This window comes from Phaseolus vulgaris, chromosome 10, assembly GCF_051622355.1.
Source record: "Phaseolus vulgaris cultivar YP4 chromosome 10, ASM5162235v1, whole genome shotgun sequence".
Lineage (NCBI taxonomy): Eukaryota > Viridiplantae > Streptophyta > Magnoliopsida > Fabales > Fabaceae > Phaseolus > Phaseolus vulgaris.
Window position 1 is genome coordinate 9,158,528 of NC_143507.1, and position 138,974 is coordinate 9,297,501.

General features: G+C 33.8%; 5 protein-coding genes and 2 pseudogenes across 8 annotated transcripts; 4 read left to right on the forward strand and 3 right to left on the reverse strand.

Annotated features, from left to right (window-relative positions):
• Nucleotides 1-5,321: 5,321 nt before the first annotated feature.
• On the forward strand, nucleotides 5,322-8,182 carry LOC137813502 (protein FAR1-RELATED SEQUENCE 5-like; annotated as a pseudogene).
• Nucleotides 8,183-26,498: 18,316 nt separating this feature from the next.
• Nucleotides 26,499-31,044, forward strand: LOC137819460 (patatin-like protein 1). The gene is made up of 7 exons (XM_068623313.1): nucleotides 26,499-26,719; nucleotides 27,981-28,165; nucleotides 28,548-28,713; nucleotides 29,552-29,698; nucleotides 29,833-30,123; nucleotides 30,502-30,677; nucleotides 30,792-31,044. The coding sequence occupies exons 1-7, from the start codon at nucleotides 26,543-26,545 to the stop codon at nucleotides 30,916-30,918; spliced, it is 1,269 nt and encodes a 422-aa protein (XP_068479414.1). The 5' UTR covers nucleotides 26,499-26,542; the 3' UTR covers nucleotides 30,919-31,044.
• Nucleotides 31,045-53,441: 22,397 nt separating this feature from the next.
• Nucleotides 53,442-58,350, forward strand: LOC137819048 (uncharacterized). Of its 4 annotated transcripts, none has more exons than XM_090296789.1 (7): nucleotides 53,442-53,880; nucleotides 54,022-54,069; nucleotides 54,192-54,325; nucleotides 55,923-56,069; nucleotides 56,913-57,019; nucleotides 57,524-57,587; nucleotides 57,969-58,350. In XM_090296789.1, the coding sequence occupies exons 3-6, from the start codon at nucleotides 54,239-54,241 to the stop codon at nucleotides 57,525-57,527; spliced, it is 345 nt and encodes a 114-aa protein (XP_090152915.1). In that variant the 5' UTR covers nucleotides 53,442-53,880; nucleotides 54,022-54,069; nucleotides 54,192-54,238; the 3' UTR covers nucleotides 57,528-57,587; nucleotides 57,969-58,350. The 4 variants fall into 4 exon arrangements, 2 of the variants coding, with proteins under 2 accessions (XP_090152915.1, XP_090152914.1); XM_090296788.1 differs by having other exon boundaries at nucleotides 53,467-53,880; nucleotides 54,017-54,069; XR_016516443.1 differs by lacking the exon at nucleotides 54,192-54,325 and having other exon boundaries at nucleotides 54,017-54,069.
• Nucleotides 58,351-62,251: 3,901 nt separating this feature from the next.
• LOC137813525 (uncharacterized) lies at nucleotides 62,252-82,952 on the reverse strand (annotated as a pseudogene).
• Nucleotides 82,953-107,354: 24,402 nt separating this feature from the next.
• Nucleotides 107,355-109,331, reverse strand: LOC137819425 (patatin-like protein 2). Its single transcript, XM_090296637.1, has 7 exons — nucleotides 109,110-109,331; nucleotides 108,838-109,022; nucleotides 108,594-108,747; nucleotides 108,371-108,517; nucleotides 108,039-108,287; nucleotides 107,766-107,938; nucleotides 107,355-107,673 (listed from the first exon to the last, which is right to left on the reverse strand). The coding sequence occupies exons 1-7, from the start codon at nucleotides 109,290-109,292 to the stop codon at nucleotides 107,550-107,552; spliced, it is 1,215 nt and encodes a 404-aa protein (XP_090152763.1). The 5' UTR covers nucleotides 109,293-109,331; the 3' UTR covers nucleotides 107,355-107,549.
• Nucleotides 109,332-114,046: 4,715 nt separating this feature from the next.
• On the reverse strand, nucleotides 114,047-114,933 carry LOC150024200 (uncharacterized). Its single transcript, XM_090296052.1, has 2 exons — nucleotides 114,475-114,933; nucleotides 114,047-114,154 (listed from the first exon to the last, which is right to left on the reverse strand). The coding sequence occupies exons 1-2, from the start codon at nucleotides 114,931-114,933 to the stop codon at nucleotides 114,047-114,049; spliced, it is 567 nt and encodes a 188-aa protein (XP_090152178.1).
• Nucleotides 114,934-133,587: 18,654 nt separating this feature from the next.
• On the forward strand, nucleotides 133,588-135,782 carry LOC137819426 (patatin-17). Its single transcript, XM_068623278.2, has 7 exons — nucleotides 133,588-133,805; nucleotides 133,893-134,077; nucleotides 134,152-134,305; nucleotides 134,390-134,536; nucleotides 134,644-134,889; nucleotides 135,202-135,371; nucleotides 135,464-135,782. Exons 1-7 carry the CDS (start codon nucleotides 133,617-133,619, stop codon nucleotides 135,585-135,587), a joined length of 1,215 nt encoding a protein of 404 aa, XP_068479379.2. The 5' UTR covers nucleotides 133,588-133,616; the 3' UTR covers nucleotides 135,588-135,782.
• Nucleotides 135,783-138,974: the final 3,192 nt, after the last annotated feature.

Sequence of the window (138,974 nt, forward strand, 5' to 3'; positions counted from 1 at the left end):
TACTTTCATTTTATAAGTTGATTTTGTAAAGTTAAGTTAAAATTCACTATGATATCAAAATCTAATTTAACAAAAATTTGACGTGAGAAGAGTATGTTAAAGATCCTAATTAGAGATTATGATAACTAGAGATTAAGATGTGAATCTCATTTTATAAATTGAGTTAAATTTAAAATTTTCTTCTTAAAATATGTTTTAACATGTTACTTTTCTCTCACGTGCTAATTTTTTTTTTTGCTTATTTTTTAACCAAACACTTCCCATAACAGTGTTGAATTCTTAATAGGTCAAGTGTCTATAAATGTTGATGTGCATGGATTTGGGAATCTAAGAAGATAAAGTAACCATATAAGCAATTTCGAAACGTGGTAGGACTTAAAATGACATGCAGTGAAACAAATAATCATGGTGGACCATGAACATAAACAGGATAAAAGGTAAAATAGGGAAAAATATTCAACATTACAAAATAAAACAATCTACTAAGAGGCGTGTTAAAAATATTGATTATATATAAGAATAAAAATATTGATTACTTTGTAGATAAGCAAATTAAACAAACAGATAAAAAAAACAGATTTGAAATAAAAGTGGTCTATTATTAATAAATAAAATTAATGTTTTACTAGGAGAGCAAGATTTTTAATTTTTTTTTATCACCACAAGATTTTGAAATGATATCACAAATTTAAAAAAAAAGAGTTAATCTATTTTCAAAATAATGTTATTTATTATAAAATTGAAATTAAATGTTAGCACTAAATAAAATAGATTAAAAAATTTATTAATATCTAAAGTTAAATTTATTATTAATAAAAATTTATAAAATAATTTTTAAATTAATATCTAATATTAATTAAAAAATTATAGTTCCTAATTACTTTTTAGACTTTAAATTAGTTATAAAAATTCACAGAAAATCATCAAATAGAAACAATTTTTTAAACATGTTGATCTATAAAAATTTCCCAACCAATATAATAAATTATAAATTATAAATTTCCCAAACAATATAATAAATTAAAAATTATATTATATTTAATGAATTAGTGACGTAAAAGTTTCTATGCAGCATAGAAGTAGTAGAGTGGTCCAAGTTAGTGTGGACACAAAAGAAAGGTCTGGCATTGTGTTGCAGCATTATCACCTTAGCCATTTGTTATTTTATTCTTGTTTGAATTGGGATGTAGAATATGTATTTTATTCTTCTTTGAATTGGGATTTAGAATATGTAGGAATGGACCATGTTTAGAATTCAGATCTTAATTATGTGCACTCAAATTATACTATAATTTATAAATTATGTTTTATTCTTTTGACTTTTTAAATTTTAAAATTATTGCTAAACTTTAATGAGCAAGTAATTTCAGTTTCTCATTTTATAATTACTCTTTTAATCACCAATTTTTAGGAGTTTAGTCACTATTTTTCATGCATAGTTAATCATATATATAAGTTGATAAAAAAATTTATTAGTATAAGTAGTTCTATATTTAGATTATATGTGATTTAATCTTCTACTTGATAATGAAGTGACAATTTAATATACCATTTTTCTTTGGAAATCGACCAGCATTTCTCCCTAATTTATTCCATATTATATATATATATATAATTATAGTATATAAATAAATGTAAATTTTAGTTTATTAAGTTGGTTTTATGAAATTATCATAGTTTTTAATATTTTATATTTGATGTTGCCGATGTTTTAGGCGAAAATATTGGATTTTATTATATAAGTTAGAGATATAATTAAATTATAATATCTATTTAAATTGTATTAAAGGATGTAAACCTTACACTCCTTCATATACAAGTAATATGAATGATTTTATTGGTTTTTATATTTCTGAGATAGTTTCCTCTCAGAAGAATACGATGTTGATTAAATGTCTTGATTTTAAGGAAATCAAGACTATTATTTCTAATCTTAATGGTAATAGTGTTCCTGGTTCTGATGGTTCCAGTGGTGTGTTCTATCATTCTTGCTGGGACATTATTGGGATACATGTTTCCAATGTTGTTGAACAGTTTTTTAAACAAAATTGGGTTCTTCCTGAAATGAATAGTAATGTGGTATCTCTAATTCCTAAGATTCAGGGTGTTGACTCCATTAAAAATTATAGGCCAATTGTTGTTTCTAATTTCAAATTTAAGATTATTTTCAAGTTACTGGCGGATAGGCTTGCATTTGTGGCTGCTAGAATCATTTCTCCTAATCAATATGGGTTTGTGCTGGGTAGACAAATTCAGGAGTGCATTGGTATTGCTTCTGAAGCTATTAACATGCTTTCTAAAAAGGTTAGAGGAGGTAATGCAACTTACAAAGTTGATATTCATAAAGCCTTTGACACTATAAATTGGAAGTTCTTATTATTAGTTTTGACACGCTTTGGTTTTGACTCCTCGTTTGTCGGTTGGATTAGTACAATTCTCCGTTCAACTATACTTTCTATTAGAATAAATGACAGTTTGGTGGGTTTTTTTCCTTGCAGTAGAGGTGTCAGACAAGGTGATCCTTTGTCTCCTTTACTTTTCTGTCCTGTAGAGGAAGTTCTTAGTAGAGGTATCTCTAAACTTGTGAATGATAAGAAAATTTTGCATATGGCTAGTTCGCAAGGTTATCTCACTCTTGCTCATATTTTATATGTTGATGACATATTTGTTTTCTGTAGGGGATATTAAGTCTCTTAGAAATTTGAGTATTTTTCTTAAAACATATGGTGATTTTTCTGGTCAATATGTTAATAATTCTAAGAGTAGTTTTTTCACCATGGATAACTTTGCAAGATTTGTCTCCAAAATTCAACGTATTCTTTTTTGTAGTCATGGTTGTTTGCCTTTCAATTATTTAGGAATAATTGTTGTTGGTGCTCCAAAGTGTCGATTTCTTCAACCTTTGCCTGATAAAGTCAAATTGAAGTTAGCATCTTGAAAAGGTAAATCTCTTAGCATGATGGGTCGAATTCAGTTGGTCAATACGATGATTACTGGATTTTTAGCTTATAGATTTAATATGTATAAATGACCTGTTTCACTTCTTAAAAAAATTTATTTGAACTGGTGATATTCTGAAAAAAGGCATAGTTACCATGAATTGGGATACGATTTGTTCTCCTATTGAGAGTGTATGTTTGAAGATTATTAATCTTCATCATGAAAATGATGCATATCTTCTTAAGTTGCTTGGAACTTTGCTTATAGCAACCGACCTTGGTCTTTTCTCCTAAACTCCAGGGTTCTTAAATCAATATACGAGTTTAGAATCGTTTGTAGATCCTCATCTATTTGGCATGGTATTAAGCAGTTTTATTCTACTATACTTGATTATACTTCTTGGACTGTTGGTACATGTACTTTTATTAATTTTTGGAGTGATAAATGGTGTTCTACTACTTCTTTAGAAAATATTGCAGGGTTATCTAATGGTGCTAGCATTCCGGATACATAAATCTCACATATATAAGTGAGATATTTTGGAAATAAAAAAAGGAGAAGAAATTTAGTAAACCCTAGTTTTAGTAGTAGTACTCCTTAGACTTTGAATTATTTAATCACAACATAATCCTTTTATTGTTCTATCATTGGTGCTTTCATTCACGTTCTACATGCCTCCCACACCAGCCTCCAAAGACCTGGAAGAGGTCATCAACAACATCAAAGCACAACTCACGAGGATCCAAAACCAGCTAGAGGACCACTATAGAAGATAATCTATCCTAGAGGCAAAGAATGATCACCTTCATTCTACCTTCACGTCCCTCCTGGATCATTCTAAGAATAAACTCCCACCCCTGAACCACCAAAACAACCCCCACTCCACTCAATCCCACGCCCACCATCAACAACCTCCGCGCACACTAGGTCGCTCGCCACAACAGCGCCTACGCCCCAACCGCTACGCCGCCTAGTGATGTCAGCCTCCGCGCACACTAGGTCGCTCGTCACAACAACACCCGCGCCCCAAACGTTGCGTCGCCTGGTGCCGCCAACCTCTGCGCACACTAGGTCGATCACCACAACAGCGCCCGCGCCCCAACCGCTACGCTGCCCAGTACCGCCAACCTCCGCACACACTAGGTCGTACGCTGCAATAGCGCCAGCACCCTAGTCGCCGCTGCGCCGCTCAATGTCACCTGCAACACCCTCTGTCGTATCCATTAGAGCACCAAAGATTGTTTCTTCCGAAAAAAAGAGTAAAGAAAAGCAAAGCAACATCAACAACATTAACGAATGAGCATCTCCACCCAAGCCCTCTCTTGCTAAACCTAATTCCCAAGCGACACTGTCCACTCCAAACCCTAATCAACAAAAGGGACACCAAAACCCTAATACGCAAATCAAGGGGCACCCAAACCAACCCTAGCAAGCCCAAAATGCCCCTGTGCCCCATTTTCCTGCTGCACCCCCGCGACTCAATTTTTTTGTTGCACCCAAACGACGGAATTTATTTATGTACCCTGCATCTTTACTAAAACCCGACAGCTTCTTCCTGCACCTCCATGATTTCTTCGGGCACCTCCATAAAGTTTAAAAATACCAAAATTATCCTTCAGTAAAAAGATAAAAATAAAAATATTGTGTCTGCTAGTGAGAAAAAGGAAGTTACTTCATGTGGTGGGGTGCATCGCTGGAGCTTGAGTGGTGGTGGTCCTTGAAGTGGTGTTGGAGGTGGTGCTGAAGGTGGTGCTTAAGAAGGTGGTTCAGGTGGTGCATGGTGGTAGGTAGCAGCGGTGGTAGGTGGTGTTGGCATTGGCACCGCTGGTGAGGTACATTCTCATTCTCATTCTCATTCTTCTGCCTTAAATAAATATTTCCGCATTAGTTAATCCGGTGGATCCACGGATAACATAATCCGGTGCTTAAGTAAAGCATTTCGGATTAGATAACTGTTGTGCATACCGGATCTGGAACCTGCCAAAGTCATATTTCTGGATTCTATAATCCAGTACCAAATGAACTATGGATTACGCAATCCGGAAGTGATTTTAGAACTTTCAATATGTCTTACGTATTACGTAGTCCGGTACTCATTTTGCTATATGAATTTCAATTACGCATTACACAATTCGGAAGACATTTGGAACATCAAACATGACTTACGAATTACATAATCCGGTAGTCATTTTGCTGCAAAAATTTTGACTTATGGATTACACAATCAGGAAGTCACCTGAAATGACTTATGGATTATACAATCCGGAAGTCATGTTTATGTTGTCAATTACAAAATCTTATGCTATTTTTGTTTTGCATATGTGAATTTATGGAAATTATAATAAAATGAAAATTTATGTTTTATGAATGAAGCTGTAAGTATGGAAGAATTAATGAATTATGTGCATCAACATGGATTGTTTGAAGGGGACTATGGTATCCATTTTACAACAGATGAGGTGAATAAAATTTCATTTCATTTATGTTTATTGCATTATAATTTGAAGAAGTGATTTTGTAATATTGTTAGAATAACTTTGTGTAGGTGTTTCCTTTGCGAGAAGACTTACTTGAATGGGTCCGTAGGGTTGGTTATGGACTTGGTTTTGTTATTGTCATTATTAGGTCTGACATAGCAAATGGTAAGCAAGGGAGAAAGACATATGTCTTGTTAGGCTGTGAAAGGGGGGGTAGTTACAAAAAGTATAAAGATGGTTTGGAGGTTAGTGTAACTGGTACTCGAAAATGTGAATGTCCCTTTAAATTGCGAGGTTGGAAAGGGTCAAGGTTGGGTACTTAAGGTAATATGTGGTACTCATAATCATGATTTGTATGATACCTTAGTTGGTCATCCATATGCAGGCAGATTAAAAACGAATGAACATTCAATGCTTGTTGATATGACTAAAAGCATGGTTAAGTCAGGTAACATTCTACGTACTTTGAAGGAGAATAATGAGGATAATATGACAACAATAAAGCAAATATACAATGCAAGATACTCGTACAAGAGATCAGTTAGAGGACCAAGAACTGAATTACAACAGTTAATGATGTTGTTAGACCGTGACAACTATCTTCACTGGAGTACGTGTCATGAGTCTTCAAATATTGTTAGTGATATTTTTTGGACTCATCCTGATGCTGTGAAACTCTTGAATGCATTTAACATTGTATTCTTAATGGATACAACTTACAAAACAAACAAATATCGATTGCCTTTGCTTGAGATTGTTGGTGTAACTTGTACAGGTTTGTCCTTTTTTGCTGGTTTTGCATTCTTATCTAGCGATAAAGAAAAGAACTTCATATGGGCATTACAAAAATTTAGAGGGTCACTTTTGACATCGCATGTGGGGCCTGAAGTCATTGTTTGTGATAGAGATCTTGCTTTGATGAATGCCATCAATATTGTGTTTCCTAAAACAAGAAATCTTCTTTGTCGGTTTCACATCAATAAGAATGTTAAAGCAAAGTGTAAAATGTTGGTAGATTCTGTCGAGGCTTGGGAAGTTGTGATGGATTCATGGAAGACTATCATTGACTGTACAGAGATTGGTAAATTTGATGAGTTTGTTAAAAATTTTGAAACTATTTGTTCACTGTGGCCATTACTTTTTGAATATGTGAAGAACACTTGGATTATTCCGCACAAAGAAAAGTTTGTCTAGTGTTGGACAAATTTGTTAATGCATTTGGGAAATACAACATCAAACAGGTATATGAATGTCTTTACTTTGTTTAGAACGTGCATAACGTGTAATTGTTTTATTATGTTTTATACTTATACAGGGTTGAATAAGCTCATTGGTCTTTGAAACGAATATTACAAAATAGCATGAGAGACCTGTGCTCGTGTTGGGATGCTATCAAGCATGTTATTATACTTCAACATAACGAGATTAAGGCATCATTTCAATGTGCAATTGTATAAAATGTTGGTTGGCTCTATATCTAAACATGCTTTAATTCTCATTACTGAAGAGTTTGATCGGGTCAATGATGTGGGGTTTGATAGTGAACGATGTGGATGTGTACTCAGACAGACTCACGGATTACCATGTGCTTGTCAGTTAGCCAGGTATGCTATGGGTGTCATTCCTCTTAATGAAGTTCATGTTATGTGGACGAGACTGAGTTTTTCAGGTTTATCTGAATGTGATTCATCATCTCAATTGTCATTCATCAAGAATGGGATGTGATTCTGTCCCGGTTCGACGAAATTGATATTTGTGGCAAAGTGACAATTAAAAACAAGTTTCGTGAAATTGCCTATCCGGACATTACAACATTATGTGCACCATTTAATGTAGTTAAGACAAAAGGATCTCAAAAGAGTCAAGGAAATAAATTTCAGAGGTCTACAAAAAACGCACTCCTTCATATTTTGAGCATGTAGATCGCATCCATTTTGTAAATGATAGTTCATCATCTTTGAAGACTTGTAAGGGAAAGGTTAAGGTGATGACCAACACCAATGCAATTCCCATGCTTGATCAATTTCATCCGAAATGTCACCCTTATATTTTGGATGTAATGGATGTTAAAGCTTATGGACATTGTGGGTTTCGTGCTATTGCCTCATTGTTGGGGATGGGTGAAGAGTCATGGCCACTCATCAGAATGGATTTATTCAAAGAAATATCTCAGTGGCGTGAAGAATACGCAACATTGTTAGGTGGTCATCAACGAGTAGAAGATATCAAGAGGTCCTTACTAGTGGATGAGTTGTCAGTGGTAAGTGCATATTCATAAGACTCATGTGCATTGATTAATAGAACTTGTATGCAATCTAATTTCATTATTGCATTTTGCAGGCTAGTGTTGAAAAATGGATGACAATTCCAGGTATGGGGTACTTAATAGCAAGCAGATACAATATTATCTTAATTTGTTTGTCATTGAAACAAAATATTACTATTTTTTCATTGCATACTGCACCCCCTACCGATGCTAGTCTACACTGATTACTATGTATTGGTCATGTGTATGATTCACACTTTGTGCAGGTAAGGTTATTACTCAACACTTTGTGCAGGTAAGGTTATTACTTTGCTAATTTCCATTTGTGGTGCAGGTAAAATTGCTTGATGATTGTCCCATACCTATCGCTGACATTTTATGGTGTACACATTGTTACCCAGAGGCAAGGTTATGGTCATCATATTACATTGCTCGGATGCAATCTTTTACCCAATTAATCAGTATTAGCCCGACATATGTGAACCTTGGAGACGATTGATGTAAACATAATTTATTATGTCGGTTTCTGATGCATAATTTATTACTTAAGTTCTGATTCATAATTTATTACTTCAATTTCGATTCATAATTTATTCGCATTTATGTCAGATAAAAAATAAAATAACAAACACTATAACATAAATTAATTAAATCATATTGTACACATACAAAGTTACTATCATTACAATCATGTAATAAAAATAATATCAACGACGTCCACGAACATTACGTGATCGTCTCGTGTAGACTGCCCCGTCATCTGTCACACTCCGGGCCAACTGCAGCACTGCCTCCGTACTCTCATATGCGTCAGTGCCTTCAGTGACCTGACGACAATCTATCATGCGCTGGAGGATACCGACAATGTGCCTAAATATACACTGCACCAATTTCAAAATAAATTAAACTTGTTAAATATATTGTTTAATCACATAAAAATAAAAATAAAACTTACCGCATGTGCACGCTCATATTGAGACGAATGACCTGCCTGCTCAGCATTTGGACTACGAAGGCGACGACGTGGTACAACACTAGGTCGATCTCCAAGTTCACCTCTGCGAATGTATGGGTGTGATACCGTCCTAAACCAAGACATGTACTCAGGAACACATGCAGATGGACTAGAAGCAACTCTCAAACCTGTCACCACGTGGTGATCAAACTACAACCACCTTTGATCAATGACATGTGCACCAGGAGCCTCAGCCGCCATCGGTGATGATGGAATGCTCTGCTCGTACCCAAATTGGCGCAAAACACGCTCGGGCATATGTCTATGTGATAAGCTTCCCAATCGCAAGTGACCCAAGAATAAATAAATGGTCTCAAATGGTCTGCTCAATCTATGGTCCTCATACGGAGTCCAGATGATGTCATGGTGTGTGACCCCATCCAACTGCACCCGCACATCACCAACTGCGCAAATCTGATGGGCAACGATATACCGTGCTGCCCGCGGGTGTACATCGTCATATGAGGGATTAATATCCCTTCTTCCCATGCCCGAGAAGTGCTCATAAATCCATGCCTACGTAATTCAATCATATTAATTATAAAATATTTAATACAAAACATTATGGAATGTAACATGTGATTGCTAATTATTTGTATGGTTTCATACCTGAACCAGTGTCGCATAACTGGCCAACTGCTTCGTGTTAAAATAAGATGCATCCCCCAAGTGCTCATATAGATATGTAAGTGTTGTTGCTCCCCATGCATATCCATGACACATATGTAGATTGCTGAATAACAATAAGTACGATATAGATACATAGGTGGCACTTTTATCTGCAAAAATAGTGCATCTAAGCAGATGCAACAAGTAAGCCCTGGCAGCACACTCCCAAGCCTCTTGAGCGCAACATTCCTCATATATATCTCGAAGCCAACTCAATCGTATGTGGACGCATCGACACTGCCTCATCGCAGCCTTCCCTCGAGTCTCATCCACCCCTAGTAACTCAGCTAAAATTGTTGCAGTTCCGTTGTACTCTAAGGGCACATATGTTGGGAATTGACCCAAAATGGGGAGGTGTAAAAGAGATGACACATCATCAAGTGTGATGGTCATCTCACCTACGAGAAGGTAGAAGGAGTTTGTCTCCCGATGCCACCTTTCGACAAAGGCTGAAATCAATCCCTTGTCACCCACTTCATAACTTATATTGCACAAACTAAACAATCCGGAATTTTGTACAAGTAGCTCAATATTAGCATGAGGCATCCCAAATTTACGTAATTTCCTACCGTGAGACATCAATTTAAGTTCTCCCCGATCCTAATATAAATTTTGTATATATTAAATATAATTAAATAAATTTAAACAATAATTAATAAAGATAATTTAATTGAAAGTTTTTTCGTTCTTACCTCACCCTCCCAAAGCTTAACAGCAACATGGTCAGCAAAATTTACCAGTAAAGACACATCAGAAGGTCCTCCAGGAAACCCTTCTCCCTGGTCTACTTGGTCATCATTCTGTAATCCTTGTTCATTGTCATTATCAATATGAACATCATCACCAATCCTTTCCTCGACACCACCTCGGTCTCTTATACGGACGGATGTCGTCGGTCTTCTGCGATCATGATCCTGAGATCCACCACCTCTAGTTTTAGCCATATCTATCCACAACACAATTTAAATTTCAATTATTTACAAATAATAAATAATATAATCATGAATTTGTTTACATAATATAAAATTTAAAAAAAGTTTTTAACAAGTGGGTTGGAAACTAAATACATAACAAAAACGCAAAATCACCAAAATGCAAACTTTGTAAGAACACTACCGAATTACATAATCCGAAACACACACAATGTAAACCTAAACCGGATTACGTAATCCAAAATTACTAAAATACCTAAACCGGATTACCTAATTCGGAATTACTTAAATAACCTAAACCGGATTAAGTAATCCGGTATTACTTTACATTCTCAACTATACCGGATTACATAATCTGGTGCATATTATGAAAAAATGCAGAGTACTGGATTACACAACAAACGAATTACAATACCAGATTACACAACAACAAGTTTCAAAAGCAATGCAAAATCTGGAAAATTCAACTTACTAACCTGTGAAGAGGGCACTTTGGATGTGTGAGTGATAGAGAATGTGGGGTTTAGAGAGATCTGAGAGATCAAGAGAAAAAAACCTTCGAATGGGGGTGTGGAGCGGCGCCGCTGGAAGGAACAGAAAGAAAAGGCACGAAAGTGAAAGTGAAGATTAGGTAGGTTAAAGGTTAAAAGTATATTAACCTATTATTTTAATTTTTTAATATTTTTACTGAAGGGTATATTAGTAAATGTACTTTTAGTATGGGGGTGGGAGAAGAAGTCATGGAGGTGCAGGAAGAAGCTGTCCTAAAACCCTCTACCCCACAACTAAACAAATGCTCAAACGGTCCAACCCAAGCCCAAGAAGCACCAACGACCGAATTGCACTTAAGACTCCACTTTGAGGACAAAGTGTTTTCTAGGGTAAGTAATGTTAGGATTAAATCTCACATATATAAGTGAGATATTCTGGAAATAAAAAGAGGAGAAAAAAATTTAGTAAACCCTAGTTTTAGTAGTAGTACTCCTTAGGCTTAGAATTAGTTAATCACAGTATAACCCTTTTACTGTTATATCAACTTGTCTTAATTACTGTGGGAAAATCAGGTTTAGGGTTACTCATATTTTCTGTGAAGGGTATGTGTGTGTTGATAAGTTCGCTAATTTAGGATTTATTCATAGAAAATCATTTCATTTATATAATAGGTTTCCATCTAGTATGTTCTTAGAATTCTTTATGAATAGGTATAGTCTACTTATGTATCGTTTTTGTTAACATATGGATTTTGGTCTAGTCCCTCCATATTATTTTTTGTATTTTTTTTCTTTTTTAATAATATTTTTTTCATGTGATGACAGATGATTGTTGTTAGTTGAGGTATTAGTCTAACTGAGATGTCAAGTTACATAGTGATACATAACATGAAAACTTTTATATATAAAAAAAACTAGTTCCTTACAAGTTTAGTAATTAATAGAACTCCTAAATAATTTATAATAATATATTTAGGTGTATACATAATTTTAAATGAATAATCTTATTAATAAATTAAGCTACCTAGTCTATTATTTTACTACAAAAAATGATAAAAACCGATATATATATATATATACATACATATATATATATATATATATATACATATATATATATATATACATACATATATATATATACATACATATATATATATATATACATACATATATATATATATATACATACATATATATATATATATATACATACATATATATATATATATATATTAGCTCACAAATATTAACATTTTACGAATTTTATGACTCCATTTTTTTTCTGATATTTTACTATAGTATTTTTTTTATAAAAATTACACTTAATTTATTGATTTTGTAAATATGTAATAAAATGATTACGTTTCTATAAAAAAACGTCATATTATATATATACATATATATATATATATATTAAATAACATCGTTTTAATATTACAATAAAATAAAATATGTAAAAAACTTATGTGATGAATGTAAAAATAAAAAATTAAGTGAAAAATGTGAAAGTGGATAATAAATTTATAAATTAATGCTAATTGATTAATAAAATAACATAAATATAATTTTAAAAGTGATTTATGGGAGAAGAACATTGATGGAGAAATTCCAATAGGCTTATGATGGGTTTAGTGGGAAATTCCAATGTATCTCTAGTGGAAAATGCTTAATATGATTCTTCGACGTCGAATATGATAAATTACATCCATTCATTGATTGCAATTTTTTTTACAATAAAATCACTTCATAGAAATTTATTTTAAAAATACAAAATAATTAGTCATTATATTAACTATTTTAGATATTATTTTAGAAATTAAAAAATATTAACATTTAAAATAATTTTTATTATTAATAAATAATTTTTAAATTATATTTAGTTAGTTACCAAAATTTTAACTATCACCTTAAAATTTAATTAGTTGGTAACTAAAATTTTGATTACTAATTTATATATCAATTTAAAAATTAGTTTATAAATTTTATTAATAATAGAAATTTCTTTATATATCAATATTTGTGTAGTCTTTAAATTAGTATATAATTTAATTAATATAAGAACTAATTGTTTTCTTTTTCTAATATTAATTTTTATTTAATAATTTTTTTATAGTAATAATAAGATACATAAAAATATTTTATAATTTTTTGTAATAATGGAAAATAAAATTACATATTTTTAGATATATTTTATTAAGATATATTTTATTTAAAAAAGTATTATGATAAGCACAATATCATAAACATACATGTATTCATCCACATATTTTTGTTAAAACTACCCTCGTACCCTACTAATAACAATAGATGCATTCAACTTTTAGATATGACCAACACCAAATAAAGTTCTACCATATTGAAAAACGGGTTCACTTTACACATCTTCTACATGTCATGCTTTCATAAGTATAATTTTTTTATATGCAAAGAATTAAGATGAATTAAAGGATATTTCAGGGTATCCAACCCATATAAAAAACCAATTTTTGAACTTTTGGCTTAGAACATAATAAAGCTATCCTAAAACTCCTAAAAAAATCAACCTTTACATTTAAAAAAAATAAAATTAATATTTCAACCTACAAAAATTCAGCCTACAAAAAATCATTAAAAAAAATCAAATTAATATTTCAACTTAGAAAAAATCAACCTACAAAAAATCAAGCTTTCATAAGTATAATGTTTCACATCAAATTATGATTAGATAAAATTGATATTTTAATATGCATATTTTATATTATAAAAAAATTATTAAATAAAAATAAATTTTAAAAAATATTTAGTTACTATATTAATCAAATTAGATATTATTTAAAAAAAAAATTATTACTTAAAATATTTATTAATAATAGAAATTACTTTAGACAGTAATAATTAATTAGTTATCCAGATTTTAATTGTTACATGATTACTGCTAATTTTTATATAATTAATTTTTTTAATAATTTTTAGAAAATATAAAAATAAAATTATGATTAAAATTAATAAGAATAAATATATGTGAATTCTTACATGTTACATTTGTAATGAATAATTTAAATTGTATTATATAGCCAATTTTAATTATTAATATTTTATTTAAAACTTATTGAAATTAAATTTAGATATAAAGATAAAAATATGAAAGATTAGGTGGGTAAATAAAGAAGTAAATAATATTTTAATAATAAATATTGATTATATACCAACATAGTGACAAGCATTAGTTCATTATATATTTAATCATTAAATTGATTTTTTATAAGATATGATATTAAATTATTTTCTATATAATATGATCATTGAATTGATTTTCATATATGATCACTAAATTAATTTTTATATAGTCACTAAATTGGTCTTTATAAATGGTCTCATAAAAATAGTCAATGAACTGATTTCTATATAACAGGTTAACTAATTTAAGTTCTATATAATTGATGGAAAATTTGTTTTCATAATCTAAATTTATTTTTAACATTAATTACAAGATTTTATAGCTACTAACTAAGATTAGATTTTAAATTAGATTTTAATTGAATTAGTAAGTTTTTTTTATCAACAATAAAGAATCAATAAATATGAACTACTTTAGGGCTAGTCCAGTCCTTATACAAAAAGTTTGTATTAATCTTCCCTAACAGCCAGAAACACTTCCAGCGGCCAACAGACCAACTCTCCTGTCAAAAACCTCAAAAACCAACAAAAATAGAAACCCGCAAGGTACAATATCAAGAAACCAACCTCGTACACACCAAATGGTCCATACACCAGTCAGAGTAAGAGGACGAAACAAAACATGACTTGGAAGTAATCCAAGACCAAACCTTTACTTGAATTAACGCAAACAATTCAAACTCATCAACCACACCCCTATTAAATATGACATTGTTCTTGTGTTTTCAAATTTCACTTACTACTCCATCCCAAATTGCTCCCCAGACTTCATGAATTGAATCAGAAATATTGCACATCCTAAACTATAAAAAAATTAACAAAGGATCATTGTGAAACACGGTCGTCGCTCCAAGCCAAGCAAAGCATTGACTCCACACAAGCCAAGCTAATCTGCATTCGAAAAATAAGTGATGGCAAGACTTCTCCTCTAACTCGCACAAACTACACAAAGGACTTTCGATTGTAATCCCACGCCTTTCCAAATTGACCCCAGTAGCAATCTTATTCTCCAAACCCTCCAAGCAGTGATCAATGCAGAAGACAAAGCTTTACACCTCCAAAACTTATTGTATGCATAAGACTTCTCCCCTTCTTGATCCCTCCTTAAAGAAACATAGGAAGAGTTAACCGTATATGTTTGAAACTTCCCAACCTTCCAAACCCAACTATCCTCCTCTTCCAAATCCAACCCCAACCCTTGCATAACTTGGAAAAAATGACTCACCATAGGCTTCTCCCATTCGAAGAAACTCCTTCGCCATGCTAAATGCCAAACCCAAACACCATTAGTCCAGACTCCAAGCTCAACCACCTTAGTAGTTTTGGATGAGCTCAGTGAGAACAACCTCGAGAAGACTCTCTTCAAAGCACCACAACTCAACCAATTGTCCTCCTAGAAGGAAACTTCCCTTCCATCACCAATCTTCCACTTGAAAGCATCTTCAAAATTCCTTCCCCAACCTTCCGAAGACCACACCTCCTTCAAATATTTCCACCAAAGAGATCCCCTACAATTTTTCCCTCCCTCTCTCAAACTTCTCCAACCTCCATATTTATCTTCAAGAATCTCCTTCCATAGACCACCCTTAACCAATCCCATCCCCCAAATCCACTTCCCTAGCAAAGCTGTGTTAAAAACCTTCAAATCAATGATTCCAAGACCCCCAGCCTTGCGGGGCTCACAAACCTTTTTGCAAGAAGCCCAAGCAATCTTTCTTCCGTCAAAACCCCACCCCCAAAGCACATTCCTTTGAATCCTTACTAACTCGTTTGCCACCACTAAGGGCATTTTGAATAAAGACATATAAAATAGCGGGATAAAAGAAAGTATTGACTTAATTAGACAAATCCTCCCAGCCAACGACAAAAACTTGCCTTTCCACCTACACAACCTAGTCTTAAGTCTCGCTACCATCCCACCCCAAAACGCTCATCTCTTGCGGCACCCCCCAACCGGTATACCCAAGTAGACGAAAGGAGTTACCATCACATCACAATTAAGAATCACCGCAAAACGCTGGAGCAGTAACTGATCAATCCCCAGCCCACCTATTCTGCTCTTCAAAAAAAATTCACTTTAAGCTCAGAAGAAAGTTCAAAACAATGCAAAATCGCCTTGATACAGAAGACACTTTTAGTGTTGGCTTCACAAATAAATAAAGTATTGTTAGCGTACTATAACATGTTTACCTTCATTTTCGCCCTTCCAATTTCCAAGCTATCTAACAAATTTTTCTCTACTGCCATCCTTGACACACTTGCCAAACCTTATGCCGCAATAAGAAACAAAAATGGAGCTAACAAATCACCTTGACGAAGCTCCTTCTTTGGGAAAAACTCCTTAGTTGGGCTACCATTCACTAACACCAACACAAAAACATATTCTAAGCAACACTTTATCCAATGAATCCATTTGCCACATAAACCTAACCTTTCTAACATATAGAATTTGTAAGTAATTTTAGTATTTTAGAGAATAATAATTTGATTTTTAAATACATTTTTTATTTTAGTTTTATTATACTTAAAACTACATATTATGAGGTGGTTCCATTAATAATCAATGAAAAAATAATTGATAAAAACTCATTTTTTAGAAGTTAAAAAGGTTTCTTTAGGAAATTTCCATATTAATGTTGGATTAATCTTAGTGAAATTATTTTTTATTGAATGGTTACTAATAAACTCTTTCTACAGCTATATAAAATTAATGAACACTAAGGTAACATCAAAATTCTATGCTCTTCATTACTGTTGAATTCAGTCCTAAATAGGAGTTCTATGGGCCAAATGGGCCTTACATTATTTCATAATATTTCTAATAACACCTGGTTTATTACATAATGTAATCTTCCATCCATTTGGTTTTAGTAATATGACATTTAGGCCTATTGTTGTTGGGCCAAGTTGTAACACATTCACCGGTTCAAGCACTTTGTCCTCAAAGTGAGTGGTTGGATTGCTTTGGGTCGAAGGGCAGTTATTGGGCTAGGAATGAGGATGTATGGGTGAACATTGGGTTGGCTTGTTTGTGCACTATTTTGGAAGGTTGGAGAATTGTTAGGTGTGAGGTGTTGGGGTTGGGAATCTTTAGGTGAGTGAATTAATGGTGGGTTTGAAAATTTTACAGAGTTAGGTGGGCGCATTAACTACGGGTTTGAAAGTGCTTTAGGTGAGTGAAGTGGTGCAGAGTTAGGTGGGGGCATTAATTTCTCATTTGAAAGGGCTTTAGAGTTAGGTGAGTGAAGTGGTTGGTCATTTGAAAGTCTTTGAGGGTTATGTGAGTGACTTAATTGCGGATTCAAAGGATTTTGAAAGTTAGTATCCACGTGAGAGGGTGGGTTAAGTTCAGTGGCTACATGGGTTCCTTTGAAAACACGGAGGAGGGATACATGGAGTACTGGGTGTACTCGTGAGGTGGCTAGTAAACGGAGTTCGTAGGCCACAACATGCGGCGAAGCACTTGGTAAGTACCCGAGTAACGAAAGCCGAGCTTCGAACATGGACGAAGTTCCACCGACTGTTAGCGGTAAGGTTGAAGACATATCCATACCCAATCATCTAGGTTAAAAGAGCGTTCGGATCGGTGACGGTTGGCCTTGTTGCACATTCATTGACGTGTTCGGCGAAGGGTTTGTTTGAGGGCATGGAGAACCAGCGTGCATTGGTGCAACAAATCTGCAATGGTGGTGCCTGAGTGTGGACTGTGTAACAGATCTAAGGTGGTGGGAGGTTGTCTTCCATACAAAGAATGGAACGAAGAGGTGCCAATGGTGGAATGATATGTCGTATTGTGCAAAAGTTCCACCAGATGGAGATATTGGAACCAACTGTGAGGGTGATCACCAACAAAGCATTGTAGGTAGGCTTCCAAACTTCGATTAAGGACTTCTGTTTGTTCGTCTGTTTGCGGATGGTAAACGGAACTAAATTTTAATGTTGTGCCTTGTGCCTTGCATAGGTGTTTCCAAAATGTACTGACAAATAAGGGATCTGGATTTGAGATAATGGTTTTTGGCAGTCCATGAAGACGAAAAATCTCTACTGAGAATCACTTGGCGAGTTGTTGGGCATTGAATTGTGTGGGTAGTGCCACAAAGTGAGCATACTTCGTGAGGCGGTCACGAAGGACCCATATCACAGAGTGACTTACTAAGGCTAGTAAGTGCGTTATAAAATCCATTAATAAATCTTCCCACACTTGATCTGGTAATGGGAGTGGTTGGAGTAACCCTTGGGGGATTTGTTGGCAGATACTTGTTGCGTTGACACGTGGGACATTGTTGAACGTAGTTCTTGACATCTCTAGTCCACCCCAACCTGTAGAATGCAACAACAGTTGATGAATTTCTATGACAAGTGCACCGCCTTGTCAAAAGTAATAATTTGTGCTTAAGGACGGATATCGATTCCACAAGGAACAGTTGAATTATCAAGTACAAAAATCACTAAATATAAAACAGAACAATAAAAATTGTGTTGGCAATGATCAATAAGAAAACAGACAAAGAATTAGTTGTTTCAAATTGGAAAAATAGGGATTAGGTTTCATCTTTCTCACTCTCATGTATTTTGATTAGCATATTAATATTAAGTTCTTTGATTGAAATTGATGTCTGTAGAAAATTCATTTATATCGATTTCTCGCATATAAAATTCTTAAGAATGTTTCCTAAATATCAATTTTTCGCATATTTATAAAAAAAACTTAGAATCACACTCAGACGTTAATGGAAATTGACATTTCAAGTCTATTTCTAGCACTCAAATATGTTAAGTATTGTTGTTTAGGTCAAAACCCTAAAAATACCTTTTAGTCAGATTTAAAATTCTCAAACTATCACAACTATTTAGAAGCAAAACAACAATACCAATAATCAATCAAGAACAAAATATTATATCATATTTAGATATCACCTCAATACATAAGAGTTCGAACAAATTACTCCCAATCCCAAATGGTAGAATTAGCCACGCATACTTCTAACACCTTCCATTCTCCCAACTGGTTACAAATCACTCAATGGTGTTTTCCTATCAATCTGGCACACTAGGGTTATGCCTATAGGTCCCTATTTAACCTAATTTGCTAGGGTTAGGTGATTTCTTGTGTTGCACTCATGGGTTTAATGATAAAAACATAAAAATAGCCCAATTAATCTGACGCATTCTCGCCGTTGAGTTGGACTTTTTTTTCTCTCTTTTGTGCATTTTGGGCCTTCCATCTTTCTCCTTTTAGCATATATCATTCTTCTTTAGTCCAAATCTCCATTCTTCTCGAGAAACCTGCAATTAACACCAAATTTGGGAATAAAATGCTCTTATTCAATTAAAGATCATAAAAAATGTAAAAAAGGTCTAAATTCATAAATTAGGGATTATTTTATATGGAAATTAGCAATTAATACTCATAAGTGCCTATATTTTAATATGAAATATTACAGAAATTAGGCATTTATCAGCACTGCGAGCAAGAGTGGGTTTAATGTTGGAATTACCAGCTGCGGCCGTTTCATGCAATTCTTGGAGGATGCAATTTCTGAAATTGTTGGTAGTAGGAAGAAAAACTTGTTGGCCAAAGAAAAGTAGACCCTGATGGACCGAGAAGAGACTGAGGTTTTGTGTATCTTTAGTGCAAGTGTCAACTAATTTTGTGCTTTCTATGGTGGAGTAAAATTTTTGTAACTCTTCAAACAACAATGGTATTGGTGATGATAATGCGAGCAACATTGAAGGTGTACCTGTGTCTTGGCGTGAGAGAGCATCCGCAACGACATTTTGTTTACCAGGTCGATATAGTATTTGGAAGTTATATCCCTGTAACTTTGATGTCCATTTTTGTTGTTCTGGTGTTTGGATTGTTTGGGACTGAAGTGTATTTAAACTTTTTTTGGTCTGTGATTATTTTGAAGTGTTGGCCTAACAAGTACTAACACCATTTCTTAACTGCTTCTGTGATTGCATACATCTCTCAGACATACACTAATGATGCTTTGAGCCTTGGACACATCTTCTTGATGAAGAAGGATAGCGGGTGCCCTTTATGGCTGAGCACGACCCGCACGGCTACTACAGACACGTTTGTCTCCACAACAAATGGCAGGGAGAAATTCAATAGGTGTAATGTAGGAACTTGAGATATTTATAATTTTAATTCTGCAAAGGCCTCCTGAGCCGAGACACTCCATGTAATTTTTTGGTTATGCAACAAATCAGTGAGAGGAGCGGCGTGAGTGGCATAGTGATAAACAAACTTTCTATAAAATCCTGTGAGATCGAGGAAACCCCGCAATTCCGTGAGTGAACGTGGTCGAGGCCAATTGTGTATGGAAATAATTTTTTTTTTAGATAAGATGCTACTCCTTTAGCCGAAATGATATGACCCAAATAAATGACTTGAGAAGTGGCAAAACTGCACTTAGTTAACTTAGCAAAAAATTTCTTAGTGTGTAAAACTTCTAAGATAATTTGTAAGTGCACAATATGTTCCTTCAAATTGGGACTATAAATCAAAATACCATAAAAAAAACCTATGACAAACCGTCATAAATAAGGTCTGAGAAGGCCATTCATGGCTGCCTGAAAAGTGGAGGATGCATTAGTCAAGCCAAAAGGCATGACTAAATATTCATAATGTCCATCAGTGGTTCTAAAAGTTGATTTGTGAGTATCCTGAGGGATGAGTAAAATTTGATGATACCCTGAGTATAAATCTATCTTAGTGAAAACTGTAGTTGAGCCTAGTTCATCGAGCAATTCATCGAAGGTAGGAATGGGGAAGCGGTCATGGATGATGGTTGCATTTAAGGCTCTGTAATCAACACAAAAGCGCCAAGTACCATCTTGTTTTTTGTGAGGAGCACTGGGGAAGAGAAAGAGCTTGTGTTGGGTTTGATGATACCCTCTTGAAGCATTTCAGAGATGATTTGAGTTATAACTTCCTTGTGGGAGTAGGGATAGCGATAGGGTTTAACATTAATGGGTGGGGTATGAGGGAGAAGGGGTATGTGGTGGTCATGTGGTCTAGGTGGTGGTAGACCTCAAGGTTTTTGAAAGATTATTTTGTTTTGTAGGAGAATGGGCTGAATGGGAAAAGGAAGGGAATATAATGGAGATGAAAGGTTTTGTAGGTTAGAGTCCAAGGACATTGGTGGAATTGGGTTGTTGTTAATTGAAAGCAGGTGAAGGGATGCAATGGAGTTGGTGGATAGGTATTGACAAAATTGGTGGTAGGTGGTTGAAGTTGCGGTAGATAGAGTGGCAACTTGTAGGGTGATTTGTTGGTTTTGGTGGGTGAAACCATTCAATAGGTCCGAGAGTGTGCAACCATTCAATACCCAAAACTACATATGCTCCTTGAATAAGTAATAAGTAGAAAGGAACGGTGAATGTAGAAGTTTGAAGAGAGATATCCACCAAGGGACATATACCTTGACATTGTATGAAGGCACCATTGCCTACCATCACTGATAAGAGAGGCTTGGTGTAATGGGTAGGTGGAGGTGGTGAGCAATGCGAGGCTGGAGAATGTTGTGGGAGCTACCTGAATCTATGAGAACAATGGCAGGAAGGTTGTGGATTAGGTCAATGAATTTTAGAGTTTTGGGAGATATGTTGCCCGTGAGGGCTTGGGGTGATAAATGAAAATGGATGGTGTTTGGGCATTTGGTGTTTGCAGGTGCATTGTCTATGGTTTCTAAGGCTGGGTCAGAGGCATCTAAAAGATGTAGAAAACGAGAAGTGGTGCATCTATGCCCCGGGGTAAATTTCTCATCACAGTTGTAACATAAACCTAGGGCACGACATTCTTGCAATTGGTTTGGTGTGAGGCGTTTATTGGGAAAGGGATGATTTATGTGAGGGTTAATAGTGGATTTGTTGCTAGCCAATATGGGGAAGTTGGTGGTAGGATGGGTTGTTTGGGGGGTAAAAAAATGTTGGGGTCTAGGTTTGGAGTCGTGATGTTTGTCCTAAATGAGTTTGGCTAGACCAATGGCTTGAGAGTCTGAATATGGGTAGAGGATAGAGAGTTCTCTGCAAATTTTAGGTTGGAGCCCCAAAATAAAGCAATTAAGTATAATATTAGGGCAGAGTCCAACTATGCAATTACATAATTTCTCAAACCGGGATTGATAATTTGTTACCGTGGTGATTTGCTGGAGTTTGAATAATTTTGCTTGGTGGTTAGTGTAGGTGGACGGTCCAAAACGTAGTTCCAAGGCTCGACAAAGACGTCCAGTCTGTGATAAGGTTGTTTTGATGCAAGCATTTAAACCAGCTGAGAGCCTCTCCCTTCATGTGGAAAGCTACCATAGAAACCCTTTGTTAAGGTGGAATTTGATAAAAAGCAAAATATTGGTCTGCTTGGAAGATCCAATCTAGAGGTTCAGGGCTTTCAAAGAAGGCTGGCTGCAACTTGGGTGGCCGGATACTGGGAGGGGGTTATTAGTGATAGCTTGTTGGTTACCATTGTAATGGGTGTCGCTAGGGGGGTGACCCGTGTTTCCATTGTGGTTTGTGGAGGGGATTTGATTCATGAGAAAAGTGAGGGTGGATTGAATAAAATCATTATGTGCCTCCATGGCTGCTAGGCAGGTGTGATTGTCCTCCATTTGGACCTGAATACATTGCAGACGTTCTTGAATGGACTGTAGAATTTCTTCTACTAAAGACGATGATGTAGTTGATGATGTACATACAACTTGTAAAGACCACAGGGAAGGAATTTACATATGAACATTCAACCCACTATGGTAATAAATTTAGAAACATTTTTCATAATATGAATTTAGAATTTTATGTATTTGTTTTTTATGATTTTCTTTCGATGCAGATTAACTAATGTTTGTTACCTAATTTTTTAACACAAATATGGCTGGCGATTAAACTTCAATCAGACCTCGATCCGGACGAGCCAGTAGAGGACCTACTAGATTCAAGTGTCTCTCATTGAGACGTGCTGCTGGTGAGAAGACACCTATTGACATTGATGTCAACACTGGAGTGGCTTTTGGTCCTAATGCTGAGACATTTAATAGCTATCTTGGAGTTGTTTCTCGTGAGAGACTCTCCATTTTGATTAATTAATGGGATGAAGTGTTAGAGGTCGATCAGATGATGCTCTGGGAGGATGTTCGGGTAAGCTTGCATGATTTTTGTTATCATATAATGCTTTTTAATATTCATTGATCAAATTTAGTTTGATGATATTATTTTGCAGTCAAATTTTGAAATCCCTAATGTGGAACCGCTTCGATCAAAAATCATATCCAATATCAGAATTAAATTCCGTCAGTTTTAGTCAACATTGACGAAGAAATATATTTTTGACAAGTATAATGGCGAAAATCCTTGTTTAAAGTACAAACATACTGATGAAGAGACATGACATCTTTTTGTTCAAAGTCGTGAATGCGAAGCGTGGAAGGTAAGCGAAGTTACTTAACTATTTTTATTTATATAACATTAATAACGTAATATTATTTAATTAACTTTGTTTAATTCATTTATGATAGGATTGTCAGAAGAAAGCTCAAGACATAGCATTAAAGAATGTTACCCAGCACGTACTGTTTCATTTGGGGTATCGAAAGTTTGAGCAATCACTGATGGTGGAAAAGGAGCAATCCAGATAGGGGATTGAGTCTGAGATTGATACAGGGGTCACTTCACCTCTATCACCACCTTGCCGCCACGGAAAATGAAAGATGACCCAAATTAAAAAGTCGGGTGCATTTAGTTTTGAGCAATCACGGATAGTTTCAGAAAAAATTGTAAGTTATTTTTATCCTCTTTTGCATTTATTTTAAAGCATTAATTATATTAAAAACTTATATGATTTTGGTCTCTTGCAGGATTCCTTGGTTGAGCAAAGCTCCCAAGGTATTTGTGTACCTAAAGCAATTGGACGACTTGAGCACTGTGGTCGTGCAGCTGGAAAAAAGGGTTGGAATTAAACTATATTTCGGAGCTGCACCACGACACTCATCCTCTTCCCCCGCCACACAGACCAAAGCAGAAATGACGAATAAGATACGTCCATAATTAATGGAGGAGATGAGAAAGGAGGCCGAACCGATGTAGCTAGAGTTGCGACAGGAGTTTCTATCGTAACAAATTTGTGCTGACCCGGCTAAGGCACTTGTTAGTCCCGCTCCCAAGAGCACAAAGGGGAGTTGTGTGGATCCTACAACATCAGAGGAGGATATCATTGGCCAACCGAGCCAATGTGAGCTACTGGTAGAATTTATGTATTTGTCTGGCTGAGTTATAATTGCATATGTCAATTTAGATGGGAATCAACATTAAACAGAATGTACTAAAAAAAATAACCATCTACAAGGGCGACTATTTACCATACCTGCCTTCTTAGATGCAGCGCAAAGATTTATAAGGGCGACTATGGTAAATAGTTGCCTTCTTATATGCTTCAGAATGGTTTATAAGGATGGTTATGGTAAAAACTGCCCTATTTGTTTGAATGCGTACAACTTATAAGGGCGGCTTTTACCATGGCCGCTCTCTTTGTCTGAATCTAAGAAGGCGGCTAAGTAGTCGCCTTCTTCTCTGTTGGACATAAGACTACATGTACATCAAAGGTGACTAGAAAGTCGTTGTTTTATAATAAAAATAGTCGTCGTTTTTAAGCCTTTATGCACCACTGTTCACACATTTGTGTGTTTTTTTATATAAAAAAACGTATAAATATGGGAGTATTTGAATTATCTCAAGTCTCTTACAAAAAAATACATTTGTGTGTAATATATGATTATTTGTGAAATGAAATTTCTTTAAATAGTGAAGTTTTGATTTACATATCCGAGATAGTGTACAATAATCACACAAACTTTAAGGCTAAGGTCGATGAGCTTGGAAAGTGAACTAATGGTGTATGGACTTAGAAATTGGTTTGGAGGAGGAACTGATATGATTGGAAACTTAACCAGCTAAACATTATGATGCATGTTCTATCAGAAATACAACTAATCAAAGATATTGAAGACTAGTCAAAATGGAGGAATGGTAAATCAACTCTTATTATGTAAGCTTTGCCTATAAATTAATGCATAACACTTACCTAGGAGAGGAAGTTTGTTTTCTTCAATAGTTTTTGGAAAAGAAAATCTCTCCATCAACAAAATTTTGTTTGTGGAGGGTTCTCGTTACCTACCAAAGATCAACCAGAGTATATCAACACATCAAAATCTAAAAGAACATAAAACATGAACAAACCAACAAGCACAAATCTCCAACAAATAGAAGAACTTAAAAGACCCTTCTTTACAACTAACACAACAACCATGTAACCCACTATACCTCAACAAAAAAACCAAAGATAATCATTTTCACTTCACAAAAACTCCTCCTAAAAGTCACTTAATCCAAGAATCAAGACAAAACCTCCAAACAATACTTAAGACCATTATGTAAAACACACACCTTTTTTTACAAAGGAGTTAGTATTATTTTCAAAGATAGATTGATACACTATATAAAGTGCTTTGCACAAGTAGGTGTTGGGACTGGATAATTAATAAACATCCCAAAACCAAATTTTTCTACTTTGTTTGGGATGTGTCTTAAATTATTGTAGTTCCAGTTATAGCTAGGAAGGGAATGTGTCTGCTAGGTAAATGAAGCAACCGTAGTTTGCTCTCTGTAGCCATTTTTGTTGTTGAGCACCACTGTATCGACTTTTCTTTTGCTTTGCTGCAGTAGACTAATTGTGCATGGTAAGTATTTTCTGCTATAGATAAATGAACTTTGTTTGAATCACTTGGTGCCGACAAGTGCATATATCTGAATAGAATAACTAGTACTCTTTTATTTAGGTGAAATGCTTTTGCTATCATATGTTTAAATTATCTTTTGTATAAAAGCATTTGCATGTACATCATGGTCCAAGTCCATCTGTATGAAGTTTAGTGTTTGGGCTAGAATAACTACTACTCTTTCTCCACTCCTAATTAGGGGACCATTCTATAACTTTTCTCTTAACATCCTCTTAAATTATATTTATACTATTATTTTGTTTTAATAAATGTTTGATCATTAATAAAAAAAAAATTAAAAAAAAAATCTGAAATTGTAATTTCTTAAAAATACTTTTTGACTATAAAATAAAATAAAAATTATATAAATTTCATGATAAAATGGCACTTTTACCTCTTTTTTAAGTTATGTTATAACACAGTCAAATCTCTTTTTTATAATTTTAATAAATCACATTCACAGTTTTTTAATTTTTTTATATAGATATTTAAATTAAATAAATTAATTGAATAGCCTTTAATTATTTTAATCCAAAAATTATGTATTCATCTTCTAACTATCCTTTTTAATCTATAAATAATTGTCAAATATATTTCCAAAGAAACAATTAATCTCCATACAAGTGATGCAGAGTTGTTTCAGTTTAACACACACACATATATATATATATATATTGTAGCATTTTCAATGAGTAAAAAAAACGTGGCTATTGTTTTATTGTATTGATATTTCCATTGGTTAGAAATGTCTATAAATACCCTTCTCATTTGCAAAGAAGAACATAAGTTTCTATTCTGCCTTGAAGCATTTAGAACAAAACAATGGCTGCTTTTCTTTTGCTTTTTCTGGTGTTTTCTTCTCAGTTGATTGGTGGAATGAATGCACAGCTTCCATCTTCAGCCTATGAAAACATCATCACCATTCTCAGCATAGATGGAGGTGGCATTAGGGGTCTGGTTCCTGCTGTAGTTCTTCAGCACTTGGAAAAGTCTCTTCAGGTGAATCACTGAACTTTTGGAAGATACTTTCTTTTCTCAAGAATTAATAACTCACAAGACACAAATATATAGGCCTTTATGAGTATATATATATATATATATATATATATATATATATATATATATATATATATATAAGAATTGAAATATCTCTAAAACACTTCCAACATTTGAGACTTCATTTTTGAAAACAATGCCACTTTTATGTAGTCATATATAGGACCATAAAACAGCCAAACAAATAACAGTTCATATAATTTTCTTTCCAAATAACATAGATGTGCTATAGAAATTTGATTTTTAGGTTTCATACACAATATTGATGGGACTCTAGCCACCCATAAACTTGTTTGCATATTTCGTTTTTACAGTAAAAAAAAAATGAATTAATGGAAAACATATTAGAGATACTCAAATTCTGTTAAAAAAAATAATTATAATATATGCATAAATCCCAAAAAACTACATACATCAACAAGAATACAAACTCAATCTCCTGAACTCCTAATTACAACCACTGCATATTGAGACTTATATGCCTCTACACAAAACACCAGCACAAGCACTTTGTCACAACTATATGGGAGCAGTCCAACAGATAGTCCTCTTCCACTAATAGAACTGCTATATTTGCTCCAAAAGAATCCACCAATGCAAATACACTACGAACAAATTATTAAATAACAAGAGAAAAAAAATTAGTCATTATATTAACTAAATTAGATGCTAATTTAGAGAGTAAAAATTATTGGTATCTAAAGTGGTTTTTATTATTAATAAAAATTTATAAAATAATTTCTAAATTGATATCCAAATTAGCTATCTATGTTTTAATTACTAATATTTTATATTCTAAATTGGTATCTAAAAGATTAATAGAGACTAATTTAAAATATAAAATAGTAAGTAGCTAAAATCTTGATAACTAAGAGTTAGATATCAATTTAAAAACTATTTTATAAATTTTTATTAATATTTTTTTTAATTTATAAAATAGTCTTTAGTTTAATTAAATAATAACTAATTATTTTGGTTTCTAACATTAATTTTTATTTAATAATTTGTTGTTGATGAGTTTACTTTCACTTTGAATACTTGTGTGTTTACCAATTAATGTGAAAATTCAACTGGTTACTTTCACTATATGATGATCTGAGTTTTCATGCTTTTCAGACTTTTTTCTGAGTAAGATGTACCTTAACCCTAGAAGAAAGTAGTGCACATAAAAAGTTTTTAACAATTTAGTTTGGTTGCGTTGCAGGCATGGGATAAAAGTGCAACACTGGCAAAGTATTTTGATGTGATAGCAGGGACTAGCACAGGAGGACTCATGACTGCTATGCTAACTACTCCTCACCCAGATGACCCCACTCGTCCTCTCTCCACTGCCACTGAACTCATAGATTTCTATAAAACATATGGCCCTTCTATATTCAATGAAACTAGGTATAATTCTGAATATAGTTACATAAAATTACCATGCAGAATAATTTATTCAATATCAACACTTCACAAAACAGCAGATCTTTCCTTCTGATTCTGAAATGCATGCTTAAGAAAAAGTAAAAACTAAAAAGAAGTAACTATATACAATGCCACTTAATAATGATGCTGTGACAGAAATAGAGAAACATGTTTCAGGTTAATTAGGTGTTTCTGATGTATGGTGAATGTCTCATACTGTCAATTTTTTAGCCAAGACTCATGCACACACATGTAATTTATCTGAGACTTAATCAGGTTATGATATGATTAAATGTTAATTAGAAGCATGGTTAGGGTAAAACTCATTAGAAACATTTGATCAGTTTTGATGGAAAACACGCAGGGGGTGGAATAATGCATTCCCAGGTCCTAAGTATGATGGCAAGTTCTTGCATTACATAGCACGTGACTTATTGCGAAATACAAGAGTCAGCCAAACACTCACAAATGTTGTGATTCCAACCTTTGACGTTAAGAAGCTTCACCCTGTTATATTCTCAAACTTTCAGGTTAGTAGAATATGGTACTGCTATTTTATTTTCACTTCAAAAACTGATGATGTTTGATCATTTGAAAGTGTAGTTAATATAAAATATACCATTATATCAGGGATGTTTTAACTTGTATACCAAAACAAAAAGTATGTATGTTATTTAAGTCCAACACAAACAAAAGTTGGACAACACACCCTTTCCAAAAAAGAAGAAACCCATTCCAATCATACACATAATCATTGATTTCTCTAACCATAGTCCCTAATACACGGCAAAGAACTTTGTTAAAGAGATACACATAAATCTGCAAAAAGATGTGTATTTCATATGTAGATCTTAATTGTAATTGCCTGTCAAAAGACCTCACCAATCTCTCATTGTGACAATTTTCCATGCATTGCTGAAGTACAAGATCTCTTATAACAATCTGCAGAAATACTTTACATATAAATTAAACAATATATAGTTAGCTTAACATTTGAATACATGTGATATATCTTAAACACAAAATTATCTATTAAAAACTTAGCTGATTTTCATGTTCATGTTTTCACATTAATGTCATCTGATATCATATATTTTTAAAGATGATATTGTTTTTCATTGTTCAAATGTTCCAAATATTAATTTATTAAGTCGATAGTTAAAAATATGAGCATTCATAGAATAATTTACTATAAAAATTAGAATTTGAAATATTTCTTTCTTCAGAACATCAAACTTTAAAATTAATTGTAATAAAAATGTATAAAGTTAATAATATTCATGTATTCAAGTGTCTTTCATCCATTTTTATACTATAATTCTTATTTTATCTGCATTTTTCATACAATTTTGGTAATCGGTGATGCAGCTTAAGGAAGTTCCTAGCTTTGATGCGAAACTGTCAGATGTATGCATTGGAACCTCAGCTGCACCAACCTATCTACCACCATATTATTTCCAAAATGATGGCACTGAGTTCAATTTGATTGATGGTGGAGTTGCAGCCACTAATCCGGTAAACTATCTCCATTCCAAACACATGATGAAAAAGGATTGTTTTAAAGATAAAACTAAACACACTATCAATTAATGTGTGGTGTGGTCCCAAATATGCAAACTTTGGAAGTGATAAAGCAAATTTGTTTGCAGGCTATGGCTGCTGTGACAGAAGTGATAAAGCAACAGAAGGAGAAGAATCCTGAAATGACTCCAAAGAATTCAAATGAAAATACCAAAATCCTGTTGCTGTCTATAGGATGTGGAACTGTAAAAACTGTTGGGTATGATGCTGAAGTTGCAGAACAGTTCTCAGCAGCTGTTTGGGCAACTTCAGGGCTTGCAACTGGTGCTTATGATTATGCTTCCAAAGATATGACTGAGTTTTACATTTCCACTGTCTTCCCTGGCCTCCAATCTTCAGACTACTACCTTCGAATTCAGGTCTTCTTCATCTTTGGATTTGTAAAACAGTGATCATTAATTACGGTGCAAAAGGGTGTTTTTGGTACTTGAAGATCATTTGATCAAACGTGGTTTTTCTAGGTTTTTGAAACTGGTTTTGACAGAAAATAGGTGGTTCAGTGTTTGCTTGGAAGAAACTATTAGAATATATATGTCCATGTTGATCATTGGATCTAATCTTTGACTTGGTTTGAACCAGTTATGCATGAGTGAAAAAGGTTAACGAAATCAAAGTGGGGGTTTTATAAATACATCAAAACCATTTATGTAAAAATATAACAATCAAGTTTAACAATTGAAAATGGAAAAAAAGGTATCATTGTGGTATTGAAGTGCATGAGGAATGTTAATGCGCAGGATTATAACTTGGATCCATCCATGGATGCCCTTGACAATGCCACTGCTGTGAACATGGAAAATCTTGTAAAGGTTGGGCAGAAGCTGCTGGAAGAACCAGTTTTGAAGATGAATGTGGCTACTTTTGTCCCAGAGGAAGATGTAGAATGGGGTACAAATGCTAAGGCTCTTGAAAGGTTTGAACACTGTTTGTATTATGTATAAGTTGTTGTAAGTAATTTTTTGTATGATGATGTTCAATTCTGATAAATGAAAACCCTAATAAGATTGTTGTTTTTCTTTTTATGAAGGCTGGCTGAAGTTCTGTACAGAGAGAAAAAGCTTCGTTCTATGAGAAAGAAATCGATGGAAAAAATGGGACGACCATTTATTCAAAATGTTGTTGGGAAATCCAAACAAGTTATTACGAATGCATGATATATAATGTATTAGAATAAATTCCATAAAGGTAGGCTTGCACTATATGTATGTTGTGAGTTCTATGCTTGAAGGAAAATAAACACATCCATCCATGAATAAATCATGGATATGATGTTTTGAGGACATTATGGAATTGTTCCTTAGTTTCTTTAACTCATTTATTTTTCTGTATTTTGTTAATTTCATTCACAATTGGAAGGTAAATAAACACCCTAATAAGCTATAGATGGAAAAGAAATAAAAAAAAAGTAATGAGTTACTAATAATATAAAAAAAATTATTAAATAGAAACAAATTTTAGGATACATTTTAAAATGGAAGCAAATGATTTCTTCATTATATATATGGAAATGTAAGGTGACCATATAAGTTGTTGGTCGTGTTGTTAGATAGAAAAGAAAATAAATAAATTGGAAATAAAATTTATTAGGTAGAAGAAAAATAGAGAAAAAATAATTGTAAAACTATTTTATTCTGAAGAAAAAAAATTAACATAGATCATCATTTTGTATATATAATAAGTAAGGGTGAAGATATGTTAATTTTAAATATAGATTATAATATAGTTTTTTTAATTAACATAGATTATTAACATAGATTTTTTAATTTTAAATATTATTATAATATAGTTTCAAGTGTATATTTTTACTCTGTTACAACGAAAAAATCTTTTCCAATAGGTAATCCTTACAAAGAAGCTAACTAAGTAAAGACAGTAGAGTAAAAACAATGTAATATGTATATTACTTTTTTATAGTTGTTTGTAATAGATTACAACTAGTTATGTCAACTTGTAAATTTGATAATAATTTTTTTCATTAAATAAATTTATCACTATTTGATGAGTTTTGTTAATAAATAGCATGATTAGCACATGATTAACGTAAGCCGACCATAATTAAATACATGCAATTAGTTTAATTGTAAAATAGCATGATTAGCACACCCTATGTACTCCAGCTAGGCTTTCATTCAGCAGGATCAATTCTTTATATCAATTATAGCCAGAATGTGTGTGATCCCTGCCCTGCATCAGCTTCTCCTTTCTGTCATCCAACCCAATTCATCCAGCATTTATTTCTTCCTCTCCTTTGGACTCTTCCTGAGCTCTGACAAAGCTTTTGTTGGACCTACACCTGCATCTGTTTCACCTCCATATATACTGCAAACTAGTAAAACAGCCTGCACATTCTTAAACCTGCCAGACTTAGGCATAACCAAACAACTCCAACTGTGTCTACAGCTTTGTGACCTATTGAAGCACTGAACCCAGGATCCCCTCTTACCCTTATACTAGTTCGCAAGAGTCCATAAAACCCCACCTGTCCTATGCCGCTCTCTTCCTATTTACCTGATGATGTTCATACATAACACCGAGTTAAAAATCCAATCTGCAAAAAGGAGTAATCGAAAATGCTGGACCTATATTTCAGCCATAACCACACTTTAAGTTGGGTCATCTGGAGGATTTCATCTGCATCTACTACTCCATGGTTAAACAAAATAGAGTTTCTCTGGTCCCAAATACACCTTACAATAGCTGCCCATATACCTTTCCACACCAGGTTTTGCTTGCTACTGGCCTGAGAACAATGGAAACTCACAAAATGAATCTTTGGATCATTGTGTTGTACTAACTCGAACCCCAACCATTTGAGACAAAGAGACCAGACGAGTTGAGCATATTTACAATCAATAAATAGATGCTGACACGATTCCTCCTTGACCAGACACAACACACATGCTAGCACTCCTCTTCTACATAGCCCCTCCCTAGTTGGAATTCTATCTATAAGAACTCTCCAGGTTGTTGTCAGCACATTAGGGAATGCTTTAGCTTTCCAAACTAGCTCAAAGGCAGCCTGCTGCGTACCTCTCGTTTGCTTAGCTAAGCATTCGTATGCTGAATTCACCGTGTACTTTTCGTTAGCCTTTTCCCCCCACACTTGGATATCATTTGTTTCTCTCTTCAAAGGAGCCCTTACTATGCATTTCATAAGATTTGCTTCCATCTCAACTTCCTACTAAAATATGTCCCTCCACCATTGAAGCCTCCATCGCCAATCCGAGCCTTCCCACACACCAACATCTTCCACCTTTTGCTCTTGGTTGACCGATAAGGAAAACAGTATTTGGAATGATGTTTTAAGATTTGACTGGCCAACCCACACATCTTCCCAAAATCTAATCTTGTCTCCCTTCCCTAATTTCCACTGTAATTCTTCTTGGAACCACCCGACTCCTCCTCCCTCCCTACAGACCTTAACAATGTCCCTCCACCACCATGATTGATGCTTTATTGGGATGTGAAGACATTCGAGCTCTGCTCCATACTTTGAATGTATCACTTCCTTCCACTTGCCTTTCTCTTGGGAAATAAGCCGCAATCTCCATTTGGCTAAGAGTGCAAAGTTAAACTTTCTGATGTCTTTGAACCTTAGTCCTCCCTCTTCTTTGGGTTTACACAAGTCTACCCAGCTTACCCATTATATCGGTATTTTCTCCTTCCCCCACCCCCAGAGAAAATTCCTTTGGATGCTTATAATACTCTTGTAGACTGACTCCGGTGCCTTGAACACTGACAGGTAGAAGAGGGGGATTGCAGTGAGAATAGACTTAACGACACAACACCTACCCGCCAACGATAAAAACCTCCCCTTCCACACACTTAATCTAGCTTTCAGTTTGTTTAAAACCGGTTCCCAAAACACTTTTTTCCTTGGGTTACTTCCCACTTCTAGACCCAGATATTTGAACGGATGACCCATCTGAGTGCAATTCAGGATCTTTGAGTAGCTAACAAGATTATGATTATGTACGTTGATACCTGCTAATTTTGATTTGTGAAAGTTAATTTTCAAACCTGAGGCTAGCTCAAAACCCCTTAGGATAGTCTTCATGATGGCCACATTCCTCCAGGACTCTTCACAAAGAAGAGTGTATCATCCGCATACTACAGGAAACTCACCTCTACCTTCTTACTTCCAATCTTGACCCCAGACAGGAGATTGGCTTTTAGAGCTTGCCTTACTAATCCAGCAAGGCCTTCAACCACCAAAGTAAACAGGAATGGAGCTAGTGGGTCTCCCTGTTTCAACCCTCTTGACGGCCTGAATTCCTCCGTAGGGCTCCCATTTACGAGGACTGAAACTATGGCTGATTTCATACATCCTTTCATTCATTTTATCCAGGTGCTATGGAAACCCAACCTACCAAGCATGTCGTACATAAAATCCCACCTAATTGAGTCATATGCTTTTTCAAAATCAACCTTTAAACATAACCCACTTTTCCTTTTCCTCCTAAGTTCCTCTACCACCTCATTCGCCAAAAGCACACTGTCCACCAGGCCCCTATCTTTTATAAATGCCGATTGGCTTTCGTCTATAATAGACAATAGCACTTTCTTTAGTCTCGCTGCTAGTACTTTAGATATAACCTTGTAAATGGCTCCCACTAATAAGATGGGTTTTAACTTATCAAGCTTGCAGGGGTCCCTTACTTTGGGTAGAAGTGCAATAAATGATGCGTTGCATCCCTTAGGAATATAACCTGTTTGATGGAAATCCTCCAATGCTGCTACAAAATCTGCTTTAAGATAATTCCAACTTTTCTTAATAAAGTTGAAATTGAATCCATCTGGACCAGGGCTTTTTGAGCCTTCACATTGCCACACAACTTCCTTAATTTCTTCCTTAGAAAAGGCTTCTATCAGCCATAGGCTTACTCCTGTTGAGAGGGTTTCGAACTCAAACTCATCAAGTCTAACCCCAAACTCTTTTGTTGCTTTAAATCTAGCTTTAAAGAGCTTTCTAGTAGAGCGCATACGAGCATTACAATTGGTAATGTCCCCATCTGAAATAGATACAGACGGTAGACCTTAACCGGGCATCATGTTTCTCCTCACCTGAGACAATTTCTCACTTAATCTCATGGACTGCCTTGGATGAGTGCTTGGCTCCACCAACTCACTAAGACCTTTCATTTTGCGTTGCCGTGAAGGGGTATTTCATGTCCTTCCCACTTCTACATCCAGTGAATACGCCTTGCAGTTTCAACCCACCTTGATCCCTTATGACTATAGGGGGCCCTGTTTCTCGATTAGAATTACAGTTATGCAGCCCATTGATATCATCGTATCCTTCTGCGTCACACATAGGTAACACCAGGCCTCCAACGTGGTTGCCACCTTCATCCTCCTCTAAGGGACTCATCTTTGTGATAGATTCCGCACCAATCATTTGTGTCTATTGCAATCCAGAACCTTCCTCCATACTGAAATGGACCACGCGTTCCCCTTCCTGGCCTTAAGGCGCAATGGGCTCACTCTTTGAACCCCTACATTCTATATCCACCACCAACTTGGGCAGCTCATCATGCACAAAGTGGTAATTTTGTGAAACAATATATACTTGTTCAACCTGGTTAAACAGAGCAACCACCGCAGTCCCCTTCTGGCCTTGAATCTCCTCTTTGGTGATTGACAGAGATTCTTTATTCTGACCCTCAGTTCTTTTGGTATCAGATACCCTAGAATATAACCCTTTTGTCGTATTCGCACTTAAGGCCTCACTTCCCTCCATCACCTCTGGTCGTCGGACTACCCCTCCACCCGTAGCCTCTGCCTCTCCGCTTGACTCGGATTGAGCAGTTTCCTCTACATATGTCTCTGAGGAGGAGATGCTATCGGAGGAATCAAAGTAGTTCTGGTAGCACATGCAACGATCTCTAAGGCTTGAAGGGTGTTCTTCATGTCAGGGTAAAACTCAAAAAATACACAGTTGTCACGAGCAAACCGAGAAACACTTAAGAGATTCTTGGAAATAGAGGGAACATGCAGCAAGTTGGTTAAAGAGAATGTATTATGTGTAGATAAGTCAGTGTAAGTGGCAGTACCAATGGAATGAATGGGTAACTTTGAACCATTACCTATAGAGACTTTTTCAGAACCTGTGTAGGGTGTTTTAGTTGAGAGATTAGTGCTTTGAGCAGTGAGGTGATGAGAGGCACCACTATCAGGGTACCACAAAGGATCATGTTGATTACCAGGCATGCCAAGGATCGATGGTTCATCATCATCACTAATAGAGGAGAAATGAGATGTGTTAGCAGAGACTTGGGATGAAGAAGATGGGTCAAACCTGTGCCAACAGTGCAGAGCGGAATGCCCATATTTCCCGCAGATTTGACATTGCACTCTTGTTGTGGAGGTAGTGGGAGGTGTCTTGTGATAGTTCTTGAAGGGTGGAAAACGTTGTTTGGAATAGAAGCGTTGTTTACTATTACCAGAAGTAGCATGAGACGGAAACTGCTTTGTGCGAGAGGAATAAGATTGATGAATGTTGGCGGGAGCAGCAGAAACATTGGCCTGCATAAGATGATCAACAGAGTGTTTGGCTTTCTCAATACGACTCTCTTGAGCCAGAAGAAGCGCTTCTATATCATCCACCGTATAGGGATCAAGGCGAGATGTAACGGAAGTGACGAAAGGGTCGTATTCATCGGACAACCCATCAAGAATAGCTTCAATATGATCCTCTGTGGAGATTGAGCATCCAACTGCAGCAAGATTGTCGACGGTTTTCTTGATATCAAGGAGAAAGGTGGAAATAAACCTATCTTTCTCGGGGTTACGTAGATGTTGTTTGTGTTTCTTGATCTGTGCTCTGGTTTGAGAGGCATAGTGGGTTTGAAGTTTGCTCCATACCTGATGTGATGAATCCAAGCCCACCATTTGTGTGAGAATGCTAGCTGTCATGGAAGCCAATAACCATGCAAGAACAGACTGATCCTGACGCTCATATGTAAGATATTTGGGGTTGACGGACTTAGGAGAGGCATCATCAGCAGCAATGAGGCGTGACGGCATGCAAGACCCATCCAAGAAAGGTAGAAGATCCATGCTCCTTAAGGTTGCAGTGACTTGTTGCCGCCAAATCAAGAAATTATCAGCATCGAGTTTTATCGGAATAGGAGTGTGAAAAATATAGGGCACAGCAGGCTCTGTTTTGGAAGAAAAATTTGCAGAAAGAGATGATGATGAAGTCATGATGCTCTGAATACCATATAGAATAAGAGAGAGAGAGAGTATTGGAGAGAGAAGAGAGAGAGGGAAGAGAGAGAAAGATAAAAGTGAGTGTGTTATTATGAGAGCAAGAGATGGGTATATATAACCCTGAGTTACGTAATTACAGAGTGAAAGAGTAATATCATAACTGATGGACTAACATCTTCAATAAAAATGCTCAGAGTTTGACCGCTAATCCTCATACTTGAAGGGGGATCAAAGGGTATGTCTCTAAGGGATTTTGAAGGTCGTTCAAGTTTTTTGTGAAGGTGATTTTGGAGTTGTGCATAACAGTTTTTTGCAATTCGAAGATGGCATATGCTTCTTTCTTTTTTACTAATTTTTCAAATGAGTTTCAAGAGAAGGATTTATGGAGGGTATTTCAGCATTGGAAAAGGGTTCTAGACGTCTTCATCTCTAAAAAGTTAAACTTCGGGTTTGTCAAATTTCATGGAATAAGGGATGAATACGCTTTGGAAAGACAACTCGACTTATTTGGATCGGTACATGGAAGTTGTAGGCAAACAAACCCAAATACAGAAGGCAAGAGAAGTCAATGCACAGTGTATCCAATCTTAAAGAAAGCATTTCCAAATAACTTATTTATTTATAGTATATAAACATGAAAACGTGTACAGCGTATCTTCTAAACTTTTTTAAAGCTCTATTTTTCCGATGACACATTGGATTTTAATAACTAGTGATCAATATATCCTTGTTATAATATATTTTAAATTATTATAAATTATATATCTGATACGTTCAGATTATATTTTGAAACATAATTTTAGATTACATAGTTTAAAATAAATTTATATAATAAATAAATATCTCATATTATATATTCTAGAATATAATTTTAAATTAATTGTAAAAAAATACTAGAGAGATACATTAGTGTGTGTTTTTATCTTATGGGGAGTGTAACAAGAAAACCTCCAAAAGTGTACTTTAAAAAACATCGTGTTTTGGAATCATAAATGGGACTCAAAAAAATCCAAAAAACATTTTCATGTTAGTTTTCTTCACACCATTCACTTCTAATTAACTACTAATTTCATGTTATTAGTTATTTATTAGATACATATTAATCGTGTCAAAATATTAAATTGATATATTATTAACTGTATTTAATTTTAATCTTATCCTTAAAAATAGGAAACTACAAACTAAATTACCTGATTAAGAACGTCATAAATGTATAAGGCATGTCTTCAATGCTGCAAAAGTAATTTTGTTTACAAACAACTTATTGTTTTATAAACTTTTCATTTAAATTTAATTAATATGCATAATAATATTTATTAATATAAATTAATTTTTTATAAAAATGCTTTTATGTTATGCATCACTATGCAACTTGACATTTCAGTTACGTTGACACCTCAAGTAACAACCATCAATCTGTCATCACATGAAAAAAATATTATTAAAAAAAGAAAAAAAATACAAAAATATGGGAGATTAGGTCAAAACCCATATGTTAACAAAAACGATATATAGGTGTACACTATACCTATTCATAAAGAATTCTAAGAAGAGACTAAATGGAAGCCTATTATACCAATAAAATGATTTTCTATAAATAAATCCTAAATTAATTTATCAGCACACGCATTCTCTTCAAGAAAAATATGAGTAAACATAAACTTGATTTTCCCACAGTAATTAACACAAGTATTCCATTGATTTTGAAGCATCCAAGGAACATTTGTCCTTGTAAACGCATCACAAACCAAAGAAGAATCACATTCCAACCAGACATTAGTAAGCCCCATCTTTTGAGCTTCCTCCATAGCATGTATAACCGGATAAACTCAGCAACTAGAGCAGATTCCTAAAAATAAATACTGAATAGATTTCTTGTACTTTTCACAAAGCGTACACATAGAACAAATATATAAACCTTTATTCTGAATATTGAATATGTCGATCTGTAGGTAGCCGCCCTTGAAAAACACTTTCTAGAGTACTAGAGTTTTGGAATGCGGAATAGATGAAGACCAATTGAATTTACCCCAACCACAGGGAAATCCTGGTTCCAAGAAAAAAGTCTTAGCCGATTTAAGAGTGAAACAACCAGACTCATCTAGAATCCAATTAGGAATATCATGTTTCGCCCTGGTCATGATATGACTAAAAAGATAAGGCATTTATTGTAAAGACAATGCAATATTCCAATCACAACCTGTCCAAAACTGAGAAACTGTATCCGAAATGCTAGAACCATCATATATCCCTGCAATATGTGTCAAAGAAGTAGTAGAACACCTTTTATCATATTTCAGAAATTAATAAAAGAACTTGTACCAACAGTACAAGACGTATAATCAAGTATAGTAGAATAAAACTGCTTAATTCTAAGCCAAAGAGATGATGATCTATAAACCATTCTAAGCTCGTATTTTGATTTAAGAACCTTGACTTTCAAGAGCAAAGACTAAGGCCTATTTCTATAAGCAAAGTTTCAAGCAAGCTTAAGAAGATAAGCATTATTTTCATGATGAATGTTAATAATCTTCAAACCGCCATTCTCAAAAGGAGAACAAAGCGTAAACCAATTAACAGTAGATATGTCTTTTCTCATAATATCTCTAATCTAAATAAAATTTCAACACCACTGCTCAACTTGCTTAAGAAGAGAAACAGGCCATTTACAAAAATTAAAACTATAAGCTAGAAGTCCTGTAATCATCGTATTGACCAATTGAATCTGACCCATCATGCTAAGAGATTTACCTTTCCAAGAATCTAGCTTCAGTTTGACTTTATTAGCCAAAGGTTGAAGAAACTGACCCTTTGGAGCACCAACAAAGATAAAAACTCCTAAATAAGTGAAAGGCAAACAACCATGACTACAAGAAAGAATACGTTGAATTTTGGTGACAAATCTTGCAAAATTATCCATGGTGAAAAAACTACTCTTAGATTATTAACATATTGACCTAAAAAATCATCATATGTTTTAAGAAAAATACTCAAATTCCTAAGAGACTTATTATTCGCCCTACAGAAAACAAAAATGTCATTCGTATATAGAATATGAGAGGGAGTGAGAAAACCTGACGGGCTAGTCATATGTAGATTTTTCTTACCATTCACAAGCTTAGAGAGACCTCTACTAAGAACTTTCTTTACGAGACAGAAAAGTAGAGGAGACAAAGGATCACCTTGTCTGACACCTCTACGACAAGGAAAAAATTCCACCAAAATCCCATTTATTCTTATTGAAAGCATAGTTTAACGAAGAATAATACTAATCCAATAGACAAACGAAGGGTGAAGACCAAAGCGTGACAAAACTAATAGTAAAAACTTTCAACTCAGAGTGTCAAAGGCTTTATGAATATCAACTTTGTAAGCTACATTACCTCCTCGAACCTTTATAGAAAGCATGTTAATAACTTCATGATATGAGTTGGATTGACACTTTAACAAGACACACAACATTAAGGAGACTTAAGGTCATCTCAATGGAGGATAATGCCATCCAAGAGAGAAGCCAAACTCATTGAACAATGAGTGTCATGTCCTTTTCACAAACACTTGGCGGAATTGAAAGGAAACAAGAACAAAACAGAATGCTGAAAACAGAATTGGACTCAAGAAAGCTTAAGGAATCATTAATGGAGACATAGCCTTCAAATGATGTTCCAAACTCAAATAAGAGTGTTATCTCCTTGTGAACATCCATGGAACAAGATTACAAATCAAAACTGAACCAAGAACACAAAGCACCGAACAGAAACTTAAGAAACATCATATGAACACAAAATTAAATGGTAAAAAGATGAAGAACACTTAAGAACTCTAAGCTACCGATTCAAAAACAGAAATGGAGATGAAAGGAAGGAGACTTAGGTGATTGAAGATCGACTGGAATGGGAATTGGAGTTGCTCACGCCACTTGGTGATGGAGTCCCAAGATGAGTGAAGGAAGCCGCCACTTAAAGCTCTCCAAAAGCTCACAAGATGAGACTAAGCAAGGAGATCCAAATCTCACACAAATCTCTCTCCAAATGAGTAGAGTTTCTCTATATCAATTATCCAATTATGAAATTTACAAAGGAAAGCACCTTATTTATAGCCTAAGAGGTGCTGAAATGACAAGCCAATCAAATTCAAATTCCCCCCTAAATGACACTAAAATGGGTGCCAACTAGAGCATGAGGAAGGTGTGACTTCCTTTCTAGTTTTGGCACCTCCTATATTACACCTACACCCTCCCACTAAGTCACATGGACAATGTGACTCTCTCTAATACATTTACACCTATTTATTTAATATCCACACCACCTACAACTATACAAGAGAAATAAGAAGAGTCATCATTTGACACTCTTTTCCCAAAGCTCTTGCCATGCTCCTAGTGATTCTTTGGGCTTGGGCCCCTTCTTGGGCTTGAGCCCCTTCTTGGGCTTGGGCGTCCTCTACTTGGTTTCCATCACTTCATAAGCAATACCAATACAATCCTGAATATGTCTCCCCTGCACAAACCCATACTGATTAGGATAAATTATTTTGGCAGCCACAAGAACAAGCCAATCTGCCAAAATCTTGGAAATAATCTTAAATTTAAAATTAGCAACAACAATTGGCTTGTAATCTATAATGATTCAACACCCAGGATCTTAGGAATAAGAGATACCACATTACTGTTCATTCCAAGGAGAACCCAATTTTGTTTAAAAAATTGTTGGACAGCATTCCAAACATCTGTCCCAATAATTTCCCAATAAGATTGATAGAAAACACCATCAAAACCATCAGGAACAGGAACACTATTACCATTAAGGTTAAAAACAACATTCTTGATTTCCAAAAAATTAGGAAATTTAATCAACATCATATTCTTCTCAGAGGAAACCATCTCAGGAATATAAGTACCAATAAAATCTTCCATATTGCCTGTATCCTGCACATGAGAAATAGACTCAGCATAAAGAGTTTTATAAAAGTCCAAAATATGTTCCTCAATGAGTTTAGGATCCCCAATAACTGCATTATCAATCCGTAGACGATGAATCCCACTATAATTATTTCTCCCTTTGACCACAACATGGAAAAAAGAAGTATTTCTATCCCCATCTTTAAATCAAAGCATCTTAGCTCTTTCTTTCCAAAATAAATATTGACAGTAAAAAGCATGATCAAACTCCTTTTTAGCAATCATTTCTTGACAGATAAGTCCATCAATATCAGACATACTAGCAATCTTTAAGTTTTGTTGAATACCAAGGAGGAAACTCTGTTTAAGAAGAACTGTATTACCAAAAAAAAATTATTCCGGTCTCTGAGCTCAATTTTCAACCTTTTTAACTTATGTTGTAAAATAAACACAGGACAACCAAACACCTTATTAGCCCAAGAGTCATGAATAAGTTTCAGACATGAAGTGTCCTGAATCCACATAGAAAAGAAACGAAAATTGCTAACCTTCCTCAAAGAATTACTAGCAAGACTAGCAAGAATAGGGGAATGATCAGAACAATTTTTAACAAGAACCTTATAAGTACAGGAATCTCATTCATCCAGACACACTCCGTTACATAAAGCCCTATCTAATCTTCTATGAATTTTATGCAACTCTGTCCTTCCATTACACCAAGTATAACAAGATTTAGTAAAAGGCATACAAGAAAGATCATTAGTATTAATCCAATCAAGGAATTCATTACAAGAAACCTGATTAGGAGTCACCCCCCCTTTTATCGTCATCCGCCGAGAGCACAACATTAAAATCTCCCAAAATACACCAAGGCTTTATGAATATCAACTTCCAACTCAGAGTGTCAAAGGCTTTGTGAATATCAACTTTGTAAGCTACATTACCTCCTCGAACCTTTCTAGAAAACATGTTAATAACTTCATAAGCAATACCAATACAATCCTGAATATGTCTCCCCTGCACAAAACTATACTAATTAGGATAAATTATTTTGGCAGCCACAAGAACAAACCGATCTGCCAAAATCTTGGAAATAATCTTAAATTTAAAATTAGCAACAACAATTGGCTTGTAATCTATAATGATTCAACACCCATGATCTTAGGAATAAGAGATACCACATTACTGTTCATTCCAAGGAGAACCCAATTTTGTTTAAAAAATTGTTGGAAGGCATTGCAAACATCTGTCCCAATAATTTCCCAATAAGAGTGATAGAAAACACCACCAAAACCATCAGGAACAGGAACACTATTACCATTAAGGTTAAAAACAACATTCTTGATTTCCAAAAAATTAGGAAATTTAATCAACATCATATTCTTCTCAGAGGAAACCATCTCAGGAATATAAGTACCAATAAAATCTTCCATATTGCCTGTATCCTGCACATGAGAAATAGACTCAGCATAAAGAGTTTTATAAAAGTCCAAAATATGTTCCTCAATGAGTTTAGGATCCCCAATAACTGCATTATCAATCCGTAGACGATGAATCCCACTATAATTATTTCTCCCTTTGACCACAACATGGAAAAAAGAAGTATTTCTATCCCCATCTTTAAATCAAAGCATCTTAGCTCTTTCTTTCCAAAATAAATATTGACAGTAAAAAGCATGATCAAACTCCTTTTTAGCAATCATTTCTTGACAGATAAGTCCATCAATATCAGACATACTAGCAATCTTTAAGTTTTGTTGAATACCAAGGAGGAAACTCTGTTTAAGAAGAACTGTATTACCAAAAAAAAATTATTCCGGTCTCTGAGCTCAATTTTCAACCTTTTTAACTTATGTTGTAAAATAAACACAGGACAACCAAACACCTTATTAGCCCAAGAGTCATGAATAAGTTTCAGACATGAAGTGTCCTGAATCCACATAGAAAAGAAACGAAAATTGCTAACCTTCCTCAAAGAATTACTAGCAAGACTAGCAAGAATAGGGGAATGATCAGAACAATTTTTAACAAGAACCTTATAAGTACAGGAATCTCATTCATCCAGACACACTCCGTTACATAAAGCCCTATCTAATCTTCTATGAATTTTATGCAACTCTGTCCTTCCATTACACCAAGTATAACAAGATTTAGTAAAAGGCATACAAGAAAGATCATTAGTATTAATCCAATCAAGGAATTCATTACAAGAAACCTGATTAGGAGTCACCCCCCCTTTTATCGTCATCCGCCGAGAGCACAACATTAAAATCTCCCAAAATACACCAAGGCTTTATGAATATCAACTTCCAACTCAGAGTGTCAAAGGCTTTGTGAATATCAACTTTGTAAGCTACATTACCTCCTCGAACCTTTCTAGAAAACATGTTAATAACTTCATAAGCAATACCAATACAATCCTGAATATGTCTCCCCTGCACAAAACTATACTAATTAGGATAAATTATTTTGGCAGCCACAAGAACAAACCGATCTGCCAAAATCTTGGAAATAATCTTAAATTTAAAATTAGCAACAACAATTGGCTTGTAATCTATAATGATTCAACACCCATGATCTTAGGAATAAGAGATACCACATTACTGTTCATTCCAAGGAGAACCCAATTTTGTTTAAAAAATTGTTGGAAGGCATTGCAAACATCTGTCCCAATAATTTCCCAATAAGAGTGATAGAAAACACCACCAAAACCATCAGGAACAGGAACACTATTACCATTAAGGTTAAAAACAACATTCTTGATTTCCAAAAAATTAGGAAATTTAATCAACATCATATTCTTCTCAGAGGAAACCATCTCAGGAATATAAGTACCAATAAAATCTTCCATATTGCCTGTATCCTGCACATGAGAAATAGACTCAGCATAAAGAGTTTTATAAAAGTCCAAAATATGTTCCTCAATGAGTTTAGGATCCCCAATAACTGCATTATCAATCCGTAGACGATGAATCCCACTATAATTATTTCTCCCTTTGACCACAACATGGAAAAAAGAAGTATTTCTATCCCCATCTTTAAATCAAAGCATCTTAGCTCTTTCTTTCCAAAATAAATATTGACAGTAAAAAGCATGATCAAACTCCTTTTTAGCAATCATTTCTTGACAGATAAGTCCATCAATATCAGACATACTAGCAATCTTTAAGTTTTGTTGAATACCAAGGAGGAAACTCTGTTTAAGAAGAACTGTATTACCAAAAAAAAATTATTCCGGTCTCTGAGCTCAATTTTCAACCTTTTTAACTTATGTTGTAAAATAAACACAGGACAACCAAACACCTTATTAGCCCAAGAGTCATGAATAAGTTTCAGACATGAAGTGTCCTGAACCCACATAGAAAAGAAACGAAAATTGCTAACCTTCCTCAAAGAATAACTAGTAAGACTAGCAAGAATAGTGGAATGATCAGAACAATTTTTAACAAGAACCTTATAAGTACAAGAATCTCATTCATCCAGACACACTCCGTTACATAAAGCCCTATCTAATCTTCTATGAATTCTATGCAACTCTCTCCTTCCATTACACCAAGTATAACAAGATTCAATAAAAGGCATACAAGAAAGATCATTAATATTAATCCAATCAAGGAATTCATTACAAGAAACCTAATTAGGAGTCACATGATTTGAATGTAACTACAAGAATACATGATTCTTTGACATTCTTAGGAGCAACTTGAGCTGGTCATAAATGGCACCTTACTTTAGAATTGGATCAATGTTCTAATTCAAGAACTCACCAAGACTTAGCTCCAACCAAGACTCATATGGAAGTCTATATATTGTCAAATGGAATCAAAACACAAGGAATGAAGAACAAGAATTAAAAACTGGACAGAATTGAAAAGCTAGCTACTGAACCGAATAGAAACAAAGAACAAAGCTGGAAATGCAAATGTAAACGGTAGAAAATGAAGGAAAATACTAGGAATTAAAACTACCGAATGGAAAATTGAAGAAAAGGAAGAAGAACACTTATAGGAAGATGCTTGCTGGATTTTGAGAATTGGAAGAAGCCATTCACGCCACTTGGCACCTTGATCCAAGATAAGTGATGGAGTGCCGCCACTTGAAGCTCACCATTGCTCACAAGATAAGGCAAAGGAAGAAGAAGACTCTAGACTCACAATTTCTCTCCAAATTTGACTATAGTCTCTCTACTATAAAATTCCAATTTGAATTGTGAAGGACCTAAGCCCTCCTTTTATAGGAGTAAGGGCTGGTCATTTACATAGCTTATTCCCTAAGCTACCCAAAAAAGCTCCTAAGATCACACCCCCCTTACTAAGCTCACTCCCCAAGCTTCTAGAATTTGCTAAACTAAAACCTAAAGATGCTTTTACAAAAGAGGTGTCTAATGTTTCCCTCTAAGCACCTTTCTAAACATTATTCTATATTATTTACAATTTAAAAGAAACTATAAAGAGAGATATTTAATATGAAGCCTATTATTTGAGAGTTTGTAGACTTCTTTATCTTTAGGCTTGATCTTCTCTTTGACTTCTTTTAATTTGTGAGAAGACTAGAAGGGAGAACTTCAAATGTGTAGGTGAAAATCCTCTTCCTTCATTAATAAAATCCTCTCCTATTGGATATCCATCATACTCCCCGAGTGGGAGAGAATTCGTCCGCGAATTCAGTACTCCTGCATAAAACAAAGTCAGTTTGCTATTATATAAGAGAATACAAGAAGAAATGGGCAAACATGACTTATCACGTTGAAATGTTGAGAGTTCAGAAAAAGATGGTCTATACACAGACCATGTTGGAAAAGATTGTTTAGGAATGATATTATTTGGTAAAATAGGAGATATGAAAAAATCATCCTTAACATTCTTTATCCAATATGGTGGGGAAGTAGGAACCTTAGGTAATGAAAATGACAAAGAAGAAGAATACCTTGTAGGCGTAGCACGAGTCAACAAAAGTGATTTAGTTGAGAAGGTATTAAGACTCGGTTTATCATGTACTTCAATTTCCTTGTCATTTTCTTTTTGAGTTTCTTTGGGATTGGTCCTATATGCTAGACGATTTGGTAAAGAAACCCCGGACATTAAGTCTATTTGGTGTTCAATCCCTCTTAGAGGTGGTAAGCCTTTAGGAGGATCTTGAATCACATCTTCATAGTCCTTTACCAAATTGTCCAAACATGTGGGACTATCCTTAGCCGACTCACATTCAATAGTCCTAGGAATAGCTAAAAAAATAGGCTTTTGAGTAACTATTACCCTTTTAACTTGTTGTGTGGACATGAGAAGGCTTCTCTTGGAGCTTTTTATATCTTTTTCTTTCTCTCTCTTTTCTCTCATTTTAACTTGGTCCTCATGTACTTCCTTTGGAGCGAGACACTTAAGAATGACTTTGTGCCCATGGAAGGTAAAAGAAATTTTGTTGGTAAAGCCATCATGAAAAAGTTTTCTATCAAATTGCCATGGCCTACCTAAAAGAATATGTGTGGCTTCCATTGGGACAACATCACACAAGACCGCATCTTTATATTTACCAATAGAAAATGTAATGAGGACTTGCTTGTTAACAACAATCTCACCTACCTCACTTAACCATTGTAATTTGTAGGGCTTGGCATAAGAGATGGTAGGTAATCCAAGTTTGTCTACCACTCTTGTGCTTGCCACATTAGCACAACTCCCCCCATCCACAATTAAAGAGCATACCCTATCATTAATAAGACACCTTGAATGAAAAATATTTTCTCTTTGAGTTTCATCAAAAGGTTTCAAAACTTGTCCAAGCATGCGTCTTATTAGTAATAGGTCACCCTCATGTGGGCTTTCACTCTCACTCTCACTTGGGGATCTAGAAGGTGAGGAATGTCTAGAAGATTCGGACCCATGCTCACTACTATCTACCCCATCATGCATATACATAGCTCGTTTAGAAGGGCAATTAGAAGCAATATGTCCATAGCTTAAGCATTTAAAACACTTCTTACTAGACGACTTTTGTGGTGATTTAGGCCTAGAATTGGAAGTGGAAGGCTTAGACTCTCTAGGTTTGAAAGTAGAGTCCTTAGAAGGGATATTTGAAAAAGAGTTATTTTTGTTTTTCCAAGAAGAGTGGTAGTAGTTATCCTTAGAAGAATTTTTGAAAGCATTTTTCCTTGCAAGTTGATTTTCAATTTTACTAGCAAGGTGCGCCACATTTTCCAAAGAAGAATATTCTTGTAACTCTACCACATCTTGAATGTCCCTTCGAAGGCCACTCACAAACCTAGCTATCTTAGCTTCCTCACTCTCATCCATATTAACTCGAATTAAAAGCGTGTCTAGTTGTTTAAAGTAATCATCCACACTTAGCGTGCCTTGATGAAACCGTTGGAGTTTCAACATAAGGTCTTTCCTAAAGTGTGGGGGTACGAATCTAGCGCGTAAACATGCTTTCAAATCGTTCCAAGAGACCACGGGCGGCCTCTTGTTTCGGTCAATGTCCATGAGGTATTGATGCCACCATTGCATGGCATAGTCCAAAAATTCTAAAGAAGCTAACTTAACCCTATGCTCATCCCTAACCCCATTTACATCAAAAATTTGGTCCACCTTAGCCTCCCATCCTAAGTATACATTGGGATCACTTTCACCACTAAAACTAGGAAGTTTTACATTAGAAGAACAAGGGCCAGCCACATGTTGGCGCCTCTCTTCATGGTGATGATGTCTTGGCCTTGGATTATCTTCATAATAACCATGGGAGTGCCTTGAAGAATGCTGACTAGGAGGAGGAGTTCTTCTCTCACGGTTTTGATGCATTTCTTCTCGGTTTAACTCCAAACTTTGGAGCCGTGCTTCCATCTTCCTTATCACCTCAAGATAGTGAGCATTGGATTGCTTGGCATTCTTTAAGTCTTCATAAAGGGCTGCCTTTTGTGGGGAGCACGGTTTAGAGGACTCTCCACTAGAGAAATGAGCCATGAGCAGAAAATACACAAAAACAGAAAACAAAACAGTGAAAGAAACTTGTTAGACAATTAAAAACAGTGAGATATAGGTTGCTGGTAAATGCCCAAGAAAGCACTCAAACCACTCCAAGAAAATATTCTGTTCTCAACCAAGCCTTGCTTGTGGAATGGAGTAGCTTCAAGTGAAATATGTCACAGCAAACCAACTTACTTAAGAACAAGTCTCCATACAACTTTAAGAAGAACAAAAAGACAAGCAAGAAAAGGTGTAAACAATAAAAGCTAAACCAAAAACAGAGAGCAATGTTGGACAAACTAGAAAGAATATGAATGAAAGGCAATCAAGAAAATAAGGAACTCAATGAAGAAAGAAGGCACACAAAAAAAGTCCTAAAGAAAAGTGCTAGAGTAGATTAAAGAAAACAGAAAACAGCTACTGGAATTTTTTTTTTTTTTTAAAAGCAAACTGTGCTATGTTTACAGATTTAACTGTACTGATTGAAAGCGAACTGGAATGTGAAAAATTAACCACAGAAACTTCAATGTCTTAACTCAAAAATGGCACTGGAATGAGGTAAAAACAGTAAGCCAATTGAGAGAAATAAATTTTTCAAAATTGCTGCCCAATTACCGTATTCTTTTCGGCAGTATTGTACACTTTTCGTATTTTATTTATCATTTTTTTTGTACTTGGAATTTTTGAGTGATTCTTTTTTCTATGCTTTTGTAACACTTTGAAGTATGTAAATCCAAATTTTCACAAATTTCCAGTGAGCCAATTAATTGCAGTAAATTGAAAACAGTAGCACGTTTGGAAGAAAACAGAGTATCCCATTCAGGAAAGAAAAACAGTAAGATGAACTAGCAAAGACATAATGGAATTTGAGTAAAGGAACTTGTATAGAATGAAGATACAAGCATGAACTCAAATCTAAAAATGAAAATGCACAAAGGATCAAGCAAATAAACTCAAAAACAGAAAGTAAACCAAAGCAAGAAACAATCAAAGCAATAAAAGTACTACTAGAAGTAATGACAATTATGGATTAACATGACTAAGACAAAACTTGACAAGATTACAAAATTAAAAGACATATTACAAGCTGTAACAACAAGTGAAAGGAAGCTTAAGGTCAACTCTAGGAAGGAGAATGCCATTCCAAAAGAGCAGCCATACTCATATGAACAATGAGTGCTAGAATCCTTTTCACAAACACATGGTGTAACAAAAGAAAACAGCAAGAAAACTCAAAATAAATCCTAAAACAGAATGGTAAACAACTTGAATTAAAGAGCTCTTGAAATGTAAAGTGCAATACAACTCAAAATTTAAGCAAAAACAAACCTAGACTCTAGATACCACATGATGTGAATGTAACTACAAGAATACATGATTCTTTGACATTCTTAGGAGCAACTTGAGCTGGTCATAAATGGCACCTTACTTTAGAATTGAATCAATGTTCTAATTCAAGAACTCACCAAGACTTAGCACCAACCAAGACTCATATGGAAGTCCATATATTGTCAAATGGAATCAAAACACAAGGAATGAAGAACAAGAATTAAAAACTGGACAGAATTGAAAAGCTAGCTACTGAACCGAATAGAAACAAAGAACAAAGCTGGAAATGCAAATGTAAACGGTAGAAAATGAAGGAAAATACTAGGAATTAAAACTACCGAATGGAAAATTGAAGAAAAGGAAGAAGAACACTTATAGGAAGATGCTTGCTGGATTTTGAGAATTGGAAGAAGCCATTCACGCCACTTGGCACCTTGATCCAAGATAAGTGATGGAGTGCCGCCACTTGAAGCTCACCATTGCTCACAAGATAAGGCAAAGGAAGAAGAAGACTCTAGACTCACAATTTCTCTCCAAATTTGAGTATAGTCTCTCTACTATAAAATTCCAATCTGAATTGTGAAGGACCTAAGCCCTCCTTTTATAGGAGTAAGGGCTGGTCATTTACATAGCTTATTCCCTAAGCTACCCAAAAAAGCTCCTAAGATCACACCCCCCTTACTAAGCTCACTCCCCAAGCTTCTAGAATTTGCTAAACTAAAACCTAAAGATGCTTTTACAAAAGAGGTGTCTAATGTTTCCCTCTAAGCACCTTTCTAAACATTATTCTATATTATTTACAATTTAAAAGAAACTATAAAGAGAGATATTTAATATGAAGCCTATTATTTGAGAGTTTGTAGACTTCTTTATCTTTAGGCTTGATCTTCTCTTTGACTTCTTTTAATTTGTGAGAAGACTAGAAGGAAGAACTTCAAATGTGTAGGTGAAAATCCTCTTCCTTCATTAATAAAATCCTCTCCTATTGGATATCCATCAGTCACCCCCCCTTTATCATCATCCACCGAGAGCACAACATTAAAATCTCCCAAAATACACCAAGGCCCTATGAAGGAACTAAGATCCCTCCACAAAAATCATCTAGCCACGAATGTGTTAGTGCCATAAACACCTGCAAATATAAAATGTTTATCATGCAAATGGCAAGTTATAAAAATAAATTGTTCATTTACCAAGAAATTTCGGACCAGATTAGGAACCGACAAATACCAAAGTTTAGCAACTTTATTAACAATAGGAGACGTAGCGACAAAATGCATATTAACAGATTTCAAAAGGATTTCAAAAGAATCAGTGTACAACATCATAGGCTCAGCAAGAAAAACAGAAGGGGTTTATGTAGTTTAAGTAAACTAATCAACATCTCCACATTTTTGTGGTTTCCCAGACCTCTAACATTCCAGAAAAATGAAGAGACTTTCATTGTGACGTTGTGGAAATAACTATCTTAACACTTTTTTTGGATTTACCAGTCCCCTTAGGTGATCTTTGTGGTTTTCTTTTAGTGCAAAGTATCTCTTCCCCAGTATCACTGACATCTTCCTCCATCTCTTTAGGATCAGTCCAAAATTTTGAACAAACCGGATTTTCAAAAGTGATATGGTCATAATTAAATTCAACAATAGCAGTAGACGTACCAATATAAGGATCACCTCCCATATTTGTAGTTTCCAAACCATCAAGAGAAGAAAAGTGATTTTGCAGGACCAACGATAGTGCTTTAACATTCCCAAGAGACGTAGCCTTCCGAGGGGAGGTATGAGGCGATAGAGATGGTACAGTCACAATAGTAGACACTTCCACGTGATGACCATCAATTGGAGTATTGATTGGTGTTGTAGCGGTTGTAGGTGATTTAGCCCTCTGAGGAGAGGTGGGACGCAATGAAGATGGTATCGCTAGAGGGGTCGAGACTTCCACAGGGTGATCCTCAATAGAAGCATGAGACTTTGAGCCTTTAACTTTCATAACAGCAGGTGAATTCCTTAGCATCCCCTGTTCGAGGAAATCTGAAGTGTGAGTTGACAAGCCTTGCATGGATTCATGATCAAGAGAAGGCATGTCAACAAAATTATCCTCCACTCCACCTAGTTTATCAGAAGCGAGGTGGCCCAAGGGTGACCCTGCATTAGCCCCGCCAGGAACATTACTGTTCAATGTATCGTGGGGCTTTCCACGAGCTTCTGTTGCGGATCTTTCTTCCGATACTCTTTACATTGTTTAGAAACCACGATCCTCCCCTGATTTCGTTCATCAGAAATTATCTTCTGAGAAGATTTATGTTGAGGCCCTAGAACACAATCCTGATCATGAATCACCCGACACTGAGCAAGCTCATGCACTATCATCTTACAATGAGAGCAAAAAGGAGGGAGTTATTCGTATTCCACACCAGCTACAAAAGTATAGTTTGGATGTTCAATCCAAATGTGATCAAGAAGAGGGGACATCATATCAATATCCATCAGGACTCTGAAAAACATACCCATATTCTTTCTCATATTATTCTCATCCGAAGGCAAAGGAGTACCGAGACCTCTGATGATGGAAAAAATCGCCCTTAGTTTACAATACTCCAAAGGCAATTTGTAGATTCGAACCCAAGCCTAAGTTTTGGTATTTTTCATGGTAGTTGGAACAACATCTTTTGTCCAGGAAAACAATCTCAAGAAACCTAGAGATAACTTCAAGGAACCCATCCCAAAGGCCCATCACATGTTTTCTAAAGAAGCGAACTCAAACTTGTAAAAACCCTTCCCGAAAGCAATTGTTTTCCACAGTCCAAGAGCCTTCCACACCAAGTGTGTGAGAGGTTTATCCCCTTAGAATGAATAACCTCACCATGAATATGGGTCTTATAATCCTCAAGGCCAACCAAGTAATTTGTCTCATTGATCCGGACTACAATCATGTCTTCTTTAATGCAAGGAGTAGGTAGCTGGTACAAATGAATAACACATGTAATTTCCAAAGTCTAAGTAAAAGATTCACTACAAGAAAAAGTTGTTTTACCTATGGATAATTACCCATGAATTTTTTTGGTAGGTAAAATGGGTTTTACCTACCAAAGATCCCGTAGGTAATGTTATTAAAAGTAATAGGTAATGTTATTAAAAGTAAAAAAAAAAAAAAAAAAACAAGCTGAAGTGGCACATTTCATACGAAAATGAGGTGGCAGGAAAATTTTTAACACTCAGTACCATGCTTAACCATAAGTAAAATAAAGTATTTTAAAAAAATAAAAGAAAATAATATTATGTTGAATTGGTTTCCTTTCCTCCACCACAGATTACACTCTTAGGTTTTCTTCAAAAATGTCAATGGAGGGTTATCAAATCTAAGTCTAAACCGTGATGTGAGTAATCGAAACCTTAATACCTTCAGAGTTCTAAAACGCCCAAACAATGGAACTTTGAAGTTCTCGTTCTTTCTCCGTTTGGAAAATGTGTTTCCAATCTCTCTTTTGTTCCTGCAACCCAAATCCCGTGTCTTCCATCACTGAAATCTCCCATTTCTGGTTTCAATTTGTGAAACTGAAAGCCCTAATCTGGTGTTCGTAATTGTAAACCTAAATCCTCAACCCCGACTTCGAAAATTTAGTGAAAAACCCAATGGAGAGCTTCGTCGTGGTGGCCTGAAGCATAGACGATTCAAAGGAGATTTACGGAGGCTTCATTCATCCTGTACTGAGAAAGGTATTGGCTTTTTTTTTCTTTCATTTATTGTAGGATAATGTTCAGTAGGTTTAGGGTATTTTCCATGATACCTAAAGTATTGATATTGATAATCTATTGTGATCTCATACTGTTTTCTTCATATGCGACCTTGAAGCGAAGAAGCTGGTGTTCTGTTTTGTATCGTGCAGGACCAAAATTTGAGGAGATGTAAGTCTTCTTTTCCAAAAACTTAAATTTTTGTCTTTGGAATGCATTATATATTGTCTTACTTTTTGTAACATGATTCCTGGATTGTGCAACCTACCTTACCCAACTCATGATTGGCACAGATTGGGGATCTTGTACTATAACTATTTTGCAATTATGGTCGGCCAATATGTATCTAAGTTTGCAGTTGTATGTTCAATCTGCTTGGCTGTGTTGGTCAGTCAGGTTAGCAAAGATGATGCAAACTGGTTCAGGGGTAAGAAAAATAAACTTCTGTTGAAAAAAATTAAAGAATCCTCCGGGTAATTCAAGGAACATGGACCTTCCGAATACAAACTGACCAATACAATGGCCCTCCCTCCAACTACCACACCTATTTATATTCCGTTCTCCTAACAAAACCTCCATTATTTGTTCTGTTATTCATAGGATTTGAAGTCCCTGTTGTACCCCTCTCCCTTCTAACATAAACCTACTCAGTAATAGGATGTTTCTTATTAATTCTCCTATCAAAGGACTAGGTAGTAATATATGCGATTAGGAGTGTGAGCATAGAGTGTTACCTGAGTTTTTGTAGCTCAATTCAAAATGTGGTTATAGTTAAGATATAAATTGCCTGAATTTTCTTTTGGTTTCTCTGATTGAATTCTTAACCCAAAAATCTGTTTAAATTTACGAGTTTAATATGGGAACTAGGTGAACACTCTTTCATTACTGTTGTTTGTTCTGTTCTAAAAGGCTGGGAAAGGACCAAGTGGTTTGGTTTTGTAGGATTTTCAAACAGGGATATCTTACCAATAAAAAATTAGTACCTACAAGCAAATAATGATGTAAATTATATTTTAGTATTATTTTTTAATAAAATGGAGATTATGTTGTATGATTCAGGGATTGAATTGAATCACTCCTTTGCTTGAGTTTTAGCCTATTGTACCCTCTTTTAGAGCCTTTTTTCATTTAATAAGCATAAGCTAAAATATTTGGTGTTACAAAAAGTTTACTGTAAATTGAATATTTTTTTAGGTTCATGATGCTTCACACTGTGAATTTTATGAATGTTGTGATAAAAATAGGTTTGCTTATTCTCTCTAAATCTGTTTGTCATGGCTTTTAATTAATCGAGTTTTGTGAAAGCTTTTTCTTTCAGTGCAACAAAGTTTGTAGGTTACAGGACCGGACCTCAAGCATCATTTAATGCCTAGAAATCAAATTATGAAATCATGAAGGACATATTACTGATCAAGGATTTTACATTATTTATATGTATTTTCTTTAACTACTGATGTAGATACTCTACAATTTTCTTTTTTTTTTAAATTGAAATGCTGCAAACCACCATTATCAATATCTGTCTATGATATGAAATTCATGTGATCCTAATAAAAACATATATGTAATTCATGTAATATTTTCGTTGGCTGAAAGTTCTCTTTTGCAGGACTCACTAATTAAACCAGTGACAAGGATCTTAGTTGGGGTAGCTTTAATAATCTTTATGATAACCTTAGTTTCGAGGGATCCTCCGGATTGGTTGAAGAAATTGAATTTCTCTAGTGTGAACTTCCCTTAATGAATTTTGGCTTGTGTAGTTATTGTCTTCACTCGCACGAGGAAGAGAACTAAAAATTTTCTGAAGAAGCGTGGTTGGTGAATGGACTTGAATTGATGCTTCTGTGATAGGGTTTTATACATCTCTCTATAATTTCAAGATTTGTTCAAGCTGACATAAGTTTTGTTGATTAATTATATTGTTGGGCGATATATAGTTAAAGCTGTCTATGACACCAATATTAAACTTTGGTTAACTGTTGAGTGGTTTTGAATCTTTGACACTTGTCTGATCTTACATGCAGGTGGGGAAGGCTTTGGTTGATGGGCAACTGCTGGATGTTTACTTTACCCCCGACCTCTACAAGCATATACTGGGTGTTAAGGTTACATGCCATGATATTGAAGCGGTTGATCCTGATTACTATATGAATTTGAAATGGATGTTGGAGGTGAGTTTCAATTTACAATCTTTAAGACTTTATTAGTTATTTTTCATAGGCAACATGCACACACTTAAGGGTCAGGCCATAATATAAGAGTGTTATTGGGTACGATAAGACTGATTGTGGGTGCTGAGGGAGAGAAGTGTCAGCCTCATCATAGAAGTGAGTGACTTGGGGGAGCTGCATGTGTTTTGGGAAGTCATGTATAAAATTGTGATTTCAGAAATTATTAATTTACCTAGGTTCGAGGCTAATCAATGGTTATAATTCAATAAGATACAAACTTAAGTGATTGGGTATTATAATATCGAATTCTCTAAGCTTTGTTGAATATCTAATATCAATAGTTCTTTTAAACTTTTCCTAATTTGAGTATAACAAAAGTTACTTTTAGTTTCATATTCTTTCCATTCTTATCTGGTTTAAGTCTAGCAGATCTTACAACTTCATTTATATTTGTTCCTCCCTACAATATATATATGGCTCAATGAATTATATAAATTCATTTCCTTTGTCAGAGATTTACATTACCTCATTCTATGAAATAGTTGAAGTATTGGAGAATATTAGCATTCTGCCAGATGTGTTGTGACAGTCGTTCGTTAGTGATATATGTTCAAGTATGCAACACCAATACATGAATTTTACCATGTAGTATGGTGTAAACGGTTGTGATGTATTCTCAAGGGTTTTTTGGGGGTGGTGGGGTGGCGAGGTTAATCTTGTTGGGGTGCTTCTCAGATTGTTTGTCATCTTAGAGTAAAAGTACTTAACTTTGTTAGGGGTACTTAAATTCTTTTAAAACACACTTGGTAACATATGTAGCCTTTGTTGTAACCTATTTTCCAGATTTCGTTGGAGGGCTTTAAGGCGTTACAGGGCATCTCTGGTCTGCAAAGGTTTCAGATTCACAAGGCATATGTAGCACCTAATCGTCTGCCATCAGCTCATACTTGGTAAGTAGATATGACTATGAATCTCTATATCTCTCTCTCTCTCTCTCTCTCTCTCTCTATATATATATATATATATATATATTTATTTATTTTTATGTAAAGTTATACTTAGTTAATTTTATAAGTTTTTTAAAAAATGTTTCTGAAATTATTTATGACTATGAATCTCTCTCTCTCTCTCTATATATATATATATTTTTTTTTTTTTATGTAAAGTTATACTTTGTTAATTTTATAAGTTTTTTAAAAAATGTTTCTGAAATTATTTATGACTATGAATCTCTCTCTATATATATATTTATGTACGTGTGTCTTTCATTTGATAAGGGAAAATACTCAAATACTCTTTTGCTTAGTTGGTCCAACTGATCCGAACTTCATATGCTTTTGTTCAAATATCATTGCATTTTCTTGCTTAAAACCACCTAAACTAAACTTAACCATTTCATTTACCGTATAAAAAGAATTAATATAAATTTTTAATGTTAATATATCTGTGTGCAGTTGAGAAAACAAGATATTGAAGCTAGACTTTTGGTGAAGATCAAAGTTGGATCCAGAAAAGCATGTGAGTATGTTAGAAAGCCGATTGCGTATCACAATTGTTTATTTAAAATATTTTTTTTTTAAATTATAGTTATATTATGTAAATTAGATTGAAAAGAGAAATGGATATGTAAATTCTAAAATGTAAAATTCTCTAAACCAACAAAACAGAATGTAGCAATCAAGTATCATCACAATTCAGAACCATTTTAATAAAACCACAAAGGTGGTATTTAAAAAAAATTCAAATATATTTCTTCTTTCAATTTTAGATGTCCTCTAGAATTAATTCACACATAATTAAGAGGAAATAGGAAAATTGTCCGAATTAATTTACTATACATTAGAATTTGACAAGTGATTGATAAGGAGATTTTCCTTTTCTCTATTTTGTGTTATGCAGTTAGGTACCTATTCTCTTAGGTTGTTGATTGTTGGGATTTTCTTCCCTTCCTTCCTTCTGATATACGAAGTGTCGTTCAACAACAATTTTAACAAGTACTGTCACACCAAGAACCACCAAGGCGGAACCACCCAGGCAACAAGAAGATGACGATATTTATTATGCAAACTATTAGGATTATGTTTATAGTTTTTTAAATTGCGGATTATATAATTAGGTCACTTGACTTTTGAATTAGGGATCTTTAGTTATGTTTGAAGTTTATTTGGATTTTTACAGATATTTCAAGTGGATTTGAGTTTATCTTTCATAAATGTGTTTTCTTTTTCTTTTATGTTAGGTGTATTGGATGATGTTTGGTAATAAATTGTTCATTAGTATATCTTGGATATGAGTTGGATATATTAAATTTATACAAGTGTTAAAAAAGGCATTCATTTAAATACATGAATATACATTTTGATGGATATAGGATTACATACGAATTTACCCATAGAATATAGTTGGTGGGAAATATGTGTAGATTTTACCTACGGATTGGTGGTCGTGGGTATTACTTACGGACTGGTGGTCGTAGGTATTACCTACGGACTGTTATTACCTACGAACTCATAGTTCGTAGGTAAATTACCGATGCCAGTATTACATACGAATTTTTTTCCGTGGGAAATCTGTGGGTAATGCTGATTTACCTACGGATTTTTGCTGTTACATATGGATTTTGTCCGTAGGTAAATCAGTTTTTTTTTGTAGTGATTTCTTTTGGCCAGACTTATCATGTACGTTCGTATAAGAAGATACTTCACGATCCTTCAAACAATTTCATGAAATAAGGAAACTCTTATAATCCTTCGTCACTCCAAAAGACATAGGTTGTTGCCAAGAACCGTCGCTGACCGTCACAGTCCAGGCAGCGGACCACCACTACTCACCGCACCACCACCACAAATGGTCGTATCAGCGCGGCACTCAGCTGCACCCCGCGCACGCACCACCGCTCACGACGCGCACACACCGCGCCGCAATACAGACCAGCACTCGCCGCTACCGCGTTCTGCAATCCTCCCAATAGATGCGCAAAACGCGATCCAGACTCGCCTCCGAGCACTGGCCGCCGTCGCGCCTTGGACAAACCTGCGCGAAAAACCTGGTCATCGCGAAGCACGATCTGGAACACCGCTGTCGTCCTGCGAAACCCTAGTCACCGCACGTCGCTATAGGACGCCACCGCCACCCCGCAAAACCCTCTTGTAATATAAATTAATTAAAAGTTAATACTTTTGTGAAAAATAATTAGCTTTTTAGTGAAAAATAATTAATTAAAAAGTTGATAATAAAAAAGTGATATGAATTATGTAACATTTAAATAAATTTTCATTTTTACATACTATACTCACAATAATTTTTACGATCTTGAAAACACGAGTAGTGTTTTTTATGAAAATTTGATAATCTAAACATATTTCTTAGGATTTCTTTAAATCAATAAATTTATTAATTTTGGTGTTTTTTTTTTTATCTTTACTGTATTAGTTAATCTCGTAACAAAAACCTTGAATAAATTTTCACTACAAGAAAACCTTCATCTAGCTTCCATTTTTTTTGCGTGGGCCACTTGCGGACGGTACTCGCGTCGGCCAAATTGACTAAAAGCCCACGCAAAAATGAAATGGGACGCAGAAATGGATTTGATTTTTTTTTTAAAAAAAGTCAGCTTGCGTCGGCCAAAGCCCACGCATAGGCGTCGGGTTGCGTCGGCCTCAACCCATGCATATGCGTCGGTTTTGCGTCGGCCATAACCCACGCATATGCGTCCGCTTGGCTCACGCATGTTTAGGATTTTAAAATTTAAATTTATTTAATGTATATTTAATTCTTTATTATATTTATTTTAAAATTATTTTTTTAATGTTATAATAAATTATTTAATTTATCAATTTTGAATATAAATTAGTTAAATTAAATTTATTAAATTAAATAAGTGTTTGATTTAAAATTAATTGAGTAAAAGAAAATATTTATTTAAATTATTTAAATATTATATAAAATATTTTATACATAAATTTAAGAATATAAATTTAAAATGAAGTAATTAATTAATACAAATGGTAATGGATCTATTTAAAAATAGAGAATAAACTTGATCTAAAAAAAATTTATTTGGTTTAAGAAAAAAAAATTAGATAAAACTTTTGATTGGTAACTGAAATAAATTTAAATGTTATATGTGTGCAATTGATGAATGAAGTAGGATTTTTGTTTTGATATCCATTATAATTTTAAAGATGTTATTTCTCATAAATGAAACATAAGATCATCTTAAAGAATTAGCGAAAATGTATATGATACAAACATATTAAGACTAAGTGCGTGAGTAAGTAACTTATTCTTAATTGTTAGATTGATAAAATATCCAAAATGTTCCAAAGTTGACTACAAGCTCTATAAATGTCATTGTTATAGTTACTGAGTATGATATCGAAAAAACATTAATGTTTTCCAACTGAAGCACATAATAACGTCATAAGTTGTAAGTAACGAGATGACACGTATGCAATATTTCTTATAAGTGTTTTAATATAGTTTTTCAATGTACTAAACTAGTATATGGACCCGTGCAATGCACGGGAATATTTATAATATTTTTTATTTAAATAATAATATTATAATAATAAATCTATATATGAAAATTAAGAATTATTTTAGAGAAAATTAAAATTATAAATCAAAATTACATCAATTATTGAAGTATTAGTAAAGAATTAAAAAAAATCAAATCGATCAATTATTCAATTATTAGTAAACAATTAGGAATACATAAAGAAACAAAAATAAAAAATCAACCCAGTGTATTATATTTATTGTCATGTATAAATATATTTAGATAGATGTTTTCTCAAATTTAAAAGGAAAGCAGGTTTCCATAAAAAGTAAAGTTTTCTTCCGAATAACTGTGCTTGAGCATTTTCTCTTTGAAATTGGCAATGAGTGTTTTGTAGCTGCGCATTTTCTTGTTCATCAAATTGTCAACGGTGTTTTGTACCTGCAAAATATAAAACATACAAAATCTTTTAGATACAATATCCATGAGGTAGTCATATATTCATAATTTTATAAGTCATATATTCATGTAGCTGTCTTGTAGATGTTAACCACATAGAAAATGGTAAACACATTGTTTAAAAAAACAGCAAGCAGAACTTAAATGTATACACCTACATGTATGCATATTGTAAGTCGTTGTATTCTGTTTTCATATTATTAAATAAAAACTTTTGACATAATAAATTGTAACATAATGCAATATCTCATTAATTATAGGAAATACTATTATAAAATAAATATGAACTTCATTACTTGTGGCCAAGTGTATTTAAGGCTGAATTCAGAGAACAATAATTTCATGAGAAATGTAAAAAAATTCGATAACAAAAAGAAGTAAGATGTATTTTTATATTCAAAGTTTTATAACAGAAAATATACTCCGTAAGAGAACAAAACATACTAAAAAATACAAATGGATTACATAGTTGCTTTTCTTTAGGTGCTATAATATGAGGGTTGATCAATATTGTATTCAATGTCAACACATCTCATTACACATCTGATGTTAATTGCATCATTGCAAATATAATAAATAAAAGAGAAATGTCAATAAAAGAATGGACAATTAATAGAATTATGTAAATATTAAAAAAGAATAAGAATGAATTTGTACCTGTGTTAGGTTTTTGATTCAGTAGTTTAAAGAAATCTACTGAAGAAGTGAATATTTATGAAACAAATAAGATAAAATAATATGATACAATAAATTTAATTAGCAAAAGTTCTATGGACTTTTGATGATTATGCTGCTTGTTTTTGTAAACAAAAAACCATATACCTGTCTGAATACAGCTGAATTTTGATCACTTTATTTAGGAAGAATTATGTAACAATACATGTGTAAAATATTATAATATAGAACCTGTGTAAAGTATAATAGCTTCCTATTTTCTGTATTAAATATCCCCTTCTTTCTCAATAATTACAATGGAGTTCCTGTATTAAAAACCTCCGAAGAAACAAAATCATCAAAACAAAATTATACACAATTTTAATTATGAAATTTATTAAGAAGAAATAGATGAATACCTTTCTTTGTATGCAAATTAAGAGGAAACCTGTAAATACCAAAAAAATATTAGTTTAGTCTTGCTATATTAGAAGAAAAATATCAGAATTAAAAATAGTTTTGTATTAAAGAATTTTCATACCTGATAAGTATTGCTGTAAAAATATTTTCAAATATTTTCAAATATTTCCCTGTAAACCACATTAGTAGTTGAATTAGTTGTATTTCCATCATCATCCAAAATTAATATTTTCAACCCTTTCTTGGATTTAACTCTGGAAATAGCAACATATAACTGTCCATGTGTAAACACTGGACGTGGTAAATATAAACCAACTTTATTAAGGGTTTGTCCTTGGCTTTTGTTTATTGTCATAGCAAAGCACAAAGATATTGGGAATTGTCTTCTCTGGAACTTTAAAGGCAAGCCTGAGTCAGAAGGAGTCAAATTCATTCTAGGAATTAATATGTTATCACCAATATTTGTTCCGGTAATAACTTTGGCAGCAATCACATTTTTCCCCAAGTGAATTACTTGTAATCTGGTTCCATTGCAAAGTCCATTGGCTTGATCAATGTTCCTTAGAAGCATTATTGGAACTCCTACTTTTAATTTAACACTGTGATTAGGAATTTCGGAACATTTGATATCGTTCAAAAATTCAGTTGTAAACCACTCAGCTTGAGCATTTTCTTGTCCTTCAGATTGGCAAGGAGAGTCTGAACTTAAATAAGTAACTTCTTCTCCGGGGATTAAGGTTAGAATGAAGTCATTGACTTGGTCCACACATTCTGTAGTAGGACACAATATTGCACAATCATCAAAAAATGCATCAGAGTTGAGATTCTGTATGTACCCTGGATAAACAAATTCAACCAAGTGCAATAAAGGTTGTTCAACATTTAGAATTAGAATGTCTTGTGGTATTTCAATAGTTGCATGTCCCAACTCATTTAATTCCATATCTCCATCTCCAATGTGAAGTATCCAATCTGCAAAATCTTTTATTTCTGATGCAGTTTGCTTTGATTTTTCACTGTTTAATCTCATATTTTCAGTAAGTTTGAAGACTTTGCAATGTTTCCACAATTCTGAGTAGTTCAATGTTGCCTTCACAATATCATATCTTGATCCCTTTTTTACAACAGGCAATATCTATCTAAAATCACCTCCCAAGACAATGACTTTGCCACCAAAAGGTTTAAGGGCATTTTCTTCACTTACAGCCCTCATGATATCCCTTAGAGTTCTATCCAGAGATTCAAAACAGAACCTATTCATCATTGGAGCTTCATCCCATATAATTAAATTAGTTTCAATCAACAATTTGGCCCAAAAGCTTCCTTGAGGTATGTTGCAGGTTGAATGTTCATTTATTAACAAAGGAATGCAAAATGTAGAATGAGCTGTTTTTCCTCCAGGTAGTAACAAAGAAGCTATGCCGCTAGAAGCTACATTTAACACAATCAACCCTTTTGATCTAATTGCAGTAGACAGAGTTTTCCACATAAAGGTTTTTCCTGTGCCACCATAACCGTATAGGAAAAAAAAACCTCCAACTTATGACAGTACTGCTGTCATTATATTCTCATACACAACCAATTGCTCCGCAGTTAGAGATTGAAAAAGAGAAGAATGAATTTCAGACATTTGTATCTTGTCATAATTTAATTCATCAATAATTAATCTATTCTCATAAATAAAAGAATCTGAATGAATAGGTTGTGGAAGACTGTTAAAGTCTTTTAAAGATTTACCATTAAGAATCAATAATTCTTCTATTTGTAGAAGACAAAGGTTTAGTATTTGACCATCTTCAATTGTAAGACCTAGCAAAAGAACAACAGTTCATATTTTGAACAAAATAATATGTTATAATGTTTGAAGAAAGCAGAAACTTATACCTGGTAGGTTAAACTCTTTCCTTTTTTTGTATACAATGTCATCAGATAACAATTTCCAAGTTTTGTTCCAAACTTCCTCAGGTCTAGACATAGTATTCATGAGTAGCAGTGTAACAAACAATCTTCTCAACTGAGTTCCTGAAGCAAGGGTGTTGGCCTCTATAATTGCATCAATAAATTCTTTATCCTCTGCCAACAGACCCATGGCATAGCATGCCTCTTTATAATTTTTGTAAATAACACCATTAATAGTCCTGATGTTATCATAATTACAACAACCCTTTTGAAAATTCAACAATAACCTAAGATAATATAATTCTCCTGTGCAAGGAGGAATATATGTTAGCCTTCCAATACTAACCCCCTTTTTCCTTGGTTTCCATTCTCTTTGTTCTGACATCCACACAAAATGGTTAGGGTATTGAGAATAAGTCAAATTTTTCCCCTCTGGATAGATTTTATTAGCTTCAAACCAAGCTAAAAACATTGTTCTTTTATGTTGATTTGTATGCAATATTTCATCAATATCTTCATTGTCCTTAAATAGAATGGGTTGCTCTTTTAATAGATGAAAAGTCAGCCTTTGAACTGGAGGCCATCTATGATGAATGTCAAAGGCAAGTATTCTCCAAACAGCTTCACAGGGAGATATATATCTACAATCATAATACTGTTTAATTTCATCTATAACTGGTGTCTCAGTAGAGTCTTTCTGAGGATTAGTAATTTTCAAATTTGCTCTATCTGGACCTTTGTTGACATATTTAAACAAATACTTGATTGAATTTGATTTGTTGCAATATTCTGTGTTAACATGAGCCTGATACCTCAGTAGTAGCAATGGGCTATATGGTACAACATTCCTATTGTCTAACTTAATTCCATTTTTAAGAATGAATATTCCTTTATCTCGACGTCTGTAACATGGATATCCATCCTCATCAATAGTAGTCAACAATTTAAATTTCTTTGGGTAAAATTTTGAACATTTACCGTTAGTCATGCAAGGTGAGGAAAACCGAGCTGCTCCGCATGGCCCATGTATCATATACGTTGCAACTGCCTTTGACTATTTAGGATATAAATCTGCCTGCGGTAATTCTGCTGAAATCACTCCATCAATGTCTGTTGGAGTTCTTAACTTTTTTTCTCCATCCAACCACAATAATATGTGGGCATGAGGCAAACCCCTTTTTTGAAATTCCACAGTGTACATGATGGCATTTTCATGTGTTATTCTTGAATCAAAGTAGAAAATAAGGTGCGGAAGCAATGGGTGAGATGATCAAGACCCTCCTAGGAGTTGTGTTGGCCTTGTAGGTGCATGATGAGTATGGTGTTTGAGTGGTTCGGCCAGCTCAAGGGAGAAGGTGAAAGGATTGAAGTTTAGAGCCTAGATTTCTAGGAGAAGTAAAGCTTGTGCACAAAAATGGCAGCATAACCTTACTCAATTAAACTTGAAAATACAAGGTGTAGGCTCCTCCTTTTATAGGCTAAGGAGGACCATAATGCAACCCTAATGCTAGCCAAATGAAATGTAAATGTGAAGCACATGGGTGCACATGGCACATGGGTGCACAAATGAGCACATGGGGAGGGGTGTGTCTAGTTTTTATGCTCACCCCCCCTCCATGGTCTTTCTAGAATGTTCACACAAATATGCTTTCTACACTACTCTAATTACTAAGCACCCCTAATGGGCCTTTATGTAACAATTACAAAGGTCTTCTCTTCCCAAAACCGTAGCTTTGACCCATGTGTATGTGAAGCTAGACGGTCTAGAAGGAATCCTCATCATGGCCTAGACGCTCCTTATGTAGCCGCTCCTCATCATGGCCTAGACGCTCCTCTTCATGGGCTAGACGCTCCTTTTTGAGTCTAGACGCTCCTCATCATAGGCTAGACCGTCTAGTCTTGGAGGCTTGGCTTTCATCGTGTGGTGAGCTTGGGCCCTCCTCCATCATCCCCTCCCTCTTGAAAAGGATTTGTCCTCAAATCCAAAGCTTTTTCTTCAACTAGGGGGATGGTTGTGGCTGGATGGTGTCCATCATCTCCTCCTTCGGGAAAAGATCTATCCTCAGATCTACAGACTTGATCTCGGATAGCAACCTTTTGCTTCGCCAAAGCTTGTCCTCCTGGATCAAACGTCCACCTATAGACATAATCAAATAAGGCATAGGTGTTAGTTTGCAAATTAATTTTACTAGGTTGCCATTTTTGCTTTTCTTTTGGTTTTGGCAACCTTGGACAAAGTTTCTCTTTTAATGGTTGTGTGTGGTCTCTAATCATCTTATGTATTTTAAAAGGTTCATTTGTGGTTACTTTCTCTTTAGGCATAAATCCCATAGAAGATGGTAACAACTTAAAAGGAGAAAGATGATTGAACCCACACATAACTTTAAAAGTAGAAATATAAGTAGTTTTGTGAACTACTTTATGGTATGTTTGCTCACCTCTAGAGTTGTGTGTGCACTTCATGATTATTCTAGGCATAGTAGAAAGAGCTAGATTTTCAAATATATTTTGACCATGCGTTTGAGGATGATAAGAATTTAAAGTGTGCAATTTAGTTGCAAGTTTTCCAAAGGAAATCCTTAAATCATGGTTTGCGAAATTTGGAACTCTATTCAACACTATGCTTGAAGATAAACCATGAAGATGTATCACTTCTCTAGAGAAGAGTTTATCCATAACCATGAAGATTGAATCACAACCTTTTGTTGTCCTAGGGAGTTTTAATAGGAAATTTATATCTTCCCAAGGATCATTTGCAAAAGGTGAAGGAGTATAGAGTTTATGAGACATTGCCTTGGGCGTATTTTGAAAACAAGAATTGTACCTAAGGTAATGTCTTTGAACTTCTTTTCTCATGGGGGACAAAAGTTTTCCTTTTAAAAGCTCTAGAGTTTTATCAACTCTAATTTGTCCCATGAGTTCTCCTTCATGAAGACTTTTTCTCTTATGTGTAAGGATAGTCTCGTTGTGACAACCATTGTTTATAAGGATTTGTACACTTTGCAATGGTTGTCTCAATAAGACATGACAAGTTTCTTTAGGCACTACTTCACATAAAAAATTGTTTTTGTAGATGCTTATAAAAAACTTGACATTCACTTGGTGATATCCTAGCACATATGAGAAATAATCTATTTCATTTTTATCTATGCAAGCTTCTTTTAAAGACTCTTCTTTTTCACTTAGGCTTGCAAGTGTTCCTTTACAAAAGGTAAGGCTAGGTTGTTCAACAAGAGGTATATTTTCAAATGTATTTTCAACTTTTCCTTCTTGTTGAATGACCTTGTGGGAAGGAACACTCTTCTCCCACGCCTTTTGTTCTTCAAGGGTCTTCTCATGCTTTTCTTTTTCTTCTTTTTCTTTAGCTTCCCTTTCGACTTCCCCTCTCTTCTTTTGTATTTTTCTTTCCTTTCTTTCTTTATGGGAAGCAAACAATTTTTCTACCCTCATTTCCCAATCTAGGCAAGCTTCTATATTTTCTTTTCCATGGAAATGGGGTTGGTCTACCCTAACCTCTCTTGGGTTTTCTTGTTCTTTTCTATCTCCTCTATATCTTCTAGGGGGTGCTTGATAATAATCATTTACTCTAATGCTTCCCTCCCCAAAAGAATCATGATCTTTAGAGATATATGCATGAGAAGGTAATTTTTTTTAGAATGTGAGACTTCTCATCCTTTGCTTTAGTCAAAACATTAAGTTTAGTCTCACTCTCCAATTGTCTATATGCAATTGATTGCACAGTTTGTGAAACTTCTTTCAAAAGAGTTTTTAAAGATTTTAATTCACTTCCAATAGACTTTGTAGAATGAGAAGAAGAAGACATGGCTAAAGCTTTGTGTATATAGGTGTTTTACTTTGAGAAAGTTTAGGAAAGTTAAAGAAGGTAGTTTCCCAGGTAAGGGAGGTGAGTCACAAAGGACTACTTAAATACCAAGCCTTTTCCTTGCCAAAAACTATCCTCCAATATCTTCACACAAGACTTTCTCTTAGTGAAACACTTAGAACACAAATAAGTTGAGAAATCAATTTTTTTTTTTTCAATGCAAGAAAACAATGTATGCTAACTAATTTAACAAAGCTAGTCGGTTTAACACAAAATAAGCATGCAAAGCGTTACTACTAAGCAAAAAGAAAGACAATCACCAACAATTAACAAAATTAAACATGCAAAACGTAGCTATGAAAGCAAAAGAAAAGCAATTACAAACAAGTAACAATTACTAATCAAGAATGCTATACTATTCGGCCCTAGGTGAGGCTTCTTGGACACTTTGAGCCCTTGAAGACACACTCACCGTCTAAAACGTAATTAAAAGAGGTAATTAACAATAAACCAAGTTGCAAAAGAAATAAGAAAACTCCCTTTGTTGTTCCTCCTTTTGGTTAGTGCACTTCTTTGTTGTCTTGATTGTTGATCTCCTAAGTGTTTGTAGTGTTTGTTTCAAGAAAGCTTGTTTCGGCTTTGGCTTTGTCTCCTCCTTAGAATGTTGGCTTTAATTCTCCAATTTCCAGCACCTATTCACAAGGGCTAAACCTTAAACCAAGTCAAATTCCATGCACATAAGCACCAAGGGAGAAATTAAATTCCAGCACCCAAAAAGAGAGGTCAAGGAACAAAAGCAAGAAACAAATTTAATTGAAAGAAAACAGTACCACCAAAAGGATTTATAATATGACAACTTAGAAAGAGATTCAAGAAATTAAAGCAAACAATTAAAGGTACTCAATAAAAGGTTGGCACACAAAAAGAATTCCTAAAGAAAAGCACTAGATTAGATGACCAAATAAAAAAAACAGCACCACTGGAAAATGTTGTGGGCCAGAAAATGTGTTTGTTCCCCGATTTATGCTGATCTGTATTTTTGGAATTTGGCTCTGAAATTTGTTATGCAAGATATTCAGGGTCTTATCTAAAATCTGGCTTTGGATTCACTCAAAACGGATGCACCATTTTTTTTTAATAAATTTTGCAAAATTGGTGTTCGGTTATGCCAGATGGAGCGCTTCAGATTTGCACTCTGATCTTAAAAGATTTATCATTTTTTTTCTGTTGCTTCTTTTGACCTAATTATTTTTTTGTCTTTTCTATAACACTTTAAACTTGCATTTTCCAGAAAATCAGAATTTTCCTATGGGTGGAAATATTTTTCTGGGTTAAAACAGCCAAAACAGAGAAGGTGTAAACAGGGGAATCTGAAAACTGGAAACAAAAACAGCAAGATACCAAAGTTTAGACACAATGGAAATTTGTGAAATAGAATTTGTGTATGATCTAACACAAATGGAACTCAAACTAAAAATTAAAAAGGCACCAAAGGAGCAAAGAACAGCAGATTCAAGCAAAATAAAGAGACCCAAAATCAAGAAACAAATAAGCCAAATAAAAGGACTACTATGAATTGTTGACAATATGGATGAACATGACTTGACAAAACATGTATAGATTCAGAAAATTAAAGACTCAAAGCATAATATGAACCAAAATAATGAAAGCAATAAAGACTCAAAGCCTAAAACAAAATAGCAACACAAAGGTGTATGGAATCCTATCACAAATTGCACAAGAACTTGTTCAAGATCAAATGAACAAGAGTGCTTCGGTTGGATCTTCCACAAAGCACACCAAGAACAAATTAAAAAGTAAAAAACAGCAAGACAAGTATGGAATTTAAATGACAATATGAAATAAAGAAGAACTGAAAATTTAAAAGACCAAGCTACTCATCTTGAAGAACCAAAAGCTCTGATACCAAATGATGGCATTTTCATGTGTTCTTCTTGAATCAAAGTAGAAAATAAGGTGCGGAAGCAATGGGTGAGATGATCAAGACCCTCCTAGGAGTTGTGTTGGCCTTGTAGGTGCATGATGAGTATGGTGTTTGAGTGGTTCGGCCAGCTCAAGGGAGAAGGTGAAAGGATTGAAGTTTAGAGCCTAGATTTCTAGGAGAAGTAAAGCTTGTGCACAAAAATGGCAGCATAACCTTACTCAATTAAACTTGAAAATACAAGGTGTAGGCTCCTCCTTTTATAGGCTAAGGAGGACCATAATGCAACCCTAATGCTAGCCAAATGAAATGTAAATGTGAAGCACATGGGTGCACATGGCACATGGGTGCACAAATGAGCACATGGGGAGGGGTGTGTCTAGTTTTTATGCTCACCCCCCCCCCCCTCCATGGTCTTTCTAGAATGTTCACACAAATATGCTTTCTACACTACTCTAATTACTAAGCACCCCTAATGGGCCTTTATGTAACAATTACAAAGGTCTTCTCTTCCCAAAACCGTAGCTTTGACCCATGTGTATGTGAAGCTAGACGGTCTAGAAGGAATCCTCATCATGGCCTAGACGCTCCTTATGTAGCCGCTCCTCATCATGGCCTAGACGCTCCTCTTCATGGGCTAGACGCTCCTTTTTGAGTCTAGACGCTCCTCATCATAGGCTAGACCGTCTAGTCTTGGAGGCTTGGCTTTCATCGTGTGGTGAGCTTGGGCCCTCCTCCATCAGTACATACCTATAATAAGATAGAAATTGATTGAATTATAATGCAGAAAATCTGAACATAATTTTAAAATATGGATTAATCATTACCTGCATTAACTTTGCCAAAATATTCATCTTTTTTGAAGTCAACCATCATTTGATCTAATTTCATCTTGAATACTCTGCAAACTATATTTGGCCTATCAGCAGCAGTTAATCCTCTTGATGTAACAAAGTCACGTATTTCAGGCCAATTTACGTTGCAGGTAATTGTGATAAATAAATCAGGATATCCAAACCTTTTACAAATTGCCATTGCATCTTGGCAATTGTTGAACATATATCTCATTCCTCCCGTGAATGATGCAGGTAAAACTATACGCTTCCCAACTGCAGAAGAATTTGTTTCTCCTCTATTCATTGCCTCTTGTACACCGTTGAGAATATCACAACGTATTGTTTTTTGGTTTGCTCTTATGAACGACAATCTTTGAGATTCAACCATAGTATATGCATCAACCAAGAATTGTTGAAACAGACGACGTGAATGAACTACATTTCCAAACTCAACACTTCTTTCTTGAATTCTAAATGCAATGAATTCTCTTAACGATATACGACTTCTTTTACGTTCTTTGCTATTGCGTACTGGAATATCTTCTTGATAACCATCTTCTCCAAAGGGGAATATTAAAGGATACTGTAATGGGATGAAGGCTGTATGTGTCTCATGCAACCTAAACAGTTGTCCAGAAATTTTTTTCACTATGATATCTCGTCCTACATCCAGGTTGCTCATATCACCGACAATTAACGCTGCTATCTCATCAGTTGTAGGGGTATTGTACACCCTTGGATCTTTTGAACGATGTCTAAATAACCTCAATCCAAAATCTGAATGTACATCAGAATTTACAAAATCTTTTACTCTTCTAAAACTTTTTGCCAGGACATTGTTATCATCAATCATCTTGGTAAGATCTTGAATCAATGATTTATCAAACTTCAACTCTTTCAAATTGAACCTAAATAAAATTTAAATAAATATTAATTCAAAATAATATTATAAATGAATCTGCTGAAAAGAAACTAACATAATGTAACACATACCCAAAGTGAGATACTCTGTTTAAGAGTTCATTTTATGTATCATATATGTAAAGTTGTGCGAACTTGAGCATTTCTCCACTGTGAGGTAGTAAGCTTCCAATCCTATGGTAGTTTTGTCCATGCAGAATAAATTGAGGAGGCCCAAAACCATCATTTACGGAAGAGTGAACTTTTCCTCCAATTGAAGTAAATGAAAACATACTATTGTAACTTCTGATATGTTGTAAATAGTGTTGGCTTCGTTGATCTTGACCATTTAATAACTCTAGAATCAATTTAGGAGGTTGTTGTAGGTAAGGTAGCTGTACTTTTCCTTTTTAGCAACATATAGAAAAATCAACCTTTAGGAAACTCTTTGTTTTGAAGGATCTTTCTTCATACCACACCTCAGCCAAACAATATTCACATTGTATATTTGGTTGTCCAAATGAAACAATATCTATATTGAAATAATAAATAAGGTTATATATTACATTTACATTAATGAATTTAATTTGAATACAAAAGTTAAAGTTAGAGACATGCACCTTCATTTTCAGCTTTTGAATACAATTCGGAAGTGTAAACTTCTATGCTCTCATCTGAACACGAAACAAAGTAAATCAAAGTGCTTTAGAAGCAATTAACTAAATTAAAAATAACATTTAAACTATTTTTATCACCATTATGTTCTTCGTTTTCGTCATGTTCTTCAAAATTCAAGGTCTTAGTAACTGATTGCAGGATTTGAGCACTGTATGTACTGCAACTTTTATCTAACCACATTGTGTTATTATCTTCAAAATTCAATCTCTTAGTCACTGATTGCAGGATTTCATCACTGTATGCCCTGAACCTGTTATCTAAGCTTATTGTTTTCTTAACTACACTTCCACGATTGTAATTACCTGTAAAAAAGTGCATTTAATAAGTATTAAAACGTTTGTTAAGTTACAAATTGAATATCAATTTGTAATTACTTTTTGTCATAAATGTATCAAAAATAGTAATTTTTTAAATTTATAATTATAGTACCTCTTCCTGGATGATATTTTTCCCGCAATCTACCAATTAAGTTTTTGGTATTTCCTCCTGTATTTTTGGCCTCATCTGGATTAATAGAAACAAAATAACATTTAACATTTATCTATATTAGTATATATTCCACTCTGTATTATCAGTATCAAATTTAATGAACCTAATTACATGAGGAGTTGTGAACTCACCATGAAGGTATTCTGTAAGGCTATTTTGTCCTTTAGTAATAGTTCCCATTGATGACACTACTTTCGTAGTTGAATGCATAGTGTTGACTTCTTTGTTTGCTGTCATGTTTTCAGAAACTGCGTAATCTCTTCCCGTAATAACCGATGATTGAGAAGAAACATAATGAATTGACTTGACAGTATTTTGACCTACAAAAAATTATTTTGAAATCAGTTATTTGAATTATCTTCAGTACTGTAGTAATATAAGTAATGTAGTAATATAATTAGTACACAATTCATTGTAAGAACATAATGTAATTAAAAAACTTAGGAGATGATTACATTCAATGACATAGTGTGTTAGTTAAATAAAAAACGAAATGCAATTGTAACAAATAAATTGATTCTATGGTTTAAATTTATTGTTCTTTTACAGAATTCAATTTAGTTGAACAATAATTTTAACTGTACTTCGATTATAAAGAGAGGTAGAGTACCTGTTCTTTTGATATTTGTATTGTGCATTTCAGACTGTATATTTTTTCGTTTTCTTGTGGCAGAGTTTGCATCATCAATATCGAAAACTAAAAAATAAGTAATTAGTAAAATATATATATATATATATATATACATAAAATATGGTAGTTTGAAGTAAAAAAACAGATAAAATTAAGTTTACCATGGCTTCTCCCAGATAAGGATATTGTTTTCTGACTTTGATGATAGGATTTTGTTGTTCTTGCATTTCTTGCTTTTTCAGGATGACAACCTAAACAAATTAAATTAGAAAATAAAGTAAAAAAATTTACACTAAGATTTCTCATTTAAAGCAAAACAAAAAATAAAATCAACTTACCATTACTTATCTCAATTAACGGTTCTCTGTTGGGAATGACTTGTTCTGCAAATAGTAATAAATTATATTATATACATATATGTGAATAAGAAATAAAATAGCATAGATTCAATCAAGCTGAAATAGTTATCTGAGTTAATGCTATTCCATTTACAATTTCTCATACTATAATTAAAAAAAAAGGATTTATTTGACGGAAACAGAAAAAAAACATATAACAATATTTTCTCATTATTTTGGCTGACAAATAATATTTACGAATTCAAACTACAATGATGTGAATGTTCAGAAAAACAATGAAGAACATATATGACTCAAGAAACGTAAATATAAATATATTGTATTCCATGATTCATTACCGTTTGCTTGAGAATGGGAACCAACTCCATTTGTTGTAGTAAACTTTGGCCTCAGTTGCTCCATAACTTCAGAAAGTTTTGTACTCATAAATAACTATTTTCAGGTTTAGAAATCCTATTGTTATAAATACTTAGTGTCTAAACTATCTTTCTTTTGCCGCCAAATTCTTTTAGAGATTTGGAGGAACATTAGTTCCTTATTTCTCATTTCTTTTTCCATAATACATTTAATAAAAATACTTATCTTATTTGTTACTGTGCAAAATATATAAATGTCAAAGTAAGAAGTTAATAAACTTTTAAAGGATATGAAGTTAAAACAAAAAATCAATTAAACATTTAATTCAGTATAAGTAATACCTAAAATCAAATGTAATATTCTATGTCATTGGTCATTAATAAAAAAAGGTTAAAGAGACAACTCCTTTAAAAAGTTACCTTTCACCAGTGAACAGAGTTGTAGTGTTGTCCATCATTTGGAAATGTAACCTAATTAAAAACTTATAATCACAACAATAAACTGAATAAGCAATTTAGGCAGTATAAGTTTTCAATGAAGACAATGGAATGAATGAATGCAATGGATATCCAAAATGGGATCTTAACTTTTTATATGTGGAAACAAATTTGCTTTTCTATTCAAAAGAATGTCTTTCTATTTTAAGCATTGTCATTAATGAAATTTTTGTTTGACTTTAGAAAGAACCCACCTGCAAGTAAATATATTTGTCAGGTTGAATACAGAACAAATTTAAAGTAGCAATTATTTGTAAAGAATAACCTTAAAGAATGTCCAATTTAGTGGTCAAAAAGATGAAAGCACAACATTTAAACATGGATAGCATTATTTTGAGAATCGTAGTAAGCAAAAAAAGGAAAACTTTATGTATGTTTGTTCTGCACAAATAAAAAAGTTGTCTTCAATTTAACACAAAAAAGGAAACCTTGCAAGAAACCCTAAAATTTGTCAACAACCCAAAAAATCTCCCATTTTCTTACATTGTCGGTTCACTGTGTTCTAATGCCTAATTCCATGAAAAAGATAAATGAACAAACAAAAATCATGCATAAGTAAACTCTTAATAAAATAGGGTTGATTTTTAAAGAAATGCTTTAACATTCAATCTCTGAACTGAATGCATGTAAAACATAGAACTTTCGTTGTATGGATAATCAACAAACAAAGAAATTTACTTTCACTTCAGAAACGATGCATTCCTCTAAAGTGGCTATGGCAAAATAAAGGAGAAAGAGGGTCTTATGTTGTAGAAAATAATATTTAAATATGTAAATATTTAAAAATAATAAAATAGTCAATCATGAATAGAAAATAAGATAAGTATGTGAACTGTAATTATTGCTACACCTTTGTATTTGATGACCTTTCAACTTTCCACTGCATTATACAATAGAATACTTGTCTTTCAAGTATCTTATTAAACAAATATCTTATTACAATTTTCTAATTTTTATAACAAATGATAATTATATTAGTAAATAATATAATTTTATTTAATAATAATTAATATTTATATGAAAAAGCAAATAATTAACATAGTTCAAAATAATAATATATCTGTATAATTTTGACATATCTAATAATTTAATAGTAAAACGAATAGACTTAAAATTTTTACCAAATTATCTATATATTGAAATAATTACCTGTTGCCATATCTAAAATCCCTAGGAAGACTAAAAGTCTACATTGAGAAGAGTGTAGAAGGGATAGAGAATGGCCACAGTTCTGACACTTATTTATTGAACATTTTAATTAAAAATAAAATAGTTTACAAAAAAAGGTTAGTACAATCAGAAATATAAAATAAGGATTAAAAAGGGTAAAATCATTATGATTTATCAAAAAAAAAAATGTTAAAAACCACATATCAAACATAAATGTGAACAATAATTGAATGGGAACAATAATTTGGAACCATGTATAAATAAATAACTGTTGTAAATCAATGATGAAAGTAATTACGTAGAAGGCAAAACTTAACTATAAATACAATGATGAATAAAAAATGTTGTGAATAGAAATTAGAAAGAGTTAACAAAATTACAAATACAAACTAAAAATGTGAAAGAGTACAGAAATACATCAAAATTCGTCTTTCATAGTACTCCTTTTTCAAGCTAAAATGGTTATTCGAATTAATGGTATTCCATTTTGAATGAGATGTAATGGAAATAACAGCAGAAGTACAATTTATGATGCTATAATTAAAAATAAGCTGGATTTATTTGGGGAAAACAGAACAACAACATATAGGAATGTTTCAAGTATTTTGTATCATAAACTGTTGGTTCATTATTCTGGCTAAAAAATAGTATTTACGAATAAGAACTACGCTCAAGTGCATTTTCAGAAAGCCAATGAAGAACATATATGACTCAAGAACCATAAATATAAAGGTAGATGAATTTCTTGATACATTACCGTTTGACTGAGAATGGGAACCAAATTCGTTTCTTGTAGTATAACCTTTGGCATCAATTCCTCCCTAACTTCAGAGAGCATTGTACTGAGAACAAACTATTTTTGTTCATACAAATCCTATATTATTATAATTATTAAAAAAAGGTACCTTTCAACAGGTAAAACAATTGTTGCATTCTTGTCCATCATTTCCAAATCTAACCTAATTATAAAATAATAATAATAATAAGAAAAGGAAGTCGTGCAAGAAACCCTAAAATTTGTCAAGGATACACAAAAGATCTCCTTTTACTTACATTGTCTGTTTCCCTGAATCTGCATTCATTGTCTGTAACGACTAATTCCAGAAAAGAGATATCAACAAACAAAAATCATTGATAAGTAAATCGTAAATAAAATATGGATGATTTTTTCAATAAAATGCTTTAAACTGAAATCTATGACCTAAATGCATGTCAAAAGCATAACTTTAATTATAATTTCTGTGAATAATCAAGAAAGAAGGAAAATTAATTTCAGTTCCGAAATCATGAATCCCTCTAAAGTAGGTATGAATACTAAATTCCTTATTCTCATGTGAATAAAAGAGAAATATAGTTCTTATGTTCTAAATCTCAAGAATAATGAAATAAGAAAGTACATATGAAAATAAAACTCACCAGATTCTGTCAAAATGGAGATAGGAAGTAAAGCAATCTGAAGAAAAGGATGAAAGCACAGACTTTTGCAACTAAGTGTCTTTCTCTGTTGGAAAATTTTTTTTGCATTGAATATGGACATTCCAAGAGATGAAAATTGAAGAAAAAATTGAGGTTTAGGCTTAGGAGAACGACCCTTAGTTTATTTTGTTTCCAGAGAGTTCCAGAGTTCCAAGGTCTTAACTTTTTATTATTATTATTATTATTTTAAGTGAAATAAGTTAGAGATTAATTCTATTTTAATTTTAAAATTTGAATATTGTATTAATTTTGATTTTTATTTTGATTTGATGTTGATGGCAAGTTTTGATAATTTTTATAGTGTCTGCAATATTATTATAAATTTTGGAATAAATTTAAAAACTAATTTCTTCATCCAATTCAAATTCGAATTAAAGACAATAATTCAAGATTATTATTCATAAACAATTTACTATATTTAATAATCATAATAAGAATTAAAAATTAAAAATAAGATATATTACAAATCGTTGATAAAGACAATTTGACTTCAAATGTGAATAATTGAAATTCAAATTAAATATAGTACATAAACATTAAAAAATTGAAGATTAGAGAACATTAGCTTACAATGTAAACAGTACAGGTACTGTAAAAGAGGAAAAGAACTAATTTATTATCCCCATATAACATTTACATTACAACAAATTACTAATTTGAGATTACAATGAAAATGATATAATTAAATTGGATTGTTGCCACAAACTTCACCATGTAGGTAGGTACATCTTCACTTAAAGATCCTGCACTTCTTTCTCCAACTTCAAAAAAGTATGTAAAAGTATAATTAATGACATAAAAGAAATAGAACTAAAAATAAATTTAAAGTAAAACTCATAAAAGTGAAATGTGTGTTTCTTAACAGAAACATGTATTAGGTGAAAAACATATTAAATTATGCAATCACCTTCTTTGAAATAATTTGAAATCAAATCAAATATATGAAATATATAATGACAAATGGACAAATATTAATATTAATACAATGAAATAGTGCTTATACATCGAAAAAGAAATTTAAAAAACCATATAAGAGAAGTCAAAAATTATGCCAAGACAGTTTAAAACTATCTTATGATTTAATAATTAATAATGAACAATATAATCAAAATCATTATTCCACAATATATTAAAAAAAATGAATAACAGGAAAAAAAGAATGAAACTTCTGTGAGTTTAATGTACTGGCAACTGTTTTAGTGTTAAGCATATTTAACAATGCTAACACATTATACACAGGCCAGATAATGAATGAAAGTTTAAAGTAAAACATAAAACAAATAAAAATGAAACAAATCAGATACAACTTAAACATAATAAAATCCAAATAAACATAAACATTAATAACAACAAATTGTCCTGGTGTCCAAAAAAGAGAAACCTTAAAACCAACTTGGAAAGATAAAACCCTAAAGAACAACAAAAAGTAAATAGTTCTTATACTTTCAAAACAACAGAAAGTAGTATCCCAAACCATTAACAAATCTAATAATAGACTTTGGCCTGTCTTTTGTAGTGACATATCTTGACTTGCAGAACCCTAATATCAGAAAGAGGCATCATCATATGACATTCAAATATAATTTTATCATCTTCACGGAAGGAATGAAGAAGGCAAAATTTTTTCCAGCCCCTGCCAAGCTTGATGTTTGTGCAAGGAAACGTTGCTCTTATGACTTTGCATTTAACATCGTGTACTGGTCCATGTAGGGTAACGTATTTGAATCTCGTTTGCCGAAGATATTGAGCAAGTCCATCACGCAAATCCTTCAACAACATGAGACAGTATTGAAAAAAAAAATATAAAACAAAGATTTAAAATAAAAGATTCTTAAACTTACCACATAATTTCTTTTTATCCGTAAATCAGCCAAATCCATGTAAAAATGTTCAAAGGGACCCTTGGTCAGCGGTTCCCTTCTTTGAACTTCCTTCAAATAACTATTAACACCTATTTCACAGATCTCCCCCATAAAAACAGTTATTTTGAAAAAACTTTGACCTGCGTAAGAAAAGAGTATAGAGTGGTCGCCTTTAAAGCCATAAATGGAACTCAAAGTCGACCATCCATCCAATATCTGGGGAGACAGTATATCCTGGTTATAATATACTTTATGCAAGTTCCCTACAGTATCTGCGAGGGTCCACTCCTTAGAAAGTTCTGATTGAAACTCAACAGCGAATGCACGATCAACATAACCATTCTATTCATTATGAAAAATAAAAGTCAATAAAATGCATTGATAAAAAAAGTAGGTATTGAAGAAAAGAAATGAACTTCTTACTTTCCCGCGGATGTACATTGATGAAAAAATAGCTCGTGTATCAAGTTTCATAATTTCTTCAGCACACCAATCCATCGAAGTGAATGATAGATAGTGAACAATGAAGGAAGTATGGAATAGTAAGATAGGAACGTAGAAAGAAGAAAAGAGTAGGTTTCTGAGTGAACAAAAGGCAAGTGTCATACGTATTTATAGCCAAATATCATTCGTGACCTTTGATATCCATTCTCTCAAACAACATGACGTTTCAGTTGAAACAATATATTAAATAATAAAGAGAGGAATAGATAATTAATAATTAATAATGAATAATATTACTAAATAATAATAAAAAATTGATTATTTAGATAGGAAAAAAAATACGTAATCATGAATAAAAGATAAAAAAATTACCTGTCTATATTATATATTATTATATTATATTGAAATAATAAATTGCTGCCAGATGTAAGAGAAGTACCTAGGAAGATTAAAAGACAACATTGAAAAGAGTGTATAAGGGATAGAGAAAGGCCACAATTCTGACAGCTATTTAATGGACCTTATTAATTAAAAATAAGTTAGTTTAAACAAATTTAGATGAGTAGAATGACAAATATATTATATTATATGGTGTTTATAAAAAATTATTAAAAAAACATATATATAAAAAGGGTGTTTATAAAATATACATACCTGTAATAATACATCCTCTGAAAGCAAAAAATCCTTGCAATCAGCTTCAAAAGAAATAGAAGAATGGATCAGATATAGACGTTGATAAGTAATATCTGGAATAATTATAAATTTAAAAAATAATTCACAAACCTGTAAGTTTTGTGCCCAACATTCTTCCAAAAAATAAGTCATTGTAGTAATTAAAAAAAAACTGTTAACATTTTTTAACTATAACGTAACGTAATTACGTAAAAGAAGGATAACGTGGAATACTGAATTCAACAATATTAAATAAACAGACTCAAAATGTACTGATACATCATAAAATATTCTGAATAGAAATTAAAAATAGTCATAGAAATGTCCAACAGTGATAGAAATACATGAAAAATCATCATTCATTAAACTCCCTTTTCGATCTTGATATTTTTCCTTAATACCCTTAATGGAACATCATCATCCGCTGTGTGTGATGGTGAAGCAAAATCTCTTTTAAGTCCAGGAGGAACTACTTCAGCACTTAACTGACTGTCACTCACTAAGTCAACAGTTTCAGAATGCAATTCAACAACTTCATTGGCAAATTTTTTAAACAAATCCTGCAACATGAAGTACAAATATTAGTAAGATTTTTATTTGTAAACTAATTATTTAAATATAAAAGACCTGAGGAACTTCTACAGAGGAATGGTCTTGTTCGACATCTTTAATATTGAATAGTCTTTTCTTCTGAGATTAAAGTTCCTTGACAACATAAAAATTAAAGTAAAAAATATAAATAATCCTTTTAGAAATAAAATGAAACACAAAATATAATAAAATAAAATAAAAAATACATACCGAACTTTCAGAACCACCATTAGAAAATATTTGGATAATACTGTCATCAGTACAAATTTTTTTCACACGGAATGATTGATCAAACCTGTTAGATTGATCTTTAACACAACCAACTTTAAACAACACAACTTTGTCTATCAAAAGACCAAATTCTTTGGGTAGTACACCAGAGTCAGAGTTCTATAAATTAAAAAGAAGAGTAAAATATTACTATATTAATTTATACAATAACATTTTCATATATGCATCAATAGACATAACATAAGCACTATTGGAAAATTACCTTGTCATTACTTTCAAATAATTCCGCACAAGATTTATTTATCAGTGTAGTTGCATCTCTGTCAAAAAGAACAAAAGTGGTGGAGTCTGTTTCACCCATTACACGGACCTTCAGCTTATACCTGAAATATAAAATATAATGAAAATATTAAGAAATATAATATAATAGATTTTACTAATATAGAAAGTAATGAAAAGAAAATTATAACGTTTACAAAGAATACCTTGGTTGCACTTTCATAACATGTTTATTACATTTTTCACAAAAAAACATCTTTGAATCAGGGTAAACGGCTTTATTGCATAAGCAAGCTGTGTACCACCATTCATCATTAGCTACAATATGTTTTATAGTAGCTAAAACAACAAAAGTGCTTTCCTGAAAACAAAAACAGGTTTTGCAGTTAAGAATACATAATTGATTTAATTAAATTTTGCTAAAAAAAATATAACTACACCTCTTTGCAATCTTTCAGGCCTTGAATAGTGTTTCTTGGAATGAAGTGGATAAATTCATCATCAATATTTTGTTTTCCAGAATCACACAACTGACTGACTCCTTGAGTAGGAGAATCTGTATTTTCCATCATCCTACAAATGTTAAATTTGTAGTTAGAATGTGTCATAATTTTCAAGTAATGAGTGACAAAAGTAAGTATTGAAGTAACCTTTGCTTAAGTTCGTTTGCTTCTTTAGACTGTAAGTTATATTTTATTTTCGTACAATCCAAGCAGTTTTGTAGGCAAACCTTGTCTACAATGAAAATAAAATACATTAGGTTATAAGTACATAAATTTAAGTAGAATAATAAAAAAAATAAGTTACAGTTGCATGAGTAAACATACCATGGAAAATCTTGACTTTAGCAAACTGCACACTGATGACCACATTTTGCAACTCTCCAGAAGACAAAAATGCATTCAGCTCATCAACGTAATTGCCAAATAAAGTACACTCCATGCGCAAGCTGTTGTAAATAATATTTGAATTGTTTAAAACATATTTTCGAATGGTTGAACTACAAAATTTTAGCTTACCCATCAGCTTCAATGGAAATCACATTTAACTTAGTTGATGAGCCTGTTCTATTAATCTCCCTCTCAGTGCCTACACCAGTCAGTAAACCAATAACATCTGGAAGAAGAAAATTATGTAAGCACATATGGAAACAAATATGTTGAACCAAAATCATTATAAGTAAACTTACCAACTAAATAATCAGTATCAAAACCAGGGGCTCTTATCACAGACATTGGGGTGTACTGAGGTATTGCACATGATACCAGTTCATTTCCTACACAGGTTACCTTAGTTCCAAACTGGAAATTAATCTTGTACTTGTGACGGGTTGTTCTATAAGATCCTGAATTAGTTGTCACACTAAAGAAATTGAAAGAATAAACCTTATCCTCAAAAATATGATTTTGAAATTTATAAATTAGAGTTTTTCTAACAGAAACATGAATTCTATCACCCTGGAAAAGAAGAATCAAGATTAAACATGATTAGAATAATTGATATTAATATTTAGATCAAACAAAAAACAAAAGAAAATGATAAAACAGTTACCTCTTTATCTTGAATCACCATTTCCATTGAGAATGGAAACTTGCTTTTCTTGAAGTCCGACACAAACCACAATCGAATCACTTTTGCTATCAGAATCCAATTTTCATTCTCTGGATTGATATCTTTGATTGAATTTGTATTTTGTCTTAACAAAGACATTGTAAGATATTCCTTTTAAGAAAAAGGAAAAGGCAGACTACAAATGTTGATGCTAAATGAGGTTCCAAATAACATACCATGCATCTATTTATATAGAAGGATTGGTGCTTAATTATTTTGAAAAAGTAAAAAATAAGTAAAATATAGATTTCAAAATGAGTACGAATAGTAAGAAAAAGAATGAATGATGATTCATTTATACAATGTTTCACGAAAGGAAAAGATTTTTGAAATAATCAAACCATAAAATGGTCTAATACATACGGTACGGTTAACATTGTGATAAAATTCTTAACTTTTAGGTACAGGAAACAAAATTGCTTTTCCACTCAAAAGAGAATCATTCTACTTTAAGCAATAACATTAATGAAAATGTTGTTTGACTTCAGAAAGAGAAAAATGCTGCGAAGAGACTTTCCCAAACATCTATCTATAAAAAATGACGTTATACAAAACAACGTACATGCAATATGTAAAACAGATGAAAACCAAAGTTCAAAAATTGGTGCATTTACAGAAAGATGTTCCAAAAATAGAAACTTCACATGCATTTTTTTGCAGATTTGCAAAAGAACTTTTCTGGTTTACAAAAAAAAGGAACCCTTGATTTGAAAACCTATCTATAAAACACAGATTGAAAGCTTACAAAATTGATACTACGAAGATTGAGAATGTAAGTTTCATGAAGAAGGTAAAATGTCATAAATCTATACATAATCGTACAAAAGAACGAAAAAACCGTACCTGGGGGGTTCATATAACTTGCAATCAGTTTCAAAAACATGGAAAAAAAGTGAACCCTATGAAAAGGTTTAACACAGTTTGGGAAAAAATCAGTATGCTAAGCAAAACATTCTCAGTAAAAATTCCAACAAAGGGTAAGGTGGGGTTTAGGAAAGGACGAAGTTCTTACCAATTTCATTTCATGATACAGTATTGATTTCGCATGCATACAAAAGAAAGAAAAAAATCTTACCTTAGGGTTCATAGATCGTGGATTGAGATTCCCAAACATGCAAAAAAAAAGGAAAACCTATCAAAGTAGCGGTGGCTGGGGGCAGAGCATATGTGATGGGGCAAAGTAAATGTGATGAAAAAATAATACAAAATGGAAGAGAGGTGGTGAGTTTAGGTAATTGCATCTTAAGAAAATCCTTGTATCAGCTGCACAGAGCATATGTGATGGGGCAAAGCAAATGTGATGAAAAAATAATACAAAATGGAAGAGAGGTGGTGAATTTGATTCATTTTCAAGTTCAATATTTTCATTAATTATTAAAATGGAATATTGTTATTTTTAACTTTGTTAAATAATTATTTAATTATTTAATACTATTAAACAATTTTCAATCTGTGTTATTTTACAATATTTCTATTTGAATTCATTTTCAAGTTAAATATTCTTTTAATATCATTTGATATTATTCATATATAGTATTAATATTATTATATTATTTTCTGTATTTGAATTCATTTTCAAGTTTAATATTTTCATGAATTATTAAAATGGAATATTTATATTTTTAACTTTGTTAAATAATTATTTAATTATTTAATACTAATAAACAATTTTCAATCTGTGTTATTTTACAATATTTCTATTTGAATTCATTTTCAAGTTAAATATTCTTTTAATATCATTTGATATTATTCATATATAGTATTAATATTATTATATTATTTTCTGTATTTGAATTCATTTTCAAGTTTAATATTTTCATGAATTATTAAAATGGAATATTTATATTTTTAACTTTGTTAAATAATTATTTAATTATTTAATACTATTAAACAATTTTCAATTTTTCTTATTTTACAATATTTCTATTTGAATTCATTTTCAAGTTAAATATTATATATGTTGATGTTGATATTATTTGATATTATTCATATATATATTATTAAGATTATTATATTATTTTTTTTATTTGAATTCATTTTCAAGTTTAATATTTTCATTAATTTAAAAAATGGAATATTGCTATTTTTAACTTTGTTAAATAATTATTTAATACTACTAAAAAAATTTAAATTTGTCTTATTTGAATTAATTTTCAAGTTTAATATTCTATATGTTGATATTATTCATATATTATTAATATTTTTGTATTTGAATTCATTTTCCAGTTTAATATTTGCATTAATTAAAAAAATGGAATATTGTTATGTAATTAATTTGTGATAATGAATGAACAATCTAAGACGTGCATCCTGTAATGGACGAATACAACGAAAAATAAAGTAAATTAACAAAAATTAAGTAATAATTAACAAATACTTAACAACTAACAAACAGAATTAAATATTTGTCTTCGTTTCAAAACAACGACTGGAGAAGTTTTGCCTAAAACCATAAAAAAAAAACTTAAAAGACATGTTAACATAAAAAGTTGTCCTCAAAACAGCAAAACCCTGATATGAGAAGATGGGTTCCTGCTATCACATTCAAAGATAATTTTCTGGCCTGAACAAAAAGAATGACGACGACAAAAATTCTTCCACCCGCTACCAATTTTGATGGTTCTATAAGGGAACTTTCCTTTTAAAACCTTGCATTCAACATCCTTCAATAGTCCATGAAGCATAACAGTTTTGAATCTACCTTGGCGAAGATATTCAGAAAATCCAGGAGGTATAACCTTCAATAAAATAAAAATAGTAAGTAAACAAAAAGAATACAATATAGCATGTCAAAAAAATCAATGATAAACTCACCAGAGAACTTGAATTTAAGTCTACCGGAGACAAATTCATGGAAAAATGGTGAAAGGGACCAATGGTCAACGGTTCCTCCCTTCAACTTCTTCCAAATAACGATTGAAATAAATTTCAGGGACATCTTCCATATAAACGGTTATATGGAAAGCGTTTTGGCCTACATAACGGAATAAAATAGTGTGATCCCCTTCAAACCCATAAAAATCAGCCAAAGTCCACCACCCTGTCATGATTTCTGGCGACAACAAATCTTGGTTATACTCTACTATATGTAGATTGCCTGCGCTATCTGCAAGGGTCCACTCTTCACCAAGTTCTTTTTGAAACTCAATAGCAAATGCCCGATCAACATACCCAAGCTAGAAATTTTGAAAAAAAGAAATAAATTAAGCAACTGCAGAAAATGTATAAAAGTAAAAGTTAAGAAAATAACGACAAAAAATACATACTTCATCGCGGATGTTCATTGAACAAAAAAGACCTCGTGTGTCAAGTTTAACAATTTCTTCAGCAGTGGGCGCCATGGCAGTGAATAATAGAACAACAGAAGTAAGGAAGTGGGAAAGAAAGTAGGACTCTGAATAATAAATGAATGGCTTTAAATAAGGGTTTAAAGAATAAAAATAAAAATAAAAAAGGCTACAATATATAATATAATTTAACAATAACAATGATTACTTGTTGCAGTAAATATTGAAAGAAGATATTATGATTTGAAAGTAGTGTATAAAGCAGAGTACTGTCACAATATATGGGAAAACCAAAACGGGCACAGTATATATTAAAAATTAATATAAATATATTAAAAATTAATATAAAGAAAAGAGAAGCATCCAGAATATAATTAATAATAATAATAATACTATATCATAATGATTACTTGACAAAGAAGAAAGAATACAAACAATGTCAGTATAAATTTATCAGAATCTCTTTACTTTAATGTTCGCATAATGATTACTTACTGCAAGAAATATTTTTAAAAAAACAGCATTCAAAAAATAAGTTAATATGTTAAAGGAAGTGTATATCTGAGAAGAACAACTGCAGAAGAAGGCTACAATATATAATATAATATAACAAATAATGATTACTTGTTAAAGTAAATCTAGAAAGCAGATATTATGATCTTGAAAGTAGTGTATAAAGCACAGTACTGTCACAATATATGGGAAAACCAAAACGGGCACAGAATATATTAAAAATTACTATAAAGAAAAGAGAAGCATCTAGAATATAATTAACAACAATAATACTATATGATAATGATTAATTGAAAAAGATCAAAGAATACAAACGGTGTCAGTATAAAATAATATATAAAAAAATAAAATTTATCATAATCTGTTTAATTTAATACAAAAAGAATATATGAAAGCTAATAATATGAAAAAATGAAAGAATAAATAATAATAATTAATAATAAATAATAATAAAATGAAAGCTAATAATACACAAACACAATTGCCTCTTAAACATTTTCAAACTTGAATCAAAAGCAAAAAACTGGATTGGAAACCTGCAGATGAAATGGTTGAAAAAAGTATGAGATGAACAGAAGAACAAATCAAATGAAGAATTTAAAATATCAAAAGCAAGAAATAAATAGAAATTTCATGAACATATGCCTTACAAAACTGGAAAACAACTGGTATAAATGAAAAAGACCAAAAGAGATGTACAGAATGAACAATAATCTTGAACAGAAAATAAATAAAAAACTGCAATAGAAAACACTTGAGATAAAAGAGAAATGTACAGAATGAGCAAGAACCTTGAACAAAAAGTTAAAGGCATCAAGAAGGCAAAAAGAAATTCAGAATGCAATTAGAATAGCAGGAAACAAACCTAGAAATTTTGAACCGAGAAACATAGAAACAAATAAACAAAAAGTGCCTTGGATATGAGAAGAGGACGCAACAAAAAACCCAAAGAGGAGGTGAAAAACATTACCTTTTACGTGCTTTGTTAATCTTGAGGTTTTCAACCATAAAACAACAAACTGAAAAAAAAAAACAGAAAAAACAACAACGCCATTAACGATTAAACCATCGAAAACCCTAGAATGCAGAAAAATATAAATTAACCGTAAAAATAAAATATCTATTAATCACAAAACCCTAAAAACAGAACATAGACGTGATAATGAGACGAACAAAAATATAGAAAGTAGACGTGATAATGAGACGAACAAAAATATAGAAAGCATTACCTGGTCCATGGAGAATGAAGAGAAGAAAACGAAACACAAAATGAAAAGGCGTTGGATACAACACAATATATAGTGAAAAAGAAAGTGTCATTACCAATTCAAATTTAAAAAGAAGGCGCCATTTCTGAAGATGGGTAATGCTGTTTTTAGGGAAAACTACTTTCCAATAGAGCAGCTCTGCAGTTGCCGAAATGGTGAAAAGAGTAAAGGAAAAAAAAGGAGAGAAGGGGGCAAAAGATGAAGAGGAGATTAGGGTTTCAGAGAAAAATGGAATGAAAGAGAAAGAGAGTGTTAAAGAAAGAGAACAAAAAGAGAGCGAAATGAGGAAGAATGGGGAAACGAAACGGGAAAGTGAGATTTAAAACAGGACACGTGTCACATTTTTGTTTGTCCAGGTGTGTTGTGTTGATTGGTTGAAATTTTACTACTTTTGGTATTAAATCTTTTTTATTTTTTTTTTCAAAATTTTCTGGAGATGACACGTGTTTAAACTTACCCTGAGAGTTCCCTCTATTTGTATTATGTATAGATAATTGGTCTTTGACATAGTAATTTTAATAGACTTAGTTCTTAATAAATGTAACATAATTAAGTAAGTTTCGACTGGGTGTGATATAGAATGAACTTAAAATCATGGAATAGAGTTCATGATTACATTTTGGATTATAAGTTATGTACCGGTATGGGTGAGACCGACAGTTGGTCTCCCTGACCGGGACCCACCTGGCTGTCCGAGACCTGGTGTACTTGACAGAGACCAGTGGGAACCTGGCCGAGACCTGAGAGACTTGACCGAGGCGAGAAGGACCCTAGTCAAGCACCCAACACGAAGACAAAGACTTCAATAGTTTTCTAGGTCTCATCCCCTTAGCAGGAACAAGTTAATAACCCTAGTCCATTGTCAATTTAAGAAATATGATTCATTTCGTGATAATTATAGAATTAACTTAGAATAATGGAATATAGTTCATTATTAGATTTTGAATTATAAGTTAGAAGGGATGATGAGGGTATCGTGAGCAATTTCAATAATAGGGTTCATTGATATTTGTGGTAGTAGATGTTATGTGACATAAAAATCATACTTATTTTAGTTTTTGTATAAATTAAATTTGTTTATTGTTGTATAAATTAAATAAAGTTTTTTTTTACAATTTAAATTAATTTTATGTTGTAGAAATTAAATTAAATTATTTTATATAAATTAAAGTAAATTTTTATTGTCTAAATTAAATTAAATATTTTTGTATAAATTAAATAATTTTTTTTTAAAAATTTAAATTAATTTTATGTTGTAGAAATTAAAATAAATTATTTTTTATAAATAAAAGTAAATTTTTATTGTCTAAATTAAATTAAATATTTTTATATAAATTAAATAATTTTTTTTACAATTTAAATTAATTTTATGTTGTATAAATTAAAAAAAATTATTTTATATAAATAAAAGTAAATTTTTATTGTCTAAATTAAATTAAATATTTTTTTATAAATTAAATATTTTTTTACAATTTAAATTAATTTTATGTTGTAGAAATTAAAATAAATTATTTTATATAAATTAAATTAAATTTTTATTGTATAATTAAATTAAATATTTTTATGTATAAATTTAATTAATTTTTGTATTGTATAAATTAAATTAAATTGTTTTTTATAAATTAATCAAAGTTTTTGTTGTATAATAAAATTAATTTTTTTTAGATTAAATTAATTTTTTTGTTATATAAAAAGAATATAATTTATTTTATAAAAATTGAATTGATTTTAAATATTTTAAAGTATGCGTCGGCGTCGGACCTGGCCGACGCATACTGGGATTATATAAAAAAAAATTTGGTTCCCGGTTTTCCAACCGCCCCAATTCCCCAATTAAAACCCTAACATTCACTCGTCCCTCCGCATCTCCCTCTTCCCTCCTCCGCCTCAGCTCTCATCGTTCAGCGTCTCCCTCCTCCCTCCTCTGCCTCAGCTCTCGATCGTTCAGCATCGCCCTCCTCCCTCCTCTGCCTCAACTCTCGATCGTTCAGCGTCGCCCTCCTCCGCGTCACGTACAGGTCTCCCTCCTCCGCGTCCAACTCTCCCTGCTCCGCGTTGCTGTCCTTCGCGTCCAGCCGCGTCGCCCTCCTCCGTGTCCAGCTCTGACTCCGCGGCCGTCACTCCTCCTCCGCTGCGTAGCTTCATCCGCCTGCCTAGTCTCCTACTCAGGTTCAGATTTGAGTATTTTTGATTTGGATTATTGAACTGATTTTTGAGTTGGATTATTGAGCTGTGGTTGCTGGTATTATTGATTTTACTTTTGAGTTTTGTTTTGAGTTTGAGTTTATGCCTGAGTTTTGTCCTGTACTGTGTATGTTGTGTTGTCGCGCCTTTATATGAGCCTCGTGCAGTTTCTCAACGGTGTTCAATTTCGTCTTTCCTATTTTGAATTTGAATTCATCCACTTTTATTGTACTGAACAATTGTTGTAAATAATTCTTTTGTTAATTGGTTAAAATTATTAAACGAATCCCGTCAATGAAACTTAATTATTCTATCAAATATTTTGTGTTCAGTTCTTTTTTTTTTCTTATAATAATTGATAGTGCAATGTTTAATCAAATAGAAAAATACCATCTCGTTTTTGGCTTTGGATATTTGTGTACAGATACATGATTGCCTGTTTAGGGTTTTTTCTTTTATCTTTCTTTACAACAAAACTTGATCATTCATACAGTTTTGCATATGCCTTTTTGAAGTCATTTGTTATCAAAGTTGACAACTTTATTTTGAATTGAAATCAAACTGTTAAGTAAGGCTAACTTCCAGTAGAGACAAGTCAAGTAAGGCTAATGTAATGGTTTAAATAATTTAAATTTTTATTTATTTAGAATTTTTAATAATTATGAAGTTTTTAATTTTTGTAGTGTTGAAAAAAAAATATTGATGATGCAAAGAATAAAGTTCATTTAGTGACTTATATCCTTTTGAAAGGTAAACATTATGTTAATTATTTTAATGTTTAAGAACATGTGCAACTTATAATAATTACTACTTTGCTTTAGGATGATGGGAGATGCAAAGAAATCAGTGGATAATTTGGCACTTGTAGAAGGATCAATATGTGCATTCTACCTACATCGTGAGATAACATATTTTTGCTCTTATTATTTCAAACGTGTCAGCTTGTCAAATAGAAGTTTGAGAAATGATCCTCGAACATTTATAAATGAGGAAGACCCGCACATTGTCGGTTTTGAATAAATGTGGACGCCCTAGTGGTTCTAGCAAGGACTATTGGTTAAGTGATAAAGAACATCGTTCTACCCATGTTCATGTCCTCATCAATTGCGATGAGGTCAAACCATTTATTGAGTAAGTTTAATTGTACATAATTTGAATTAAATTATTGTAAGTTGTGTAATTCGCTAACTAATTGTAATCAATATTTAAAGATTGTTCTTACAAGTGTACTCAATCAATGACGAAGATGCTTCGACAGTCATACATGCTAATTTTCCCGAATGGTTCAAGAGCTACGTAAGTGTAACCTAAACCCATATGTGCTTCTTATTAAATCACAGTTTCATAAATAAATGTAATGTTTTCTTATCACTAAAACATAGGTTCACGATGAAAGGAATGTAATAAATCCACACTTGAAGGGACTTTCTTGGGGACCTAATTCAAAGACAACATCATGGAACATCTACTTCGTCAATGGATATAAATTTCATACAAAGGCATGGGGTGATGGTAAGAAAAGACAAATAGTGGGTTGTATGTTAAAGGTATCACTGCGGAGGAGAAGATGACTTTTAAGGTACAATTCATCATATATATGAATTGGAGTATGTTGCTCTCAATAAGAACATCCCGCTTTTCTATTGTGAATGGTTTGATCCTACAATTAATGTTGGGACTAGATTTCATACACAATATAATTTAGTTGAAATCAAGTTAAGTGGCAGATATGGACCCTATGATCCATTCATTCTTCCGCAGAAGGTCAAACAAGTTTATTATCTCACTTATCCAAACATATGTAAAAACCTTCGTGGGTGGTGTGTTCCAATTAAAACAAAACCTCGAGGATATGTGCAAGTTGACAACATCAACGATGAATTGCCGTATCAAGCTGAGGAGACGTCTAATGTGTTAGCAATTACAAGAATTGAACATTTACAATGTTTAGCTGACACATCTAATGTCGAAGTAGTTGATGACGATGATGATATTGAAGCACGTAATGATGACGATGATGAAGATGTTGACCTCTTAAATGAAGATTATTCAGAACATCACATACTCACTGACGATTCAGATTTTGATAACAATGAAGACTAATGTATATACTTGTAGTCAATTATAAACAAAACATGTGATCATTACATATTTATACTAATATTATGAACGGATGATTTTTCAGGAAAAATGGTTAGGACTAGAGGGAGGGATGGTAGGATTGTTAGGCGTGGGCAGCCGAGACGTGGAGTTTCTACATCGATGCACGGTGAGCTAGCTATAGACCTGGGAAACATCCCTTATTCTGGTATTTTACCACCGTCTGATCCTGGTAGTCCATATATTTCATCCCATTCCTCGACACCATCTTCTAGCCCGTCTTCCTCCATCCCCTCGTCCTCTGGGCATGGAGAATTTTGGCATGCTTGTCCCCACCCCACTATATCACCTCATCACACACATGTTTCATCATCTTCACACCCTCTTAGTATTCCAGTACCACCAGGATCATCATTCTCTGCTTCGACTTACCATCAAAGTGTCCCTACACCACTCCACCAGACTCAGAGTTTTCCACTCCAGCCTACCCCTGGTACATTTGTGCAGCCCACCCTGGGTACTTTTGTGCAGGCCACCCCTGGTACATTTGTTCAGACCACCCCTGGTACATTTGTTCAGACCACCCTTGGTACATTTGTGCAGACTACTCCTTATCCCATTCTCCACACCACATCTTCTCCATCTGTCCCGACTACTGCTGCCTCTGTGCAAGGCCTCTCTGACCATGTTGACCATGGTGCCACTACTGCTTCAGAGCATGACCTCCCCCCATGAGGAGGTTCAGCGTGACCCTACTGGTAGGGTCATCATCCAACTTCTTGGTAGAGGGTAAGTCATCCTAAATGTATATTTAATTTTATCTTTATATTACTATGTTTGTAATTTTATTTGTTTATATTTGTAGTTGGACGCCAAATCATTTTGCTAGTGAGGCCATTGGACATTGCATTCGATCTCAATTTAGAGGTCCATATCATCATTATGATGCCATGCCTGAGGAGGACAAACTGAAATGATGGACTGACTTTCAGGTAATTTTAATTTTTGACAAACTACAGTCACTTGTTTTCTTGTGGACTCAAAGTAACTATTTTCTTCTTTTTAACAGACTAGAGTCACTTGGGCACCCCATGATGAATGCCAAATTAAGAAGGTCTACGAGTCTAAAGTCAAAAAAAGACTTTGTGACATGTTGACCAAGGCTAGGACAAAGGGTGTCCGCCCTAATTGGATAGGAGAGCAAACATGGGTTGAACTTCTAAACTATTGGGATTCACAACAATTCAAAAATAAATCAACTCAAAATAAAGCCAATAGGAGTTCAGCTCGTGGTGGAGCACTGCACTCTACAGGTAGAAAATCACATTCAGATATTGCAGTTATCTTAGTAAGTACTTGTCACTGCCTTACATGAAATCATTTTACATTTGCTACCTATAATGCTTTTAATTGTACAACATTATTAGGAACGTCAATATGGTCGTCCTCCAGAACCTGATGAACTATTTATGGCCACCCATACAAATAAGAAGGGTGAATGGGCTGATTCTCGTGCGAGAGAAACTTATGTAAGTTATTCTTTTAACTTGTTTTATATTTATATTTTAATTTTCTAACATTTTCATTTCCTAATGATCTGTGTAGGAAAACTATCATAAGCGCTTGAAGGCTCTTCAAGTAAATAGTTCTCAGGATTCTAATACCGATGTTCACCAACTTGATCCTGCAACTAAGCTTCAAACATGGAAAGAAGCTGTTGGAGGAAAGAGTAGAGGTCGGGTGTATGGTACAGCAGACTTGGCTGCTAACATCCGCCAAGGAGTTTCTTCTCTCACCCAAGCCTCTGCTTCTGGTACTTCACAATTTGCACATGTGGTTGAAAATCAAATGCTTCGTGCTGAACTTAGTATGCGGAGTCAGAAGTATGCACACTTGGAGGATGAGCTGAATGTTATGAAAGATAAACTTATCTCAATGGAACGTGAGAAAAGCACAACACAATTCGATCATCAGTATGATCCAAAACAGGATGATCAACCTGTTCCTTAAAGTGCATTCTATAATGTAAGTTTAACTATTTGACATTTTTATTATATACTAAGTATTTTAATTATTTCATTTATTTATTTATATTCTTTACATTTTTTTACAGGTTTATCCTATCACTATGGAATTCATTTTGCTACTTCTAGTTAAATTTTTAAAGTACAATTTTAATTGTAATATTTTCTTTAAGTATTCATATCATTTTGAATATTTGAATTGATCAAAAATTTTGTCTAACTATTTGTATTACTTTTGTACTTTGGATGTGTTTGTGGATGATAGATATTTTCTGAATGTGATTTGGTTGGGATTTTTTCTTTACAGGTAATCTGGCTTGCAAAAAAATAATTTTTTTTTCTTCCCTATATGCGTCGGCTTTTGCGTGGGCCTGGCCGACGCATAATCTGTTCTCATTTGTGTGGGCCTAGTCGACGCAAACACCATATTTATCTTATGCGTCCGTTTGGCCCACGCATAAGCCGCCACATGTGCGCCATTTTGCGTCCGCTCAATTTCTGTGTTTTGCGTCCACTTTGCGTGGGCTAGGCCGACGCAATGTGCGTCCAACATAGTGGCCCACGCTATTTTTAATTTGCTTCCAGCCTTTTCTCGTGGGATGCCCAGCGAACGCAAAACCGACGCATAAGCGTCCGTTTTTAATGTTTTGCGTCCGTTTTTGGCCCACTCTAATAAGTGGTTTTCTTGTAGTGTTTACTATGTTTTCTCCTATAAGTTGAACTTCACTAGTTTGAAAGTCTTATTTAAATTTTTCACTTGTTTTATATTTAAGTTATAGGATAGATTTAAATAAACTATAAACTATATGTAACATATATTAATTATTGCAAAAACTAAATCTATTTGGAAAAAACAATAGTTTTTTTAATAAGTCAATAGATGTTTTCAATAAAATGATTAAAAAGTAACTCTATTATATATATATATATATATATATATATATTTATTTATTAATTGTGAATTCTGTTCACTATGTTTATATTTTGGTTTCTTTTGTTTTCTTATTATTTTTTTTTTTACATTTGTGTATATTCGTTGTTTTTTTTTAATTGAAAATATATTGAGGAAATGTACTAAATGGGTTAAATGAGATAATGAGAATCTCTTAAAATAAATAAATAAATATATATATTTAAATGGTCCTTAAAATTAAATTTAGGTTGGAAAGTCATTTAGGTGGAAGAAAACCATATTAGGATATTCCAAAGATAGTTATTTTTAATTAAATATACAAAGTTAATGTAATTTCTAAAACTCTTAACAAACCAATTATGTTTTTATAATTATGTCAATTAAAGTTCGGTAAACGACATTACATTGTTGTTGGTGGACTTTAACTTATTTTTAATTATCTTCTTTTGAATGGTCTTCAAGAGGGAAGCTTTTCTATATGGATCAGGACTACAAATCTAATTGAACGAATGTTTTACTTAAATTTAATTTAATTGATTAGTTATTACATTTGGTTAGTTTTGTTATTTTTATATAATCTTTTATTTAAATAATTTTAATAATTAAAAGTTTTGATGTATATTATCATGAAAAGAGTGCTTAAAACTGGGTCTAGTTGCATCATTAATATAATTTAGATTTAACATTTTAAAATTTACATTCAATCATTTAATTTATTTCATTATTCGGATATTATTTAGATATGGATTGTTTAGTGTAATGAACCTACCAAATTTTTTATAAAAAAACATCATGTTTGATTTTAATAATTATTTTTAATATAATTTTATATAAATGTATAATTGTATACAATAACGTACAATAAATTCGTATAATAATTATGTATAATTTAATAATTATTATTTAATTTCTTAATATCATTAATTTTTAATTTATTTTAGATATATAAATATTTAATTGTGTGTTATACTATTAGGATTTAAGGTTTAGGGTTTAATATTTTATCATATCACATGCCTCTAATAATGTTTTCACAAAATGAGTTAATTATCATAGTTGTTCCTTTATAATGATTTTTATTAATATTTTTATTTTCTGTTACTGTTAATTAAAATAAGAAAAAGAGAATATATTTTGTTATATGTTATTTATTTCATGTTACATATATTTGTTTGTTATGAAACAGTGAAGAAATATGGTTTTAAAAAGAATTAGGGTAAAGATAAGAATTTTAGTAATTTTTGAATTGATAATAATTAGTTAAAGTGAAATCTGAAAATCTATAACCCTAATTATTTTATTTGAACAAAGGAAGTTGGATGGATGGAGACATTTGAGAGCATACTTGTCCAAACAGAAGAGTTGCAATGAATAGAAATAGGGAAACATTTGAGAGAATACTTGTCCAAAGAATTTCATCCTATTACGCACGCTAGAGGCACACCCACCTTTATTACTTTCTTTTTTTTTTAGAAAGAAAAAAATAAAGGAATGAAAGCTCTGAATTTTGCCCTCTATTTCAAATAATTTCGATTGCAATGACAAAGTCTAATCAAGAGGTTGAATGATACTGGCTACTGAGACAGTTACGCTGTAAAAACTGTATTTCCTCGTTTTTTTCTTCTAATTCTGAAATGAAGTAGGAAAACTTTCAGAACTAAAAATACAACTGAACTAATATTTTGTTTTACCATCTTTTATTTAAATAATTTAAATAATTAGAAGTTTGATGTATTTATAAAAAAAAAATGGGTAAAACTAGTCTTGGACATGGGTCGGGTTGTATCATTAATATAATCTTTTAAAATTTACATTAATTCAATAATCCCTAATCAATTTGAAAGAGTTATTTAGATTTTAATTTATATTAAATTAAGGTTATTTTAAAAAATATTAGTTTTAAAGGAGGGAAATGAACCTACCAAACTTTTAATAAAAAAAATATGTTTGATTTTAGATTTTAATAATTATTTTTAATATAACTTTATATAATTGTATAATTGCGTACAACGTACAATTATTTTGTATATATAAATAATGTTTATAATTATGTACAATAACTTAAAATTATTTTTGATATATAAATAACGTTTAATTGTGTGTTTTCTTATTACGTTCAAATGTCATCGATTAAAGTTCAAATGTCGTCAGTTAAAGTTCTATTAAGGACATTATATAAGGACATTATATTATTGTTTCTAAACTTCAAAGCTTAATATCTCAATCAAGCAATATTCAATGAAATCATGAATTAGTATTTTCTTATAATTTTAGGACACATTTTCTGTCGAGTTTTAAGTTGGAGAGAGTTTGCTCAGAGACACTTGAATTTCATATAAGAACATCTCTCCAAAGTTAATCAGTTTTATTCCTTCCAAATTATTCTGCAAAGAATATAAAACATTAAAATTTTAAATACATTAAAGTAAACCCTAAACCCTTAATCAAATCTAAGTCAAGTGTATTCTCTCTGTTAATCAAATCTAAGTTTATCAGTTGTATCTTTCTCAATTGTATTGTCATCCGAATATGTAATCATGAACAAAATAAATATTTCAAAAATCAAAACCTTTCGATTTCCAAACTCCTTCCGTACTTGTGGTTCAGGGGAATTTGAACGCACTCAGAAGACTTTTCGTCGATATCCATTGAAATGAATGTGACAAAAAATGAAATGTCCATATTATATTATCTTCTATCCCACGAATTGAATTGTCTTCCAGGAAGCTATTCTAAATTGATTTCAAAATTAAAAATATAATTGAACTAACGTTTTACTTAAATTTAGTTTACTTTTTTAGTTATTACATTTGATTCCTTTTGTTATTTTCATATAATCTTTTATTTAAATAATTAGAAGTTTTGATGTATTTATGATGAAAAAAATGGATAAAACTAGTCTTGGACATGGGTTTAGTTGCATCACTAATATAATTTAGATTTAATATTTTAAAATTTACATTCAATCATTTAATTTAATTTATTTCATTATTTGGATATGAATTGTTTTAGTGGTAAATCAATTTGAAAGAGTTATTTAGTTTTTTAATTTATATTAGATTAAGGTTATTTAAAAAAATATTAGTTTTAAAGGAGGGAAATGAACCTACCAAATTTTTAATAAAAAAAATATGTTTGATTTTAGATTTTAATAATTATTTTTAATATAAGTTTATATAATTGTATAATTACGTACAACGTACAATTATTTTGTATATAATGGTTCTCTAGTTTCTATTATGCAAGTGCAACCAACCAATCATTGTACTTGTACGCAATTTTTGTACGCACAATGGCGGAAGTGAAGTTTTTTTTCACAAATTTTCCTCATGAGTACGGAAAGGGACATGTGGAAGATTTTTCAAAGGTGGGGAAGGGTTGCCGACGTCTTTATTTTAAGAAGACTCAACTCCGGAAACCGGCGTTTCGGGTTTGTGAGTTTTCAAGGGGTGGTGGATGCACACGCTTTAGAGAGGAGGCTTGATGCTATTTGGATTGGGCTTTGGAAGTTGCGGGTAAATCTACCTAAGTTTAGGAGGAAGGAAACACTCAAACCTGAGGTGGGTGGCAGAAGGAAGCATGAACAGGTAAGGAAGACTTGGAGGCAGAAGAATCAACAAAGAACATTTGCTCAGGTGGTTAGGGACGGAGATGAGTCTGCCTCTAAGAAGGTCCAGAACGCGAGTATGGATTGCTTCCAAGTTGTAGTAGAGTCTACAAAGTGGTTGGAGGAGTGTTTTGTAGGGAGACTTATGAGTTAAAAAAATGTGATGTCCATTAAGGAAAGTTTTATGTTGTGTGGTTTTAATTCAGTGAAGTTGAGGTCCTTAGGGGAGAAGTTTGTGTTGTTATCCTCTGATGAACTGGGAGTGTTAGAGAAGATAGTTGCTGGAAACAAAGACTTGTTAGATGGAGTCTCTCGTCCCTTGGGATGCTAGTTCTGTGGTTGATGAAAAATTCGTTTGGGTCCGATGTAGGGTGTCCTACTGGCACTTTGGAGCTACTAGTGTTTCGAAACTATTGGGTCTCTTGTTGGTTCGTTAGTAGAGATTGACGAGGCCACGATAACAAGCTCGGTTGCGTGTCAGAATCCCGATAGGAAGTGTGGAAAAGTTGGTAAAGCAAGTGCAGATTAATGGCAAGTTATGCAACGTATCCTTTGAAGAAGAGTTAGAGGTTCCGGTTGCCATGCAGAGGCTCCTTGATCGTCAATGGGGAGTGGTTTGTGAGGAAGAATCCAAAGCAAGCTTAGTTGAATTCGGAGGAGTTGGGTCTGTTAATTCTCTAGACTCGGAGCTTGGTGAAGGGTTTGAACCAAAAGAATGAGAGGAGGAAACGGTTCAGTATCCTGTGGAGGTGAATGGAAGCTTGCTAGATGGTGAAGGTGGCGCATGCAAATACAATCATTGCGGAAAGAGTCAGTCTATGCTAGGTGAAGTAGGTGCTATGTGTAATTCTAAGTACAATATTAATTCTGGGGTAAATCTGTCCAACTTGGATTATGATTTTTCCTACTTTGGTAACCCAATAGTTTTTTCAAAAAAACTAGAGGAGAGCATTAAAGTTAGTGGGGCCCAGTCAGGTGGTTGTGCAGAAAAGAATATTGGTCTTAAAGAAGGAATGGTTTGATGACCTAATTTGTGTTGGGCCTATTCTGGCCCAAGAAAGACACGCGTCTAGGGTTGGGACTGAGTCAGCGGTGGCGGCGGCTGCCACGTGCGTTGTCACAGAGGAGCTTGCAATCGTAGAGGCGATGCGGTCTGCGGTGGTTGGCGGTAAGGAGGCGTCGCGACCTATAGTGGTTGGCAGCGAAGAGGTGTCGCGGCCTGCACTGGTTGGTTGCGGTTCTGGTGGATGGTCCGCTTGTTTAAACGGAAGGTTATCACCGTCCGATAGGGGCGTTCGCGGAGCGGCGCTGTCCAGCGGTGGAGTTCTTTATGTGGACTTGAGTGCAGCGGCAGGTGGCAGTCTTGTGTCCACGCCGTCGTCGGCAATTGGTGCCAATTCGATCGACGAAGTCGGAAGATTGGGGTGGAGCGGAGACATAGGAGGTTGTGAGGGTGCGAGTATGGTGAATGGGAGGGAAGATGAAGTAGGTCAGCAGTTCAGTAGTGCGGTGGCGGACGGTCGGAGGAGTTTAAATGGAAGTGAAAACAAGGTCTCGAATCCTTCTTATTCAATCAATGGTGTGACCCGTCAAATGGATGGAAGCTTTGTAAGTCGCGAGTTCAACTGTGTCCCTTTGGTCAATTTTGGAGGAACAGGCTCACAACCTCGAGCTTTGTTGGACGTTAATGTTAGTCGTGAGTCCTATGTTCCTCTCAGCCGAAGCATCGACAGTGCTGTCCAATATGGATCTAGGCTTAATCGATTGAAAAACGATAACTTTGAAGCTGCTAGAATGTGGAGCATAGGAAAGGAACTCGGGTTCTCCTTTATTGGTGACGAGGAAATTGTTATTAGCAAGTTAAAATCTTCGGAAAACCGAGACAGCGGTAAGCAGAAAGTTGTTGGGAAGGAGAGCAGTGTTTCAGATGATGAAGGTTGTTAGTCTGAATATAAGAGGGATAGGAGGGGGTATTAAACGAAAATATATTAAAGATCTGATCAGCAAAGAACAGGCAGATATGTTATGCTTACAGGAGACTAAATGCGACAAGGTTAGTAAGGAGTTGATTTTTCATTTGTGGGGATCTAATGATATTGGGTGGATTGAAGTTGGTGCTAAAAATAATGCAGGAGGGATCATAACTATGTGGAGAAACAACCAATTCCAACTCGTCAATTTTGTCAGAGGTAACAATTTCTCTGCTGTAGAAGGGGTGTGGAAGGGTGGTGGAGGGGTTCAGGTTGTTATAGTTAACGTTTATAGTCCAAGCTTGTTGAGGGAAAAGAAGGTTCTTTGGGAAGACATCGGTGAGCTTAAACGACGCCAGAACAATAGGGTGTGGTGCGTGATTGTAGACTTTAATTCTGTTAGGAGACAGGAAGAGAGAAGGAGTCTGTTCTCCACGTCTGATTACAGCAGAGATATCAGAGGGTTTAATGACTTTATTGAAAATTCTGAGCTTGTGGATGTACCGATGGTAGGGAGAAAATTTACTTAGTACAAGCCAAATGGGTCAGTTAAAAGTAGAATTGACAGGGTCTTGGTGTCAAGGGAATGGCTGGATGTGTGGCCGGATTGTAAACAATTTGTTTTAAGCAGAATTGTTTCTGATCATTGCGCTTTAGTGCTTAAGGTCTCAAAAGTGGATTGGGGTCCGAAACCGTTCAGAAGTTTGGATGCGTGGCAGAGTGACAAGAGGTTTAAAGATTTTGTCAGAAGCAAATGGCATAGTTACGAGGTACAGGACGGAGGCATGTTTGTGTTTAAAGAAAAATTGAAAAAGCTGAAGGCTGATTTAAAAATATGGAATAGGGAGGTCTTTGGTTATGTGAACCTTGAAGGGGATAAGTTGGTCAAGAAAGTTCAAGAGCTGGATGAAAGAGATGATGAAAGTGATCTAAACGAGCAGGGTAGGGAGGAGAGGCGGGTGTTGCTGGTAGAATACAGTCGGTTCCTTTTTAAGCAAGAGGCTATTTTGAAGCAAAAAGCTCGTCATCAATGGTTGCAACATGGGGATCTCAATACAAGCTTTTTTCATTCGGTTGTGAAGTGGAGGAGGGCGAGAAATGGCTTAAATGGAGTTTTTGTGGATGGCCTATGGTGTGATAATACAGAGGTGGTAAAGGATAAGGTTAGGAATTTTTTTAAATCTCGGTTTGATTAAATTTGAGGGGGTTCCTATAAGGTTGGATAATGTTGCTTTCAGTTCAGTTTCTGGGGAGGAAAATAGAATGCTAGTAGAAGATATTTCTGAAGAAGAAGTTAAAGTTGCAATATGGAGTTGTGAAAGCTCGAAGAGTCCCAGTCCTGACGAGTTTAACTTTGGTTTTTTAAAGTTTTGTTGGGAGATCTTTAGAGAGGATGTTCTGAAGGCAGTGAATGAGTTTGCAGATAGAGGATGTTGGCCCAGGGGGTCAAACGCGTCTTTCATCTGTTTGGTTCCCAAGATGGACAATCCGCAGCAGCTAAGCGACTTCAGACCTATTTCTTTGGTAGGTTGTTTATACAAAATTGTCTCGAAGGTTTTGTCTCTCCGGTTGAAGAAGGTGATGAGTAAGTTGATTGATCCCAAGCAATCAGCTTTCTTGGAAGGAAGGGGCATATTGGATAGTGTCCTCGTGGCAAATGAGGTTTTAGAGGAGGTGAAGCGAAGGAAGAAGAGTTGTGTTTATTTTAAAGTTGATTACGAGAAGGCCTATGACTCTGTAAGCTGGGAGTTCTTATTCTACATGCTTGGAAGGCTAGGCTTCTGCGAAAAATGGATCAGATGGATTAAATCTTGTTTGGTTTCTTCCTCTGTGTCCGTGCTTGTAAATGAGAGTCCTACCTTAGAATTTTGTCCAAAGAGGGGTCTTCGTCAAGGTGACCCTCTTGCGCCTTTCTTGTTTCGCATTGTGGCAGAAGGATTGGCAGGCGTTGTAAGGATAGCTGTAGAGAAGAATTTGGTGGAAAGTCTGGAGGTTGGGGCACAAAAGGTTAAGGTGAACATGCTTCAATATGCAGATGATACTCTGTTTTTATGTGAAGCGAATTTTAAATCGGTCTGCAATCTGAAGGTTATCCTGCACTATTTTGAATTAGCCTCTGGTTTGAAGGTTAATTTCTCAAAAAGTAGAATTGGAGGGGTGGGGGTTGATCATACTGTGATTCAGCAGTATGCTGCAACCCTTAATTGTGAAGTGATGAAAACTCCCTTCAAATATCTGGGGTTGCTCGTTGGGGGGAGTCACAAGCGAGTCTCGTTTTGAGACGGTGTATTAGAAAGAGTTAAGAGCAGGTTGGGTAGATGGAAATGCAGATTTCTCTCGTTGGCAGGGAGAGTGTGTCTTATTAAGTCGATGCTTTCTGTCATTCCGTTGTTTTATTTATTCATGTACAAACTGCCTGTTGCTGTGTTAAAGGAGTTTGAAAAGGTACAGAGAAGGTTTTTGTGGGGATGGGGAGATGAAGGAAGGAAAGTAGCGTGGGTCTCGTGGAGAAAGGTGTGCGAGCCTAGAGAAGCTGGTGGTCTTGGAATTTTGAATTTAAGGTTTTTCAATGCAGCACTGCTGGGAAAGTGGATTTGGCGTCTGGAGACTGAGAAGGATGGTCTGTGGAAAGAAATTCTTGAATCTAAATACGGAGGCTGGAGAAATTTGCAAGAACAAAGGAGTAATGCTAAGGATTCCAGCTGGTGGAGAGACTTGAAGGGGGTTTGGGGGATGGAGGATAGGGGTAAATCCTTTGAGAATTGTTGCGAGTGGAGAGTGGGAGACGGGAAGGATATTTTGTTTTGGAAAGATGTTTGGGTGGGCAACGAAGATTTGAGAAGTAAATTCCCAAGATTGTTCTCTTTGTGTGGTAATAAAGAAGGTAGTTTACAGTCTTGTGGGGAGTGGGTTAATGATAGATGGGAGTGGAAGTTAATTTGGAGGAGAGGTCTGTTTGATCGGGAAATATGCTAGGAAGTCCAGCTGTTACAAGAAGTGCATGGAAAGACCCCTATCTTGAATTCTGCAGATAGTCGAGTTTGGAAGGCTGGTAAGGATAGTGGTTTCTCGGTAAAATCTGCCTATGATCTTTTAAGAGGCCCTGTTGAGGGAAAAAGTGTGTTTGTCTTCCTCTGGAAGATTACTGCTTTGCCTTCAGCACAGATTATCGCTTGGAGGGTGTTTGTGTTGATTAATTCGATTGTCACAAAAGCTAACTTGGAGAGACATTCGATTGTCACAAAAGCTAACTTGGAGAGACGTGGAGTTTTGGTGGATACCAATCTATGTAGTTTTTGCAGGATGGCTGTGGAGTCGACAAAACACATGTTTTTTGACTGATAGCTTGGTTAGTCTGGAATCAGTGCTATACATGGTTAGGGATTGCGTCGGTTGACCATGCTGTCCCAACAGCTCACTTCTTGCATTTTATTTTGCTAAATGCTCCTGTCCAGGTTAATATAGTTTGGAATTGTGTTTGGATAGCTGTAGTTAGTGAATTATGGAAGCACAGGAATAAACATATTTTCCAAGGAGGGGTGATCGATCCTTCGGAAGTGTTCACTTTGGCACAATTAAAGGCTTGGTCTTGGGTAACTTCTAAAACTGTTTCTGCTAGTTTTACTTTCTGAGTGGAGTGGTGCATTGATCCTAAGGCTGGTATGTTTTCAATAAAGTGAGCTTTTATAAGAGTTACTCCTTCGGTTGGGTTATTTGTTGTTCTTAACTTCTGTTGTTCTTTTTGCCCCTTGTTGTGGTTGCAAAGAGATTGTATTGGGTTTGGTTTTGAGTTTGTACGGGTTAGTTTTGAATTGGTACGGGTTAGTCTTGAAAGTGAACGGACTATACGGGTTTTTAGTGGTAGATTTGTTTGTCTCTCTATTTGTTGGTTTGAGAGACCAAAGAAATTGTCTCATATTTTTTAGGTATGTATAAGGGTTGAACCACCCTTTAAATGTTCCTGTTATTTAATCTTTTTGCTGATAAAAAAAAACAATTATTTTGTATATATAAATAATGTCTATAATTACGTACAATAACGTAAAATTATTTGTATATATAAATAATGTTTAATTGTGTGTTTTCTGATTATGTTCAAATATCATCCTTAAAATATGTCGTCAGTTAAAGTTAATGTAAAGGACATTATATATAAGATGGTGAACGTGTTCTAGCTTGCGAACAGGGAACAGTGACTCTTGAAGAAGGACTTGAATTGAAAAATGTCCTTTATGTTCCCAAATTAAAATGCAATTTTACTTTCAGTACCTCAATTGACGGATAAAGAAAATTGTGTTGTAACATTCACTGATAAATTGTGTATTATACAGGACCGCACTTCGAGGACGCTGATTGGAGCAGGTGAACGGAAAGATGGGCTTTATTGGTATCGTGGGGTACGGAAGACTCAAGCATGTCATGTCAAGATGGAAAATTAACTAGCACTTTGGCACCAAAGATTAGGACATCCGTCATTTCAGATTGTGCAAATGCTTCCTGATATAAGTGGGAAATGTACTCGTGATGAGTTGAATACAGTTTGTGAAGTTTGTGAAAAATCGAAACAAACGAGAGATAAGTTTTTCTTAAGTGCGCATCAAGCTTTGAATATTTTTGATTTAATTCATTGTGACTTATGGGGTCCTTATAAAACTCCTTCATCCTGTGGTGCTTCATATTTTTTGACAATTGTGGATGATTGTTCACGGGCAGTTTGGATCTATTTGTTAAAAGAAAAAACAGAGGTATCAGTGACTTTAAAAAGTTTGGAGCCATCTTGGTCATACGGTTCTAATGCTATGGTTATATATATGTATCATTAAGAGTATAAGATGATCATGATTTTTTGTTTGTGCATGTAATAGGTGATCCTTAAGGACCCACTAGTAATCAAGGAAGGGTTAACCACTGGACCAGAGAAGTTCTTTAGTCATATTATCATTTTTATTTTACTTATAATTATTAACATAATTTATACATATTAATATTATATTAACATTATTATTATAATTAATATTATATTAATATTATTCATATTATTAATATTTATTAATATTATTCATATTATTAATATTATTAATATTATTAATATTTATTAATATTATTCATATTATTAATATTATTACTATTATTATTATTATTAATATTATTGTAAATATTATTAATATTATTATTAATATTATTATAAATATTAGTATAAATATTATTATTAATATTATTATTATTATAAATATTATTATTGATATTATTATAAATATTATTATTGATATTATTATAAATATTATTATTGATATTATTATAAATATTATTATTGATATTATTATAAATATTATTATTAATATTATTATAAATATTATTATAAATATTATTATTAATATTATTATTAATATTATTATAAATATTATTATAAATATTTTTATAAATATTTTTATTAATATTATTATAAATATTATTATAAATATTATTATTAATATTATTATAAATATTATTATTAATATTATTATAATGAATAGTTTCCAGTATCTGATTCTTCAAAATTTGATACTGCAAATGTAACCAAAAAATAAATTATGATGATGTATATATGTGATAAGTTAATGTCACTTCACAAACAACTTATTTTTACTTATTGAAATTCATAAAAACAATCTTTAAGAATTGAATAATAATTTCAATTAATGAAGTGCCTTCTAACTTCAATTAATAAATCAACCTCTAAGACCTAAGTTCAAAGCATATTTAAATATATATACCAGTTTAGGCTAAACTCACTAAAAAATTTAATTATATCTATTTATTAAGAATTGAGAAAATATAAAATATAAAATATTTTATTGATGTTTTACAATAAACTTTTAACACTTAAAAAAAATTAAAAAACTCTATTATTTTGATGAGATTTTAGAATAAATATTTAGAATTTAACGAAGGTTTTAAAATAAACCTTTGGAAATTAACGAAGGTTAAAAAAATCTTTGTTATTTTATGGAGGTTTTAAAATAAACCTTTGTAAATTAACAAAGGTTAAAAAACCTTCGTTATTTTGTGGAGGTTTTAAAATAAACCTTTGGAAATTAACGAAGGTTAAAAAAACCTTCTTATTTTGCGGAGGTTTTAAAATAAACCTTTGGAAATTAATAAAGGTTAAAAAAACCTCTGTTATTTTACTGAGGTTTTAGAATAAACCTTTGGAATTTAGCTAAGGTTAAAAAACCTCTGTTATTTTGTTGAGGTTTTAGAAAAAACCTCCATTAATTAAATCAATTCCTAAGGTTATATTAACCTCCACTAAATAACCTCTATTAAAACCTTTTTTTCTTGGAGTGACATATTTTTATATAAAACATGAGACACAATTCAGATAATAACACGTGGGAGTTCATCCATCATTTTGCACTTATCAATATGAATTATAAAAGAAATAAAAGACAGAAGCAAGTTGATGAAAGAATTATTAATCCAACATTATCTTAAACTAAACCATCAATCATAATCTCAAACCCATGAATCATAATCTCAAACCCATTTATAGAAATTAATTCTTTCTATGAATTCAAACTTAACTAATTATCTATTCGTTCAAACGTTGTCTTTTATGCACAGAAGAAAAAGAAAAGAACTGCACAGAACTCACATTCGTTGAACATAATATTATTATACATTGATGCTTATCACATTCACAAAGAGATGCATAGAACTCTCATGACACAGATGCTTGCTGCATTATTCATGGTTTTTGCTAGCTAAGAGAGTTGCACATAACTCTCATACCTTCAACCTTATTCTATACAAAAGTACAACATAATTAATACAACCTCATACAATTGACATTAAATAACTTGCTTGAGTTTTTCTGAAGGAACCCTAAGAGTTTGAGGAAATGGTCTTCCTCCTTTTTCCATAGATTTTCGTTTCAGACGATGCTGTCTTTCTCCATACAAAATATCAGCAAGCCTTCATAAAAACACATAAAACCATTATCCTCAAAACTAGTTAAATTAATAATTGACTAAACCAGAAGGTAATGAATTCATTATTTTTTTCACCTGTCAAGAGCCTCAGCATTTGTTTCTACAGCTTGTTCTAGATCAAAAGTATCCAAATTCCTTTTTACAACTTTTTCTTGTAACAGTTGTTTTCCGGTGTCTTCAAGGCCGTCCATGTTTTCTTGTGTAACATTACTCGGGTCACTAAAATCAGGATTCAAGTTGTATTCTTGCCATTGGTTACAAGATTCATCAATATATAATCCAAAACTATAAATAATTCTTAAGAGAAATGAAAACCTCTTACCACCAATATATGAAAAGAAATACCTGAATTCGAAGGTAGCTACTGTTGGGTTGAAAGTCTGAGAAGAGTGAAGCAAGGTTGTATTCAGTAATGGCTGCAGAAGCATAAGGGACAAGTTCCGCATTTTCCTTAGAAAGCCAGTCAGAATCTGTCCAATTGGAAGCGATCTGAGCATCATAGATGTCCACAAATTTTGTGATTCCAGTTCCTAAAGACAACACTAGGATTTTGGGATATTCATAGTGTTGTAACACTTCACTCACTGCTGCTTGTGTCTGGTGAAATTAAACTTGATAGTGTTAAACTTGATACCTTGTATCATGATTCATATTTGTAATCAATAATTAAACTACTTTACCGGATCCCCAGCTGCTAAACCACCATCAATCATATTGAACTCAACACCATCATTCTCAAAATAGTAGACTGGTAGAGCCACGGGTAAAGCTGAAGTGGATATGCATATGTCCGACATCAAGGCATTGAAGTAGGGAACATTCTTCAGCTGCATCACCAAAACATTATATTAATTGGTGTTTGGTTATTAATGTATGTTTTCAATACGAGGATATGCTGCTAACCTTGTAGTTTGAGAATATAACTGGCTTTTGTGTCTTGAGGTCGACAGCTGGGATTACAACATTGGTGAGTGTCTGACTAAGTCGTGTGTCTCTCAACAGTTCACGGGTTATGTTATGTAAAGGCTCCCCATCGAATAAGGGACCGGGGAAAACTCTGCATGTTGGTTGTTTCATCATCAGAAATTGATAGAATATTAACATTGATGATGTTGCGTTGTGAGAATATTAATATTATTAGATATACCCAGATGCTTTGAATATATTAGGGCCATTTTGTTTGTAGAAGTCTACAATTTGTGCAGGACTAAAGGCAGCACGATTAGGATTCTGAGGGCTTGGGGTGGCTAACATAGCTGTCATGAGTCCACCAGTGCTAGTCCCTCCTATCACGTCAAAATAATGTGCTATATCTGCATTTGGATTCTTAGCCTGCAACTCAACCAAATTCAAATTAACCTCATAAATATTCATTCATGCCATTTCAATACATGCATAGTATTAACCACAATAATCAACCTTAAGAGCCTTATCTAAGTGATCAAGAACTTTTGCTGGAATAATCCCCTTGATACCACCACTATCAACGGTCAGAATAGTTATCATGCTTCCATAGTCTGGTGGAGGTAGTTTTTGGGTACTCAATCCACCAATCACTTGCCCACCAAACACCAAAACAAAAAACAAAACCAAATGAGCCATTAATTGCTTCACAAGAATATTGTACTCAATTACTGTGTTTTGTGCTCAAATGGGGTAAGGCTATTTATAGAAATATTTTGGAGGATACATGCAAGTACCATGATTAAACAAATCTGTTTTTTTTATGCATGATAATGCCGTTCATTAATTACAATCTTTGGAGTTTTCAGTGATTCCAAAAGGAGAGGATAATACAATAAAATCCACTGTCCATCCTCATCATTAATCAACATTAAAAGCAAATGCACAACTGATTTTTTAAGACTTTACTTTTACCAAAGTTATCCATTTGGAAACACCTAATATAATGCAAGATGAATTTGAGGCACTAATAGATTCAGACTCCTCACATTGAACACAAAATCTACATTCATGAAAAAAGAAACCTAAAATTCTATGGTGATTAAATGTGACATTATTAGGTCCCTATAACTTTCACATCTTCTCGCTCAAGTTGTTGAAGTTGAATGTTTGAAATTTGTTACATAGCGTCTTCTCTTGCAGATTTTTTTTTTTTATTTTTATTTTTTTATTTTTTGCAGGTTCGCTACTTGTCCGTGTGAGGTTCTCAGGGCTCTAGTCCCCACAACTCAAGGTGTCACTGTTCATTTATACTCATAATTAGGATAACAAAACAGACAAGTTCTACATGTTTTGTTCTGATTTGCCACTGGCATGTCAAAAGTGAGATGAGTCACGTTAACCTCTCAAGTTCTACAGGTTGTAATTAGTAACTCATCTCGTGAGAGGGTGGACTGCTCCGCTACTTTTTTAAATATTTTTTTTAATTATTTTGTTTTGGATCTATTTACTTGGTTGTAGTAATGGATATTAACAATACTTCAATGAATAAAATGATCTATAAAGAAATTAATGTAAATTAAATTCTATATAAAACATTGACCACTGTCAATTTTAATTCCTAAACACATGAGATTCCTTTTTAAAATTACCAAACACAAATACGAACGGATTGACAGGCTATCCCATTCTACCCCGCTTGTGATCTGCCAGATTAACGAGTTAGGCAGACTGATCTAATATCGGTTGACAAGTTCAAAAATTTAACCCGCCTCGCCTAATTGATGGTGGAGCGGTTGACGGGTCACCCTAGTTTGCTATCCTACTCAAAATGTGGTCTGAGTTAGGAGGAGAACAACTATCTTCTCTACCACTTTAAGAGGAGCACGAAGCTTTGGTTATCAAGGAAAGCTAAAGATTTTAAATAAGGTATAATGATACATTGAAAAACCTAATTTTTTATATAACCACATTACAACTCCCAATATTATTATTTTAATATTTTTTTATATCATTTAATTATAAATTTATTCTTTATTATATATATTTATTTCTAAACCTATCACATAAGTGATTATATACAACTTCAAGAGTTGTCAAACTATCATTTTCCTTTTGAATATGTATACATTTTAAATATGTATACTGTCATGGGCTAAACTGTTTTTTGGTATGTAGTGAGGTATTTTGTCAAAAAATATATCCAAGTTGTAAGGAACTGGTGAATTTGTAATGTTGCAGGGATTTATTTTATTTATGTTAAGTCTTCAGGAGAGTGCATGAGAAAGTATATGTTTCTTGGAAGGCTTGTGATGCTCTTGTTGAGGATGGATAGAACATTTAGTATTTCCTGCTATTTTTGCTTAAAGTTTTATTTTATTTTTATATGGAATAGGGTACTCCCATTTATTTTATTTTTAATTGATTGATAAAAAAAATGTTTATTAACCAGATAGTTAAATTAGTTTAAATTTAAAAATATAAAATTAATTTTTAAAGTTAAAAAACATAAAATATAGCTCATATAACAAGGAAGCTCCTGGATACGATTTAAAGTTGGTTTTTTTTTATATTTTTTTTAAGCTTTTTGTAACGCATATTTGTTGGTTTGCATATATGAAATATTGTATAAATGCAGGAAATATCACCTAACTACAACTTTTTTTAGTTGTTTTAGAAAGATTTGATCTTTCTCTTTTTAAATGGATACCTTTATTTATTTATATATGTTTTTAGCTGATAAAAATAATAATAAAGGAACCCATAAACCCCAACCCATTTAGACAGATTTATTAGGAGAGGTAGGTTTACTTAAAATATTTAATACTACCAATTATTAAAGATCAACCACTTTTTTTTATCCAAAAAATAAAATAATATATATATAAAGGAATAATTAAATTGTCTCAATCCTTTTATAAAAGAAATATATACAAAACAAAAATTGGCCATAAAAGTCCTTTTTATAAAAAAAAACTCTAATCTTCCACTTATTTTAAACATATCAGCATGCCTCAATCATATCCCACATAAATGTCTAATATGCCCTCTTTTGTTCCCAAAAAAAACCATATGGATTTATGGCTCTTAATTATATTATGCCTTCAAAACTAAACAACTTCATATCAATCATTTTCTGATTGGTGCCTAAAATTCATGGTATGTATGTACTCAATTTAATGCATTTGATTGTTTTAGGTGGGTTCAGATGATTTCTTTGTGTCTTTGAGGGGAGCTTGATTTTGTAGTGGCCTTGAGTGGTAGGTGTTTAAGTCGTTGTTTAGATTAATCCTTGCAATATGGTAGTTGGATGACTTGGTTGGGGTTGTTTGGTTAGTAGGTAGTTGTTGACTTATGTTGGGTTTGTTTCGGTTGGGAGAGAGGTATGTCTATCATGTTTGTTCTCTATTAGGATTGGTCCACTCTTGAAGTGGGTCATATTTATTTATTTTTTGCTTGTTGCTAAAAAAAACAAATATCACCCTTTCCTTACGTAATTATTAAAGACAAACTACTAACTTCAACATAATTACTAAAGACAAACTACTAATCAACATGTGTATTGTCAATTAGAATGTCCTTATAAATGGTTTTAGAGTCGACAGAAAACGGATGCAAATAAAAAAGTCAACATTAAAGTGAGGTTAGTGTCCGCCTTATGTTGGATAAAAAGCCTATGCTTCATTTATGACCATTGAATTTTTCATCGGCCTATAAAGGGAACACTAGTAACATCAACCTAATAGAAGCAAATTGTACGACCAATGTTTAATAAGATAATGATAGGATAGACTAGGTGAATGCTACCTAAATGAAATATATAAAAATTACAACATTTACATCGGTCTAATCGACGTTAAACAAAATAAAAAAATGAATTTATAGTGGATTAGGATAATGCTAATTGGTAGTGTATGTTAAGCTGACACTACGGGTGATAAAAGAATTTAAGTTCAGTTTAAAAGTATTTTCAATCCTTTTTAAAATTTGAAACGTGCGTATATCAATTATTATTCAAAATTCAACATTATTCCAAACCCAATGTTAATTTTAATTAAAAATTCAAATTCAATATCAATTTCAATTGTAATTCCACACCCAATATGAAATGTAATTCCAAATTCAATTATAACATTGTCAATAAATTGTTTAGTTTATACTTTTAGTTCTAAAGAAAACATTTTAAAGAAGTGACAATCAAGGAATAATGAAGGAATATGTACATACACATGCCATGAACAATTCAAAAAGGAAGATTGTTTAAGAAAAATACGTCAAAAAGTTGAAATGAAGATGTTTGATAACTAAAAGTAGGTCCAAAGAATATTTGAAAGGCTTTCCTAAATTACATTTAAATACATCTATTGTCGTAGAGTTTCTCTCAAGACTTTCAACACTTATGACTCAAAGAGTTTCTCTCATTTCATTTGAGCTTTGTGATGGTCATCAATGATTGGTTATAATTTACATTTCTCTTTCTAATTTTTTTTTTTTTGATAAGCAATCAATAAATAAAATTAAGGGGATACTTCAGGGGTATCCCAATCCATATACAGTAGCCCAAAAGTGGGCTTCCTACATCGTCCACAAAAAAGACTCTCCTTTATGGTTGGGGCAGAGCAACCTTAAAGTGAGACAACCAACCCAAAAAAAACAACCAACAGGTTACCTTAAGCAACATACAACTTGAGACGTCCACAACCGTTGCCCTCTACATTCACCTCGCCACGCGACGAGTTACCCATGCACATTGCCTTCGGCAACCACCGACTACGCCCATAAAGAGCATGCCACTTCCTCGACCGGCGATAGTCTTTGCATAACTTCAACGAACACCGACCGGCGATCATGTTAGCCTTTGCATTACTTCGACATCCACCGACTGCGCACGCATTGAGATCGTCGTTTCATTGAGCGGCGATTCTGTTGACCTTGTTTAACTTTGGCGACCACCGACTACATACATATAGAGCACGCCGTTTCAAGTAACTTCGGCGACCACCGACTACATACATATGGAGAACGCCGCTTCATCGATCGATGATCATGTTGACTATCACCGTTTTAATTACCGGCGATCATGTTGAGCGTTGCATAACTTCGGCGACCACCGACTACAAAGATATGGAGAGCGCCGCTTCATTGACTGGCGATCATGGTGACCTGTGGATATCGTTGTTTCAATTACCGGCGATCATGTTGAGCTTTGCATGATTTCGACGACCACCTACAACGTACACATGGAGGTCGCCGGTTAATCGACCGGCGATCATGTTGACCTTGAATAACTTCGGCGACCACCGACTACACACAAATGGATAATGCCGCTTCACCGATCGGCAATCATGTTAACCTATGTAGAGCACTACTTCACCGACCGACGATCATGTTGACTTGCATACCTTCGACAATCACCGACTGTAGTACCATCCTCTCCAGATTTACCACTTCCATCAGAGAGACCTACTGTACCCATGCCACTTCCTTGCTCCAACCATAGTGGCTATTACCCAGTCTTTATCCTCCTTCTTTCCAGCAACACCACCATTAGCCCGTCTAGCCTGCTATATGCCTCCCTTTGTTATTTGATACTGCAAATGCAGGTCAGCGGGTTCATAACCCATTCTGCATAGGAGTAATTAAAATTATTTTCCTTGTGTTTCAACCATAACCACGATTTAAGTTGGGCATTGTGGAAAACTTCTTCTGCATCTACAACTCTTTGGTTGAAGACTATTGAGTTTCTATGTTCCCAAAGACATCGGACTACAGCTGCCCACACACCTTTCCAGACCAGGTTTTGTTTGTAGGAGTGTTGGGGGAGGGAAAAACCTTCAAAATTGGTCCTAAGATTATTGTGTTGGACAGACCATATACCAACCCATCTAAAGCATAAGTCCCACACCCGTACTGCATACTTACATTCTACAAAGAGGTGCTGACACGTTTCCTCCTTGATCTGGCAAAGGGCACATTCTGTGGTGTTCACCATCACCCCTCTCTTGCTCAAACACTCCCTTGTTGGTAGTCTACCCAAAAACACTCTCCACGCAGTGATCAGCACGTTAGGAAACGCTTTTGTCTTCCAAAGATAGCCAAAAGGCGGTATTTGTGTTCCTCCTTCGGGCTCTTCAAGGCATTTATATGCAGACTTCACTGTGAAGTTCCCTGATTCGTCCCTCCTCCATACTTGCTTATCCTGTTCGTCCTTTTTCATAGTGACCCTGGAAATAAGCATACCAAACTCGGTTTCGAGGGGGATCTCCCACTCAAATCTGTTGCGTCTCCACCTTAACTTCCACTGCCACACTAACTCCTCCCACATCCCAACCTCTCCCATATTTCCCTACTTTCCATCTAACCTCTTTTTTAAACCATCCCTCTCCCCCTCCCTGCCGGCAAACCTTTACTAGATCTCTCCACCACCAAGATTGATGGTTTAGTGGGGTATGGTTTCCATCTTGTTTCGTACCATACTTTGACTCCAAACACTCTTTCCATTTCCCTTTCTCGTTCGATATACATCTCCACTTCCATCTAGCTAGGAGTGCTATATTGAACTTCCGAATGTCACGAATGCCTAAACCTCCTTCCTACCGCGATTTACAAATGTTTTTCCAGCTTATCCATGATATCGGCTTATTATCCTTTCCCCAGCCCCACAAGAACCTCCTTTGAATGTTGATGATGCTTTTGCATACTGACTCCGGAGCTTTAAACAGAGAGAGGTAATAGAGCGGTACTGCAGAGATGACAGATTTCACCAAACATACTCTGCCTGCCATAGATAGGAATCTCCCTTTCCATACGCTAAGTCTAGACTTCAGTTTATTCATGTCAGGCTCCCAAAACTTCTTCTTCCTTGGATTACCCCCCACCTCAATACCCAAGTAATTAAACGGTGTTTTCATCGTAGAGCAGTTTAGAGTCTTGGTGTAGCATTCAATGTCTTTATCAAGGACATTAAAACCTGTGAGCTTTGATTTGTGGAAATTGATTTTTAGCCCTGATGCTATCTCAAAACCCCTTAGAATAGCCTTCAGAGTCACCACATTGATGAAGGAGTCCTCACAAAAGAATAAGGTGTCATCTGCAAACTGTAGGAGGTTCATAAAAGTCCCCTTTCTTCCTATCTTCAGGCCAGTTAGAAGGTCGGCCTTTACAGCTTCCCTTACTAACCCCGTAAGACCTTCTGCTACCACCAGAAAGAGAAAAGGTGCTAGTGGATCACCCTGACGCAGCCCTCTAGATGGTATAAACTCTTCTGTTGGGCTTCCATTTACCAGGACTGATACCGATGCGCTCTCCATACACCCCCTAATCCACAGGATCCACCTATTGTGAAAGCCCATCCTTTGTAGCATATCATAGAGGAAGTCCCATCTAATTGAGTCATATGCTTTCTCAAAGTCCACTTTTAAGCAAAGACCACTCCTTCCGCCTCTCCTCAAGTCCTCTACCACCTCATTAGCCATAAGAATGCTGTCTAGGATTCCTCTTCCCTTAAGAAAAGCCGATTGGCTTTCATCAATAACATAAGGGAGAGCGTTCTTAATCCTTTCCGCCAACACCTTTGCGATGATCTTATACAAGGCGCCCACCAGGGATATTGGTCTGTAATGCTCAAGCTTAGTAGGATCCCTGACTTTGGGTACTAGAGCAACAAAGGAAGCGTTACAGCCCTTCGGAATATAACCAGTTTCGTGAAACAGAATCATGGCTGCCACAACTTCAACTTTCATAACTTCCCAGTTTTTCTTAAGGAAGTTAAAATTGAACCCATCCGACCCTGGACTCTTCGTGCCTTCACACTGCCACACAGCATCTCTTATTTCCTTTTCCGTGAAAACAACTATCAAACTGAGACTGACCTCTGACGAGAGAGACTTAAACTCAACCCCATCAAGCCTTACTCTGAGATCTTTCGTTGCCTTGAACCTAGCCTCAAACAACTTCTTAGCTTCTAGACGCACCGTACAAGGTTCCTCACACCATTGTCCCCCTACCTCCACTCCTTTAACTTCATTTCTAAGTCTTCTCCATCTCAGAGTGGAATGGTAGAATCTGGTACAAGAATCACCATACTTGAGCCAGCTTACTCTGGCTTTTTGGCACGCTAAAGAGTCTAACTTCTTATCAAGTTCCCTTAGGCGAGATACCAACGCACTCCTTTTCAGCCTATCAGCCTCTGTAAGGATTCCAGAACAGTCTTGACAGTCAAAAATCTCAATTTCCTGTAGAGTTCTCTTCTTACTTGTGTTGATATCACCGAACACATCCTTATTCCATACCTTTAGGTCACCCTTTAAACACTTCAGTTTTTCTTTAAAATTTTCAAAGGCACTCCCCTGGGCTGGGTAGGAATTCCACTTCTCCTTCACCATTTCACAGAATCCCCTCTCCATAAACCATGCATCAATGGTATGGAAAGGCTTCGGTCCCCAGTCTTTATCCACCGACTTCACCACTATTGCACAGTGGTCTGACACTTCTCTATTTTGAACATACTGTTTGCACATGGGCCATTTATCCATCCACTCCCCAAAGACTAGAATTTTGTCTAATCTACTCTTTGCCGAACCATTCGCATTGAACCAAGTAAATTTTTTCCCCACTAAGGGGATATCAAGCAGAAGATTGTCATCAATAAAGGTGTTGAACCCCTTGATCTCTCTTGAATGGTCGTTTGGGAGAATTCGCGTGCCCGCACTTCCTTTCCGTTCGCTACGACTTCTTATGGCATTAAAATCACCACATAAGCACCACACCTTGACTTGTGATGTAGCTTTGATGTTAGATAACTTCGCCCAGAGAGACTGCTTTTCAGCCAGGTTGCAACTGGAGTAGACATTCACCACTGCACAATCAAGATTAGATTTGATGTAGCAGCCAAACACAACTATATACCCCTTTCCCATCAAATGGCTAGAGTACCTAATCACTTCTTTAGACCATATCGACAGAAGGCTTCATCTTCCGTTGTCTCCTCCATAATGTAACCATCCAATGTTGTTGTCCCCCCATAGAGAGTAACATTTAGTATCTGATAACTCCTTTGCTTTCGTTTCTTGAATACATACAACATCCGCTCCCTCCCTAGCTATGAGATGTCTCAAGTACCTAGCTTTGGTACTACCCCCCATTCCTCTAATATTTAAGTTCACTATAATCATGGGATACCTTTCACACCACCCTCCTTACATTGGTTCACAACCTCCAAATCTCTTTCTTCCAGACTACCATATTCTTTGATGACCTCACCTTCATCTTTTCTGCAGAACAACCCACACTTTTTACCGACTTCCCATAGATTGGGTGGTTCTTCTATTTCACACATATGGTTCAGCTGAGAATTACAATTATTTATATCCTTATCAGAGATTGATGCTAAGGATATATAATTCCTATTGCTAGCCGGAGTGGCCACCTGTGCATACCTACAACTCAGCCTTGCCGATCGCCTTGGGTGGGAATAAGGTTCTCCCAAATCAGCAAGGCCTTTCTTCTTCCTCCTACGTGGTGGAGAATTGGATTTACTTCTCTCCTTCATCCCCTCCTCTCCTACTGGAATACTTAATATTGACGCACCTGAGGGTCTCAGTCCGACTTCTCCACTGTCTTCGTCAACTACAGTCTTGTGCTCCCCCCTGATGATCTCTTCTGGCCCTGACGACACCCCACGTTGTGATACCCAAACCCCTGAATTTCTGTCGTCACCGGTTGATATAATTGATGGTACTCGCTGACCTCCTTCGAAGCTTCCTCTCCGCGTGCAGATGAGTCCTTGATCATAGCACTGACCGAGCTCCTCTCCGCCGGGCCTGCCCACAGACCCCTCTGCTTCTTCTCCTTGTTGGGTTGCAACACCGAGCCCTTCCTCTGCTATTTGAGCCTCCAACTTCCCATTACGGCCCAAAGCCCCATATTTTTTGTTGGAATTATTTTTGTGCTCCAAATCCATGACCAATAATGCCACATCAGGTTGTACGAGTGACCCCTCTAAACCTGCTCCGCAGCCTAATTCTGAACCACCCACCAAGTCAACTCCTACACTTCCCTTCTGCCCCATACTTTCCTTATTCGTAGTAGTTACTTTTTCTTCTGACCTCTGCCCTGCTTTGCTTTTTGTCAAAGAGCCCCCAAAAGGTGATTTTGTCTTATACGAGTACTGTTCATCTTCCACTATTTTCTCTTTCCCTTTCTCCTCCACATTTGCACAACGGTCGTCCTCCTCCCATAGTTTGGACACCTCCTCTTCATTGTTCACAGATAAATTTGTCTCTTCTATATATGTTTCTGACGAAGAAACGCTATCCTCCGACTCAGGTGAAGGATATAATTCCTCACACCTTCCTCTAGGATGCTCCGGGGGTTCTTCTTCAATAAGAATGTTACACATCTGATCATTTACCCTCACGCATTTCGCCATCTTCGCATTCTCCAGCTTTAACATTCTTACTTGTATTCGAGCATACTCTAATAGCTCCCATGAAGTAGTAGAATCTGCAATAGCCTTGAGAGTGGCCGACGGAGCCATAAGACCTATAACTTTAGAAAAGCAGTCCCTATTCCAGAAAACAAGAGGTAACCCATAACATCTCACCCACACTATCTTGTGGCTCAGATTGCTGTCAGCTGACCAAGGCTTGACACTCACAAACATAGTGTCAATCCATTCCTTATTAAGCTTGATAACATCCTCCATGTTCTCCCCTGCTCTTGGCGTAATTAGCACTAGGTTATGTCCCAGGGACCTCATTTCAACCATATTCATACCCCCTTTCACTAACTCCTCCCCTAGCTGGTCAACTCCCAAGTCATCTCTGAGCTTTCCCACAACGCTTCTTTCCATCCACGGTATGATACATCGTTCTGCTTTAATACTTTGGCCCTTCCATTGCTTTTGGAATTCACCTCTTACAGCATCGACATAAGACTTGCTCCCGTTCCTTTCCACCCACTTCTCCTCCCTTAACTGTTGCGGACTAGGCTTGTGTTTCAGGTCGTCTTCCTGCCCTGTGACATTCTTCCTCTCCCTGAACGGCTTCCTCAGAATCCTCCCCTCCACCCCAGCTGATTCAAGTTGTTGACGACAGTATTTTGGTACATTCACAAAGAGCTTCTTATTCCCTATGTAGATCTTATCCAGATCTCTCTCCAGACACCCTACATTCTTTACTCCGAGAAACCTCACAAACCCAAACCTCCTTTCCCATTTGTTTGGTTTTCGTGCGATGAACACCTCTTTCACTCTAGCCCATCTTTGAAACACCTTGAACATTTCAAACTCACCATGATCGTCTGGGAAGTTCGAGAAGAAAAAAGTTGTAGATTCTTCATGTTGCCGACCGATGTGTCTTTCGTGTCGGTATTGTCGTCCTCCGCCACCCGTCCTCCTTCCTTCCACAATCATCATTATAATGGAATTAGGACAACTATTTCCTAATTAAACTCTTTCTCCCCAACTGCAAGCCTCCCAGCAAAGGATAACATCCTACTCTTTCTAATTTTTTATTTTCCACTTAAAAATAGAATGCACAAGGTGTTAAGAAATCTGCTAAGAAGAAATGATTTTTTAGTTTTTCTTGGTCCTTGCTTTGTGTAGGTCTTTTTTGGAGTTTTCATCTACAGGTGTTTTGGTCTGATTCTTTCTAGTGTATGAGATTTGGTCTAGTCCTTTCATACTTGCTTGTTCTATTTTTTTTTTCTTGTTTAATAATACTTTTTCATGTAATGATAAAAATGAATATCATGAAGTTTTAATATCTTTTACGAAACCTAAAAGGTAGAAGGACTATTGGTTATCGACTGCCAAGATGAACCTACACAAGTTCTAGCAATACCCTTCAACCGAGATGAAAAAAATAAAAGGAATAAATGTTGTTTTACTTATGTTGTTTTATAGTGTTTGTAATTTGAAAGGTGATATTCTTTACATATCTCAAATAAAATTATAATAGGCAGTACCTAGTTTGAAAAAAAATCCTTCTCTCTATCTCTAGAAGTTTTAGTAGCAGTTTTCTTTGAAATTGAGCCACTAATTTTTTGTAGTAAAATGATAATAACTAATTGATGGTTGTAATTTATATTTATATTTGTATTTAGATACAATTTTATTACTTTTATTATATTTTTTTATAATATATAATTATAAATTTTATCAATAAAGACTTTAAAATTTACTTTCATTCTAGGTTGGTCCTTAAACTTAATATCTTTTGTAAATACACATTTTAAATGTAAAACATTGTAGATGAGTTTAAAATTCGTATATATATATATATATATATATTATATTTGTGTGTTTGTTTTATGTACGAGGTCAAAGCTTAAACTCAACGTTAAGAGAAGGAAACATGATTGAGAGTGTATTTTATAGTTGTTTGTACTAGATTACAACTTATGTGATCTAGTGAATTTGATAATAATAATAATTTCTTCCATTAAAATAAATTTATCTCTATTTGAGTTGTTAATTAATTAATAGCATGATTAGCACATGAATCTAATTAAGCCGCCCATGATTAAATGCATGGAATTGGTTTAATTGTAAGTTACATTTTTTATACATAAAAGATGACACACAATGAATGATTATGTGATGATAACACGAATAGGACATGGGAATTCATCCATCATTTGCTACTTATTAATATGATGAATTATTAAAAAAATAAAACATAGAACCATACAAACGTTATCTTTTATGTAATCTATTCGTACAAACGTTGTCTTTTGTGTAAGTATGGGATGACTAAAAAAAGCATAGAGAAAATAAATGTTACCATTTATTGCATGTGTGAAGTATTAGGAGTTGGTTTTGTACCCAACGCTTACGTAGTGATAATTTAGTGATAATTTAAAAAGGAGAGCCATTATACGTATACAATCAAATTTTATTTATATAATTTATATTTGGATTAAAAAATCATGCACCGTCTAATCATATTATACGTATACAATCAAATTGTATTGATATAATCATGCACCGTCTAATTTAATACCAATCATTAAGGTGGTGATTAATTTTTTTCTAAATCCAATCTATATCCAATCAAATTCAAATAATTGGATTGAATTGATTTTTTTTTTAAATCCAATATATATCCAATCAAATTCAAATAATTGGATTGAATTTAAAATTTGTATCCATTTTAACTAGATCTAATTTATTTAGGATATTTTCAAATTCATTTAAAGTGGATTAAATCTAGATTAAATTCACTTTGTGAATTAGATTAAATCCATTTTGATCTGAACATGACCTAACCCAACTTAGCTAGATTTATATTTGAGTCCACTTAGTTAGACCTGGTTCCGGGCCGAATCGAGTGGATATGGACTTGGGTCGACTCGTGTAAACTTGGACTCGGGCAGACTAGGCTAAACTTGGAACTAGCAAGACTTAGCTCAACAAGGACACGAGTTTACTCGAATCGATATGGGCCTGGGCAAACTTGACTCAATATGGGCCCGAACTAACTCAACTCGACATGGGCCCCGATCGACACTGTTGGCGAAACAATCGGTTGTTTATACCAACAGTGTTAAAAACAAAGCAAAAACAGTTTTAAAAGAGAGAAAGCTTAGAGAGATCAACATAGAGAGTTTATACTGGTTCACTCTTTACCAAGAGCTACATCCATTCCTTAGTAACCACTGAGAATTCACTAAGCAATAAAAAATCTTAATTACACACAATACACCAAAGTGGTGATCTTGAACCCTTCAAGAACACACACCACCTTTGGCAAAAACACCACAGATATCAGAACAACTTCTGAACCTGCACAACACCAATTCTCACGGAAATACCGTAGTCAATAGAGAAAGGAATGAGTATAACTGGGTACAATTTCATATTAAAGCAAAATGAATACAACAAAATCCTATTCCACTCTTAGAAAAGATCCAAAGCACTTAGCAATCTTGGTAAAAAATGATTTGAATGATTTCTCTTGAATTAATTAAGACCAGGAGCGTAAAACAGATTAATTAAACTCCAATCAGTTGGTTAAAGCATTTAATGCAAGATCCAAAATAGTTTTAAATCAATTAAAACAGATTAAAACCACTTAACAAATTTTTGTTAAGGTTTTCAAAAAATCAATCGATTGAAAACACGAAACAATCGATTGAATTGGTTTGACAACAAAGTCAACAAAAGTCAAGTTTTTTCAATTCCTTTTCAAAATACACTAAGTGTAAAACAATCGGTTGAATCGAAATTTCAATAGGTCGATTTTTCAATTTCTTTAGAAAACATATCTTTTTCAAAAGAACTTTAATAAAAAAACCTTGGATCATTACTTTGAGTTCATTATCAAATTCAAACTACACAAGACACATACCAAACCAGCAATAGGATCTTCAAGCAATCTACTTGGATTTGAAGACATCAAAGCACCTTGTTCAACACATGGGCCCAGGTTGACGTGGCTTGTTATGCTCGGGCCGACTCTGCTCGACATGGGCATAGGCAGACTCGGGTCGACTTGACATGGGTGCGGCCAACTCGACTCGACATTGGCCCTAGCGATGCAGCTTGACATTGGCCTGGGCCGACTCAACTCGCCATCTGCCCAGGCCAACTCGGTTCGACATGGGCTCAGACTGACTCGGCTTGACATCTGTTGGGTCGACTCAGCCTGACATGGGTCAGGCTGACTCGGCTTGACATCTGTAGGGACGACTCGACTCAACATCAGCCAAGACCGAATCGGCTCAAGATGGTCCTAGGCTAACTCGGCTCGACATCATTTAGGACTAACTTGGCTCAACAACAACTCGACATCGGCTTGGACTGAATCAGCTGGACATTGGTCCAGGCCGACTCAGCTCGACATCGACCCGAACCGACTCAGCTCGACATCGGCTTGGACCGACTCTGCTCGACATTGGCTTTGGCCGATTTGGCTCGACATTGGCGCGGTCTGACTCGGCATTGGCCCGACCTGACTCGAATCGATAGGGACGAGAGCCGATTCAGATCAATAGGGATGTAGGCCGACTCGGCTCAACTGAGCCCAGGTCGACTTGTCTCAATATGGCCTTGGCTCGACATGGGCTCAGACTGACTCGACTCAACATGGGCTCAGGCCTCGGGTCGACTTAGCGTGACATGGTCCCGGTACCGACTTTACGTTATTCGGGTGCCGACTCGACTTGGGCTTTGGCGCACTCAACTTAACTTTGGTTACAGTTTACTCGACTCGACTTTGACATAGGTTAACTATGCTCGACTTTTGTCTTGGCTGACTCGGCTCGACTTTAGCCCGGATCGACTAGACTCGACTTTGGCCCAAACCGACTCAACTCGACTTTGGCCTGGGAAGACTCGGCTCCACATGGACTCAGGCTGACTTTGGTCTACCTTGGCCCAGATTAACTCAGCTGAACCTAAGTCGGGGCTAAGTCAAAATCCAACCCAAAATTCATTTTATATAATCCAAAAATGTATCCAATCTATATCTAATTCATATCCAATTGAATGAATTGGACATAAAATCCAAAAATATGGATTTGGATTTGAGATAAATTCATTTAAACGGATTAAAAATAATATAGATTTGGATAATTATGGATTGGATTTGGCAATTTGGAATTTTTGTCCACCCTTACCAATCATGTATAGTCTTCACATTTAATCCAACATATACATATAAAATTTGAATCATAAAATCCAGTTTAAATAACTTTTAACTTTAACAAATTAAATCAAATCAAATTTCTTACCGCATTCGATTGATCATCAATCTCCCTAAAGTGAGGTTATCCATAAGGCATTTGCTCAATTCCATCTTCAGGAGCTTGGACAAACTTGTTTGATTTATTGGGGGTTACATGCATGACATTGCACATAGTTTGATTAGTGTTCTAAATGCATGGAATACATTGCTTTCGAAGCAATTAATAAAGAGAAAGCATTATAGAGGTTCTATAAATGATGTAAATATGTGGTATAATTCGTATTAAATTAGAAAAGAAAAATGATAAAAATGCATGTTTGATGGGTGAATGATTTTCCAACAACTTTTGCAGAAAAATTGACCGTTTCAATTTATATAAGAAGATGTGCAATTAGTTGTCATAATATTATTTTTTTATCAGTAAAAAAAAATATAAATCACTTCAAAGGTAATTCAATCCTTATATAGAACAGAATGCAATAACCTCCACAATTTCCCTTACAACTTGCCAAAAACATACTATACTAACGAAAAAACAAGCAACCCAACCAAACTTATATGTGAAAATAAAACTCAAAATGCTCACTTTGAAGAAATTATAAGAAATTATTAAGATCTTTTGAGTTGTTATCAAGATTGAAAGTCAATTTTCATGAGTAAGTTGGGAGGGACAGGGGTTAGTAAAAAACAAGGACAAAAAAATGCGGTAATACTTAATTTTTCAACTATGTCTGTGCCATTTTGTATGGTTGACAGTATCCAAGTGGGTGGGAACATAGTGTATTACAGTGATCTCAAGCAACACTTGATCCAGTTTTTTTTTACCACAATTTAATGCAAAAAGAAATCGTGTGTGGAAAGGCATGTGGTTAGCAGTTTTATGGAGCATTTGGAACCAAAGAAATGGGGTGGTTTTTAAAGGAAAGAAAGAGGATCCATATGAAATTCTTAGTCTAGCACAACTACAAGTTTTGTCATGAATGAGAGGAAGTTAACAAATTTAATTTTGCTTTTTCTGATTGAGTGCTTTATCCTCTAAACTGTTTGTATTTTATAGGTTAGTAGGAACTTCTGTATGGCTCACAAACTTAAAGATCTATGTGTGAGGTAGTAAAGATTAGTCGATGTAAAACTATTATAGTCCTAAACAGATGTTTCTTAAGGGTTTTCACTGTTGTAGTACAGATGGGAAAGAAATAGATGCTTGACAAGAGGTAGCTTGAGGTTAAAAACAGAAGATGGAAACAGAAAGAAGGAGGGAAACAAATTATGCAAGGTCTACGAAGGCATCCTACTAGCAATGTGCATGGGTGATAAGTCTAAGAGGCAATAGAACGATCCCCATGGGGCTCCAAGAGCAGTTGAGCCACAGTGATGGTGAGTTGAAGAGGAACAACGTGATTTTAGGACATGGACATCGTGGCATATGTCAGAAGTTTGTGGCAGATGGGGGAATTTTAAGAGAAGAAAGATATTGGAATTGAAGGCAGAATGGAATCACATAAAATGGAGGACTTGTGTCATGATTCTGTTATGGGATTATAAGAGTATGATAGGATTAAGGTACTGTCGCAATGAGATCTTTGAGGAGATGTGATTTTGTGACCTAATAGAAATAGGGTTTTAATCACTTTGAAACAAAGAACAATTCTAGATGTTGTCATATTGTCCAATTCAACAATGCTTGGGGTCCTTTTGTGTGAAGTATAATGTTGGGTATGTTAGCTCTGGTTTTATGAGTTGTTTTGCATAATTTTGTTTTTGCAGTTTATGTGGAGGTTAATTGGTTAAGTTTAAAAGAATTGACTTACTCCTTAGCCAAGGAGGGGAAATTTTTTTGTTCTATTATTGCAGGCATATGGTAGTTGAGGTTATGTTGTAGGTTCCCAAGAACATTGGAAGAGGCTTTGGAGGAAAGGGTTGTTGTTCGGGCTCTGATTTGAGTAAACCATGAATGATTCCAGTATAGTGCTAATGTAGAACAGTCACTGCAGCAATGGAATTGGGATTGTATTCTTTTTGTTGAAGTAAGACTTGACCAATATTTCCTATCTGGTGGCAGGTCTGAATCATGCTGAATGGAATATTTCTATCATGTGAGTAGAGGAGACTAAGAGGAATAAAGTGTTGCAACAAGGTGAAGATCTATTAGGAAGGTTTAAGCACAACAAGGATCTTTTTTAGTTCTATGGTACATTATGCACAAATCTTTCTAATAGGAGGAAAGAATTCATTGAGGTGCAACAAATTGGCGCAAAGAAGTATAAGAGGAGTTGTTTAAACAACTTTTGATGATGCATTACGCATAAATGGCTAGGTAATAGGCAATATGAATGTTTAGTTATGCTTTTACTTATATCTAGTTGAAATAATACAAAGTAAATATAATATGTTTTGCAACATTTTGTCTTTGCTTAAATGGTGTACCTTTGGTAGGCTTATAACATATGGTACTTTTCTATAAGGGTTGGAGCATCCCTAAAATGTCTGAAATGCTTCATTTTAATTCATTTTATTCTTTGTTGATCAAAACAAAAAATGTCTATGCCATTTACATATATAGGAATCCTAACTAGTGAAAACCTTAAGAGAGGTAAGATGTGGTCATTGTGTTAAATAAGATTAGAAAAATGCTTGCTTAGTGGAAAAGGAAAATCTTAACATATAGTGGTAGAATATTTCTCATAAATTTTTTTATATCATTCAGTCCCACATTTTTCATATGCTTTTTTAGAGCATCCAAAAAGATAGTGCCATAAATTGTAAAATACAAAGGCAATTCATGTGGGAGTGGAGAGCTAAAGGAAGAAAGATAGCCTGATTTGTTGTGTCTTTATAATATCATGATTTTGAATCCTAATGGAGGATAACTAAAATGAACAACAAATACTTTTGTATAAGTATACACCAACATAACAAGTTGTAGTTATAAATAATTTGGAAGGTCCAAACAATGATTTTTTTTAGGCAATTACATGGCTTAATATGCAAAGAGAAGAATTCAACAATATGAAGAGTTTGGTATTCTCCTTAAGTGGTTAAATTCAAAAGGACTAGGAAAATTGGCTTTCTCACCATGTACAATAATTAGGGTTTCATAAAGTATTAAGAAACAAAAAGGATTTTAGAAAATTACCCAAATGGAAGTAATATTTTGGTGGCTATGCATTAGAGACGACCTTCAATGGGACACAAATTTATAAGGTAGTGTTGGCTAAGCCTACATAAAGAAAAATATATTATTTAACTATAGCATAAGTTTGGGGACACTAAAATGAATATAAAATTAAATAATTATTAAGAAGTGGACTTTAAGCCTAACTTAACCTCATAAAACTAGCTTATAAGGTGAGGTTTGCACCCACTTATATACTATGAAATGTCATAATCTCTAGTCGATGTTGGATCTCCAACACACCCTCTCACACGAGGCTACCAACTTATGCGTGGGACTATATATTGTGGGTAGTCCGATAACGACTCGATAGTGGGTGATCTGATAAGCCCAACAAACAATCGCTAAGATAGACTCGAAATGGCTCTGATACCATGTTAAGAAGTGGACTTTAAGCCTAACTCAACCTCATAAAATCGACTTATTAGGTGAGGTTTGGACCCATTTATATTGTATGAAATGTCGTCATCTCTAGTCGATGTGAGATCTCCAACACACCCCCTCACACGAGACTACCAACTTGTGCATGAGATTATATATTATGGGTGGTTTGATAACAACCCGATAGCGAGTGGCTGGATAGACCCAACAAACAATCGCTAGGATAGGCTCGAAATGGCTTTGATACCATGTTAAAAAGTGGACTATAAGCCTAACTCGACCTCATAAAACCGACTTATAAGGTAAGGTTGCACCCACTTATATACTATAAGATGTCATAATCTGTAGTCAATGTGGGATCTCCAACACCCCCCCCCCTCACGCGAGGCTACCAATTTGTGCTTGAGACTATATATTATGGGTGGTCGATAGCGGCCCGGTTGTGGGGGCCCTGATAGGCCCAACAAACAATCGCTAAGATAGGCTCGAAAAGACTTTGATACCATGTTAAGAAGTGAACTTTAAGCCTAACTCAACCTCATAAACTGACTTATAAGGTGAGATTTGCATCCACTTATATACTATGTAATGTCCTAATCTTTAGTCATTGAGGGATCTCCAACAATAATTAAACTTAGCGTCATCGTTGAGGATACTGCGTGAGAAAGCAAATGTGAGTAAATTGTCACTATTGGGGACACTACCTGGGAAATAAATGAGTAAAATGCACTTAAGGAGAGCGAAATGACCACAAAGACAAAAACGAAAATCAAAATTAAGGAGAGTGAAATGACCATGAAGAAGACGTAGGGTTTTGGGATTATGAGTTTGAAAGTGTGAGACAGGAATGAGAAATTTAAAGTGTGAGAAAATGAAAATGTGAGACAAAAATGTTTTAAGGTTTTATTTTTTTCTTTCTCATTAAATAACTTATAGTGTGGGCTAAGGTTACAATAAACGTCCATGTCACCTTAGTGTCGCCTAGACCTACGCGAAATGTAATAAAATATTAACTTGCATCCATTTTGTGTCTTAATTCTCGATGCAATATCATTCTGCAACTTATTTTTTTATTGAATCTACTTTGTGTCCTCATTCTAGACGCTAACTTGTTATTATTATTTTAATAATTTTTAGTGAGAGTTAAAGGTCTCAATTGTGGACATAATATTTGACATTTATTTTTGTGTCCAACTTGAGTAGACTTCACCCATGCTAGTGACTTCCTTTTTATAGCCCCCACTTTTTGTTGGTAGCTAAAATGGATTTTTCTTGTAATGACTACATCTTCAATTACTAAATACTGATTATTTTAATTCTTATAATTTATTGTTATAAATAACTTCATCAACCATTCTCACGTTTTTTTTATTTAATATAAATATAATATTAAAGATTTAACTTGTCTAGTGGGAAATTCGTCTAAAGTTTCAATGAAGAATGATATATTGGATTTCAACGTGATTAAGTTTTTTGGTATTAATATTCGTACTGGTAAAGTTCTTCGTCTTCTTCCTGTTAAATGAGAGTTCCCTTCACCAAGCTGGGTTAAAATTAACATTGATGGGGCTACTAGAGAATATTATGGTCTTACTACTTGTGGAGGTATTTTTCGTGGGAGTATGGGAGAGTTTATCGGTGTTTTCTCTGCGTTTCTTGAAGTTTAGACTTTTATGGTTGCTGAGTTTTATGGAGTTATACATGTTATGGAGGAAGCTCAAAAGACGGGACTTACTAATGTATAGCTTGAATGTGATTCTGCCTTGGTTTTTGCCACGTTTACTGCTAGGACTATTGTTCCATGGTTGCTTTGTAATTGATAACATACTTGTCTTAATTACTGTAGGAAAATAAGGTTTAGGGTTACTCATATTTAATTATTGTGTGTGCTGATTTAAGAGTTATTCATAGAGAATCATTTCATTGGTATAATAGGCTTCCATCTAGTCTGTTCTTATAATTTTATAAATAGGTATAATTTACCTATGTATTGTTTTTGTTAACATATGATTTTTGGTATAATTCCGCCATATATTTTTTGTATTTTTTGTATTTATTTTATGTGATGATCAATGATTGTTGTTACTTGAGGTGTTAGTCTAACTGAGATGTGCATAGTAATATTAACATAAAAGTTTTTATAAAAAAGAAATATATAATATTATTATTATGGATAACTTTACATATTGATTTTTTTATCAATAATAAAAAATAAAATAAATTGGAGTATTAAAATAACCTATTGAGTTCAAATTTTATATGTATATGTTGGATTAAAAGTGAAGACGGTGCATGATTGGTATTAAATTAGACGGTGCATGATTATATCAAAATAATTTGATTGTATACGTATAATATGATTAGACGGTACATGATTTTTTAATCCAAATATAAATTATATAAATAAAATTTGATTGTATACGTATAATGGCTCTCCTTTTTAAATTATCACTCTGTCTAACTCTACTTAATACTACGTAAGCGTTAGGTACAAAACCAACTCCTAATACTTCACACATGCAATAAATGGTAACATTTATTTTCTCTATGCTTTTTTTAGTCATCCCATACTTACATAAAAGACAACGTTTGTACGAATAGATTGCATAAAAGATAACGTTTGTATGGTTCTATGTTTTATTTTTTTTATAATTCATCATATTAATAAGTAGCAAATGATGGATGAATTCCCATGTCCTATTCGTGTTATCATCACATAATCATTCATTGTGTGTCATCTTTTACGTATAAAAAAATATAACTGACAATTAAACTAATTCCATGCATTTAATCATGGGCGGCTTAATTACAATCATGTTAATCATGCTATTCATTAATTAACAACTCAAATATAGATAAATTTTTACTTTAATGGTAGTAATTTTTATTATTATTATTATCAAATTTACAAGTAAAGAAAAAGTTGCAAAGTTCAATTATTTTGATTGCTGTAGAACATATGATATGTATGAAAATTATGAAATAGATTTGTTTCTTTTATTTTAGTATGTCTTTCTAAGTCCTTGTTTTAGAAAGGAAGAGTTGTGTGTTTTGCATAATGGTTTTAAGCAATCTGTCCTCCTAAGTAGAGTAATTAGGGACTGATTTTAATCAGGAGCATTTGTCTCTTATTTTTGGATAAGGGGATTCTAAGCAGGTGCATTTGTGATGTGAAAAGAAATACCTATGAGTTTTGTTGAGATAGTGATATATTCAGTTGTTTGTGTTATTTGTAAAGGGAATTTTTAATAATTTACTCTAATTGTTGGCAGTTTATGTTTGATGGTTTGTTTATGCTTTATGTTTTTTTAGAGTTTGATGTGTTAGTGCACTATGACTGTTATTAAGGGTGAACTTCTTTGGATGTGATATTTTTGAGATAAGGGTTAGTCGGTAATTTTTGTTGGAAGCTTGAAATAAGTTGGGGGTGTGAGGTCCTATCTTATTTTTCTTTTCGTATAAGGGTTGAGTTACCCCTTAAGTAATCTATATTTATTTATTATTTCTTGTTGATAAAAAAACAAGATTCCCATAACTAAGTTGTAATTAGTACAAACAACTATAAATACACTCTCAATAATGTTTCCTACTCTTTTATGTTTATCCTTTAACCTCATATATATAAAAAAAACACACACATATATAATATTGGTGGAGTTCTTTGCTAGAGTAATTGTGAACATTGATATGCTAACTAATGTTCCAAACTAGATATTGATATTGAATTTGGGTTTGGATTTTTAATTATAATTAACATTGAGTTTGGAATGATGTTGAGTTTTGCATTTATAACTGATATAAGTAGGTTTCAAATTTAAAAAAGGATTGGAAATACTTTTAAATTGAACTTATTTTTTTTCACCACACCTAGTGTTGACTTAACCAACACTACCAATTTTTTTCTACCAATGAACACGCCCTGACCTACTTTAAAATCAACTTTTTATTTTAATTTTGTATAGTGTCAGCTAGATCAATGCAAATGTTTTAATTTTTTATATTTAGTTTAGATAGTATTAGCCTAGTCGGTCGTATCATTATCTTATTAAGTATTGCTCATCCAATTTACATATGTTAGGTTGACGCTACTAGTATTTCTCCATAAACTGACTCAAGATTCAATAACTTCGAGACATACATCTTAAGCTTTTTGACCAACATATATAAGACGAATGTTAATCACACTTTAATATTGATTTTTTTCCGTTATTTGTATTTTTTTTTCGATTCTAAAACCATTTATTCTGGTAGTTAGAAGGACATTACACATGTTAAAGTTAGTAGTTTGTCCTTAGTAATTCATGTTGATGTTAATTAGTAGTTTGTCTTTAATAATTCTATAAGGAAAGGAAGATATTTGTATGAAGTTGTTTAGTTTTGAAGACATAATATAATCTAGGGGCCATAAATCTACACGGCTGTTTCTTAGGAACAAAAGAGAGCATATTGTGATCAATTAAATGTTTTTTTTGGTGGCATATTTTGAGGTTTTGCTGATATGTAAAATAAGTGAAAGAAATAGACTATTTTTTGGTAGGAAATACTCTTATGGCCAATTTTTGTTTTGTACATATTTGTTTTATATAAGGATTGGGACAATTTAATTATTCCATTCCTTTGTTTATATATATATATTTAATAAAAAAAGTAGTTGGTCCTTAATAATTGGTAGTATTATGAACTAGATACTTTATGTTTTTTAACTTTAAAAAATAATTTTACAGTGGTCGTCGTTGATGAAACGGCGATCTCCAAGGTCAACATGATCGCCGGTCGATGAAACGGCGATCTCCAGGCGGGCGTAGTCGGTGGTCGTCGAAGATATGCAAGGGTCAACATGAAACGGCGATCTCCATGCGTGCGTAGTCGGTGGTCGCCGAAGGTATGCAAAGGTCATCATGATCGCCGGTTGATGAAGCGGCGTTCTGTCAACATGATCGCCGATCGAAGAAGCGACGTTCTCCATATGTGTGTAGTTGGAGGTTGCTGAAGTTATACAAGGTCAACATGATCGCCGGTCGATGATACAGCGATCTCCATGTCCGTAGTCGGTGGTCGTTGTAGGTATGCAAAGATCAACATGATCGCCGGTTGATGAAGCGGCGTTCTCCATAGGTCAACATGATCGCCGATCGATGAAGCGGCGTTCACCATATGTGTAATCGGTGGTCGCTGATGTTGGTTTTTTGGGTAGGGTTTTCTCACTTTAAGGTTGTTTTGCTCCAACCATAAAGGAGAGTTTCGCTTGTGGATGATATAGGAAGTCCACTTCTGGTTACTGTATATGGGTTGGGATACCCGTGAAGTATCCCTTTATTTTTTTTATTCATTGCTGATAAAAAAAACTATGGGGAATCTAATATAATGTCACATTTTATCACCATATAATTTTAGGTTTTTTTTTTCATCAATGTAGATTGTGTGTTGAATGTGAGATCTGCATCTTATAGTAGGTGTTTCCAAGTGGATAATTTTGGTAAAAGTAAAGTCTTAAAAATTCAGTTGTGCATTTGCTTATAATGTTGATCAATGATGAGGATGGAGAGTGGATTTTATTACATTATCCTCTCCTTTTGAAGCAGTGAAAACTCCAAAGATTGAGTAAGCAATGAAAGGCATTATCATGCATAAAAAAACATCTTGCTGTTAAAAAAATGTATAAAAAAAGATTTGTTTAATCATGGTACTTGCATGTATCCTCGAAAATATTTCTATAAATAGCCTTACCCCATTTGAGAACAAAACACACTAATTCAGTACAATATTCTTGTGAAGCAAATGATGGCTCATCATTTGGTTTTGTTTTTTGTTTTGGTGTTTGGTGGGCAACTGATTGGTGGATTGAGTGCCCAAAAACTACCTCCATCAGAGTATGGAAACATGATAACTATTCTGACAATTGATGGTGGTGGTATCAAGGGGATTATTCCAGCAACAGTTCTTGATTACTTAGATAAGGCTCTTAAGGTTGATTACTGTTGTTAATACTATGCATGTATTGAAATGGCATGAATGAATATTTATGAGGCTAATTTGAATTTGGTTGTGTTGCAGGTTAAGGATCCAAATGCAGAATTAGTACATTATTTTGATGTGATAGGAGGGAATGGCACTGGTGGACTCATAACAGCTATGTTAGCCACCTCAGGCCCTCACCATCCTAATCTTCCTGCTTTTACTCCTGCAGAAATTGTAGAGTTCTACAAACAAAATGGCCCTCAGATATTCAATGAATCTAGGTATAATGTTATTAATATTCTCACAACATCATCATTTCTGATGAATTTCTGATGATGAAACAACCAACATGCAGACCTGGACACGGTCCCAGATTCGATGGGGAGCCTTTACATAACATAACTCGTGAACTGTTGAGAGACACACGACTTAGTCAGACAATCACCAATGTTGTAATCCCAGCTTTCGACATCAAGACACGAAAGCCAGTTATATTCTCAAACTACAAGGTTAGCAGCATATATGCTTATATTGAAATGAAACACATACATTAATAAACAAACACCAGTTAATATAATGTTTTGGTGATGCAGCTGAAGAATGTTCCCTACTTCAATGCCTTGATGTCGGACATATGCATATCCACTTCAGCTGCACCCATATTTCTACCACCCTACTATTTTGAGAATGATGGTGTTGAGTTCAATATGATTAGTGGTGGTACAGCATCTGGGAATCCGGTAAAGTAGTTTAGTTATTGATTACAAATATCATAAAACTATTGATGTGAATTATGATGCATGATACAAGGTCACTAGTTTAACACTATCAAGTTTAATTTGAGCAGACAGAAGCAGCAGTGAGTGAAGTGTTACGACACAATGAATATCCAAAAATCCTTGTGTTGTCTTTAGGGACTGGAATAACAAAAATTGAGCAGATCTTTGATGCTCAGACAGCTGCCACATGGTTTCCTTGGGATTGGATTTCTCCTCTACTCGGTGTTCTCCCTCGACTTTCTTCACTCATTACTGAATACTACCTTGCTTCACTCTTCTCAGACATTCAACCCGGCACCTACCTTCGAATTCAGGTATTTCTTTTTATTTATTGGTAGCAAGAGTTTTTCATTTTTCTTAGTCAAACACTTTTCCTGCTACACCTAACTCTAAAAACTAGATAGTTTATACTAAAAGAGAAATCTTTATTCATTACAATAAATCTTTCCAAAAACAGATAAGAGTACTTAGTGAAAGGTACCAAAACATCTTACTCAAAATAACCATAAAATGAAAGAGACACTTATCTTCCACGCCTTGTATTCCTTTTGTTCTTTCACTGATTTTTCTTAAGAGATATTTATAGTTTTGTATTATATATTGATGAATCTTGTAACCAATGGCAGGAATACAACTCGAATCCTGATTTCAACAACATGGTTAATGTTACAAAAGAAAACATGGACGGCCTTGAAGAGATAGGAAAACATCTGTTACAAGAAAAACCTGTAAAGCTGAATTTGGATACTTTAGATCTAGAAGAAGCTGGCGGAACAAATGCTGAGGCTCTTGACAGGTGAAAAAAATATGAATTAATTACCTTTTAGTTTACTCAATTATTTATTTTAGCTGGTTTTGAGGAGAATGGTTTTATGTGTTTTTATGAAGGCTTGCTGATATTCTGTATGGAGAAAGACAGCATCGTCTGAAACGAAAATCTATGAAAAAAGGAGGAAGACCATTTCCTCAAACTCTTAGGGTTCCTTCAGAAAAACTCAAGCAAGTTATTTAATGTCAATTGTATGAGGTTGTATTAATTATGTTGTACTTTTGTATAGAATAAGGTTGAAGGCATGAGAGTTATGTGCAACTCTTGTAGCTTGCAAGAACCATGAATAATGCAGCAAGCATCTCTGTCATGAGAGTTCTATGCAGCTCTTTGTGAATGTGATAAGCATCAATGTATAATAATATTATGTTCAACGAATGTGAGTTCTGTGCAGTTCTTTTCTTTTTCTTTCTGTGCATAGAAGAAACGTTTTTTGAACTAATAGATTAGTTAAATTTGAATTCATAGAAAGAATTAGTTTCTATAAATGGGTTTGAGATTATGTATGATGGTTTAGTTTAAGATAATTTTGGATTAATAATTCTTTCATCAACTTGCTTCTGTCTTTTATTTCTTTTATAATTCATATTGATAAGTGCAAAATGATGGATGAACTCCCACCTGCTATTCGTGTTATTAATGATCTCATAATCATGAATTGTGTTATCTTTTATATAAAAATATTTATGTAGCATACAATTAAACTAATTGCATGTATTTAATTATGGCCGGGTTACATTAATCATGTGCTAATCATGCTATTAAATAGAGATAAATTTATTTTAATTAAAAACATTATTATCAAATTCAAAAATCATATACATATTACATTATTTTTATTCCATTGTCTAGCTTCTTTGTAAGGATTACCTATTACCTGTACTACAACAAATTTATTAAATAACAACTTAATTTAGAAAAAAAAATAATTAGTCATTATATTAATTAAATTAGATATTATTTTAGATACTAAAAATTTATTTATGTTTAAAGTGGTTTCTATTATTAATAAAAATTATAAATAATTTTTAAATTAGTATTTAAATTAACTACTAAAATTTTAGCTATTAATATTTTAGATTCTAAATTGGTCTCAATTAGTCTTTTAGAGACTACTTTAGAATCTAAAATATTACTAGTTAAAACCTTGGTAGCTAATGGTTAGATATTAATTTAAAACTATTCTATAAATTTTTATTAATAATAAAAACTACTTTAGATATCAATAATTTTTGTAGGCTCTAAAATGATTTTTAATTTAATCTAATAGTAACTAATTATTTTGGTCTCTAAAATTAGTTGTAATTTAATGATTTTTTTGTAGTGATATAAAAAAAAAAAAGGATGATCATGTTACTTTTTTTTCTTTAAAATAAAATAATTTTACAATTTTTTTCTCTACTTTTTCTTCTAACTAATAAATTTCATTTCCAATTTATTTATTTTCTTTTCTATCTAACAACACGGCTAACAACTTATATAATCACCATACAAATTTACATTTCCATATACATTTACATACAGTTCCCTGTGTGTATTTACATATGGTTACTAGACTATATTCAAATATTTACTAAACCCATGACAGTATCTATATTCAAATATTTACTAAACCCATGACAGTATCTCTAAACGCTACTTCTACTGGAGGATAAACATCCAAAATCTTCCTTTCTCCAAAAACTACATAGTAACTGTAGAGTTCTGTATTTAATCTACAAAACTCCCTTACATGCTGCAAAAATTTGCCTTGAACCTGCAAAACACCCCTTGGCCAACAGAGTGAGGCTACTCCACATGAACAGAGATGTGACCCCTGCTTCTCCTTTACAAATCCAAATACTGGACCAAAGAAGCACCCTAATACTTTGGTTCTGCAACTAACCAAAAGTAGGTCACCAACTACTGCATAAGTGCACTTTCACTTTGCTCACAACAGCAGTGAACAAGGTCTTAACGAGGAAGTCTATTTGCTGCATTAACTTATAAATATGATTCCTCTTAGAGCTTCTATAAAAAAATGCCAGATAAGGATACTAACTTTTAGTTATCTTAAACATCGTGCTCAATTATATGAGTGATCTCAGTCAACGATAAAGGAGTAATGTCACGCCTTCTACCCATGATAGCATCTTCGATAAAAAGCCACACAAGCAAGTCCTTATTACTTCCCTGCTCAGGATTAACACAATTATTCTAAAACCAGGATTCACTGCCAGACCATAATTCTGTAAGGCCCTCATCCTGATTTCACCTCTACTTGCTACTCCAGGAACTACTGCAAACTTTGGCAATATTAAAGCTTTATGCGAAATAAGCGGCATCCCGGATCTTCTTTACCTTTTTTTGTTGAAGATGGGAAGCTTTGATGTTTCAAATCCTCATGGAGTCTGAAGTTGTGTTGTGTTTTAGGCTTAGGTTTTGTTATGGGATTTAGAATCTTTGTAAGATCAGTCTTGATTCTCAAATAAAGCTTATTTCAATCTGTTTTAAAGATTAAAGTATTTTTCCATGCAAAGGGAAAAACAACCAATTAAAGTTTCGAGACAATCAGATGTTTGTCACTTAGCTGACAAAGGAGTTTTGAAACTGTTTTTTGAATTAGTTGTATAACTGCTAAAACCATTCAACCGATTAAATCGTAGTTTTAACCGATTAAATGTGAGTTTTCATAACAGTATTTTGAAAACCTGTTTTAACTGATTCAGTTGTTCAAATTTGCGTTTAACGGTAGGATTACCAACTGTTTGTGAAAAGGTGTTTTTCCAAGTTTAGCAAGATTGCTTTTGGGCTTTGTTGTGATTCAAGAACTGACCAATAGGGTTTCTGGTGTACTGTAATTCCAGGTGTTTTCTACCCTTGCTTTGTTTCTTATAATTGTTCATATTACACTCTGTAAAACTGTTTGTAAAATCATGTAAAGTCAGTGTGATTCTGGATTGAGGTGTTGGCTGTGTGCAAAGAGGGTGAGTAAGCTTTGTGGGATTCAAAGTCACCTCTTTGTGATGTGTGTTTGTAATCTGTGATTGGTTACATAGTGGATTACTCAGTGTTTTGACTGAGGACTGGATGTAGCTCAGAGGTTGAGTCAACCAGTATAAACTTTGCGTGTAAATCTCTCTATCTCTTCTCTCCATAACTGTTTGATATTTCCGTTGTCATAAACATCCGGTTAAATCATAGTTTTAACCGATTATAATTCTGATATCAGTTTCTGTTTGACTATTTGATTGGCTTTCTAAATTGCTTTTCTGGGTTGGTTGTTAAAGATTCATTCTAAGGAAAGTATTTGAGAAAATATTTTATAAACAATTCACCCCCCTCTTGTTCTAGCCATCAATCCTAACACTTTTAACTTGGCCGAAAATCCTAACCACCCCTCTCATATCGTTACCCGAGGCTTCTAATGCAAGGGAGGGAATTCAAAACCCAATCCACAAAGGATTGATTAAAAAAGGGTACCTTGTGTTTTAGTCACAACCAATATTTGAGGGGTGCCTTCTGAAATATCTCTTCAACAACAACTACACCTTGCTTGAAAATAACATTATTCCTTTGTTCCCAGATACT

What these genes read in the sequence shown, in the direction of transcription:
- LOC137819460 (XM_068623313.1), top strand. Translation starts at nt 26,543, where the DNA reads ATGGCTGCTTTTCTTTTGCTTTTTCTGGTGTTTTCTTCTCAGTTGATT. An exon ending in TTATATTCTCAAACTTTCAG is followed by an intron (nt 28,714 to 29,551) that starts GTTAGTAGAATA and finishes TCGGTGATGCAG; the next exon opens with CTTAAGGAAGTTCCTAGCTT. An exon ending in GAGTTGCAGCCACTAATCCG is followed by an intron (nt 29,699 to 29,832) that starts GTAAACTATCTC and finishes ATTTGTTTGCAG; the next exon opens with GCTATGGCTGCTGTGACAGA.
- LOC137819048 (XM_090296789.1), top strand. Translation starts at nt 54,239, where the DNA reads ATGTATCTAAGTTTGCAGTTGTATGTTCAATCTGCTTGGCTGTGTTGG. An exon ending in TGATGCAAACTGGTTCAGGG is followed by an intron (nt 54,326 to 55,922) that starts GTAAGAAAAATA and finishes TCTTACATGCAG; the next exon opens with GTGGGGAAGGCTTTGGTTGA. An exon ending in ATTTGAAATGGATGTTGGAG is followed by an intron (nt 56,070 to 56,912) that starts GTGAGTTTCAAT and finishes CCTATTTTCCAG; the next exon opens with ATTTCGTTGGAGGGCTTTAA.
- LOC137819425 (XM_090296637.1), bottom strand. Translation starts at nt 109,292, where the DNA reads ATGGCTCATTTGGTTTTGTTTTTTGTTTTGGTGTTTGGTGGGCAAGTG. An exon ending in TTATATTCTCAAACTACAAG is followed by an intron (nt 108,518 to 108,593) that starts GTTAGCAGCATA and finishes TTGGTGATGCAG; the next exon opens with CTGAAGAATGTTCCCTACTT. An exon ending in AATGCTGAGGCTCTTGACAG is followed by an intron (nt 107,674 to 107,765) that starts GTGAAAAAAATA and finishes GTTTTTATGAAG; the next exon opens with GCTTGCTGATATTTTGTATG.
- LOC150024200 (XM_090296052.1), bottom strand. Translation starts at nt 114,933, where the DNA reads ATGGGAGAGGTTGGGATGTGGGAGGAGTTAGTGTGGCAGTGGAAGTTA. An exon ending in GGGACTTATGCTTTAGATGG is followed by an intron (nt 114,155 to 114,474) that starts GTTGGTATATGG and finishes GGCATATAGCAG; the next exon opens with GCTAGACGGGCTAATGGTGG.
- LOC137819426 (XM_068623278.2), top strand. Translation starts at nt 133,617, where the DNA reads ATGATGGCTCATCATTTGGTTTTGTTTTTTGTTTTGGTGTTTGGTGGG. An exon ending in ACTTAGATAAGGCTCTTAAG is followed by an intron (nt 133,806 to 133,892) that starts GTTGATTACTGT and finishes GTTGTGTTGCAG; the next exon opens with GTTAAGGATCCAAATGCAGA. An exon ending in TTATATTCTCAAACTACAAG is followed by an intron (nt 134,306 to 134,389) that starts GTTAGCAGCATA and finishes TTGGTGATGCAG; the next exon opens with CTGAAGAATGTTCCCTACTT.